At 39.6% G+C, this 144,179-nt stretch overlaps 1 protein-coding gene and 1 long non-coding RNA gene across 9 annotated transcripts; both read left to right on the forward strand.

Annotated features, from left to right (window-relative positions):
• The first annotated feature begins 28,789 nt into the window (after positions 1-28,789).
• LOC146760557 (uncharacterized) lies at positions 28,790-35,857 on the forward strand. Of its 2 annotated transcripts, none has more exons than XR_014947780.1 (2): positions 28,790-30,423; positions 32,917-35,857. It is a non-coding gene; the product is annotated as an uncharacterized LOC146760557 (long non-coding RNA). The 2 variants fall into 2 exon arrangements; XR_014947781.1 differs by lacking the exon at positions 28,790-30,423 and adding an exon at positions 30,684-31,201.
• A 72-nt stretch (positions 35,858-35,929) lies between these two features.
• Positions 35,930-72,295, forward strand: LOC146760558 (uncharacterized). 7 transcript variants are annotated; one of them, XM_085551823.1, is made up of 6 exons: positions 35,930-36,011; positions 59,242-59,447; positions 60,560-60,695; positions 60,795-60,863; positions 66,062-66,139; positions 67,327-72,295. In XM_085551823.1, exons 2-6 carry the CDS (start codon positions 59,445-59,447, stop codon positions 67,353-67,355), a joined length of 315 nt encoding a protein of 104 aa, XP_085407949.1. In that variant the 5' UTR covers positions 35,930-36,011; positions 59,242-59,444; the 3' UTR covers positions 67,356-72,295. The 7 variants fall into 7 exon arrangements, 1 of the variants encoding a protein (XP_085407949.1); XR_014947776.1 differs by adding an exon at positions 64,568-64,726 and having other exon boundaries at positions 59,242-62,147; XR_014947777.1 differs by having other exon boundaries at positions 59,242-60,695; positions 60,795-64,726.
• The last annotated feature ends 71,884 nt before the right edge of the window (positions 72,296-144,179 follow it).

The following is a 144,179-nucleotide window of genomic DNA, read 5'->3' on the forward strand; positions in this document are numbered from 1 at the left end:
TGTGCTGAGTACAAACTCTGTTCTCCACCTCCCTTCTCTCAGAATAGCGGCGTTTATTTGGCTTTTGCCCAGATGGCTGTCCTGAAGACTCCACTATCAAATTCTGAACTCTTTCTACAACATAACTGGTTCTGTTCAACCGCTGATGTTTTTATCTAGATAGCTGCTAGCATTCCTTAAGTTTGCAATTGTAATTGCATCCCTGGCAACATTACTGAACATGAAATATATGTATTTCTATGAATATGCAAACAGGATTCAGAACCTTTCTTTATCTGGTGGACTTGTGCCTGATTTCAGAAGATGTGAATTCAGAAGATTTCCCTGCCTGACCATCAGCTACTCAGCCTGAAAGAACTGAACCCACTTTGCTTTAAAACTAAAGTTGTTTATCTGTTTGTTTATACCAAATTGTTTACATGTGTCAGCTATGTCAGTGTTTGCAGAGTTCGATCCATCTCCTTTGAGGAACTCATAGAACAAAAGTTTCCTCTGGTAACAGTGACAGTGATGTTATCATCTCCTCTATAAGTCTGCTTAATAATTGTCGTGTTGGATGCTAACAGCAGGAAGCATTATTTTTAAAGGACTTAAATTAGCAGATTTTATTTACCACACTAGTATTCTCACGAGGCATCTCACTTCTATCTAAAAGAGTTTTAAATTATCAGCTTTTATTTATCACGATGGCACGTTCCTGATTTATCACACTTGCTTGTATGTTGTTTACTCAGACCAATATGGCAAAAAAAAAAAAAAGCTGTGTAATATAGTGAGCTCAGAAACACTCGTGAATTTTCCAGAAGCAGGGGGTAAAATTGAAGGCAGTTGAAGATATCAAAGAAACATTCACCAATATGCATTTTGAGACTACTTTCGATTGTGAGCCGTTGTAATTAATCAGGACAACAGGACCTAATTTAGCTACTTAGCCAGTGTTTAAGAAAGCAGGATTTTGAATGAAATTCTGAAATTAAAGTCAATCACAGCTGTCGGTAAATCTCTGGGTTAAAGCTGCCCCAGTTGTGAGACAAACTGGCAGGAGCTTTTGGGCTTTACGTCATTGAGCAGATTTCAGATGTTATTTCAGTTGAATCCCTATGCAAAAAGGAAAACTAAATAATAATAATAAAAAAATTAAGAGCATCTCATTTTAGATTTTCCCAACTAAACTACAGTTGCTTTATTTTCTTCTACTTGCAGCAACATCAAAAGGAATTCAGGCTCACCTGGTCATCATTCTGGCCATCACGTTTTTATAGGAACAAAGAAAGATGCGGTATGCCCTTCACATATGCTCGTATTAAAAATGCATTAGGTAAGTTTCCACATCCTTCGTTTAATAGGCCGATTTTAGGACTCCTGTAAGTAGTACGTTAGTAGTAAAGGCCAGCAGATATTTGACAGAAATATTCAAAATAAAAATACCGTTTGATTGCAAGGGGGAACAGAACCTCCAGGAACATATCTTCATTTTTGGTAGTTTAGTCCACAGTAACAAAAACCACATTGTACCAATCAGATATTTAATGAGCCTCTAACTCCATTTCTACCTTATCCCAAAGGTATAGCAAATAGTGCTGCTTTTTTAAAATATCAAGAAAACATCATTTGCTCTAAAATGTCCCTAAAAGCAGGTCTAAATTGCCAATAAAGGCTAGGTAATTGTATCAGCATGGATCAGAAAGCATTTCTCAGAACTGATGAAATAGTTTGCAGTATTGCAGAGCCTGAATGATGCTCTCTGTACATTACACTGGAAATATCAGAGACTGGTCTCGGTTTAATTTGCTCACTACTGTGTATTTTGGATTCTCAGGAAATATTTCTCACTAATGTCATTCTGTTTTTCTTTAAATGCAATTTGTTTTCAGAAAGTCAGGCTGTTTCTGCAATCTAGTGCTCGTGTATAGCAGAACTTTTTGTTTGTTTGTCAATTACAAAATACCTTTTTTTTTTTCCTTCCCCTGAGAAAATTGCTTGCTTGAGAATTCTCAGAAGCTTCTATTTACTTACCACCTTCAAGATTTCAAACATTAGAAATTTCCAAAATAATAATTCACGAGATCGATGCCCAGCTTATCAGTTCTGCCTCAGTAGTTGTACAATCGTTTGACAACCAAACACACATACAGTATAAATATTTAAGAAAAAGTAAATTCCATTAAGCTGCAGTGTGATAGATGCAGTGGTAGGTACTTATCTTTGAAATATTAAACTCTAGACATTTATATCCATACAAAAAAGAGTTTCCTGCCATTTGATGAGAGTTATGTGCCTGGCACTAATAAAATATTAAACTCCAATTTAAAAGATAAGTATCTTACCCACTTTTTTCATAATAAAACATTTTACAGTGCATATGAGAGCCAATGCGCATCGGAATTTCCATACAATACTGTATTTACAAACTTTTGTGAAAGTTTGGTGCCCGTGTTTCTTAGTTGCTGCCTCTATTTAAGCACTTATTATTTCTCATAATGACACCGTGCGTTTCAGTAATGCATGATGCAAGGTGTAAAAACAGGCTTTATTTTTTGTAGCGGCTTTCTTTTGTTACAGGCGACTGCTGCTAGTTAATTAAATGTAGATAGCCCCTGAAAATTGCATTATCCTTTTCTGTCCTTATTATACAAATTAATGTCAAACCGATGCAATGTTTCATGTTTAAAATAATAGATACATGTGTTAAAAATTATAGCCTGCAGTTTTCTTATTTGACAGTGCATTATTTTCAACTGGAAATGTCAGTTTCTAACCCTCTGCCAAGAATATTTTGTAAAGGGCAGTAAGTATTAAGTGTTAGTTATCAAATGCAGCGTCTTTTGAAATCCGAACAATGCTGCGTGTGGAGGAAAAGTCATAATGTATCGGTCTTCTATTTCAAAAATATCCCTTACAATGAAACCATCAACAGATGGTTACCACTAAAAGGAACAGAACTTCCTTTGAATGAGGCAGTCACCTTCTCCTGCAGACGAATTTCAGTGTCACTCGCTCCGTTTTCAGCAGGTGGATCATTTTGCTTTTACTTTTTCAACTCCTTTTTTAAAACAGTGAATGGTTTTTAAACCGCTTTTTCTCCCCATATATATATATATATATATTTAATCTCAGATATCATCCAATGAAGTAAAGTGAAAGCTGCAAAAGCATCTGTACAAACTCTGATCTCCCAGCTTTGCTTTGCTACTTTAATCGAACAATATCCTATTGATTTCCTTAGAAGAAGCTGCGCAGTTGGGGGAAGACTGTTCCCATAATTACAGTTTTTTTACAATATAAAAAATATTTTATTAGACTCTTCTTACCATGGTTTTTTTGTATCATGATCAGTGTGGGCAGACAACTCTGCCTTCTTTAACTACTGAACTGGGTGATTAGAAGTAATAAGCTATGAGAAGTAAACACTGCCATTTCAAACAAACCAGAAAGCACTGAGAACCCAAAACAAAGCTTTTCAGAGAACTCAGGCACAGCACACTCCAAGAGAGATGCAGTGTGAGTGATTTAGTGTACTCCTTGCTGTAAAGAAGGATGCACCTTGCTACTTTAAGCAGCAAGGCACAGCAGAAGATTTTCATTTTTCCAGATATTCTTTTAAAAGGTGCAGCTAAAAACGGCCATATTTTCAGATCACAAAGGTATCGTATTTATATTTTCCACATTCCAACTGAAGAGACATTTGTTCTCTCATAAAAATACTTTATAAACGGACATCTTTGGTTTTCACTTTTCTTCTGTATAGGACACCCTCCAAGCTTTCAAAGCCAGCAGATTTACACAAAGCTATCAGCTGATCCTAAAAACAGTGCTAGGGAACAGAAAGCCTTTCTTTGTATATGTAGTCTATAACATTTAAGGGATGTAATGTAAACTTAGATTTGGGGCTAAGAACTAAGAAATAGGTGTTTGGCTTTTTTTTTTTTTTCCTTTTTCCTTTTTTTTCAAGCAGCAGGTAAGTAATGGTATAAAAAGGAAATTCCTCCCACGTTATTGAACCTTATACCTCTACCTACACATTTTGCTCATGCAGATGGCAAGTTGTATACAAAAATGCCCTTGTGCATCAGAAATAACTTTGCCGGCTTGTTTTTCAATTGGATATATATTTTATTTTATTTTGAGTAAGTTTTATTTATCTGTGAGAGGAATACACTTTTTAATTTCAAATAAACTTTTCATTATTGTCCCTATATGCCTGTTTTTAATCTTTTCAAAAGGTGTCTGTTAGTGCTATGATGTTTTTGTAAACTCTTTAAAATAATAATAAAAAACCCCATGATAATCACAAAGCTGGGAAAGTGGTGCCTAATTATGGCCGGGATAAACTGCACTTAATATCTATCTGTTGTCAACAAAGCAATTTGCCAGATGATATCTTTAAATCCTTTTCCTCAAATTGTTTTTCGTACAAATTATTGTAAATGGTTATATTTAAGAGTCCATTCAAAAGAGCTGATGGTTTTGCCTTTGCAAAAAATAAAAAATAAAATAAAATAAAAATCAATTAGAGGGCTAAATCCCTGTTTCCCTGATCAGGATCTATTGTGTTTTTTCACAGTGATGCCTCCATGGCCACATTTCCAACAACCCGTAGCAGCACAGTTTGGCGAGCAGAGTGTGCTGTTCACCCACAGGGCTGTATGAGCGAGGCTGCCCAGCGCCTTGCCAAAGTTATGGGACTGCTGCCCAGGGCACCACACTCCTCTGCCACCAGCCCTTGCTCTGCGGCATCAGCTCTGTGATGGCAGCCAGGTGGGTTGGGAGACAAGGGCTCTCAGCATTGGATTCAGGTAGGTGCCCCCGTTGTTGAGGTCTCTTCCCATAGACTGGGTTTCTTCAGAACTCACGGACTGACGCTTCAGTCTTGAGATGGGGAAATTTTTGTCTCAGCTCTTCTTAAATCTTTCTGCAGCGAGAGATTTCAAGTCAAATGTGTTTCCGCACACTTTTCCTGAGAAGGCGGATTTACATATGCATTAGGTTCATTTTATCAGAATACACACACAGCAGTGACACATCTCATTGACAATGTGCTGTCTGATGGATAACTCCATACAAAACACACATTTGAAAGGAAAATAGGAGGAGGAATAGGATTAAGAGTCTGTACATAAGTGACATCATGTTTTGTGAAGATGAACTGTGGGAATGTCTTGCCCTACTTTGTATTTTTTGATTACTCAGAGATCCAACAAGTTTTTTGCAAGTGTGGGAAATACCAACGTACAGCATCACCATGTAGAAACTACCAGGACAAAGTTTTTCCTCACAGGAATTCCTCACATACTGTACCTGGTAATCACAGGATAAAGGAAAAATGTGAAGGGAAAAGTGGGGGGGGGAGGGGAAGTGACTTGAGTTTTGCTTATTACCAAACCTACCTTTTTCTGATACCACATCTCCACATGGATTTACTTTTGCCAACATCTGGACAGTTGTGCACTGTGATTTGGTTTTTCAATTGCTGACAGAAATGTTTAAATATCAGGAGACAGGGGAGAACGCCAACAGGAGGGCAGCATCAAGCTGTTACCCCTCCAGGCTTCTATCTGTCTGACCAGGGTAGTAGTTATGAAGTTCTGTTGCTGCAGTGTGGGGTTTGATCTGTGTGTGTTTCTTTTAACCATGGTAAGGATATGCCACCAGCCATGTGCCAAGTCTACAAAATGAATGTTTCTGGCTATCTCCTTGTAGACCACGTGGGCTATATGCTATTCCCTCCTGCTAGCCATGAATGAAAACTCCTGCAGAAGTGCAGTCTAATGGAGCTTTACTCTGGGAGAGAAATGTTTGGAATCTGTGTCTGCTTGTCTGTGAAGTATCTCAATGAGGTAGTATGTATCTTTAAATTCCTACATTGGTTTTCCTGTCTATAAAGTGGGACACTAATACTGTCTTTGTACTTTTCAAGGAGAGCCTCCTATGGATCTGTTAATAAATGTCAATGATGTACTTTAGAGGTCCTCTAAGGAGCGCCCTGTGGAAGGTTGTGATGAATCATTGGCTCTTCCTGTCCCACTCTCTAGCACTCAGGCACACTCCTGAAAATCCCTCAGACAGAAGGTGTGGTACTGTGATTATAAAGTGCCATGGCACTATATGTGCACACTGAAGCATTTGGGCACCTGGATCCCTCTCTCTCTACATAAGAGTTGACCTGGTTTTTATGAGAAAGTTGACTTAATGTGTACCTAGACAGAAGATTTTGGCAATTACAAACCCAACTTTTAGAGACTGGCAGAAGTGGAGAACTGCCCCCCAGGAAAGATCAGAAGTTTGAGCTTCATTATTGGCTGTGATGTGAAATAACATCTAATTTTTGGATGCTGTACAAAGTTCCATTAGCCCATCAGGAATCTGGGGAGCTTCCAAGTCTAGGCAAGGACCACAGCAGCTAAATACTCCACGCATTTAATCCCCTGGGGAGCTAGGGGAGAGCAAACAGATGACAGATGTTGCTTGTGTCATCAGTGCAGGCTGGAAAGGGCTATGGCACCATTGCTACGTGCAACTACATAATTATATAGCTTTGTTTAGGGCTTACTGTTTTCTGATGCTGTGCAGTAGGATAGAAGACACTTCTGCAGCTTGCTTCAGGATGGGACCCAGCATTGTCATCAGCACATCTCTGAAGATGAGCTCTAGTTTCTTGTTTGTCACCAATAGCTGCTAGTATTTATCACCTCTCCAGATCAGCTGTGTCAGTGCCTATGTGCTGATGTACAAAAAGAGCAGAGCAAAATTTACATTTGAATCCTTCATTATAGTTACGTGTGTGGGAAAACAAAGGATCAGTAATGCTAAAATATTGTTAAATTCTTCTCATCTCAGCAAAGTTACTCACATAGAATTTTCCGAGTTTGGCATTTTATTGGTTCTATTCACTTTCATTCTGATGTTTTTGAAACAGAAAACAGTGCTTTATTTCAGTTGACTTTGCCCTGGATTTTCATTCAATTTTTTGCTTAGTGTTGCTGGGTAAGGATGTCAGCTCAGGGCTAGGGTTGGCCCAACCATTCCTGCCAAAGGGAGGAATGGGAAGAGCTGGGGATAGGATTGAGAGGTGAGAGAGATCCCTGACAAACGAGGGCAGCAGCATGGGCTGCCCACCTGGAAGCTGGAGGTGGATAGGGGAAGGCTGCTGGTGGAGCCATCTATTCCCCCCTATACCCCTGTCCTGGGGTACTGCTGACAACTGTACTTCTCTGATGAGTTTTGGAAAAAGGGAAAATAAATGCTCTCCACACGTCTTCCCAGATACAGTCTTGTTTCATGGGTGGTGGTTTTATTTGCTTTCCTTTACAGTTCAGTTTTAAAAGCCTGTACATGACTTCACCTCGATCTTTCTCGGCCAGTAGGCAGTACTCAGTGCAGAGCTGTATGAATGTTTTCTTGCTAACAGAAATAGTATATAGGAGGAATCACAATCTCATTGGCTAACGCTGGGGAGTGAAGCGGGGGTTAAGGATGGATATTTAGTTTCTGATTGTTTGAGATACTTGCATGTGACAGGCTGTCCTTGCTGGCTTGGCCTGTACAGGAAATCAGTTAGGCATTTATGGTTGCTCTTGCCTTGGAGAAGATGTCAGAATGATTGTAGCCCATTAAAGACAGTCTAATATACCTTGAGGCTAACTTGCACACTGCTGATGAGTATAAGGATTTCCATAATTGTTTGGCAAATACCTTCTCTATTTATATAGTCTAATATTGATATTCATAGCATAAACCAGGTTATACAGCTAAAACCCCGATGCAATCAATCAGTGATACAGTCTATCAAGTGTCCCAGTCAGCCTGTAGTCATTACAATCACTTTTTTTCCTTTGGAGATGTTTGGGATGACTCAATTTCTCTAATCTTGTAGCATTCCCTCTGTCTTTAGAGGGGAATTTGTAATTGTTGAATTATTCTTGGCCATCCTTCATTCGGAATTTATGTTGTAATTTCAGCAAAAGCCAGACCTTGTACGGCAGTTTTCATCTTTTTCAAGGCTGCTTCTATTTCTTGAAATGCTGGAGGGTTTCCAATTATTCCTTCTGGTCGCTTTGGATGTGAATTGTAACAGATCATCCCAGAGTCGTGGTTCAACATTGTTAAGCTTATCAATATAAATATAATGTTAAACCCTTTTTAGATAATTGGGAATAGGTGTGAAAATGTGACCAATTTATGCATAAATTGGTCCTGCACTTCTCTTTTTCCCTTTATCAGAAAGAATCTCATCATGAACAGATTTCAGACTGTTCCTTGTCAGGGCTTCTTCTATACCTGTTAACAGTTGATTAGGTTGTTATATCACTTTTCAATACCTGCTTAACCTGATGCCAGTCAACTCTGCAAACAAAATTCATTAAGGCTAATAGAATTCTCCAAGCTGGAATTGCAAGGCAAAAAAAATAGTCTTGATATGTCGGCTACCACTGCATGAAACAATGAAGCCTGATCATAGAATTATAGAATGGCCTGGGTTTAAAGGGTCAACAGTGATCATCTAATTTCAACCCCCCTCCTATGTGCAGGGTTGCCAACATCCAGCCTGGCCTCTTACATGTCAGAATATTAGAAGAGCACTTGTTCATAAGTAGAAATGAAAATGAAGGATGAGGCAACAACCAGAGAGGGCCTTTGTACCACATTTTCACTCATGCTTCTGTGTGTAAGAGTTTCTTTGTCAGTCACACGTGCATTTCTGGGGGCAGCTGGCAATGTGTCCTTACTGGTTTACATCCCATTTCTAGTATATCTTTATCATAGTATTTATTTAAGAAATATTTCTCTTTCACCTTGTCTATTATGTTCATAGGTGGACTGTTTGTAACATCATTATGATGACTGGGACAATGCTGTGAGACAATTATGGAGGCCCAAGTTTGGGGCTTATCCAAGCTTCTCAAACCCATCTTGGTCCAGGCCTTTCATTACTCATTGATGAAAGCAGCTCATCGGAGAAGCTGGAATGGCCACAGAGTGATGCTGTGGTCACCAGGTGAGTGTGCCATGCTGAAGATCAAGCTTCAGGCTTGGCTGCAGCTGTGAGTTGGGCTGCAGGGCTTCAAGGAGGGACACAAACCATGCCAGAAGGGGAAGTGAGGGGGGAATTCACCTGGTTGGTGATGCTTGGATAAACACTGCAATTAATATCCAAATAATAAATCTGGGGGCTGGAGCAGGAGAGTTTTGTGTTAAAGCATATTGTTTCTGGATTTCTTTAGCAAGTGTACTTAAAGAGCAAGACAAGAGCACTGAAAACTTTCTTTCATACTCATCTAGTGCCTGCTTTGGATTTATCGTTGAATGTGGGGGACTATTTTCATAAGAAAATGTTTTATTTCTGCAATGCCTGCTCTTTTGATTTAGTACATAAAAAGAGTGCCATCTTAATAACAGCTATAACAGATAAAAACTGGATTATGAAAGAGAGAGTGTCCCTACTTACTAAATTAGCAAATACACATGGAGAGAAATTGTAGAAGACTACAATGCAAACACTGTGTCTTACACTAGAATCACAGCAGTAATTTGTCCCTTGCTGGAATACACCCATTTTTCCTCCTCCCTTTCTGCCTTTGGAGAAGAGAGAACTGGGACTGAATTTGTCTTGATTCTAAAGCAGCTGTAGAAATATATCAAATAAATCATATCCTCAAACAGTTCTTGCTCTTCTAGAGTACTGCTGTTAACAGGTTAGCACATTTTAGGGAATGGTGCTGAAGGGCATAATTACCTGCTCTCAGTCTTTCTGGTCAAGAAAGAGGATTATTTGTAAACATGAGTACTATCAAATATGATTTCTTGGTTGTGTTAAAATTCCTGACTATCGTTCTACAAGAGCAGAACATTTCTTTGCGTAGCTTTATTTATATAGAAGATGCCATGCGTAAGCTATCTCAGCATCACTGCTGTATGTGTTTCATATATAGCCAAGCCCAGGGGCGCACTTTCAAAGTCAGGTTTTCATACGGGGTTGGATATTTGGCCCATGTAGTTTAAGAAAACAGAAAATCTGGTGATATGCATTTAATAGCAATATAAAAATAAAAACCAATAAAAATAATGAGAATTATATTTCTATTGGGAGAACATTAAAGTCATAATGGTGCAAATGGGCTTTGGATAATTGATAATACTGATGCAGAAAATTATTTTCAGTTCCCTCTCCTTTGCAGTAAAATACAGCTGCATTTAAAGAGGAGCGAAAAGTTTTTTTTCTTCTGGTAGTGAAGCATAAGAGGTTTTTAAGCAGCATCACTAAGGAAACCTCAAAGCCACGCTAGAAATGAACATGTGAGTTTGCTGTGCTGACATGCAGAGTAGCAGCGTGACTGGTTCCACCTTGGGAGTGATGGCATGGTGTAAGGATGTCGCCTCTTGGCTCCAACCTTGCTGATTGCTGCAAACCCAAGTGGAGGATAATCATTCTCAATCTGTGGCTTTACTGAAGCAGTGTCTTGCTGCTGCTGCAGTTCTGCTGCAGCTGTGAAGCAGGCAGCAGCTCCCTTGGCTGATTTGCATCGAGTCATTCTGCAGAAATCTACCTTCGGCGACACATGGCCCAGAGCCCTGGGGAAGAAGCGAGCAAGGCTGTCCCATTTCTCTCCTGCCACCACTGTAGGTAATGGGGCTTCATCTGCTTACTGCTTGGGCAGCAACTTATAAATGGTAGATGGGAGAAGGAGGGTGGGGTGAAGGATGCCACTCTCCTCCTAGTTTTACTCTGTCACTGCTAAGCGTATTAATGTCTCTCCATCCAGTCACCACCGCAAATTAGTGAGCATTAGCCAAGTATGGCATCCTGAGGCATTAGCCATGTATGGCATTTAGGAAGCAAGTGACTTCTGTTTGGGCTCATGGATGTGGAATGAATGTACGTGGTTCTGTCCCAGTTAGTCTTATATGAGACCCATCCCATTGTACGGATTCACTGGAATCCATTTGTCCATTCATAAAGTGAAGCAGCAAATTTGACTAATGAAGGAACAATTTGAAATTTATATTATGAGAAAATAATATTTTTGCTCTCTTGGAATAAGCAGAGACTGAAGCAAGCAAGCGCTTATGAGGCCACAAAGCACTGGAGAATAAGAGCAGGTAGCAGAAGTTCCAAAGCAAAAAATATCCTACCAACAAAATGATCAAGAAAGGAATTTCTTCCAGGCCAGCTGCACTGGGCAGCTAGTCAGTCTGTAAGGCACAATGTTCTTTGGTTCAGGAGCTCATCAAACTATTTTTAATGTAATGCCTTTTATAGGTGAAACTCTTAATATTTTGTTTTTGCTAACAAAGCAAAGAGAAGCAGTAACTTGGTGTAGCTGCAATTTAAGGCAGAGTCTCGAACTCTGAGAAATCCATTTATTTCTGTGGAACAGAAATCTTGTAATTTCTTATAATACTTACTTTTCTGTGCTTTGATTTCCTCAACTTATAAAAAGGGATATCTCTATTTAGCTGCCTGCATTGTTGCATTGAAACTAAGATAATGTAATATTTATAAAGTATTTTCAGATCATTGAGTAGAAGACAATTTGGAAACTTCTCTTGTACTGAATCTTAACTTAATTTCTAGTTTCTGTCAAAGGATGTCTCTTCATCTTTTAAACAAGGAAGAGGTTTGTGTTTTTCTTCTTGTTTACGTTCTTCTGAAGTGGCCTATATTAATTTGGTTTATAATTGAACAAGTTGAAGAAAAGATTGAAAATGTTATTACTGAGGCACAGGCACCAACCATAAAATAGGATAACCAATGGTGTCCCTAGAAGTGTTGCTGCAGTACTGACTTGTGACATATTGCTGGGCATTTGTTGTTGATGTTGACAATGTAGATGAATGTAGAGAAAATGTTGTCTGTATTCTTTTTTTGCTATAAAATGTCTGTTGTGCTAATCATTTCAGTCATGCTTTGACAGAAAGCAAGCTTGGTTCTTAAAATGTAGAAAGATCAGCTGTGCATCACTGCATGCCAGCTCCCTGGTTCTATGGCCCATGCATAGGATACAGTTGATGTTACTGAAAGGATACCAGTAGGTAATATAACACCTCTTTGTGGCTGTAACTGAAAACATGCAAAATGCAAATAGCCATACGTGTCTGGGAGCTTTTCATCCTAGTCTGTGTGTGCATAAGGTAGTGGTTTGGACCAAGCAAGAAATGATAAGAGGAAAAGAACAGCTCCCCCATTCACACATCCCATGCTTACCGATAACAAAATCTGAGATCTGGTTTTTCCTTACAATTTGTGGTCAAGCTGCCTAAGGCTAACTTACTCATCAGAGCTAGAAGTGCTGTTTGTAACCATCCACAAAATACGACATTGTATATGTAGAGCAATGACATGCTGAAATTGTGATTGACTGTCACAGTACCGACCAGGTCTCTGCTGTGCTCAGTGCTGCTACTGCAGACTCTGGTGCAACATTATGGGCTCAAAGTGATGACGAGAGTGGGCTGACAGATAAAGCATGGAATTTAACACGGAGGAGAAATGTATGCCTGAATCTTATTGCAGCATGTTATCTGACTCCATTGACTGCAGCATGTGACTGAATTAAAGTGAATGATGAAATTATGTACAGTCGTTTTCATAAGCAGAAGTCAGTTACGAAGTGCTTCCAGATGTATGTTTAATGTATTTCTATTTTATTATGGTGTCTATTTGATGTACGTGGTACTGACTAAATGGTTAAAAACACTGCAATGTGTGCAGAAGTATATTGTGCTCGATCTTTTTTTTCTGAAAGTGTCAGTGCTGATAGCTAAAAGCTGAAATACTGCAATCTAATCAACAGTGTTTTTTGTGGAATTATGAGCATAGGCTTTTAACATTTGGGTGAATCTACTGTTTGTAGAAATAAAAATAAGTGGCCCTAAAATTATTTTAGGATTGTAGGTTTAATATGGGGAACTAGATAAAGCCACAAAGATAAATCAGAGTCAGATTATTTCTGGTATCACATCTGCCAGGCCCATCAAGAAACAGATATTTTACATGCCTGTTCCGTGGGATTCAGGAAACAAGCATTCTGTTCAGCTGCATTGGTCGAGTGGACTTAGAATTTATCTCTTTGGATATTTTCTGATATTTTATGGCTACAGACATACAATTTTTGGTTTAAGGTCCTATCAGGTGTCACAAAATAAACTGCATCCAGAAGAGCCAATACCTAAACATTTTAAATCCAAGCTGCTCCATCACACTCTTATCAGACACTCTGTGTTGTAGGTGCTTGGTTACAGTTAATACATAAAACTGGCATTTGGACTTTTAAAGATGTATGGCCATTTTTCTCAAGAGAAACTTAATCTAAATTGTTGACTTCCTCTGAATTTCAATGATTTATTTATTTTTGCCAGCCTAACATTTCTATGTTAATTGGAGTTGCAAATGGTATTAGCCTTAATTTTCAGTATTAAACACTGTAATACAGCATTTTTCTGAAAATACTTGGCTCAACATCATGGTTCAAATTATGTTTAGAGAGTCAGATTCTGGTAACTGGGACTATTCATGGTTTGTTTTAGGACTGTGCTTTACATTCAGTCCACAGCAGTACACCCAGAGATCACAGTGAGATTTCAGAAAGATCAAAGCTAGAAACATGTGGTTTTAAGTACCAAATAAGCTTCTGGCAATTAACTTTATTTATTACTAAACTTCATGGTTATTACATTTGGTGTCACTCAGTATGATAATACTGCACGTTGTTTGTCTTTTGTTTTCTTCTTTAACTATATGTTCTCTGTTTCTGGTGCTTTTTGGCTTAACTTTTTTACTTCTACATTTCCCTCAGGAAGCAAATTCTGATTCTTCTTGGGAGAACGAGCTCTTCACTTATCCGTCTTATCTGCAAAGATTATTGGCAATTAAATAGGCAATGCTAACATGTAGAGAGTGATAATTGACCCCAAATAGATGAAAGAATCTACAGCCAGGGTGAAGAATTCAATTTCTCTCAGGTGTCACTACAAGAATTAGTGTTTCAGGCACAAAAGCACAACCACGACCATCTACAGCAAGGTGATGTATAGAGATTTCTCTGCTACATGGGTGACTAGTTTTTAAAAGAAAAATTTGATTTCTGAAGATGTGAGCATGTTGGATGTGCTTAATTTGTTCCAATGGCATAATGCTTTGGGTTGCTGCGATGTATAAATCAGGGGGTATTTAAATTGCATCTGTTTTAAATTATCCATGTAAATAATTATTTCAGAGCTCACGAGTGGCCACCATGAAAGAAGCAATTGGATTGTTTACTCTGATGCATTAAGCCTTTAATGAGTGATGTATGATTCTTCAATTTGTTTCAAAGTCTGTAGAGCTGTAAGCATTCTTGAAGAGCACATGCAGCGGTGTGCGCTGTTCCCCAGTTTCTCACACCGAATAAGCTCTGTGATCCTCATATTTTCTCTTTTCTGCTCATAGAAACTCATAGGTTTAGTTCCTGTTAATTTGCTTGGCTACCAGAAAGCATTCATTGTACAATAGTTGCAGGAGGTCTGCGCAGTGTGTCGCCCAGGTTGTGCCCATGGGAGCTTGCCTATCAAGTAACATGGGAGTACCCAGGTGAATTGGCATGAGACGTACGTGGAGGTCATCTTGGGAGAGTTATGGCCCTAAACTCTGTGAAACTCTGTTGCAGAGCCATCTGTTGAACCTCCCCACTCCCCTTCTCTGCCAGAGGCATTTCTTCTTTACCTGGGAGGACCAAATCTTACTCCCCTTGAATTCAGTAGACTTCCAGGAGAAGCAAAGTGAATCAATACACAATGTAGTATGTATTTAATATATGTAAGCTGCACTGCATTTTTAATCAGTTATATATTTATTGTAGTGAAGACTAACAAATTGCTGTACCACTAGCACACAAAAGCTTATGGCATTCCATTATTCTTAATTAATAGGTAAGTGCAAGCCTTTTTATTTATACTGGAGAAGATCTTGTTACTAATTTGGTTGCAAATGTATCTGTAAAAAGGAAAAAATTGTATATCTATTTATTTTCCTAGTTTAATAATAGAGCACTTGTTTTTTCCCTTTAGTTTTCTGATGGTTACTTGGTTTGCAATCAAATATTAGCATGCTGTTTTTGCATATATTTCAAAGACGTCCATTCTTTAATGAGGAAAACAAACGTATTTGTAACAAGCAAGCAAACAAAAAGCTAATGAAAAGCATCTGGAATCTAAGAAGAACACCAGAAAAAAAATGTGCAAGCACCAGTTCCCTGCATTCCTTTACCTGTTTCACAAATTTATCACAGGACTGATCACGTGTACGTCATTATGAGAAAAGCCTAAGAGCAGATAATATGCATTGTTTATCCATCTGATGGTCTTCCTTTCCTTCATGCAGGTAATCGGATAGTCTCAACAAAACCTAAAAGTCTTCATTTGGAGCTCTACAGTGAACTCTGGAGAAGTGAAACCATCTGTGTTAAGTAATTTTTTATTCTTTAACAGAATTTTACTACTCCATAATTAGTAATTATATTCTTTATGTACTTTCCATATCAAGATTTCCAAGGAGTCAGGAAAATTTAATCAGTCTTAAAAACAGAAGTTTATATTTAAGATCTTGAGTTTTAATTTAGCCTCCTAAACAGAAAGTTGCTCCTGTGTGATATCATTCTGAATGCAGGAGGTTGACTTTTGAATACCTGCCTGCTTCACTTCACAGTATATAATTTAGAAGGCAGTCTTCAGGATGTTACTGGGGAGGAGGTCTGGATTTGTTTTGTTTTGTTCTTCAGAAGAAAGTAAACTATTCTAAAAAGTAAGGGCCGTGATCTTTTCAACTTGAGTGATGTTCTTCTTGCCTTCACAGCATAGTGAAATGAAATGGAAACCTCCTTGACAGAAAGCACAGATGGTACACACCGGCCAAAAGACAGACCTGAAACATCTTATTCCAATGAAGAAGTTGCTATCGTATCCTGATGTGAATGAAGTGACAGTTTTCAGCTTCCTGAATCTAACGATGGTTTTCTCTTTTCTTTGTACTTTCCAGTGCTGTTGGAAGAACAGAGGTATGTCCATTCACTGGTGTTTGTGATGAAACAGAACCAATTATAAAACCTAATTTAAATTCCTGAAAGTTTTCAGTTGTTTCCTACTCTCCCTGTGATGTCCCAGTTGTTCTGATGTTTTTGTTGCTTTGCCATTGTTTTTTCTCTGAAGATACGGAGGAGGGTGACTACCTTAAGTTACTCATGTGAATATTTGGGCTGGAATTTGTGCTTTATACATACCTTGATAGTAGTATGCTAATACCGATGACCATTGCTTGGGTCTAGATATTAAAATCCTAGTAGATTCTATCACTGAAATGTTTAAATATTTATGCATGAAGCTATGATCATCTGTAGGATCCTATCTGTGAAGGCCTGTGTTATGATGGCCAGCTGTAATAGCTCATTTCTTTCTAAGGAAAAAATGCAGAAACCTGAAATGAGTTCTTGGGAGCTTTTCAGTGCTAGAGGAGGAAAAGGAGGTCTCCACTAACTCCTTCTAATGGTGAGCCATGAGAAGAGAGATGCTGTGGTTGCAGTCTGTCATATTCTGGAGTTAGGCTTGGCATTAAGGCTGGATGTAACATCACAGAGAGCAGTGGTGTGGTTAGAGATAGTGGTGGAGGCGGTGCTGGAGGCAGGAGGGGCAGAGGGAACTTGATCTGAAGAAGAGATGAATTTGCTGCAGCACAACCCAAGGCATGGGACACTGCCATGGTGCTGATAATGATCTCTGGGTGCACAAACAGAAGGAATGAGAGAAAAGCCTGAATTTAAGGCTATCTTGCTATGCTGTTTTATTTTGTACAGAAGCCCACTGCTTGAGTGGGGGGGTGTGCTGCAGAGATGCTCAGAGAAGGTCAGTTGTTTATTTGTGCAGTAGTTACTAATTTCAACAGGAATCCTTAGACATTGCAGTCTGTCCTCCTCTGCCAGGAGCTGGTGGCTATAGAATTGTACTATCAGCAGGGCAGGGCAGGACGGGTTGGTGAGAACAGGTCTGCTAAGCCATGTCTGTCTGCACAGCGATGGCTGAGCTTTGCTTACTCTAACATCACATACAGCAAATGAAATATGTAGTGCTTTCCCATGGAGTTTCCATGATTTACTGTTTAGTGTAAACTTTAAAAAAAAAAAAAAAAAAAAAAAAAAAGGAGAAAAAACACTGCAAAAACTGATGAAGAACTGATAATTGAAAAGATGACATGACCTAATTTGAAAAGGGTTATATCTTCACATGCCCCACACTTGTGTAGTTCAAAATAGTACACATCTTGTCCCTTTAACTTCAGGTGTACGTGTCTTGTCTGGTTCTTGGAAGTGACTGTGTACAGGCAGAGCATAATTGGCAGCCTGTGACATCCCTGTCTGCAAGTGTCTCTCTAAATGGAGCGTATTTCAGCCTTTATCTAGTGATGGCTGTTACCTGAGAGAAGCCCAGGGCCATCTCAAAGGGCTTGTAGCGGCTAATTGTGCCTGTTAGGACTAGCAATTAGCTGGGGATCTCTCCACTAGGCAGCTCCGACACCCACTAGCTTTCAGCTCTTTTCACTTCCTTTCAGTTAACTAGCTGTGCCGAGCAGAAGAGACAAGGGACAGGTAGGCGAGTGTGCCGTCACGCTCAGGAAGGATGAGGAGGGATGTGTGCAAGACCGCTGGGGAAAAAATAGACACCGGGTTATAGTAATACACAAAAACATGACCTGATTATTACAGAAACAAAGCAGCAGGTGACCTATCGCTCATCTGTAGGTACTGGAGGCTACAGCTGGACTGTTTGCACAGGCTACACTTCAGCTTTAAGAAAACAATAAAATCTAATTACGTATAGGTCATAAAAAAGATCCCGTACATATGGTGGTTGCTGGTTACCATGGTGCAAACAATGGTTTCAATGGAAACATGAAGCAGAACATCGAAGAATTAAGATAATAAATCAGTTTCATTGAATAATAAAGCTTTGCACTTACCCATTAATTAAGGATAATCGTATGCCATAAGCTTTTGTGTGCTATAAGTAATGTGTTACTCTTTACCATAAATATATAGATGATTAAAAATTCAATACACCTTACAGGTAGCAAATGCATACCATCCTCCGTATGTATCACTAAAGAAAGATGTAAGTGTTCTTTTCATACTTATTATTTTTTGGATTGGGATAGAACGTTTCAATTATCCATCAGAATTTGAGTTTGTGATAACACTTGGAGGACTTGAGAAAATCTCCTTGAAACCTCTGTGAAAATCTTTAAACGTTGATGACACAATTCAAAGATATCTAAAAACGTTCAGAGAAAGGGCAGGGCTGGACTGGGCTGGCCTGCCACATCTGGTTTCCAATAGTGAATTGAGACATACCACATAATGTAGCCCACTGTAACACAATACACACTGATCTTGTATTGACCCTTCCACTTGATACATCTTTAGGTGCTTTGTAATCCCTAACAAATGTACCTTAAAATCCTATTGAACTGTGGAGGCAATTGAGAACAAATGTCTTCAGGCCAGAAATAGCATCTGGTTCTCAGACCAGACCGGAGTACACACTCCAGGTACACAGGGTGCAGGCTGAAGGCTGGGACACAAAGGTTTTCACCTGCTGCTGTGAGCAGAGGGCAGGAGCAATGTGAGACAGAACGGGTGTCAGAACAGTGGGGTTTGTTCCCTTTGTAAAATGAACAGAAATCAAACATACTAAACATTTAGGCAAATCTCATCTTTAAAACCCTGCCTTCTCAGGATGTTTTTTTCCTTTGAATGCAGCATTTGCAGAGTGGTTTGTCACAGAGGGAAACAAAGTCTCAGGTTGTTAGGTGGTGGGTGCAGACTTCAGAGACCCCAAGGAGAGCGCCCCAAACCCTGTGCCCTGGGGAGCAGCCAGTCTGTCAGCACAAAAATAAATGTTCAGAACATGCATAGGCCATTTCTTCACATTGGGAAAGGAATGATAAAGGCCCTGGCAGCTTGAATTTTCCTAGGGCCCTGATGAAGGGGATTCCTATAGCAGTGCAGGAGCTGGTGCAGCCAACAGAACACTGAATCTCACCAGAGGGCATGGAAACAGCAATGCTTTAGTGCTTATCAATACAGGAGTGAGTATTTCCCAGAGTACTAACCAGCACTGCAGAGACATATACTGAAGAGTATAAAATGCAAACAGTGCGAAGCGTGGGTAAAAACCCTTTGTGACTTTTCAGAGGAGAGCAGGAGAGAGGGAAAATAAAGAAGAGAGGAAGAGAAACAAATCTAAATCCTTCCAAAGTGAACTTAAGTGTTAAACATGACCTTTGGATTTAAGAAGCACAAATTTTCACAGGAAGTTGAAAACACACTGGATGGGGGAACTAAAGAACAGCAGGAACAGATGCCATTATTTGGCACGCAGTGGGGAGAGAAGCACAGAAAAGGCAGTCTCTGCAGAAGACGCTTTCCTTTAACTCTCTTTGTTTTCTCTTGGGGAGATAAGGGTAGGCACTGCATGAGATTTTCTCCTCACATCAAAAGGCTTGGGGGGCTGAAGGGGAAGTTTAAAAATATGTTAAGAACCTTCTCATAAAAAATGCTCAGTTATCTGTTTTACAGCACAGGATGGTTTGGTTTGTGAAGAGGGGGAAATGCTGAACAGAGAGCCCAGGAGGAATTTCTTTAGATTAACTGTAATGGCCACTTGCTGCCAGGGAAGGGAGGACCTGGGAAAGGGAACAAATAGTTTGCAGTCCTTGTTCATTAGAGGCTAATGTTCAGGGAGAAAGTGCAGCTTGCAGGCAAGGGACAGGGGTATAAGCGTGATGCCTGGGGCTCAGCGATGAGCTCAAGGACTGCTGTACAATGGGTACAGAGGAAAATGCTATTTACTTCCCCTCCTGGGACATAATCTTGAACACATATGGATTCATTGAAGGTTCATTCCACTCCTGCCTTTTTGGGGAGCACGAGGCAAAACCAAAAACTGCACTTGACCTTCCATGGAACTATTGCATCCTTTGAATGGTGTGAGTGTGTCCTGAAGGGTTGCTCTGGCTGCTGTGAGCTGAGCAAGCACATTGCTCTGATGCCACATGGCCACTACATCAAAGGAAAGTTTATTAATTGATTTTCGTCTCTGAACTAGCAGAAAATTGCAGACTCAACACAAATGTTCTGTGTAGTTTCACCAAGATGGGCAGAGGAATCATTCAAATAAATCACTGCTCATAATATTTTATAAAACCTAGTCCACTGTGTGACCCTTGGTTTTACATGCAAGAGGTTGACTACTTCTGCTAGGGGGCTGATGACCTTCCTTGTAGTATTCTCTGCTCAAGGCTGATGGGATCAAAGAATCACTAATTAGTGGTCTCTCTGAAGGCAAGGAGGGAGAGATTATTACAAAGCTCTCACTTCTGAAGATAACACATACATATAAAGTTAGCCAACACTCTCAATATACAAATTAAAGTTTAACAACCCTATAAGCATTCCTTCTTCAAGACAGCACTAGGAAGTGAAGATAAGTTGCAGGGAAATGAGACAATTAAAAAAAAAAAAAATGGTTGTTAAAATTAAGAGAGCATCAATAAGATTTTATATTGAATTGCTAACAATCTCTTTACTTTGTCAGTTCCTGAAGGATCAGAGGTGATTCTACTGGCCTTACTGGTGAGGACTCAGATGTTTAATACTGGACTCTCTATATTTGTTGTGCCCACAATGGACAAATTGGCACAGGATTTTCTGAGTGTTGCTGCATTAAAAGCAATAGGACAAATCTATTCACTGGCAAAGGATCAGGCAAACTACTTCAGAAAGAGCAAGGTAAGAGTTGCGTCACTTTTGAGTGCATTTCTCTGGCCTTATCACATTTCTTTTTCATATTTACACAAATACATCCAATTTTTACATCGGATATACTGTCAAGTGCAGGTCAGTTTTTTTTTATCACTTTCTTGTGAAGCTTCTGACTTAGTAGTTGTTCAGGTGAGGTAAAAGTCCAAGTGGTATTTGCAAAGCAATACCTGTACAAGTTGCCTGAAGTTTAGCAATATGGGTATAATCTGAATTGAAAGCTTAATGTTCGCTTCTTCGTGGTTTAAGTATATACATAGTCCACTGGGCGTGATTTTCTGGACAGTCTTTTACCATATTTAGCCATGCAAAGAAGTGCTAATACAGGTTTTGATGTCACAGTCAAGGTATTTTCTAGTTGTTTTACATGTAGTAAGAAATACTGCTTTCAGACTTTTGGCTATTGTTGTGTATAACACAGAGAGAAGCATAAGCGTTGACTGCATAAAAGTACTCATATACCTGACAGTTATGCAGAGGACTTTGAATGAGTATGTTTTCCCTTTTGTAGGCAAAACTGATTTCACAATAGAAAATACATCACGTGAAACAAGTAAAGCCAATTTGTCCTTTGTAATTTTCCTTTATTTTTTTTTTTATTTTTTTTTTTTTCAGTAGTTTTCATAGATTTGGCCCTAGTCAAAACTGACTATCAGAAATGTTGGAGGCTTCTTGTGTTTAATATGGACTGGTGTCTTTTTGTCATTTAAGGGGAAAAAAAAAAAAAAGAAAGAAAAAATAAATGGCAATGGAAGCTATTTTGCTAATGTTTTTATCTATTCTGTGACTGACATCAATAATACATAACAGTTCAATTGACATTGCATCCTGTCCAATGGACCCACTGACCTGATTCAATGTCAGCTGAAATGCCTCGTACATCATAAATACATGTGAATTTTCATAGATCCATTATCTATCCTCTCGCCTGGTCCAGGAGTGCCAGGGACCCAATGCTGAGCCAACAGGACTTTGAATTCTTTTTCTTCAGTCTCTGTTTTCTTTCACACTGTGAAGATGCAACTTCATACTCTTTAGAATGTAACTGGAAGACCCCTGCACGTTTTATGAATACATGAATGATAATGATGTCAATAGTTGTTCAGATACTAGGCTGATAAGAGTATGGTATAAAAACCCAGATAAATACCTCATACCTTGTCAGGAGAGCCTGAAAACCTGATATGTCATTCTGTCTTATTGTGCAAGAATATATGAATCGTAATATTCCTATTAACATTGTAGAAAGTCTGCAGTAGTTGCAGACTGAAACCAATGACAATACAACTTTTATAAAAATATGGATATTTAGCACTTGCCCCTGCTGTGATTTCATTGCCACTTAAAGGAAAAGGGACGCAAATGAAAAGTATTCCAAGGTTTTCAGTTGGCCCCTCTTTACAGTACACTGCAACAGTATATATTTATTTTACTACTGAGCCTGCTTAGCAGTCAAACTGTAGGAAATTGACTATACACTTACTGTATAAAAATGGTATGCTTGGTTAGTGATACTTTAGAAGAAATAAGTGCATCAATCATAGAATAGCAAGTTGTCAAGTCTTCATATGTTGGAAAAACACAGAACAAAGAATGTAATGTGTGTTGAGCACATTTTACAAAAGTTTCATGCCAAAGTTGATTTACAATGAACTCTTCCCTCCCTCTCTCCTCCCAAATTCTTCTAAAGAAATGTTTAAGGAAATCTGAACGAACTATCACGCTCTCTGTTCTGACATGTGTGTAATTACAAGATCATCCTCATTGTGAATTTTCTGTTTGGTTGATTTAAGAAAAAAATTAGGTGCATACTCTTAATGCTGTTCTGCCATTCAAAATCAGAAGGGTAATTTTCCTCACAAGTTAATGAGAAGAAGACGACTTAATAATTAGACTGGCTTAGACAGGTTGGATCCTTGACAAGGAACAGTGCCCGCCCTTGGAGCTTGCTCTGTAGGCTGAGCAGTCCTTGTCCCAAGCAGGGGCTCCCAGGCACTATCCTTGTCCAGAGGCTCTCCTGGGTGCACGCTGGTCACGCTCAATTTCATATCAGAGCCCTGTGAGAAGTGCAGACCTGACACGCGTTCTGTACAGTGCACAAGCTCTCCTGACAGCATGTGAAACCCTACAGATTAAAACTGCCACTGCATAGGTTGTTGCTATGGACCGTTGCATCGCTCTGCCTGATCTGGACCCAAAAGCACAAAACCGAGCCTGTATCTGTCCAAGTGCAAAGTCGAGTTCTCTGTTAGGAAACAACGTCATACTTCAGCTGGTAGAGATTCCTGGATTTCCAGTTCTGCAGCTCTTCTCTCACTGTTTCTTCTTTAGGGCATCTGCTCACCCTCCCATGTGTGTGATTCCCTTCATTATATGGATTTATACTACAGACATATAGCTTTAGTTAATCTGACAATAGCTCTCACTCCTTTCTAAGAGATCTGTTATGAAAAAGTAACCATACATTGTAATAAAATATAACACCAAGACAGAGAATACCCTTTCACTTCAGCAACAAAGACATCTTTTGAAGCTCACACTAAGTATCCTTGGTACCAGCACAACCATCCTAAATATAAGAACAACTACAGTTTCTTTTTGATGTTGGACAATAGAAAGTAACAATTCTTTGAACTTCTGTCTCTAAATCGGTCATTGCCCACTCAACTCGTGCTTTGTATTAGGGAGGATGAAGGCAAGTAAACTTTGATTAGTCTAACACAGAATAACTGGAATGCATAATAACCTAATATGGCCTCATCACACCTCTATTTAATGTATGTTACGCTTTCCGTTTGCATCACAATTTTTCAGTTATGGCTTAAGAGTTAGGAAAGTCGGGTGTTTCATTTCTTCTTTAAGAATGAAGAGAGGAGTAAACTCAACCAATTTCTTCCGTTAGGAAAGAAAAATCCTGACAGTTCTATCTACAGATTTCCATTTGAACAGAGATGGCAGTCTGGATATGGCTGCAGATAAGATACCTCCATCCAGAATCCGCAAGCAAGTGCCATGCATGGAGAGGCAAGAGTCTCTTTATCATCCCAACATCACTTCAGCTTTTGGTATTTCTCACTTATGACTTTCTTCAGCCTGAGCTGTTCCTGAGGAAATGTCATGGCTGTTTCCAGGAAACTGTCTACTTCAAACTCCACATTTCTGGGGAGACCCATGCACATATCAGAGTGATGACACCCTCAATCATGCTTTTATTCCATCCCCTTTCTCCATCTGGCCACGTTTGGAGAATGAAGTGAGGGAACAGTAAAAATGTATTATGAGTTTGGTATTCCAACAGCAAGCAGTTTAGTAAAATGAAGATTTACAAAATCTATGTTATTGAATGTGTCACTGTCTAGAGAAAATAATACTCTTAACTGAAACATATGGACATGTTTGTCTGTGTTTTGGCATAGTAATTTCAGGCTGGTCTCCACTTTAATCTAATTTTTTGCCAGTTTTGTTAATCTTAGAGTCCTTTAATTTTCCCAAATTAAAATTTTAATTTAAACAAACAAAAACCCCAAATTATTTTTTCTAGGATTAAGAAGGTATCTTTACAGGTAAAGATAAGTTCATGCTGCATAAGGATGTAATGAAGATTTTAGCAAAAGCAGAAAGCATCACTTTTACATTCAACTAAGAACAGAAATCTGTATCTGGACGTATTTCTTTATCCCAAAGTACAAGGTGCAAATAACTGGCATCTAGACATCTTCTAAATTATAATTTTTAAGTGGAGTTTTCATGTCATTACAAAATAAACTGATCCAATAATTCACCCACTGGTTATCCTTTTCCATTGCCTCTCAGAAGGAACGTGCTGTTGAGGGCGTCAGTATTTTATTATTATCCATTCCTTGGACATCTTTACGGATTTTCTTTTGAATCATTACATAACAAATGATCCAGAACACCTGTTTAAAGTGATGTGGAAGTGTGTGCATGTACATACCTTTCTCTAGCTGAGGACTTACGTGACCTCACCCCAAATTTCTGTCTGCTGTGAAAGGGAATCATGACTTTGTAACTCTGCTGAAGAATATGTCCAGATGAAGACCTTCACATTTTTACAGTGGATATGGAATCCTGACACTGGTGTTGAGTAGGGAAAGAAAGTCCATGCTCAGCTCTCCCCTGCTTCTTGCTGAGCAATCCCCTGGATGAGCAGTGCTGGCACTGATGAGTATGAGGCCAGAGGCTCCAGAGGAGAAGTTAAACTGATAAATACTGAAAAAGTTGCTTAAAATATGAAGTACTAAGAGCAAGCCACATAATATATGCCCCTTTTCATCTTGGGACAACAGGGGATGGATGATTCAGAAGTGGTACTGAAGCCAGTCCGTAGTACAGGCGCTTGTCAGGTGGTGAGCAGCATTTTTCATGTTAATGGAGGAAACATATTGTGTTCAAGCACTTCAGATTCAACCCCTGTTCTTACGGAAAGTGCTTTGGGATTTCTAGTGAACAGGAGGAGAAAATAAGGCTACAATCACTAGGAATCTGAACAAAGATATCCAAATAGGACAACTCAGTTTGTCTGTATAACGTGCTGGAAAGTACTTGGTCTTTACTAAGGACTGGTAGAAGGCTTTGAGCATCAGGTACCTGATACCACCTCATCCAATCTCTTCTCAGGAGTTCACTGGCTGCTGTACATCTTCTGAGCTTAGCCTGGCACCCGGTGTTGTTGCAGAGTTAGTCAAAGGAAATGCAATTGTGGAGTGAATGTTGCAAGAGGTGATTGCAATGCTGGAAATGCTATTGATGGCATTGCTTATTTATTTAGTAGACAGAATTTAGAATGGGAATAAGGATTTGTCTGTCACCATCACATCAGCCATCAGTTCAGCACTGCTCTAGGCAATGTTACTAATTTTTGTTTGTTTTGTTGTCATTCAGTCCAGATAATTTTTTATGTTCATTTAGTTGCTGTTAATGATTAAGAAAGAAATGTTGCGTAATGGTGAGGGAGGGTACTTGGAAATTTCACCCCTTACATCACAGCCTGTGCAGTTCCGGCCAATGACGTAACAGTGAATTAGTTGTTTCCTGCAGAGGCAGAAGCCATGATGTGGCTTTGTGTCAGGACCTGGTGCTTTCTCCTGGGGGACCAGTGTCACAGCCATGTCCTGCAGAATGCATCACTTTCAGCTGCCCTGGGACAGAGTTCTTCTGATGTAGAGCACTGGAGGGTTTGTACTTCAGGGGCAGAGAATGAGAGAAGATGTACTGGAAGTACCCAAAACAATGTGAATGATTTGTTGATCTGCACATCGTCTCTAACTGGAGGAACTGCTAAGTCACATCTGAACCAGTGACTGAGCATCTGGTGAAGGGGTGTTGCCAGCCCTGGGAGCACAGGTGGAACCAATTCACCTGTGAGACCAGAATGGGAGAAGCCTGGATCCATCCTTCTCCAACCTCATTTAAGGGCTGGCAGCCACAGGGAAAGGACATCCACTTGGGGATCTCCTCCTTTGGAGTGTTTGGTGAGCCTTGTTTCTCAGGAAGGGGTAAGTCATTCTTTATTATCACATCATGACCTCTATCTTTTGTGGTTGATTCTAAACTGGTTTAAAGGAGCTTTATCTGCCATTGCTTTTCTCCGTACCTGCCAATTGGGCAGCAGATTTGTAAAAGTAGGTGCTTCTTTTCCCTTGGGTTGTGACTGAACTGTGGAACTCACTTCTGTGGGAAAGAGACAGAATTTCCTGAAATTTAAGAAGACTCTAGCTGTCACTTCTTTATTTATTCACATTATTTAGGGCCAAATGGACACAGATAGCTAAGCTGACACAAGAGGTCAGTTCCAGCTCTCAGTGGCTTCAGGGCACAAATTATTCACCTGCCAAAGAAATATTTTGCTCTTTCCTAGCACCGTGCCTGTATGGCCATCATTTTGCAGTTATTAAGTGACTCTAAATCCCTCTTCTGCCCCTCATGTTGCCTTCAGTGTAGCTGGGAACAGATACATCTATTTTATGTATGATAAACGAGCAAGACACTGAAGTTAAGCTGCCGACCAATGGGCGCACTTTAAATCAAAAAGGACTGAGAAAGGACTGCCAGCCTCTTTCTCATATGGCCAGCATTACCAAACATTTGTGCTTTCTCTCCACAAAACGTCCATTGATGAGCTTGCAAAATAAGGTGACTTTGTGCAAGATGCACCTGGTATGAGTGCCTGACGGCACTGTGCAAGGATCCCAGGGCAGCTCTGAACAGTCAGGCTCTTCCCTGAGTCAGAGTAGCATCTGCAGCATCAGTGCAGCATCCAGGAAGCAGGCCAAGGTGGATTGCCATGCTGAGCTGCTTCCAGGGCTTCAGGGGGAGCGGTGCCAGGACCTTGTGGCAGCGCATTGTGCTCTGCGGATGCACCCAGATCTCTGCTGGTCTGCAGCCAGGAGCTCCCAGCAGCAGTGGTACCACGTGTGCGTGGGAAGGGCAGCGCTTGTAGGGCTACCATTTTAATTACACTGAGGAGTCTTGCCCTTGTTTCATGCCAGCAATTCATTGCAAAGCCAGAAGCCTTTAGACAAGAGAGAGCCAGCTGACAGTGCAGGCTGCAGATTTTCTTTGCTCCTCTGAATGACCTAATCCCATGTTTCTGCATCTCTTTCCACCAGCTCCTCATTCAGGATGATCAGAAAAAAATGGGGACAGCAGGAGAATAGAAAGCAAACTGGGCTCGAACAGTTGAGAGTTGGCAATGCTGTGTTGGAAAGCACAACTTTGCAGCATTTTTGTGTTTGGTTAAAAGCCTTAGGGGGCATCCTTTGAGCCAACAGGGCCCAGCAGTGCAGAGACTTGGGTTCCGCTTCCTACTTGTGACCGCCAGGGGTGCCCCATTGTGCAGCAGTGTCACAGCACTTGGCACAGGCCGAAGTGGAAATTCTATCTGGTATAATTATTGTATATTAAAATAGATAAAATTTTGATATGGAAGTATAGAATATTCTACATTACATTAGCCAGAGAACAGGTTATTCATCTCTGCTTTAATTTGTAGACTTCATAACTTTGTTTGCATTCGCTACAAGATAACTACTGTACATTCCTGAAAAATGACATCTTGCATGAAAAGACTTAACAAAAGCCACAGTGCTGATAATTTTCCTGAGGATCAGGGAGGACAGATCTCTCTGTGGTTTCACTGACATGGACCAAGGCTTGCCTTTATCACTTAAAACTAAATTGTAGCGCTGTCATGGCTGCACATTAAAGGAAGTTTCTCTTGATAAACTATTTTACTCAGTCATGTGAAACTTGATTTATTCTCCCAGACCAAACATAAAAAGGGCAAAAACTTCATTTGAGAAGCTTCTTGGGTAGGCAAAATGCAGACATAGCGAATGTTTTAGAAATACGTATATAAATTTATTAAGTTTTTATCTGTTGATGCTTGCTGCATTTCAAAGTCTTTGAAACTCTCCTGTGGGATGATACTTGGGAGCTGCACAATGTGCGCTGAGGAGGTGATGATGTACAGGCACTGATTGGAGTGAGGGGCAGAGAGCTTCACTGAGGGCTTGGCAGCAAAGCAGATGATGTGTGTGTAGCTGGTTGCTTTCTGGATCCTGCTACAGTATTCATTCTAAGTAATAAAACTTTAAGCAAATTATATTTGTAGTTTAGAACTTCTTCTGATACTGTGCTTGTTGAAGTTACCCGTAGTGGCCACCTTTGTGTGAGCCCGTGTAGGGAGTGTGAACTTGTATTAAATGTCCCCGTGGTCCATCCAACAAAAATGTTGCAGTTCCCTGTAGCTGAAAGATGAAACTTCACTGATTCAGAGAAATAATAAGATTATTAAGACCAAGAGTCTTCTCAAACTCATGACCTGTTCTTGTAGGTCTTATTCCCAGTCTCCTTATCCGTAGCCAGGGCAGAATTTCACACATGCTATGCTCAGAAATAAATGCAATTTCCTGTCCTGTTTACTTGTTTGCACTTACAAACCTATGCAAATGGGAGTTTAATAGAAGTAAGTGGACTTTTCACTTAATTAAAATCAGGTATTTTTACTTTTATAGCTTATAAACAAATAAATTCTTCAAAGGTGCAAGTTGCGTGCTGTGTAATCAGCATTGATTTTAGACATCTGTTTTCCACAAATGCTTATAGGAAAAAAACAAAACAGTGACTTTTAACTCATAATAGTTTAAAAAAAGCATGAAAACCAATAACCAGATAGAGCTGTTGCATTATATTCTACAAGATTTAAATTCTTCAATTTAGAAAAGAAATAGTTATCTATGTTTCTGTTGTTGCTTTTCTTTCTTCCCCTGGACATATGGCACTTAAAACTGTGCACAGACCCCTTGTAAAAATAGTGTGAGTTAAGCACAGAGCATTGCCTAGACAAGTAGTTTTAAACTGTGAATTTCTTTGCTCTGGTACCAGAAGGTCAAAGTCAAGTTTTAGGTGTTAACCAAACATAGGATGCATTTGGTTGTTTTGCCATCAATTTTTAGCACATTTAAAAACTTGATGACTCTTAAATAATAAACTGTTTCTAATCAGTGTCAAAACTGCCTTCAGACTTTCACAGGCCCTTGCTCCAGGCAGTTGTCCTGCTCCTGGCTGTTTGTATGGGGTGCTGGATTGGTGCTCTCCCCACCAAAGTTTTCAGTGATGACAAATCATAACCAGTTTGGAAATGAATCGATTTGCAGGGCCCATTGCCAGAGGTCAAATTTGCAATTGCATGGAAATGTTAAGGTGCAATTGCTTCTGGCTTTAATGAACTCCAAAAAGAAATATGCGGGCCTGTAAAGCTCATCCATTAGATCCTGACCTACAAATGGCAAGGAATAACAGCAATGCAACCAAGAGATGTGCTGACTAAGGGAAATGCATTGATGCAATTAGTTTTACTTGTTTTGGCATTTAATTCTGATGCTTAGGCAAAAGAGGTCTCGGCACGTGGACAGCTAGCAGCAAGGAAGGGATTCCCAGTGATGTGTGTGTTGTCTTTGCTCTTCCCTGCCCTTGCAGCAGCATCCCTCCTCCAGCCCTGTGAAGGTGGTGGATGCTGCCTGCCCCAAAGCACATCCAGCAGCAGAGGGGTGCTTCCTGGCCAAGAGAATAGGACTAGGAATGGAGGTCTTCTCTCACAAGTCTTATGAGGAGTGACTGAGAAGAACTGGAATTATTTCTTGTAGAGAAGATGCTCAGGGATTGTTACCTTCTACAACTCCTTCTACTGAGGTTGGGGTGAGGTAGCGCTGTTTTCCCAGGTAACAGTGATAAGATGAGATGGAATAGCCTCGAGTTGCACAGGGGAGATTCAGGTTGGATATTAGTAAAAAATCTTCTCTGACAGAGAGGTCAGGCACTGGAACAGGCTGCCCAGGGAGGTGGGGTAGTTACTGTCGCTCCATGCAAGAAATATGGAGATGTGGTTCTTGGGAACATGGTTTAGTGGGCAGTTTTGGTGGTAGGTAAGTAGTTGGACTAGATGATCTTAGAGGTCTATTCCCACCTTAATGATTCTGATTGTCTATTCTAGGGGCTGTTACCAGATTTGGCCCAGAAATGCGTGTGTTTCTGAGACTACATGGGATGCTGGTTGCTGGAGGTGAGTGCTTGCTCTGACCAGTGCAGTTTTCCTCTTCAGAGTATCCTCTCCGGAGAGCCCCAAAATCCAGCTCTGAGCATATACCCAACCTCCTCCCACTGTGCTGTTCTTTGAGGCTGTGCCCTGCTTTGCTGTGAAGGGATCTGGCCTACTTCAGTGCCAGGTAGAAAACAAAGAGGTAAATATGTAAATTGATGTAATTCTCATTTGGCAAAAACCTCCTAGCAGTGTAAATAACCAAAACTGGATTAACAAGTTGGTCATCTTAAAATGAAAATAATGATCTTCCTTTGTCTTCCTCCTCCCATCAGGATGATCACAACAGGTTATCTTTTTTCATAAATCAATTAGATTCAACAAGCTGGCTTGTTTGCCAGCCATGTAGAAACCAACCACACCACTCCTACCTTTACTGTCCATTTTGACATTTGCTGGGTCTGAGTAATCTTTGAGCTGGGCTTTGACTTGGAACACCTCCACAGTAACCCCAGAGCTGGTCCTGGTGTCATCCTCAGTGCTTTTTCCCCACCCAACCCTTTTGTGGCTAAAATGCCCTCCACCAGTGGCTGAGAAGATGGGGACGGAGAGCGTACTGTTGGTCCAAGGCAAAAGCGTAGGGGAGAGCAGGAGCAGAAGGGAGCAGCAGCAGTGTGGCTGGCCACAAGCAGCAAGCTGGTCAGCGCAGAGCACGTGGTGGAGGAAGCATCACGGTCTCATGCAGCAGAATCAGGAGAGTCTGTTGGCAGCAGCAGAGCAACAGCGAGGGATCTGAAGTCGGGTACCTATCTTCATGGTTTGTCCATGCCCTTTTTATCCTACTTCTTTCCTGCCTAAGCAGCTTTCCTGTGGGCTTGGGGTAAGAGTCGTGTGAGTTCCTCTGAGATGGCCATCTCCCTTGAGGTAAGCCCACACAAAAGACCACTTCACAGCCATTCATCTGCAGCTCATCTCTCTCTTGTTGCCCCGGCCTTGTCCATCTGTGTCCCTAAGACATAGGGTTTCTCAATCCTCGAACAGGACTTTACCATCCTCAGCAAACTGAGGCAATACGTTCACACAGGAGGAAGATCTTTGCTCTGTGTCTTGGTGCAAACAAATGCAGTCCTGTTGATGGGGAATGTGGTACACTGCGGTGGGTTTTCTTCTTTTTTTCTGCCTTTTTATTTTTCTGCAAGGGCCAGGTCATTGCTTCCGAACCTCTCTCTCAAGAACTGACACTTAAAGTGCAAATGAAGCTAATGACAAGAGACAGTATTTTAATGTTAATTAGATATTTCATGTGTCTTAGTTCATCAGAGCAATATTGCTCTTTTATGTATTACATGAAAGCAGAGCTTTAGCTTGGAGGAAAACAGGGAACACAGTCGGTCATGGAAGCAGTGTGCTCCATTTTGTAATTATTAGAATTATTGTTACACTTTGGAAATCTGGGAAACTTTGAAGAGAAGAAACTTAATAATGATAATGGAACTACTGCACTATAGGAAGCCCTAGCAAAGGCTTTATACCTTTTCTTCCTACATGAGCTGGCATTGTAAAAGCTGCTGTCTCCTAAGCTCTTGGCTTTTCTTCAGGGTTGTGTAGATATGTATTTGGTCTCTCTGTACATGCATTCCCCCCCTCCTTCGTTCCCTATGACGTTATTATCTTTCTAATAGTTGTGTTAAGCTGATGACAGGAGCTGCTAATGCTGCACATCCTGGTGGCCTAATGATGACGTTCCCCAGAACCAGGTCCATTGCATGCAGTGTTTTCTCTGAATCCTTGTGTTCTTGAGGCCTGGCTTCTACTCCTTTCAGTTGCTTTTAAGAAGCCACATGTCACTGCCAGAGAGTATTTACGTAGTTCACGCATTAAAGTTGCACATGTGTTTGTAGAACACAAAATCTAAGGCCTGCCCACAGGAATGGGCTCCAGCCAGAGACTGGAGAGCACCTGCAAAAGGACAGAAAGCCCCCGACCATCCAATCCACAGCATGATGAATGCAGGCACTTGCTGATACAGTCACTTTAGGGTGGGGTTTTAAGAGGAAAATAAGATAGATAATATTAATTTGTGTTTCTTTCCCTTCTTGTGCTTCAGCTGGGCTTGCTTTTATCATCCCTCTGGGTGGAAGAAAATCTGTTTAAAAACAATACTTGTAACCATAAATAGGGCATTTCAATGTAATCTTGTAGATATTCTAGAACAGGAATTATTTTTCTTACAGCAGTTGGTGTGGGTGCCCACACCTAACAAGAACAGCAGTGTAGAAATGTAGTTAAGCCTTCTATTTTTGTACACAGCTAGTATTAAAGGAAAAAAAAAAAGGAAAAAAAAAGTGTTAGATCTGTAGTTTCTTTATATTGTGCAGAGCAAAGACACAACAGAGTAAACTCATTGAATATAGTAGTACTGAAGATGATCTGCTTGGCTTGGAACATCCTTGCTACTCTCTTTTTCACAGTGTTTAATTACACTTTTTCTTTTTTTTTTTTTTTTTTTTTTTCTAGAGGAGTATCAAATTTATGGCTAAGATTTCCACGTGAAGCACTGGAGTTTAAGAAGGGAGGCTTAACGATGCTGACTTAAAGGTAACACTGATCTGGAGCTGAACATTTCACATACAGGAGTGGGGAGGGAGTGTGCTGGGCACTGCTGATGCAATGTGCTCTATACTAAATCCAGTTGAGGCTCCAGCTGCCTGAAATCAGGACACCCAGTTTAGGGTGAAAGAGATCTCACTAACCTTTGCCAGCCTGTCTGTACTGGGCAAATATGGTGGCAGAGACACTCTGCCCACAAAACCCTGGATCTCATTCCTTCCTATCCCTCGCTGTGCATTACAGTAGGGAATTACATATTAAAGAGATGACAAAAGGAGGATTTATTGTTTTTATTTAATTGGGGGAGGAAATTTATTCATAACCCAATACTAAGTGCATGCACATGTAAGATAGACACATGTTCTTGCAGTCCCCAGCAACAGCAACTGTACTCTTGTAACTGTTTGCAGACATAAAGGAAGAAAACTTGTGTGCTGGAGTTGCATTAATACACATTAACAATTGTAAGTGTTCTGCTTGAATAAAAGCAGTTTGCCTTCCTGCTTGAGGGTTTCTGCACTTTGGGGACATATGATGGGCAAATCAAATACACTGATAGAGGGCTATAAGTGCAGTAAGTTATATTTAACGAAAATAAACAAGCAGATACCGGCACTTCTGCTCTGCTATAAAAAGCCTACATATGCTCAATGCAGGTTTTCTTAAGGTAAGGGACAGAGCTTAGGAAGCTCTAAGGCAGCTAGATTTGCCCATATGGGAAGGCGGGCTTTCACTGATGATTTTGCAGACAGAAATTGCCCATCTGCACTGTTTGCAGGTGTTTTGAATGATTATATTATTAGCTCTGTCTGTTCAACTTTGCTTTTTTATGGTGGCTTTAGTATTGCAGTAAATAAAAAAAAGAAATATATAAGCAGCCATCTGGTTCCCAATTTTTGACTAGTGCTCTTTGTCAAGAAAGAAAAAAGAATTCTCAGATATTATTTCCTAGGTCTGAAGCACTGGCAAATGAGGAGAACAAATACTCAAATTCTGACCCGAATATAAAATGGAAGCAGAATTTTCTCCTTACTATTTAACTTGCTCTGATTAATCCATTTAAAAGTAATTGCCATGTTCTGTTCTCATTTATGCCTCCGTGAAGTCAGTGGAGCAGTTCTGGACTTACACCACCCTTCTGGGGGCAGAATCTGCTGTGGAAATTGGGGTGGGGGGTGGGGATGTAAAGTGGAAATAAATAATAATTGGAAAACTGCATTTTGTTTTTCTCTAAATGGGTGACAAAGGCAGCTGGGAAGTGGACCTTTTGTGCTGAATTTTGCAGGGAGGCTTCACATTTCTCAGATATTTTTGCAAAGCAATGATGAAACATTGCAGGACCTTTAGAAATGAAGAGCAAGCTATTTGCTATCTCAGCAGTAAGTTCTCAATTTTTAGACTGCATTTAGGTTTCTCTGAGCATAATATTTGATTATTGGCAATATGTTTCCAGTTAAATATTTCATACAGTGCATAAAGGCCTCTTTTACTCTCAAGCATTCTGCTAGTGTTAATGAAAGCAGTGAATTCATAGTCCGGTGCCTGAATACCTTTTGCTGCAAACTGTTTTAGGGTTGGATTGCAGACAATTATTTAATGTTGCTTCTCTATTCATTGAATCTGAATTATGAACCTAAAGGTAGGTGGATTGTCAGTGAATCTTTCTTGCAGAAATGGTGGCAGGCCTCATAGAGCTGACCAAAAACCCAGTGTTCTCAAAGTCCAAAAAGGCACATGGCCCTTCTTTTCTGCTTTGACTACAGGATTTCCTTGTCTTCAGAGAATCATTAAAGTTAGTAAAGACCTCTTTCCCCACCATGCTCGCTAACCACGTCCCTAAGAATTACATCTATGTATTTCTTGACCACCTTCAGGGATGGTGACTCTGCCACCTCTCTGGGCAGCCCATACCAGTGCCTGACGGCTATTTTAGAAAATAATATTTCCCTAATTATCCAGACTGAGCCACTCCTGGCAAAATTTGAGGCTATTCCCTCTTGTCCTGTCACTGTTACCCAGGAGCAGAGGCCAACCTCCACCTCACTGCAATCTCCTTTCAGGCTGTTGCAGAGAGCAACATCTCCCCTGAGCCTCTTCTCCAAACTAGGCTCTGCACTGATGTCATTAGAGGCTTCATATACATCCTTCATATTCCTGATTGTTTTCTATCAGTCCAGTTACTATACTAAAACAACATATTTACTTACATCAGTCATTACTCTTCTAGGTTCATGCCGTTAATATTCCAGTAATCACTGTATCCGTAAATTAATAGACGTCAGCATTCCTAAAAAGATTATACACATTCACATCAGCTATGTATAAATGGTAACAGATACAAATGCTTTTTCATGCTGGGTATGCAGGATAATGTAAGTAAGTGTGGTCAGGATCTCACATTCATTTTTCTGAGTTCAAAGAATCAGAGGTTTGGGTTGGAAAGGACCTCATAATCATTCATAGTTCCAGCCCCCTGCTGCTGTTGCCAGCTGCTAGATTGTGCACTAGTTCAAGATGCCCAAGGCCCTATGCAACCTGGCCTTGAATGTCTCCAGGGATGGGCACCTATGAACCCTCTGGACAGCTTGCGCCAGTGCCTCATCACTGTTAAAAAATCTTTTCCACCAACATCTAATCTAAACCATCTCCCATCCTTTAGTTTAAAACCATTTCCCTTATCCTATTGCCCTAGTAAAAAGTTGATTTTTCTCCTGTTCTCCTAAGGAGCAATTATTTAGCAAGCATTGTCATTTGTGTTCTGTTATGAGACTGTCAGCTGAATGGTGGTATCAGAAATGGAAAGGCAAACTCCCTGAGTTAACTGTGCTCTCTTGTAGGAACTTCTCAGCTAAAAATAAATAAATAAATAAATAAATAAATAAAGGTATCTAGAAATAGTAATTCCTGCTTCAAATCTTGTAGGGCTGCTTGCTGTGACTGGCAAAAAACCACAGCAGAACCCACAGCACGGACACTTCAACCGGAGCTGGACCTTGAGTCAGGTACTTCTGTGCTTCTCTCTCTTACATGGGCAAGGTGTTGTTCATTTTCCCCATTGTACAATTGTTGTAACTTTCTGGACTCTGAAAGTTCTTCTTGAGGAAGTCCAGAGAAGCACTATAGTTTGTTATTAGCGGACATATCTGGGGAACATTTTAAACTATACAGAATTATCCAGGGCAAAAGTGTAGTTTGTATCTGCAGGTTCATGAAGGATAGGCTTGGCATATGGATTTGTCTCCTCTGTATCCTGTGATACAATGTGCTTTTGCTGTAGATTTTGTCTCACTGTTTTCACATCTTAGTTGATCAGTTAAAAAAAAAAAAAAAAAGACTAAAACCTGAGAGATGGATTTATTCTTAAATAACACAAATAATCATGTTGGTTATAATTGTTATTATGGCTCCTTTGGGAATCTGTTTTTATAAGCACTCAACCCTTTTGTCTTTCCTTTGGGACTGGGGCTATGTTGCGATTTATAAAGATACCAGACCTTAGGCTAAGTCAGTGTCCTCAGGGTTATGAGATGTTGCTAAATATCAAAACAAAATCCCAGTGTTCCAGTTCTTTAACTTCACTATGTTTAATTAGCCATTCCAATTAACCTTCTCTTTGTGTTCCCTCATGTTTAAAGGGTTATATTAAAAGTACTGTTGAATTAAAGCCATTTAAAATATGCTGAGTATATTTCAAGGCATTCAGAAAGCCTCTTATGTGAAGCTGTCCTCATTTCAGTTTTGCTAATGACTGGTCACCGGGGCCATATTTCCAACCCTCGGCACCTAGGTTGCAGAAATTGTAACAATATACCTGCATGTGCATCCAGGTCACAGCATGTTCAGGTGGGAAATCACTTTTGCAGATATTTTACCACTTTGCAAATGTCTGTGTACACAAAGGACATATAAGTGAAAGTATATAAATTCCTGCTCTGAGAGTTTAGACAACACCAAGCATTTTGGCAGAGGATTTTGCTCAGAGTTCTGAAAGAGACAAACAGCAAATAGTCAGTGCTTCTACAGTACTCCAAACAAGCTACAGTGGGAAAAACACTACATGGAAAAAACACTACATTTTCCACACCAACCAGTTCATAATATACAGTTCTTATGTTTTAATGTTGGATGAATAACACCAAGTAAAAAACTGTTTAAACACTGTATTGCAGGAAGAGGATATTAGAAATGCTTTCTCTGGCATACCACAACACACTCCCTCTGTGTCACAGACAAGGAATATCAGGATCTGTTCAGACAACGTGATATGAGGGTCTCCAAAACTGTCTCTGTAGTCTTTATGAACCTATGCATTTGTAAATATATGCTGATAGCACTCTGTGAGGTAGGAGAATACTATTATGCCCGCTTTATGATGCCCAAGGGTGACTATGTTTTTCAGATTTATGTTATATTAGGCAGCTTTTCACTTATTATTCTCTGTGCCTCCATTCTGTGGATGCTATTCATAAGACATCCAGGATTTAACTCATGGCTATGGACTTTGTCAAGGGGGAGCAGGTACCTGACAAATCCCTGACCTGGGGCTGTCATTGTAGATGTCTGCAGCACCAATGGGAGTGGAAGCCAGAACACATATCTCATTCATACACAACCCTTCCTGGTTTAACTTCCTCCTCTACTTGTACTGGAAGGCCTGATCTTTTTAATTCATTTTTTTGTTTGTAGGAGGAGATGGACTGCTCAGGGGTGAGTTATGATGAAAAAACAGCATTTATTTTGCAACTTTTTACATTTGGAAGAAACAGAGATATTTCTAAAAATCAGGCTACAGTGTTATTTTAGTTAAATATTGTTATTATAAATTGTTCCATCCAGAAGTCTGTTCTTACAAAGACCAAAGAAAATTCTAAAGGATGAAGAGGAAAAACAAGAGAGATGTTTATTTTATTGAAGCTGTGATATGAGAGACTTTCACTTAAGAAATCTGTTGGAGTCTGTCTTTGTTTTCTGAGACAAGGCCATTTAAAAATATCATATTTTGTATTAAATAGTTTGATGGCATAAATTCAATAAGGATATTGTCTAGTATGCTCCCTGTATGAGTTGAAATGAGTTACAGAGAACACCAGGAAAAGCAAAGATCCATTTCCTTTTTTCCTTCTCCCTACTTTCCACTGGTGAAACTCAACTGAAAAGCATGTGATTGAAATATAATCAAATAACCTGCTGGTGTCTAATAAAGAAGCACTGGTTGTTTAAATGACTATTCATAACAGACTTAGATGTCTCATAGTTGGCAATGGTTTAAGAATCAGATAACATCAAATCAGTTCAAATATGGGCTTAAGCTCCTTTGAAAAGGTACAAAGAACAAAGCCAACAGCATCACTGTCCACTTACTAGTTGGAGAGAAATGAAAACAACTCCTCCATTTAGGGCTCTTATCAAGCCTGTGTTGGAGTCTCAAGAGGATCAGCTACATAGGCATGTGATAAACTACAGATACTGAAAGCAGGAATAGATGAGACGTTTTACACAGAGACATAGAACCATAGATTCATTAAGGATGGAAAAGACTTCTACAATCATCTAGTCCAACTGTTCACCTGCCACCAATATCACCACACACCTGGCACACTGCCCTTCCTTCAGGTTTCATTTGAGTTCCTCAGGCACGACAGCTGCTGCCAGAGCTTACTCTAGGAGGTAAGTGTGAATGGCTGGAGAGACAGTCCTGCAGTAGGAGAACTCAGGAAAGCTCATGTTAGAGAACAAAAGGCCACACATGCATCTTTGTGTGCTCGAGATATATTTTTCAGATTCATTTATTAGCTACTGTATTGCTGATCTCCTGTTGAGCTTGCCTTAAGTGCAATGAGGACAGCAGTTATGAGCTCTGTACTTAAAAGAGCAGATTTGGGGCAAAGAAAGTATGCACATAACACGGATCTTTGAAGATGCATCTTTTTGTATTATCAGTAAAGGTGCATTCAGCAAATCCGACAGTTGTCACTGAGAGTGAGAAATAGAACAACAACAAAAAATTCCTCCCTTTGCTTCAGGCTCTTGGATGCACTGGATTAAGTTCATTGCTAATTAGACACAATTGTAAAGCACAATTATTTATGAACCTTCAATGGGCCGAATTCATGAAAGGAATAACGAGTCTATATTTCCCTTCTGTAGAATTTTAATGAAGAAATGGCATTACTATTCATTATTTATCCACTTGCAAATTGTAATGAATAGTTCTGCTGGCAAACACCAAATTTCTGTATTTACAGAAAGGCGGAACATGTGTAGATAATAACAGTTCTGTGTGTATGAAGTGCTGTATTTCTATAGATATAGAGATAAAGAAATTATCACCAGGACTATTCATTAAATTTTGGAAGTAGTAAATAATAAATAGGTCTAACGGTTATTCATTAAAATCCACCAGACATGAAATATCAACTTCACCTTTCTTTCATGGGCCCAATGAATATTTCTCCAAGAATTCTGGCTTTTATGAATATTTTGATTTTTCTCCTCCTGACACTGTTTTATATGCAGTCCTTACTTTAAATTAAATTAAATTAAATAATACTAGTGCATGTATTCTCATGATTTCCACAATTCATGATGCTGCAAAACAGATGAGTTAAAGCGCCAGTCATTCCTGCCTAAGGGACCGTATGTCCCTGTCCTTGGGCCTGCATGGCCGCAAGGTTAGGACTGAAGGCTGAATGGCGTCACCTGAGGAATGTCACTTAAAAGTACTCCTAGGATTGAATTATGTATTGTATTAATTAATCTTCACAAAGCTAAAATTTCAATGCTGTTCTAATTCCATAAATAGTAATTGAACTCTTTGAACCTAATAAGAACACAGACATTGACTTTTTAAACTCCAGTGGAATACACGATATTAGAAAAAGCCTTGCAGCTGAATTAATTGTGAACTGCCAGGTAAAGAGAAATGTCAAACACGACAGCAACATTTTGGCACCATGTAAGCAGACCTTAGGGCCAGGTGATCCAAGCTGCTTGCAGACTGGGGCTTTTCTTACACTGTTGAATTGTAAGAGATCTGTTATTGAAAGCTGATCTTCTTGTAACTGAATACTTTTTATAGCTAAGAATCTGAGGCTCTTATAAATCTCACCAAGTTTAAAATTAATACAGAAGAAATCTAATCTGTTAGTCTTGACTTCCTTTAAGTATCCTGCAGTTTGATTTAGACTGTGAAGTGGGGAGAACACACAGTTTTCAAGCTATAAGCAGAAACATACCTGGCTTTAGGAGCTGAAAGTTGCCATCCTTCCAAAAGTCTTCTGGCATGTACACCAGGCTGAGGAGGAGGGATGGGTGGTATAATGCTGTAATGTATATGGTGGAAAGTACAGCAATAATAGCTGAGTGACACAATCCTAGGCTACAGCAAATGAAAACAAGCCTAAATGGAGCAGCCGTGGGCACAGAAACAAAGGGAAAAAACCTGCTTACTTCTTGAAAGCCTCCACACTAGGCAGGGATCTCCAGCAAGATGCCCTCACCTCCACTGCCAGCCTTTAAATGAGGTCTGAGAAGAGATACATCCTGGCTCCACCCCTTCCAGCCACTCAGGTACACTGCATACACCTGAGCTCCCTTGGGTTAGCCCTGCCTTCCCACTAGGTGCTCATCACTGCTTCAGGCCATGACTTGCATTTCTACTACACTCCACCCTTTCACAGCACAAATCATAGAACAGCCTGGTTTGAAAGGGATTTCATTGTTTCTGGGAAAAGCTCTTCTGAAAGATCGTTAAATTCTGGTGAGAAGCTTCATGCCATTGTGCATCTGTAGCAGTTGGCCATCATTCGTGTAACAGTGTAGCATAATGGTCAATGCTCACCATTTAAATGTGGGTCAAACCACATTATTAAACCAGGACTCCTTGCTGGATTGCACGTGCCAAAAGGCCCCTTTGCATTTGACACACAATTTCAAGGATCCACACAGTTCCCAGCAACAAAGCAGGGCTTGCAGCCCCACAGTGCTACTGGCCTCCTCCCATAGGGAGAGAGCAGGCACTGGCACGTGGTCCGTGCTGCGCTCAGATCAGCTCTAAAACATCTGTTTGGCTCTGGAGAAGCATGCTGCTTTCCCTTGCTTTTCAAGTTTGCTTTCCTGTATGTAACATTTACATCATGATTTAAAAACAATTTTACACATAATAAAGTTTAACTATTTGATATTTTTCATTTCAAAACTAAATAACAGACATTTAAGAGAATATTTCTTTTTAATGACACACATGATAGTATTTTAAAGCTCCAAATGGCATCCACAGTGAATTTTTCAGTCTTTTTCTAGCATCTACTCTATCAGGCAACTTTGCCCATATTTACAATTTTTTTTCTTGAGATGTTTTACTGCGTTTGGTAGAACTAACATCTGCTTCTCCAGGGACTCTTGTATTTATGACAATTGGAGACGTTTTTGAAAACTATTTGAATTAAGCTCAGGCTCAGGAGCTGCTTGTACCCGTGCCGTGTTCACTGATGACATTTGACAGAGCTGTTAATCCCTCTTGACTCTGATGTATGAGATCACATTGCAGGAGCAGGAGCGACCCAGTGATATACACACATGCAAAGTAACATTCACCCATTAGTTGCTGTTAGCACAAAACAAGATCCCCAGCCCACGGCTGAGCACTGCTGCCTTTCAGAGCTGATGTGCTCCTTAGTGCCACGGCAGCTTTTCCTGGCCCAGAAGAGGCGACCTGCATGCGAGACTTTTTTTTTTTTTGCCCAGCATGGCCCTGCAAACAGCATCCTGCATCCTTCTACCTTCATGGCCATAAAAACAATTGCCAAGACTTTTGGTTCATCCTTCCGCATAACAAAGTCCAAAAGAACTAATTATGAAAAGAAAAACCATTGTTGCCAAGCAAGCCACAATTATCACATCAACAGCCATATTCTTTTGTGTAAACTATCTTAAAAAAAAAAAATAAATAAAATCAAAACACACACGCACACACATACACAAAGAGCAAGAATTCTCTTGGGATTGTTACTGATGAAACCTCTTATTTTCTCTAGAGTGATGGTCCTTGGGGAATTCCGTGAGTTGTGAGAAAACCAAGGTGTTGCAATGTAATGTAACATTATGATTTAAAGACGATTATCATTTCTCTTAAGTGCTGAATCCGCAGTATCTTTTTCTGCACACTTTTAAGAAATGTGCCGCTAGACAAATCTCCAAAAGAGAGAAGTGATGCTTCTACATTAAAGTGATATCTTTGGACTTCATAAATTTGATTGCAAATATAATTCTAAGCGTGACACTATTTATGTTAGAAATATAAAAATAAATATTTTCAGTTGTTTTCAAGTCTCTAAATCAAAGTACTAAATGGAGCCTTCCCCAGTAGCCTGTCTGCTCTGCTTGCATGGATCTGACTCTTAGCTTTTTGGTCACAATGATTTATCTATCTGTGCTAACATTTAAAAAAATAAATAAATAAAAAGGGAGAAAAAGAAAAGGAAAAGACAAGCAAAAGAATGGCATGAATCAACCTGGACAATAAGTGACTTTTTCAACTAAAGAAAGATATATTGATTCCTGAATATGCAATGCCTTTGACATTGCCTGGAAGGGCGTTTCCTTGGTCAAGAAGACCAGGTCCTTTCACTGATTGCATATTAGCCCTTCTGTTCTTCCACATGTCTAATTATTCTTACAATTAAAATAGATTGCATGATCTTTCATCTAAATCTTTCTCTTTAAGAAAAAGAGAATTTAAACTCTAATTTATGAACTTAGATCTTATTAACCTTTCATTCGATTAGCTTCTGTGCCTTGATCTTGTAAACAGGCTATTATACCTTTTGCAATTTTATTCGGTATGTGCTTTTTCAAGACAGCCAGAAAACCAAACATTGTGCTCACCTGCACAGCCTAAACTAAACATTTCTTGCTCCCGCACCCTTGCTTAGTGTCCCGAGTCCCATAAGCAACTCCAAAACATAGATAAATGTAACCAATAAACAATCCATGTTAACAAATAGAAACTGAGCTGACTTTGGCCAGTGGTTTCCCAAAACAGTGCTTCCATCCAGAGCATGCAGACATTCACTGCTTTGCCTTCTCCCAAAGGAATGGGCTCTCCATTCCTACTGCTGTTTCTTCAGACATGCTTTGTTTTCCTACCTCTGCTATTTCCATCAGGCACAGTTGTCTTTATTTCCTGTTTTCCTCCACTCTTTATATTTCTTCCCTCTTCATACAGTCATCAGGACTTCTATTTTAAAAAATCAGTCACGCTGCTCCTTTTGCCCCCTAGTTTTTATTATTTACTCCTCTTGGTTTTTGACTGTGCTCCCCTCTACTCTTCAATTCATGTAATGCAGTCTCACCACTTCTTTCTTCCATTCCATTTTCAGATATTCTTGTTCTCCTTTTCCTCTTACTCCAAAATTCCATATCTGCTGCTGATGCGCCCTGCTACATTCATCCTCCTGCCAGTATGCAAGAAGGGTGATGGTATTTTCCAAAGACAGAGATGAGATGCTTCTCTCAAGAAGTAAGACGTTGTCAGGCCGCATCACCTAACTCCCAATAGCTAACCACAAGTAGTGTCCATGGTGGGACAGCATCTCCAAGAGAAGCTCAGGAAAATGGAAAGGTAGGAAATGCTTTATCTTGTGAGGTGCAATTACACTGTTTCTCAGTTTACAAAGCTTAAGAAGTATAGCTTTGCTCTATCTTGTGTAAGAAAAAAACAGAGAAGGGATTTTCAATTCTTTATGGTTTAAATAAATTCTGGAAGATAGGTGCAAACAAAACTGGAGTTCTGACTTCAGGACTTCGAAGAAGGAAAAGAGAAAGGGATTTTTTGCAGGATAAAGGAACAACCAACAGTACAAACCAAGGGTGCATTCAATAACACAAGAGCTCTTGGGAAAGGCACTGCTGGGAGCACAGAAGGACAAGTCTGCTTTGACATGATGGTAACTGAATTTTCCATTTATAGTTCAGACTTAACTGTGGTCTTAGTCTCACCCAGCTATGAGAATAGAAAGCTCCTGCTTCTATATGCAGATTGCTGCAAGGATGGAAGGAAGTACTGTGATTTCTGTTTGTGCAGTTGTATGGGAAATTGGTAATCACAGCCTGAACCTCTGATTAATCAGCTGAAGCAAGTGTCAGGTCAGCTGTGGAAGCACAGGTGAGGGTAATTTAGCTGTGCTCCCAGAAGGGGTGGAGCTTGACTCCCCCTCCTCTAGACCTCATTTAAGGGCTGACCACCACTAAGGCAGCATCTCTTGGAGATTGAAGTCTCCTTGTTGGAGACTGTCTCAGTGGTTCCCAGCAGACTGAAGGCTTCCATATGGGGGAGTTTTTCCTGTAAATAACCTTTTGGATATTTATCACCATCCTTCTTGTTATCACCATCTTTGTGTTATTTTCACCTTACAGCGGTGCTTTGTAGCTGGAGTTCAATACAACGCATTGCAATACTGGCCTAAAAGTACAAAATCAAGTATGTACAAATGACACGTAGCTACCCTGGACTGGAGACTTTTTCAGTTGTTGATTCATTTAGAGTATGTCATATAGTCATAAATACAATGAACAAATCCTGGTTTTTCTTCAACTTTTCTTCCTTTGCTTTTCTTACTTCAGTTGTATTTGCTTCTCACAAATTCTTGATTACCAAGCCCTAGAAACAAACTACACCAACCCGCCAAAACAAGTCCAGCTTTGGGATCAACTGTGTGCCTTCATGAATGATCAATGAATTAGCGTTCTGTAAATCTTAGTGTTTGGTTTCTCTTTTATTTCTGATGGTTGCATAAAGTCATTCCACTCAGTATGTTTGCACTAGTAAAAATGCGAAATAGCCAGGTCACTGAAGAGTGAACTGACACACACACACATTTGTGCATAGAGCTTTTTAAGGGAAGCAAAGTAGGATGCTATTTGTGTTTCCTGTACACAGGGAACCGAAGTTAATTTGTAGGTTGGTGAGAGAAAGCTTGTGACACTGCACTCCATTTCACATCAAGAGACATTAACTTGAAATTACTGTTTCCAAGGGAAACACTTATGACTCAAAGCATTAATTTGCATTAGCCCACGATAAGGCTAGCCTGTAAATTGAGTTATTGAAAATAACTCGCAACCATAGCACTAAGGAAGGAATTAACTAGGCATGTTTTCCTATAAACATGAGCTGATATTTTTTTTCCAGGTAGTTAAAATACTAAAAAAGTGTGCAACATGTAATCAATTTAGTTTTCTAGTAAATTCATTATTAAACAAATTGTCACAATGGAGGTAATCAGTCTGGATAAATTTGAGCTGGCTGGGTTTTATCTCCTCACCTTTTACTTTCATACGAACAGCCTATTAAAGCCCATGGTTTGGGACAAGCTCTACATTTTTCTCTTACAGCTGTGAGGACAATGGTCATTCTTTACAAATTTAGTTCAAGGTAATGTGATGTTCTACCCAATCTGGCAGAAAGATTTATAACTTAGCAACTGGGGCCTAAATTTCTGTGTTGTAAGCAAGTCTGGTCTCAGGTAGATTTCACTTCTTTTGGACATCATAAGGATTATTTAGAAAATCTCCATGAAATGCTCTCTTTACCCTTTGTGTGCTCCTATGATAACTACTCCAAGAAAGTTAACAGTTGCTATTACTAACTGAAACCTACCCCAAACAAATTATTCTAAACTGTTGCTGATTAGCAGTTGCACAGGTACCACTGCTTTAAGCACAGGGTGAGCACTGATTCCCTCGAATCAGTGTAGTCAGCCAGGACCCACTTTTCTGTCCTCACTCAGCAAATGTTTGCGGAGTTTCCTGGTTTTAAGAGAGGTAGGCTTTCTTCTTACCTCTCAGAATGGTGCCCCAGAGGGAAGTGCAGACAGCTCCCTCCTAGCAGATGCGTTCCCCTTGCCAGCATACCCAATCACGCTGAGGGCACCCACCTAGTACTCTCCAAATGCCCTTCCAATGTACCAGATCCAAAGACATTCTGGAAGAGAGGAAAACAAGGAAGACTCATTTTCTAGAATGCAAATATTTAATTCCAAATGCTCTCCCCTTTTGTGCATTACCTTCTGCACATATGCACGTACTGTAACAGCTATCTATTTTAATTTTTTTTCCCCCTTCCTTCCTTATTTCTTCCAACCACACAATGGCCTTCCAACCCTAGCAGTACAGGTGCAGTGCTGCAGGCACTGGGGCAGTGCTGATAGAGCAAAGCTTGGAAGGATCCAGCTCCACCAGTATGTGACATGATTTCCCTCTTCTCCACGGTGAAGTGGAGCATTGAAACTGGAGGTTTGCTCTAGACTGGGAGGGAAAAAACAACCCATTGAGCTACCCAATAGATAAGTGCACCTCAGAATTGCAGGCATGGCTTTTCTGGACTACGCATGGGATGTCTGGTTGTCTGCTTGCACATCTATACATTAAATAACATCATCTATAAGGCAGGTGACAACATTGCATATGTAGGTGAAGAGCATCCATACTGAAGCAGACTTAAACCCTGGTGTCTGCCATGTACATGGTGCATTGCAATGGAGCGGAGCTCTGCCTCGTGCTGCCTGGCCCTGCCCATCACATCCCATATTCTCTGCCTGCCATGCCTGACAGGGCACCCTGCAGTGTATCCCTCAATTGCTTCTCATGAGTAAGGACATTATTTTTGATCCAAACTAATATGTAATTATCTATTTCAGAATGTTTTATTAGGAATTAGGACCCTTTTTATATTTTAACCAAACATATTCATTTCACAGCATGTTAAAAATCATTTTCTCTCCCCTAACTGTGTTTATCCTTTCTCTGTAATATTTCACAGCTGAAGTCCTTTTCTAAGAGAGCTTGAAAAATATGGTCTAGGTTTATTTTCATAAATTCAGCATGTACGGACAAAATGCGTCCTCTCCTTTCTTGTCCTTAGCATTCTAAAATGTACCTGTGTTCAAATATTAAGAAATAAAACAAATATAAATTATGCATTTTCCAAGTTAATTTAAAATGCATTATGCACTGCTTTGTTCTCTGGAATTAGTATTATTAAGGGGACAGATCTGTATGGATTAATTTTGAGTCAGTTTATTCACTTCTTTGTAATTCAGTGGCAAGGATTTCTGTCCCCAGGCGTCAAATTAAAATTTTTACTGTAAGTAACACATACACAATATGGACCTCTTTGTATTGTTTCTTTGTTTTTCTATCAGACAGCGTATTTACATACTGCATTATTTCACAAACCCATCTCTTTCAAAGTAAACAAAACTTTCCCTTGTTCAAAACGATTTAAAAAGCCCACTCCCGTTGTCACTGCACCCAGGTGGCACCTGGTGCTGGTTTCATGGGGCTGGGGGTGGTCTTAACCAAATAACACATCCTATTCAGCTGTGCCTTCCCTGAGGTTTATCACAAGCTGAATAACCACCAAACCTCTCACCCCTTCTAAATGTTTTGGCGGTGTTTGAGCTGCTTCTTTATGATTTTTGTAAAAAGCAGCAAGGAGGTATTCAATAATCATTTTAAAGCTCTGTGGTTCTTGCAATAATTCTTTGCTCTTAGATGTTTTAAATCTTTATTTTTCCCTAAACTGAGCAAGAAAATAGAGTCTGCTTTCTTAATTAGTCTTCTTTAAACAAAATATCCTTTCATATGCACTAATAAAGACTAAGGATCATTTCTGTCTTGTTTAAATAACTGCTTGCTGTAGTATAAAATTGTAAGAGACATGATGCAGATCAAGATGCTGGCTTGAAGTGGAGAAGAGGAACAAGCAGTGCAATAATAAGCAGATTTTAATGATTTACTATAAATCAGCATTTTTGCCCTGTCAGTGAGATTGAAGAGGCAGACAGCTCCTCACATGTCTGCCTAGCAAATGTCTTCCTGATGAATCATGTGCTCTGAATCACTGATCACAACATTCAAACAGCACATCCAAATAATGAGGAAAACATATACACAGCATTCCTGCGGCTGATCTCAAACTGCAGGAATATGTGTTTTTAGTGGTGTGGTAGTTAAACCCCTACACTGATACTGTGTCAGTGCAGCAGAGGGTAATATAAGGTTAACTATTGATGCCCTCGCTTCACTTCCACTCATTAAACCAATGGTGAAAATCTGATCTTTACATACCCTGTAAGAAAAAAGACAGCAAAGCCGGATAACGATGTATATTTTTAAGGAAGGAAATGCATCAGCTGCTCCAACATTATTTCCATTAATTAGAAAACTGCCCAGGCTATTGTTTTCTATACCGGATAGCTCAGATGACCATTGTTAATAATGTCAGGTGGTCACTAAGAATAACAGCAGTTCTAAAATGTTGTATGCACTGCATAATGCACCGTGTTCCTCCTTGCAATCCTGCCAGCTCCTTTGGGTAACTAAATAATTGTCACCAAGGCTCCTGCTAACAGAGGGGTATGACTGAGTGGGGTTCTTCCCAGCAGAACTCACAGTTTCAGGGTGGCAGAGCCAGGGAAAAGCCACAGGGCTGGGCGGGATGAGGGGCAGTCCCACGATGGCACCACGGAGCCAAGCCCTGTCATAATTCCCATGGATGATGCTCCCACTGGCAGCAGCCTCAGACGGGCTGAAAAACACAGGAACTGAGCCACCTTATTTCCTCAGATTCAGGAAGGCTGATAATCTCCCAGCAGGAGTGGCTGTGATAATTGCCTTCCTCTGCAGCAGGAGATGGTCCAGTGAGGACTTCTCACTGTGCTGCACCCAGAGAGGGTGATCCATCTGCAGGTCAGTGCAGAGGACCTCATCCTGCAGCTCATAATGTGACTGCTCACCAATGGAAGCAGGACTTCAGCTTCCAGCACTCTGTCCCTTAACCTGTTATTAATGCCATCACTTATTCAGCAAACAGTTATGAAGGAAATAATTTTGTACAAGGAGGAACTGCAGATTTAGAGGCTTAAAAAGCAGAGCATCCCAGCTTTGGTGGTGATCTTTTGACAGATAGTGACTTGTAATTCCTCATTTTTTGGGCTGTAACTTTTGCGTTTATTGCTAATTTTCTGCACTGCTCTAAAAGCATAGTGCACGTTTACTTTAATATTTGTTAGTACCACTGATATTCATAGTATCTGCAGCTCTGTTTAACCTCGTGCTGACCTGGTCACAAATTTGTCCTAGAGATCACACGGAGGTGCTGGCACTGGGCACCCATCTCTGGTTGTCCTCCATGTCCCCACAGCCTGCCACCCATTTGCTGCATTAACACTCGAGATGTTTTGCAAAACACTGCTGCCTGTTGTTTGGAGACATGAAATTCAGAGTCCTCATCTTCTCTGGTTTGCACTCGGGGGAAAAAAAATAATAATGGGCTTTTAAAACAATAAAATGACAATGTATTTTAAACATGACCACGTCAGGCTCAAAAATGTTTTTCGAAAGCAAATCCATTTGTTTAATTTGAATAAGAACATACTTAATTTCATGGTCATTTGGTTAAAGCAGTTATTTTTATTAATGTGTTATTGAGCTGGAAACTGAGGGCACTGGTCAGTTTGCTACTGTATAACTCATTGCTCGGAGAATGAAGTCTAACAGTACAAAGGGGAGAACTCGCGTGTGCTATTTAAAGCATCACAATGGAATATTTGATCTGTGTTCGTATTTTATTCAAAGTAAGGAAGGGGGAAAAAAAAAAACAAAACGCTCAGACTGCTGATTTCTGCAGAAAAAAATCTGCAAATGAACTGTTCTATTAGCACAAATGTACAAAAGTCTTTAGAACCTCTCTCTTCAAAAGCATAATTAGGTATTTATTTCAGACATACTAACATCTTTGCAGTAGCTAATAAGATGCAGCCCATTTGAATATTAATATAATAAATGATTAAATTAAACAGCAAGATTCAGACTCAGAAATAGCCTTTATAGGTCCCAGGGGGTCACTAAAACTGTATTCCATTTCTTCCTACAGTTAACATAGTACAAGGGACATGAATGCGTAAAGCAATATTTGTCTTATGAAACATGGAGTTTTATATTGTGCTATTCAGTTTTATTACTCCACAGTTTGAAGCTGAGGCCTGTGATGAAGTCACCATGCTGGGACCCAACAGCAACTCTTCCTGTTTCAGTGCGTTTTTGGCATCCAAGTGACGCATCGCTGCTTTGGCAGAGGCAGGGCTCATGGCAGGCTACATATAAATAGGTTAACAATGGTGGCACTTGATAAACAAATAACGCCACGCACAGAAAGTTGGAGTAAAGTAAATGGCTTAGGAATTTCTCATTTGTACATTATTCTGTATTTATTATTAATAATATGTACCCAATAATGTGCAGAATTAATATCAACAGCACTAGGATGATGGGTTGGGCTTATTTTTTTTCCCCCTGTACACCAGATAAAAGAAAAATAGGCAAAGCAGGCAATTATAATTGGCCATTATTCCAATAAAGGTGTTTCCCTTCTCAAATTAGTCCATGAAAACTGCACACTATCCAAATCCCATGAACCTGAGAGGTGTTAATAAACATCTGGTCATGGTTTTTGCTTAATTAGCAATCCGTAGTTTGGACTGAAGGCTGTTTATGTAAAACAAAACACACTTACATGCATGCTCACATGCACACTCTCCCTCTTTGTAGCACTACCAAAGAGAAGTGGGTCTGTGTTGTGAGCCGCAGCCCTTCAGCAGTCCAAACCTCCTCCCCTTAAATGCTTGGTGGGAGAATTGCATTTTTAAGTCTTATCATTTGTCACACAGCAGAATGAAATGAAAGCTATTTGGATTTGCCTCTTTCTGATCATTTTACCAGACTAACGTCACCTCAATCAGACCTGCAAAACCCCTGTATTTTATTGGAAACAAAATTTCCATTTTTAAATGCAAAAAGAAATTGCACACTTACCGCAGGTTACAGGGGAAAAAAAATGCCATTTTATTATTCTTAGCATCCAAAATCTTACCGCACTATCTCTCTAAGGAGCAGCATTGGCAGGAAGGTAATGGATAAACATGCAACCAGGCTCGCAAGACTATACTGTCTAAATTAGATAAAAGTAGGAAGAAAACTCCAAGATAAGTGGTACAAAGTAAATCAAAACAAATCATCTTACCAAACTTTATTCGCATCTGATACCATTTTTAGAAATTAAGGTCAGTTTTGTGGAACTAATAGGGAGTTACACCTATATATCTTGGGCACCATGACAATGCTTGAGAGGAAGATTTATACACTATGGTTGCAGATGCAGAAGAAAGATATGAGAGATCAAATGGAAGTGCATGATAACAAATGAAAAATGGTCCCCACAGCCCATAAATTAATTGAGAAAAGAAGGTTGTCATTATTTGAACATGCTTTAAAATAAGGTATGGGGTCCAGATGGCAGAGAATAGATAGGCCAACAAAGTTTGAGTAATTGATGACTTAAAAATAAAACAAGATCTTAAAGAAATGAATCACGTTGGGAGAGTTAGAGGAGGAATATTAGATGAAAAAGCACAAAAACTCCTCGAAACTTCAGAGCAAAAATCAAAGTATAGGAAAACAGACATTTTTTTGTGAAGCATCTAAATAAATGTAAGTAATAAATATTTCAGGCAGCAATTGTATCCCCATTAAGGACGCTTTTCTATTGTCATTTCATTAACCTATTCAGCTTTGTTTTCATGGTTTTATTTTCTCTTTATTTTTTCTTTTTTTTCTTTTTTTTTTTTTCTTTTTTTTTTTTTTCTTTTTCCTGTGGTCTCAGACCGTCTTGCAAATGAACTGAAAGAAATTAGCCAGGCCTGTGCTACAAAAATCACAATTACCATTTCTGCTCCCATCACTGTTGTTAGCACAGAAGGTCACGGCAAAGAGCCCTTTGGTAAACAGCGAGATGCTTCCCAGTGCTCAGCGTTGGCGCTTACAGTATCCTATTTCCAGCAGCACAGCTTGTTGTGCGGGTTACAACCAAACCCTTCTTTGCCTCATTTGCAGGTTAGTGGGGTCAGGTGGATCAGGGAGGAAGTGACAACACTCGCATGCATTTTACTAGCTTTTTTTCATGTTTTTCTTTCCCTCCCTCTACTCTTCTTCAGCCCCACACTGAAGGAGTGGGATCGTGTGCCTCTAAACAGCATTTCAGTAGTAGGCAATGTCATGTCATTAATAAATAAACTAGGTACAATTTCATTTTTGGTTCTGATATTCCTCCCACAGAGAATAGGAAAACAGCTGTACAGAGTGTGTGCGTGCATACAGGTGTGTGTATACATGTTTGCGTACATATCTGTAGGGGTGTGTGTGTGTGTATGCATGTGTGCACTTTCCATATTTATCACTTTTCAGTACATTAGAGCATTTAGTACTTCGGAAGGCACTCATCCAAGCAGAGCTCCATGTAAATGCACTGTGTACAAGCCAAGAAAGAACGGCTCCAGGCTGATAGAAACCTCAGAAGTATGTTAAATCATAGTACTCAACTGTTCCTCATTAGAACACTCCTCGTCTCTTGTTTTTTTCCTTCCACTTAAAAAATTTTTTTTTTCCTCAAAGCCACTTATTTCAATGCTGCACTCTAGGAGCAGATTATGAATATTCAGATTGGAAATAGAGCACCACCTAATAACGAGGAACACAAAGGAGGCTGAAATGTATTCAGCCTCTTATTTACATTGTTATGAGATATTGCATTATAAAACAATGGCTCCATTCCACACTGTATCTGCTACCCCTCGCATTAGGCTCCTTGGGAACTTATTATTGATGACAAAAATGCATCTAATGAGAGAATGCAGGCTTGCTAAATGTATAGGTAAGCTATATTGCCTATAAGAAAGATAGCCCTAAAGGAAAAAACATCAAAGCCTGAGAGCTGATTTGTTCAGAAGTGCAACTGAGATGAGAAGAAAAGCAAACTTGGGGACCTTCCCATCACTGTGCACAATGATGTCATTAAGGTGCATTAATCTCAAAAAAAGATGCTACATACAGGAAAACTAAAACGTGCCCCTCAGTGCGGAAGGGTTGAAAATATTCAGAGGACAGAAATATACAGGCAACAAACATTTCAAGGGAAAGATAGTTGCCAGCAGGATTGATTTGAATACTCAAACCGGTGATTTATTTTTCATGCTTCTCATAAAAAGAAGAGATTCTTTCTTCCCCTCCTCTCTCCCTCGCTTTCGTGCCCGCTCGCTCTTTCCCAGACAGTAGAAAGGATGGGATGAGAATCGCCCATTGAGCAATGGCTGCCCTTTCACAGGCGCTACAAATGAATGCAGGATGCTGGATAGGCCAATTCAGACACCTTGCAAGGAGTGTATCAAAAATGGGATAATCCACATCCTTTGCATTTGTAATGGAAGAAAGGGGAAAAAAAAGGACAATTTCATTAAAAGTCTAGCCTCTGTAAAGAGAATGCTAAATAGTTTCATACCCCAAACCCATGCTGCTTTGAATGCAAGTCCTGCCTCGCCCTTAACCAAAATGAAATTTCACAAATCCAGCTGTATGTATAGAATGGAAATGAAAGGCAAAATATTTACTCATGGACTCAGCAGTCCTGGTTTTAAGAGGGAGGGGGTTAACTATTGATTTTTTAACAATATAAATTTAGCATATTTCACATGATCCATTACATTCCTTAGAACCATTAAGATGCAGTTTACATGATTTATTCAGAATAAGGTCCACTTTTAGCTATATTTAAGCCTCCTATTTGTTATTTAACATGTGTTTAATGTTTTCTGTCCCTGCTGTGCACAGCTGCAAGCTGCTATTTTTTGGCAATTTTTGTGACTGTGAAGTGATTTGTGTCTTTGAATCTCACCTTTCTATTCTATGGCCTGCTGTTTGGTTTTTTTTTCCAAACTTAAAGAAATAAGTTGCACTGCATTATGACCTCTACTTCACTTCGTGAAGTAAACACGAGTTCTAAAAGGGACATAAAAAACATGGCAGGTATCCTTATGGGGTAGATACAAGGACATGCATGTAATTGATTTAGCGTTTTGTGACACTGCAATTCAAAGCTGTTTAAGAAAAACCTTCTAAAAATTCGGTAATGACATAGGAACTACTAATTGAGTGCTGGCAAACACTTCACTCACCGCTTACAGCACAGGCACATAAATCCTCCATGGCAGGGAGTCCTCCATATTGTACAGCTTCATTAAGATTTTTTCCAGTTTGTTTCTATTAGAAGAAACCAGAAATTAAGTTATTGTTTTACAACACATTTGAAATATCCTATTTATTTTTACAATCGTTAAACAAGCAGAGCATGATGCTGAAATGCCGCAGATAGGTACAAACAATTGCAGGGAATTCTGTAGCAAAAGAATGGTCACAAGAAGGATCCTGGAATTTCAGTTGGCTTTCCAGATGCAAAAAGAATTGAAAAGGAACAATAATGAACAATGGAAAAGTGTGATGGCAGGAGCAATGCATGTCTTGTGTGTTTTTTGTTTGTTTGTGTGAAATGGGACTTCCCAAGATGTAGCTAGGAGCAATTGGGGAAAGGCAATACAATCTTCTCCAGCCACAGTGTTTAGGCACAGCTGCAGCGCAGCCACATACCAAAGCATAAATAAAAGGTTTCCAGAATGGCCTAATCACCTGATACACACAATCCAAACCACTGCAGCTGGAGAAGGCACAGCCACAGACCCATAGCTGGTGCCACCTCCTTGTGCTGCGACTTCATCCCTGTTGTGGCAACCTCTCAGCCTGCAGAGCAGGGCAGCCTTCCCAGCAGACCTCGCCTTTTCATCCGCTTTTTTCCTTCAGCACCCTCTTGAATTCAAGGAAATGAATCAGTTCTCTCTTGCAAATTAGAATCTACGTATAATTCATGGGCAATGAATGTGCAATGTTCATATAATGATCTAAAAAGGCAGTTAGCAGTGCATAATGCATATGCTGGTACCTATTCCTTTTTTATGTGGAGTGAAATGGGAATGCTTTGTGGTATACTGAAATCTCAGAGATGCATGCCAGTGAGTCACTCTTTTTTGGAAGGTTCATATTCCACATCACCAGTAAATATAAGGAAGTGAAAAACTATTGGGACTGCTGGGGGTATTTGTTGTCACTCTTTCGGCATCACTGGATAATTTCAGTGTCTATCAAACTGCAACTTTAATTGATAGGAGAGCATTTCTCCCTAACAATTTTAAGCAAATATAGGAGGTTAAAACATCCCTGTCAATTTGAATACATTTACCTGTAAGTGGCAACCTCAGTAACTTCATTTATCTGATTTTAATGAAAATGGAAAATGCGCTGCTATATGACTTTTAAAAAAAGTAAAACATACCAGTTATTACTGCTTGATATATGCTCTCCATCCTTTTATAGGATCTGTAAGAGAAAGCCACGTTGAAACAGTTTAATGCAACGCCTTTAACTTATCTAAACCACATTCAACTGACTGCACTGGGAAAATTGAATCTTTTCCTCACAATCTTAGTGACATGAAAAATATATAATACAGTAAATGATTAATGCAGTTATAAACTATACCTGAGATAAGATTTAAGTATTCATATTTCTATCATGTTAATACAACACGATAAACCCATGAAGCAAACTTGACCATAGCATTTGTTATTCTGTCCAGTGTTCAATTATTCTTTGTCCAAATACAATTTAGGGGCTTGCTAGAATACATTCTCTGGGTACGAAACATTATGTGCTACAGTGAGATAATCAAAGCAGTGGTCAGCAACTGTAGACCTTGATCCAGTATACGAGAGCTGCAAAATAAAAGAGAGCCTTGAATAGAGCCACGTGCAGATTTTCATTTGGGTTGTCCAACATATGTCATTTGCACGTGAAAGCATTATTTTTCCTCGCTGTTCTAACATTTCGCTTGAAGCTTTATGTTTTTAGGTAAACCTGAAGTGATGTAATCACAGATGTGCTAAGCAACTAGCCAAGCAATTTCAAGCCACATTTTTTTAATAACCAACTTCTTTTTCTAATTTGTGCAGTAAGGTTCAAAATCTGCCCATGGGAAACATATGTACACAACTCTAAATGGTATCAAGAGAAAAAAAAAAAAAGAGCCTGCAGTGATGACCACTTTAATTCTTCAATGGGCACTTTATCACAAGGATCCTCTGTATAAATAATGAGCAATTATACTGTAGATAAGCAGAAGGCATAGCATGGAAAGCACAAATTTGGGAACCAGGATGGGAAATCTATAGTCCTAAGACACTAGATTTTGGTTACTTGAGGTACTAATTTGCTGGTCTGCAAAATGAGCATGAAACTCCATCTTCAGAGCTGCACTCATATTCTACAGTGCAAAGATAACTTGGAAATTAGATTGGATAACCCAGCTTTGAGTCAGGTTTTGGAGAGGAAGACCACCAGAGGTCCCATTCAGCATAAACGGTTCCATGATGCAGAGATTTCAGTCCTTGGCAGCACTGATATTAAAATTGGTATTAAAATTTAATTTTTAAAATTAAAAAATACCTCTCCAAGCCTTTTCCCGCAGCTCAAGCCATGAACATATCAGCTGTAAACACAGCCCCTCCAGATGTAGCTCATGCTCTTTTGACTCACTTATACAACCCATGTATCACTTGGAGTTTCCTCAGGATCAGCTGAAAATTTCCTTAGATTCTCTGAGTGTCTGGTATCTTCCAAGCTGCAACCAATGGCAAAAGATAGAGGCTGCTTTAAGACTGAGAAAACAATACTGAAGATGAGAAGAAATTAACAATGAAAAAATGGTACCCTTTCAAAGCTTTCATTGAAAAATTAAACAGCCAAGAGCTTTCTGTTTTTATTTGCCCCCAACTCACCTGTCAGCAGAAGAGCTATTGATGAAAACCTACCCTTGAAATGCATATAGGAGCCATCTGGAACATCCAGGCAAGGCCCTTTGCTAAGCTGATCTGTCATGGACTTAGGTCTGAATGGACAAATATTCAGGAGAGTCTGAGACCTGCCTTGCTTTCAGAATGGCAGGTAGACTTAATGGCCAAATTTAAATAAAACTGTGAAGTTATACCACACTGCAAATACACCCCAAAATCAAAAGGGAGATTAAAACAATGAGCTTGCAGAATTATATTAGAATACAATACACCTCTCTGGGTGTATTTTCCCAAAAGGATTCACAAGCTCTTTAATTAAGCTCTAAGAACACAAACAGCATCGAAATGATGAGCACAAATGAAATACTTCCTACTTTTTGTTTAGAATTTGAGTGCAATGTAATAACTCTTTATTCCCATGAAGTTGATTTTATGGTGTCATTCACTTTCTCTTTGATCAAAACTATAGCACATATAGTTGTACATATATATTCCTATAATTGAAAACTCCCTGTTATAGTGGTGATATTAGTAATCAGGTATTTTTATTTCAGAATAAAAAAAGCTGACACAATTGGGTAACCCTACTACATAGACACTATTATTGCTCTGATAAAGCAGTGCGTTATGCAATAGTTTAATTAGGTATTGATGTGAACATTTGCCTCTATAGGCACTGATATTAACACCATTCGTGTTTTTGTGTGTGTATTTTCATGCACATATGTAAATCTGACCTGCAATAAATATTTAATTTCTCCCCTGGTTTACTCTTTTGCTTGTTGCATAACTTCTACAAGCACAAATGGTTTCATTTCATGAACGAGATACATCAAATATCTTCCTTCCTGCAATACATTTACATTTTTAGGTTTTCCAGCTCGGTTTGTGCTACTCTTAGTGACAAAAACTCTTGAATAGAAACTTAATGTCCTTGCAGCAATTTTACAACAATTTCAAAACATGCCTATGGTAATCCTATTATCACAGAAGCTTGCAATGACAAAATGATCTCAGCACAAGTCTGCACTGACCCTCTGGAAGGCAATACCATTATAATGTGAGATTATACAGGTAAAATGAATTCAGTGAAAAAATGCGGTGTTGGAATTTCAGTGCAGAGTCCTGATGAAATGATAAAATCAAGTTCACCTTTATGCTGCCTTATGTATATGATAAATGCAATGATAAGATGGAAGGAGTTGTATTCAAAACATACAGAAGACCAGCGTAAAATATAAAAGGGGTGAAGTGGGTCCAGAATGAAAGTTCAACCAGTTTGCAGAAAGGAGCCCAGTGATTTGTTCATATGTAGATGATCTGTGAGCAGTGTACAGCCACCCCAGATGCTGCTCAGCAGATGGGGCACATATAGGAAAGCAGTCAAGGAAGAGGAATATTATATATCCAGAATTCCATGGATGTCAGAATGAAATGAGCAAAAAATAAGGAAACAGTAGTCAAACCCCTACCCCTTTTGATAATTAGTAACCATAAGATGTTTACTTAAAGAATATGCCATTCAGAAATAACTTAAATAAATCTGTGAAGCTCTCAACTACTGCAGATACTTTGTATCCACATCTGTAGGGATTTCATAACACTTATTAAAAACCTTCAGAGTTCTAGCTTGGAAAAGCCCTTCTAAAAGAAAAAAGATGAATGGTTTGTACCCTTCCAACTTTCCTAAAAGTTCTAGGCTTCAAGATATGATTTTTCCCGCTTTGAACGTGAGCCGCCTGTGTGGACTTGAAAAGAGCGAGGGAATGTCCATAAACTTTAATGGTATAATTGAGAGTGATCTGGCATGAGTGGTGTCATACCTGGGGATGAGCCATCGCACGTCCTCTACAATCCGTCTTACAGGTAATGGTTATCTGAGAAATTCCAGAAGATCTTCCTGTATATCATTAGTCCCCTCTGAAAGTAAGATGAATTGGAGGTATTTAAGGAGAGTAGCTCAAGACTAGACAGGTTCAAGTTAGTAAAGAAGACAAAGTCCCAGTTCCTCACATCCAAGCAGTTTTCCCAGCCAACCAACATGCTGCAGTAACAGAAAATCAAGGAAAGCTTTCCTTTGTCATTGCTTTTACAAGTGTCTTAAAGTGATTGACAACATTCATATTCTCATTATGGCATCTGCAGATAATGAGGTATCTTGACACAGGAATATCCACTGCTTAAGCGTGGCAGGAATATTATCACTGACGTTTGAGCAGAAACATTGCAAATCCACACAATACCTCTACATCTTAGAAACGTCAAATGCAGCCGGATGCTGGAGCCATGGCTGCTAAAATCACATGGGTTAGCTGGTATCTCTTGAAATAATTATTATGAATGTAAGGTATCTATTTAGCCAGTCAGGATTATAGATTTTAATTTGACAGATAAGAGCAGATTCCCCACAGAATTTGAACGCTTTCCCTCTTTTCTCTTTCAGAAATCTTCATGGTATTCTATAAACAAGGCTCAAAAACATCTCAAGGGATGTGAAGAAGGACTTTCTGAGCAAAAGGAAGGGCAATATGCTACCTGCTGGGATCACCCGCTGGCACAGACACAGGGGCTCTCAGTGAAACAAGTTGCTCTTACTCACCCAGGGTATATGTTCTGACTAGATGAGAGATTTACACCAAATAACCAATGGTGAGATGTAGGAAGTGCATGCCTTTCTCCTTTCACAGCTGGAGGGAGCACTGCCAACACCACCTCCTTGGGCTATGTGAGAGGATGATGCTGGGACTTGTGTCTTTACTAGCTACTTGTCTTTGAGCACACATCTGGACTTGGAACAGAAAGGAAACATTCAATGTCCTTAAGAGGAACAGATGTCCTAAGCATGAAAGCAAGCAAGCAGGACTTAGCATGTATAACAGTGAGAAAGGACATCTCTGAACATACTTGTAATGTCTTTGGACAGTACAGGTGCTTTTCCCCCATACCCTACTTCTACTGTTTGATCTGTGTCCCAGCTAAAAGCACAAGAAAAAAGCTAGTCATCAACTAATATAATTTCTGCTGCTGAAATATCCACCATGGCATTGTAGTTATACAGCCTGCTTGGTGAGTACCCATGAACAAACACAGGAAGATTTGCAAAGAACCTTCATACAAAACTAGAAAAAAGGATGCATAGAGTCATATAATGAATTCATTAATACTTCTCCTTTCTAGAGAAATAATTTCTCCAGTTCAATAGCAAAACTTCAGTCAAATGCCCCGTAGAGATGAGGTGCTTAAAAAATCACCATGGACTAAAGAAGAGATAGTAAAGAGCTCAGATTGATTGATCACTACTCCTTGGTGTCACTCATAAGCTAAACTACAGCAGGTGTACTGAGATGAAAACATACACTAATGCTTTGGATTAGGCTTTGTACCCTCTAACTCTTAAAAAAAAGTTCTAAGAAGATATAAATAAATTCTAAAAATTCTAAATGTTTCCTAAACAACAATTCACATAATCTCAGTGCAATGGGTTATTAACTCTGTATAATATTGCGTAATGATATTTCTAATTTATTTATTTTTTTGTGCAGAAGTCTGAAAAATCAGCATCCTAGATGAAAACCACAAAAAGATTCCTAAGGTTAAGGAAGTAACAGCAGTGCATTCAGGCAGGTCATACAACAGACTGAGATGCAGTATTTTGCTAAACACTGAAAATGCCATTTTAACTGTAACGCAATGAAAGTCCTGTGGTTAAGGCACCTTGTGAAATGTGAGAAGCTACAGTTCCATGTGATTTTCCACTATAGCCCCAGAATGCAACTTTGGTCATACCATTTATCCTCCATTTCCCACCTGCGAAATGGAAACGTGATTCTCTCATCAGGCCTGGTTGGTCCCCAAGGCAGTGGCTGAGCTCTCTGCACACAGAAGACGCTGATGCTGGTAAGGTCTCCATGTCTTGCTGCAGTTTAGAAAACAATGCATAAAATCACGCATAAATTGAGTCTCTTTTTTTTCTTTTTTCTTTTTTTCCCTTCCCAGAATTTACTGAAGAAATCAGTCAAACAAATACCAGATGCATTAATCAATTTCCAGCACCAGTCTGGAAAGGTACAATACTTCTGTTAGAACTGGTCTACCTTATGAAAATAATAAATCCTACATTTTCAAGAGGCTTTTTTTTTTTTTTCCTCCATGTGCTTGAGAAATTTCTTATTAGGCTTTGTTCCCAAGCGCCACGCTAAATGTTAAGCCCTTTCTTCACTTTGGAGCTAAAAGGAAAGAAAATAATGATGTCTCATAATGACAGCTGTCTGAGAGATCTGTGGGAATCAGAGAGCTTCCTGGGAAACCCAGTGTGCAATCTACCTGACCCAGTGGTCCCTCCTCCCACAGGGCCCAGCCATGGGCTCACACACCAGGAGTCTAAGCTGGCTGATGCGGTGGCAGTGTGGGACAGGCGGGCAGAGACAGAGCAGGGCAGCTGCAAATGAAAATCACCCTGGGGATGGTTACAACTAGATAAAGTTTTCGACAATAAGATTCCAGAGACTGCTGACTGGAGAAAAGCTCAATATTTTAGTCTCAGTACAAATTTGCTTCAATCTTATACAACTCCCATGCAGCAGCATCCACAGCTGCATGCTGTAAACAACAAACAAATCTATTTCCATCAGCCCTGCTGATGCTATGAGAAAAGTGCCTGAGCATAAGACATGCACAGATGTAGAGTCTCACCTGAGCCTAGTGCTGCCCTCCATTTGGCCCCTCTAACTTAATATCGTTGTTACAAAGCTATTGGTCTCCTGGTAGCGAGCTGGCTCAATGCAGAGCCTCTTCTTCCAGCTAATCTGACAACTCCGATCCAAGAAGCATCAAGGGCCCAATTAAGAAGACACATCTTATCAAGGAGCTTATTTTGCATAACAGAATACAAATGACGAATAAAAATTTAATGTTTAATAACTTAGTACAAAGAGGGCTGTTGATATAGAATGCCTGGAATTTTTATGGCGGCTGTCAGACTTGTGATAAAACTGTTATATAGGAACACTTGGCAAAAAACAGCGTAGAATTTTTCAGTAATGGTGTGTGCATGATATTGCATTAATTCTTGATAGGAAAGTAACTGTAAGCCTGGGAATCAGCCAGTTTGAGTTTCAATGCAAGATGATTTTTTTTTTATTTTATTTTTTTTTTGAAGGACATCTAAATACATTTTAATGAAGAGTCAGCTGAAACGATAGCTGGTACTTCATAAATGCATTTGTGTGTTTGCTGAAGTCCAAAAATTAGAGGCAAATCATCATAATCCCTCTGGGTTGAGGGTAACTTTGTCAGATTCAGTGATGTGGATGCAGCTTGCTGGTAACCATCACTAATGGACGGTAGCAGGTAAGCTTAAAGAGGAAGCAGAGGTTATCTGTAGGGCTCTGGCCTTGCTGGGTAGGGGCTTTTCTTCCATTTATTTATACTGTGTTTAACAGTTGAACGTGGATGTAGCTCTTCTCTGACTCCAACAGTCATAATCTGCAGAAAAGCCAGACGTGCCTTTGTTCTTACAATGGCAATTTTTACATTACAATTCCTTCAAGATAATAAAGAAAATATTTTTTGCGCTTCAAATTCTGATCCCAAATAGTTTTTCAATCAGCAGGTATACGTTACGTTATTAAAGAATTAACGCAGCCAGCATAACCAGCATGTTCTGTAAATATGTAAATGTCAAACGGGAGAAAGAAACGCAGCTCAGAATTTCTTTCCAGCATTTTCATGAAGCTGATGCCTTTACACAGGTTTGAAACCCTCATATCATATCCTGATGAATTTGCCATAACTCCTAATAATCCTTCTTGGAAAAAAAAATAATAATAAAAAAAAATCTAAATACCTAAGTGTAGAAATTAAGTCATCTTTACCAGTACACTTAAAGTGTCCATTAAATAATGCTAAACTAATGATGAATTAGAGTGGAACTCTTTTGGAAGTACATATCACATCCATATGAATACTAAATGAATTTCTTATTCATTCAATTCTATTGTATTAGTGTTATTGCAATGAATACCAAATGAATTCCTAATGATTGGATACTTAAAATAAAGTGTTACCCCTTTACAATAGTCATCAAACTTTAAGAACAATTTGAGATAAAAAAGACGATGTACTGGTGGGGGAAAAAGAAGAAAAACAGATTCAACTGTATAGTTCAGTCTATTGAAGGGTATAATTTATCTGATGATGCTAATATTCAGATGCAGCCTTATATTAGAATTAATACTACAGGAGTGGACCCTTATACAGAGGATTTGTTGCAGAAATAAAATCTATCAGTAACAGTTTCATTGTTCCATCATTATGAACTCATTTGGTATTCACTGTAATAGCGCTGATCGTAATGAATTTGTTTGATATTCATGTGGCTCTCACATGCATTAACATAGGCTTTCTGTTGTAATTCAACATCCAACAAGCATTAGTTAATGTGGACTTTGGTTTAGGCATGGACTAGTGTTCTGCAACTAGAGTTTGCTTTCAGTTTATAAGCAGTTGAAGGACAGTTTCCTCTAATTTCTGGTTCTTCTCACTAATACAATATTTTAACCTGGAAAGCCTCCTAGAAGATCTCACAATGCCTTTTCACATGAACATAGGTGTGTGCCATCTTATATTTCAGGCGACAAGCCAGAAAGAGAGAATTTTATCACCCGGGCACATTACCTCATTATCCCCTTAGCAATAGTGGTTTTGGCACAGCCTGGAGCTGGCACAGTACTGAGGGAGCAAGGAATTGTGACTCCTGGTACTAAATGGATTTTGTTGCTTTAGGTTAGGAAATGCCTGGACTTCGCAAACATTGGGTAGTATATATTTGGCAAAGTGAACTCCTGCCCTTGCAGCACCTTTCGTAAAGGAAATAACTGCATGGCAAAAAGCAGGGTAAATCTTTGGAAAGTTTTCATAAAGGAGGGAACTCAGCCAGGTTTTCAGCAGTTTCAACTCACTTGAAATTTTTCAGGCACTCCTCAGTCAAAGCTTGACTAGCGCAGGCTCTGGTGTGATTCAGCATCAGTCAGGGTGTTAGACTCCATTTCCCCATTGTGCCTCACAGTAATTATCCCCATTATATCTTCAAGAGATTATAGATGAGCGATAGATGAACTATAATCACTATTAACAAGAATTATAGCAATTTTTATGCATAAGTGTTCAAAACACCAGGGGCCGTGCGCTCAGGTAATACACATAGATTTAGTTCATGTAATCAATTTGATTGTAGTAATTGGTAACATGAAATTAAGGAGTCAGGTGATCTCCTGATGCTATCAGTGCTGCTGCCGCAACCCAAGGCATTTTCAAAATCCTGTCCCTGTTTCCTTCCAGTGTCTCACAAAGGAGGCTTTCCTTTGGCTTTCCTGACTGCTTTATACAAAAAATTTCTTACTCACACATAAACTCACTTTCTCCCACTTGCCCTTCCCCTGTGACTGCCTCTAGGAAGCTGGGATTGGCCCCACTCAGTGCGTGGGGCCTCTTTTCCATCCTTAATCACAGACTCATAGAATCAGTAAGGTTGGAAAGACCATTAAGATTATCTAGTCCACCACCGTTCCTCTAAACCATGTCCCACAGTGCCACATCTGCACATTTCTTGAACACCTCCAGGGATAATGACTTCACCACTCCCTGGGCAGCCTGTGCAAATACCTCACTGCTATTTCTGAGAAGAAATCTTTCCTAATATCCAACCTGAACCTCCCCTTGTGCAACTTAAAGCCATTAACTCTCATCCTATTTCTGTTACCTGGGAGAAGATGCCAATCTTGTAGGGCCAGAGGTGTGATGTGGTGGTGAAGGCTCCAGAAGAGACCCACTGGCTCCCAGACACATGGCACAGGACACTGCCTGAGTAAGGAAGGTTCTCCACAGCCCTAGGGAAAGATCAGCTCCCATCCACTCTCTTGTAAGACAAGGTGGGTCTACTGCATGCCTCTTGTCTGAGCTCCTGCCCAGTCAAGACACTGGCAGAGCTTAGTCCTGTCCAACCCAAGCCAGAAGCTACCTGGTGGCTGTATCAGACACCCACAGCACTCAGGCTCATTAGTACTTAAAACATGGGGGCAAAAAGGAAAACACACACATTAAATACAGTGAAAGGAAGGCTTGGATGCTCAGGGCCAGTCAGCAGGGCACAGATCTCTCCTACTGGCCACAGCTTAGTCAGGGTGTGGGATTGGATGGCTCCAAGGGGCTTCTTCCCTTACTATTCAGCTTCCCTTTTGACTCAATGGCAGGGCAAAATGTGCTAGGGCTCTTTGGAAGCCCTGATAGATGTAAGCACTGTTTAATTAATTTGATTTATGATATAATTGCACCACTGTGCTTGAGGGTTTCAGGGAATTCCATTTCTAACATTCCTTCATAAAAGGGATTTCAGGTAAAAGTTTGCCAGGGGAAGTGGTGCTGCCCCAACAGGTGTAAGCAGCAGATCCACCAACCTGCACGGCCCCTCTAGCTGTGGACCCTCCTGACTTTTGAGCAAAGCTATTTAAATAACTATTTATCTCTCTACTATCTACCAGTGTCATTCTAGGCAGACCAACCTGAAGCCCAGCTACTCTAAGAAATCCATCTTGGATTGGCTTGTGGGGGGTTTGGCATTTGGTGCCAGTGTTGTGTTTAGGACAGAGAACTTCCTCATAGGAATATGGAAAACATATATTTTTCTGTTCTTTTTATTTGCCTAACCAAAAAAAGTTATCTGTCTTTTCTGAGCTGAGATTAAAGAAGTTCATTATTTTGCTCACCTTCTCTAAGACAAACACATTTTCTTTTTTCTTTTTTTTAAACCTATGAAGAACGTTAATGATTAACTGTTATACATGAAATAATGTTCTGTGGCACAGAAACAGAGAAAGGACTAAGTAACTGACTCCTTTATACTGTATGTTGTGACCAAGCACAAAGTTTGGCTGTGTTTAAGGAAAAAAATGGCAGGAGGCTGCCCAGCCACTGCAGGATACCTGTGATAATAATGTACTTGTATCACTTCACAGTTAAACTAAAGCAAACGTATGTCATTGCTGTGTGTGCTGTAACACCTGGGCACAATAGGAGGAATTCATGGACTGTGCACCCATAAATCTTCATTTCCTAGTTTTGTGGGTTTGTCAGGCCTTTAAAGTTATTTAACACGCTTTTTGCGGTGATAGATAGGTACTGAGAGTGTTATAAATACTAACTTGTGTCTGAAAGTTAGGCTGTGAAGCTATCACCCAGGCTTATGGCGTCTGTGATTTTATATCCAGCTAACAAGTCACTTTCATGGGTCGGGACATCATCTGGAGTCTATGAATGTGTAAGAACCAACAGTTACTGCATATATGGTAGGTGCTATTTAATTCATATATACAGCATTTCTTTCAGAGAAAAAGCACTGTAAGAGCGTTCTTTGCTTTAGTTTTCAAAATAAAGACCATAGGCTTTACCGGTGTCTGGTCTATCAGGAATTCATAATGAAAACGAATGTTCATTTTTCCTTTAAAAGTGTCTCAAGCTAAATGATTCTGACGCTTTCAATTTTTAACATCATAATCAATAAATGCTGCTTATGCACACTTTGCAAAGCCATCAGTTTAGAAGTTTGAAAAAAAAAATCTGCATATGGCTGCAGCTTGCTGACTGCAAAGCTCTAGCACTAAATCTTCTGAGTTAAAGTTTTACTGGTGTGTTATGAGTAAAAATGCCTTGTCAGCCATCTGCCAGTTTTTCTCCTAACATCCATATTTTCAACCCTTGCTAAACATTGGGAGCATTTGGCCACAAGAGGCCAGCTCTACAATTAAACAGCCGAGCTCTGCTGCAGAAGCAAGGGCATGTCAAAATAGAACTGTCTGTTATTAATTTTAAAAGTCCATAAAGGAAAGCTATGACCCTGTCAGGGTGATGGACTGGCAGTTAAATGTATTATAAACTGTTAACTCTCAGAGACACAAAAGAAAAGGAAAAGAAAAACAATGCAGTAGTGTCAAAAGCTTCAATAAATGCTAATCATGGCAGATTAATCAGTCTCTAATTCCACTGATCCAAAAAGGTTAGAGAGTCAATTGTGTAAAATTAGCTCTTTCTCATGTGTCCCTTTGCATTTGGAGAATCTGTCTGTTCATTTGCATCTTTTGCCAATGTTTACGAAGAATTCAGTTCATTAGCTCTTAAACATAAAATCAGACACTGGAAGGGGGATTCATTGCCTTTTCCTGCTTAAAGTAGTACTTAAAGCAAATAGCATTGCTACAGTGTACATTTATACATTCTATCATGCAGCATTAATTACTGCACGTCTCATATCCAGAAACCTTCTTTTCATAGGAAAGTTTTCATGTGAAGTGTTCCATTTAGGTTGTAGAGAGGGCTTTTTTGATGGGTTAAGACACAGTCCTTAATTGCAAGACCAGATATGAGGCAAATGGGAGCTGCTAGTCCTTGGTAGAATACGTGCTAAAAGAGATCCCAGAAGTATGTGTTCTAGCTGCTTTGGGAAATCTCTGTTGTAACCTGTGTTAAAATCCTACAGCTTGCCAGAGAGAATGGCAGCTCAAATGAATGACTATGCAGAACACAAGAAAGCCCGAGGAAGGATCGCTTAATGACAAATAAAGCAGGAGATGAGAAGACATATTAGCTCGAGCTGTTTGAAGTGTTTGTAACTGAACTCAAGACCAGACAGGACTCACCTGCTCTCCTTACAAAGCCAACGTTCAGCCAGGATTCATCCATCATCTGACAGTGTTTGACTGCTGGACTGAGTTTTGAGGCCTCGTGCTGTTATAACTCAAGTTACTCGTGGAGTGCCTCAGAGCTAAGAAGTGCAAGAACAGAGACCGTAATTTCACAGCATACCTGCAAGCTTTACTGATTGTGGTTTCCTCTTCTAGGAAAATGCATATGGTAGCTGAGGGGAATCTTGAAGCACAGCACATGCTCTCCTAAAGCTGTTTGCCTGGACTGCCTCCATTGTGACTGATGTGTCGTACCTACTGAGAATTAAATAAATAAATAAATAAATAAAACTTGTTCCCCACATCAAAAAGATCACAGAATTTGACACAACATGCAGAAATCCAGGAACTTCTTCCCTGTTCTCCCTGGTAGCACAGGTCACTCAGACCCCTACCCCAAAGCCTTTTCACAGGTACACAGGGGAACATGGAGGAGCTTTCCCATTTCACAGCTGCCCTCCCTGGACTACACAGGAAGGTCTGCATTTCACCCACATAAAGGAGAGAAAAAGCAGCCTGACACCCTTCCATGGGATTTAGCCTCTGACAATGAAATCCCATTGAAACTGAGGATCAGCGCCAATCTCCCTGCAGCAACTGCAAGACATTACCCTGGTCTTGGCCTTCCCTGACTTAAACACACAGCAGTGTACGTACATATTATTAAAAGGTTTCAAAGCAAAACACACCAGAGCCAGATGCTTGCCTCACTCCTTCATGAACTGCTGAAGGGAGCAGAGATGTATGGAATGAGTCCCTGTATATGCTGGAGCTACACGAGGTGCCATGGGGTACTACTGCCCAATGCTGTTACAGCAGCATGTGAACACCGAGCATTTTTTGTCTTGATTGGCAAAAAAAAAAATCTTTCTGGATTTTCAGAGCTCAGCCCATTCTCTAGACTGTGGCAAGCCCCAGGGCATTAATGCTGTGGAGAAATTAGGGAAAGGTACCTACACGAAGCATCATATCACCATCGGGGGTTGTTTCCACATCACCCTCATTTGCTTAAGGATAATCTGGCTATATGTATAACATGTTTCTGCGCTCAATGCACATATGCTTTGAACTTAAATTCTTCAATGGGGCTTCATCTCCTTGCTCTGTGTTGGCTTTAAGCTGAAATCCCACATTTTCTTAAGTAATACTTTTGATTAAAGTATTATTTCTAGATGTACTACATCAAAAAAATGAAAATAATACCTAGTAATGGAGACGTTTCTGGGGAAAGAAAATATTGTTAGGTGTGTCCCCAGGAAAAAAAAAAAAAGGAAGAATAGCACAGTGGGGCTGTAATTTTAAAAGCTGACCCATGAGGAATACAGCTTAAAATATGAAAATACAATACAAAGTTTAAAACTTGATTATGATGTGGTGAAACAGAAAACCACAGAAATTATTTTAAATGGGATGTAGAGTAAGCATACATGGCACAGTGCAATGGATGGACTGTCAGCAGTATTTCTTTGTGTGTGCATCTTTTGTACTGCAGTGAAGTGCGCAACAGCAAGATTTGAATATTCTGAATCTGCCATCTCCCTCTTCTGTCAATCAGATCCTTCCAATTTTGAACATGCCAGGATGAACTATGTTGACTTCTTTGGCACAAGAAAGTGAATCCAGTGAAATTCATATATTCAATGGTTTCATGAAAATGAGAAAAGTCTGTCTATTTGCTAGAACAGCTTTGGGCTAGTTTTGAATGGCTGCATTTCATCTCTGCGTTTTCCCTCCCCACAACTGTTATGATGTGAAAAGTGCCCAAGGCCAGGGGCTTGTAGGCCCAAGTCCACTGAAATTAATTGCAATTGGGAAAAAAAGGCCTTTTGCCTAAGCCAGGCATATTATACTTTCCAACCTGACCACCTCTTCCTCCATTGATGGATACAGTTTACTCTATCACATCATTTCTTTTTTGCAAGTGCAGTGAATTTAATGCCATCCAAAAATGTATCAGACAACTTCTGGCACCTATTCTGTCTCAGAGGCACTCCAAGTGCTCACATATGCTTAAAGTTCAATAGTTTTCTATTGCTCTATCTTCCACGAAGTTTTTGCTGTAATACCAACAGGCAAGTTTAAATGCTTCCAGTCTGGATGGAATAAAGTGAGTATTTTCTTACTATAGCTATGGTGCCTCTTTCACTGTGACTCTACATAGGTTGCAGAGGACAGCTGACTTATGACATTTTCCATTGCACACCGCCATTTTAAGTTGGCTTGAGACCAAAGAAAAGTGGAGTTACTACAACAAAACCTACACAGTCACAATCTAAACCTAACCATCCCAGAAGTTTTCTAATGTTTGGGTTAACAAGAGTGGTATTTGCTCTGCTAAGAACCAGAAAAATCCACTTTCCATAAGGACTGATTTTGAGTTCAGATTTGGTAAGGACCTCCAACTAAAGACCAAGTAAGAAAGTTAATTATCCTGGTGACAGCAGGGCTTTGCTTTGTGAACAAGAGTAGATTTTGGAAAGTTTCCTCACTGGTGTAGTTGAGGATGGCAAGAAAAGATTAAATTTTCAGTTCTATCACTATAATTTAGTCTGTTAAGATGATTGATAAATTTTATAGGCTTTATAAGAATGCAGGCTGGAGTGGGGCTACATCCATTCTTTAGTATCTCCAAAAATACTTAGGTGGTACAGGAAGTGGGGAGGGATTTGAGAAGTCTTGTATTTCTTCTTGTGGGCCACTCTCACCGAGCATGGATGAACTTTAATGCTAACAGAGCAAGCTTTCAGATAAGATGTAAACCAGAGTTCTTGGACATCTCTGTGCTTCACCCTTCTGGCTGCTTTCCAGCTCCCCTCTGCCTACTTACAGTTTTTGCTGCTTAGGATAAAGTTTATTTCCTGCCCCAAACTGTTCAGTAGCATTCTTGCTCACTATTAAACAAGCAGCTGCGTGTTAGTTGTGGTGAAGAGAGCTTCTGCCTCTCGAAAACTGTTATTAGACGTGGATAATTAAAATCTATAAACACACTTTAAGCACAAGAACATCTCTTAAGAGTCAAAGATGCAGGGAAAAGGGTGAAGTGAACAGACTAAGTGACAGCCACTAGGAAATGTTTTGTTAACCAGACACGGGTTTTGCTCCTTTGTGCCTTAAGCATTTGCTTACAGGGAACAAAGTGGCTGCAAATTGTTGCCAAAAAAAAATGGTAGTATTTGTGCCTAGTTTGCATAGGCCAGTGTCTTAGAGTCAGATAACTAGGATCAACCCTCAGTCAGGATAGTGGTTGTCAGTCTGTCTTTTCCAGCAAACAGTGATCCAGACCAGCATGACAGAGACCATCACTTCTACCCTCCCAAAACTTGTACAAACACAATGGTCCCTCTTCCTCTCCTGATCAGTTCTCTCATGTAGGATAAATGATCACTGCTCTTCACCCAGCATTCCTTTTCTGCCCTCAGCAGCAGAACGCTCATGATCACCTCTTAACAAGTAAAGGTTCATAGCAGTAAAAAACATGACAGTAGATCCAGCTATTACTTGACTTTGCAGATTTTCATTAATATACTTCTCTCATATTCAAATAGGTATTGTTGAACCCTGTAGCACTGATTGGCTTCTAATTTTTGGTGAACCATGTACTAAACTAGAGAGAACTTGGTGTCAAATCCAGTTTTAAGGCACACTGGTATCTGAAAGAGGGCCAAATATGTAGATCTTTCTCCTGGAACTCATTTCTAAATCAAACCTCACCAGCAGCTTTAGAGAATTTCAGACTCATTCAAATTAGGCAATTAGGCCCATTCAAGATTAAATTCAAGGCTTAACCTCAGTTTCCATCATTTGTCTCCTTATCCAGTGCAAACTGCTGCAGAAGAAAAACCTCGTAGAAGCGTTTCTCTTTCCAAAGATCAGAAACAGCAAATCATAAGCAGGTTCTTTTAATGCTTAAGTATATGACTATATATTCCACCGCCAACCAAAATCACAGCAAGAAAAAATATTACAGTGAAAATGCTGCCTGAAGTGGTGCAGACTTTATTGTCTTATTTGGTGAGACACAATTTACCTTTTATCTATTATTAGTGAGTAATTTCTCTTCACCATTTGAAGTAGTATGTTTCCCTTAGAAAACCACACAAACTACCCTTAGTATTAAATTCTCAGTAAAGAAAACTATCTTTTCTGGAAGTCACAAGATTCCAATAATATATAGTATCTCTTATGAGTTCCCAAAGGCTTTTCCTTCACCAAAAATGACCCAGTTCACCTATTTTCTGTTGTTTCACAACCTTTCCAGCCTCCTGAAAGAACCTGCCTTTGGGTTATAAGCCAGAAGGTGCTACCCCATATAGAAGGTGGTATTTTTACATCAAACTCAGTGCTATGATTTCCTTCTTTGTCTACAGCCATAACCATCCTCTTGTTCACACAGAAATGAAAGACAACAAAACAAAAAAAAAAGGGCATGGATTATGCAATGCACTTCCAGTAATATTTAATAGCCACAGTAAAATGCTGACATATATTGCTGTCTTCCTACAAACTTGTTTTCTGTAGAAATTACAGCCTGCTGTTTAAGTCACCTGAATAATCTGCTTTACACATCTAAACAACATAACAAAACAACTCATCCTGATGAGATGAATACTCTCTAGTGAACTCAACACTAAGCCCAGATTCTGCTCCAAGTTTTACAGTCAGCCTTGAATGACAGATACTCATTTACAAATGGCATCAAATGAGGTAGGAATCATCACTGACCGAACCTAGATGTTCACGAGCACCCTCGTAGTGATCCATACTTCCCAGCTTTTGTCTTATGGGCTGGTCTACCCCTTTTCATTGCCAGCAGGATGGTTTGCCTTTCCCAAGCACACACACATCTGCATCCTCTGCAAACCTACAGCCAGAAAACATTACTGCAGGAGCCACAGACATTGTCTTCCTGGAGAAAAAAAAAAAAAGATTTTGGGAAGTATTGAATGTATTTTTAACTGACTTCTAGTGCAGTTTAGCAGCTGGAAGTCAGGTACAAAGCCAGAGCAAAGGGCTTATCCCATGTTACTGTGCCTCATGTCTTTTTCTACTTAGAGTGGAAAATAACACTCCTAAGAATGCCAAGCTATGCTCTTATAACCAGAAGGCACAGGACAGTGTCCAGCACTGCAGGCTTTGATCCTTGTCCTTGGCCCATGATTTAAACAGGACTAACAGCATGCTCCGTGCTTTAAGAATCATGGACAAGCAGAAGATGAGAAGTACAGGACAAGTCTGTTTTGGGTAGGTGCTGGTTAAGTCTCTGTTCCTGTCAGCTGGGGAGGATGTTTGAAATACCTGATTGGAAAATAAAGGCACCAAAAAAAAGTTACTTTTCCTTTCCTCTGTTTCTTTTAGAAACAAAACAAAACAAGGAAACATGAACATTTGACAACCTACAGATTTCTTTTTATAAAACAAATAATAAAAATGAAGCTTTTTAGCTTTGTGAAGATGATTACTGAGAAATTCCAACAATGGTGAGCAGTTATGTGTTTGCTGGCGACCTGCATTCCTATTATAAAACTCTTCCCACAGAAGTCTTTAAATTAAAATTATTCTTTGAAGCCCAGACTAAGGCATCAAAAACAAACTGGAGTTCAAGTGTACAGTGTGATTCGCATGGGAAAAGGAATTAATTTACATGGGTGCTTTTTGTGACAGTAGGAAAGACAGTCACGTTCATAGGAGAGCTCTAACTCCAAAGTTTGGCCAGTTTGTACCTGGCTAGGGGTTACTTATTGAAAAAGTATTGATCCTTACTAGAATCAATTCCAATGTCATTTTTGTTTTCACAGCTTCATGCGTTCACAGCTCTGCTCTGGATCATGGTACCTTATATATGATCAGCAGGACCAGAATCACAGAAAGTCCTGGGTTAGAAGGAACCTCAAGGATCATAAGGTTCCAACCCCCCCTGCCTGGCAGGGCCACCAAACATCCACACTTACTAGATCAGGTTGCTCAGGGCCCCATCCAACCTGGCCTTGAACACCTCCAAGGACGGGGCATCCACAATCTCCCTGGGCAACCTGTTCCAGGACCTCACCACTCTCCTAGTAAAGAACTTCCCCCTAACATCCAACCTAAAACTACCCTCTTTCAACTTAAATCCATTTCCCCTTGTCCTGGCATTATCAGCCCTTTCAAAGAGTTTACTCTCCTCCTGGATATAGGTTCGTACAGATCATGAGTGGGACCAGCCCCCCATGCACATGATTAATAGAGCCACCTACAAGGCTGAACTTCAACAAATCTTCCTTTTCCTTTCACCCTGGGAACCTAAGTAACAAATCTGAACCAGTGGAACAGCTTTAAGACTATGCTCCAGTTTTCCTTTCCTGTAAACAATTAACAAACAATAGCAAGCAGCCCATTTGGGAATATACAGTCAAAAAAGTACAGTTGGAAAGAGTAGTGTAGTGAGATAGCAAAGAAACAAACTGGAAAGGAATACTTACCTGTAACCAAAGATTCAGGTTTGCAATGAAAAGCTCCACAAAGGAGGGACATCCAGAACGAGATCCATCCCCAGTGGCAGTCAGCACTTAAATAAGGTCTAGAAGAGGTGCAGCCAGGCTCCACCCTTCCACTCACACAGTTGAACTGCCTTCACCTGTGCTCCCAGGGCTGACCATGTCCTTGCCTCAGGTAATCAATCAGTGGTTCAGGCTGTGACTCAGCAGGTCCTGTACAGGGAAGGTGGCATATTCACATATTTTAAATAGCTATGAGTTTTGTTGTTTTTGATGTAAACATCATTAAATTTTCTTGTAAGCTTTTTGTTAACTCCATGATCATTTCTAAAGATGACTTTGATTCCTTTTATATCTTCTTCTCAAAAAAAAAAAAACCAAAAAAACAACAAATGTATCTAATATTTAGCAACTCCCCAGTTTTCCCCAAATGCACACTAAGACTATAGAGCATTTCTAAATATCCCAACAGATCTCTAAATTCATTTTATAAAGTTCCCACCACCTTCCACTAACCACCCAGTCCTAACTATCTAAAGAGGCTTCCAGGGAGGTGTTTGTAGGTAATTACCCAAGAATTAATCATAGGATTAACATAAAAGGAAAAATACAAAAATTAATTAAGTTGGTACATACGCAAATCTTTGTGAGGTATGTTACCAATTTTCATAGAGGGGCCACTGTCAGAAACGCAATTTCATGTACCCAATTAGCAGGTTTTGCTGTATTATAAATCTGTCACTGCTTTCTTTGCACTAAACAGCTGCTTATGTAGAGAACTGTGTGACGCTCTATTAAAAACCACAGGTCTGTATAAAGGGGGCTTAGAAAAAAAAATATTCCCAATAAAGCTGTGTTAGACCTGCTTCGTCAGGAAGGCTGTGGCCAAGAAGCAGTTAAAATTATTAGGAAGGGAATTCCATCATGCTATTAATGTCCTGCAATTCAGCTGTGACTGTGTTCTGTTCACTTGGTTTTCCTCTTCAAGTGCTGTTCTGTTTTTAAAGCTGCTTTGAAGGAATGCTCTCCAGTGGACTGCCGCCTGTCACTGCTCCCTGTCATGTGTCCGATAATTAAAATCTGACTGATTTACTGACTGGCATCAACCATCACAGCTCAAGAGTTAGAAGATGTTCATCCTTCCCAAGGCTAAATTTACTTGGTGAAAAGGGGCCGCTTGCTTCCAGCCTGAGCTGTCATTCAGCTGCCGTGGAAACCATAAAGATAGCTAACAGAGCCCCAGCCAGCAGTCTTTAGTTTATTTTATTCTAATATTTATTGCCACCCAGAAAATGAACATAATACAGACAAGTTAGTGAGAGCACTGCACCAGTGATTTGTGAGACTGGTGTGGAGTGAGAGCAAAACAGTCCTGCAGTATTAAAATAAAATAGAACAGCGGTGTTTCCCAAAAGTATGGCTGGGCTGTAGCCGTGTTTATTTTAACCCTAATGGGGTGCAATTTATTATTACATTTTAAGTAGACGCACTCTTGAAGAAGGGTGGTGGGTGTTTTTTTCCCCCCTTTTTTTTTTCTAAGTGTGCATTGCTCAGGAAGTACAAAAAAATAAAAAATAAAAAAGGAAAAGAAAGAAATATCATGTCATCCTGTGTGAGTGATCTAACAGTATTAATGGAGCCTCCAGGATCTACTGAAAGCAGCAACTTCAATAGCTCAGGGTCATGATATCAGTACTTGTGATGGAACAAGCTATTTACAAAAGATTTAAACTCTGGGGAAGACGCCTCCTCCAGGCTCTCTGGCTTATTCTCCTTACCCTTTGGGGTCACATCCTGCTCAGCTGGCTCCTTCTGGTTTCTCTGTTATCTCAGGTTGGGTGTGACAGTTGCCTGCAATCTTCAGCTCTGACCCTCTGCGACATGGCATCACCTCAACCCAGAGCACAGCACAGCCGCACTGCTCCCCAGTTTGCAACCCAGATATTTTTTCAGTGCAGAGCTCTCTCATTTTTTTTTCCTGTTCCCTCAGCTACAGTATTTGTCATTTTCTCCACATAAATAAAGCAAACCTTAAATATATACTGTCTGGTAAGGAACTCAAATACCTTTCCAGCATGAACAAGATTAATCACACATAATATTTACAGTACTAAACAAAACAATTATAACATCATATATACTCAGTTGAACAAACACCCTGACAGTTCTTTTTGAAAACATACAGTAAAAATCAAATGAAAATCCATATCAGAGTAAGGAAATTATCTTCAATTTGTATTCCTCTTAAGCCATTTCTGAGACCAAAATTCAGAGGCAGACATCTCCAGAAGCCATCAAGGCTTTGATTTACTACTGTCTTTCTGCTGTAGATGCAGTTGGAGGGACAAGCAGCACACCAGAAGCAAAGGGAAGTAAAATTATAGGGAGGCATGAAACGAAAGCCAGATTTACCTTTATTTTTTTTTCCCCTCCTGCTATTATCATAAGCACATGAAGAGATACGTCTTGAGTGTGCACCAGTGCAATTCTCTCTTTGAAAATGAGGACAGTAGTGTGGCTTTCAAGGGCTTCAAAGCATGCCTAGAGGAAAGAGGAGACCAGAGCCTTGTCTACTAGAGAGTGAGCCCTGCAAACCATTTCTTACCTGAGTCTTTGTCATACAAAATGTCCTATTGTCCTTCATGGCTCTACTCGTCCACTTAAGATTCATGCAAAGAAGTGTTTGCAGGGTCGTTGAAGCCATGCATCAGAAGAAGTCCATAAGCCCTCTCAGAGAATCTGTACATGTAACAATACTCTCAATTGCACAGTATCCCAATTAGATGTATTAGATAACAGAAAAAAATAATAATAATAAAATGAAAAAGAAGATAATAGTGTAACATTTTCTGAAGGGCCACACAGAACTATTTTTGTGCATGCTCAAAGATGCTTCTTTGCTGGCAGTGCAGCTGGGGAAGGAGGATGCATAAGAATCCAGTACCTGCCCCTGCAGAAGGCCACAGTACAAAAACAGATTTATACTGACCACCCGGGCACTGAGTTGTCTGATCAGCCACGGATCTGATGAGCTGTAACAGACTGTAAAGGGAATTCAGAATTAACCATAACCAACAACAACATCATTCACTCTCAAAAGTATTTCATCTTCCCTGGTCTCCTTGCCTTCAGGAATTTCTCTCTACTTGATATTTCTTAATCAGAACTTATTTTTTACAGGTCATCAATTTGATTTCTCAGTGTCTGAGAGCTTGGTAGTCTCATTTGGAACAGCAATCAGCTGTGCACATCGATCTTTAGCACCTTGTATTCAATTTTCATGCAGCTGTTTACAGCATGGAGCAAAGAAACTTTCTGACAAACGGAGGTTTAACAGCAAATATTGTGAGTCTTTTTTTTTTAAAAAAAGATAAAGAATAAGATATATCTTATTATTCTTTATTATCTCTTTATAAGATAAAGAGATGCATTTTAAAAAGGAACTCAAGAAGTGACAAAAATAACAGAACTATGGAACATCTGTAACAGTAAAACTGTCTGCCATCTTGGAGAATCCTCAGGATCAATTTTTTTTTCTGGTTAGTCCAGATAACATTACAGGCTTTGAACATAGCCTGTGGTTAGATCACTCATAACTATAGGTGATGGTATTCACACACAAACTTTTGTACCTTTTCCAGCTACAGTAGTGGTCCTTATAGCCTGCTGTGGTAGTGAATTTCAGAGGCTGGGGACATGCTGAGTGAAGAAAGTTTTTCTTTTGCTTGTTCTGAATGTACCTGCCATTAATTTTAGTGAACAACAAGTTGCTGCTATACTATGTCTTAATACGAAAAGGAAGAACTGATTAGTTTTCACTACATACTCACAGCATTAAATACCTCAGCCAAGTTCCTTTGGATTTTTTCTTCTTTCCAAATGTCCCTTTCCCTGAAATTGCTAATACAGGAGGATGAAAATTGGTTTCTAGTGCGATTAACATTGAGCAAAACTTTCAACTCAATTCTAGACTAAGATCACCTGGTTCTGATATAATGCCTCCTTTCCTCTTTCTCTGGGGATGCACAAAGCATTTAAACAAGCCCAGATCCCTCCCCTGTGCTCCTGGAACACCACCTCTGCTCTGAAGTGATTCCAGGAGTTGCTACTCTCTACCTTTTCACCTCTAAGTATCCTCTGAAAAGGAAAGGCTTTTTCACTCTCCCTTCCAAAACGTTTGGCAAGTCAGATGACCCCATTCATATCTTCAGTGTCACTTTGATAGCAGGAGATGACAGAGTTTTTCAGCAAACATGAAATGTGATGCTTTTCCAGTCAATAGCATCCTTCAAGGGAGCTTTTTGCAAGTTCACCTGAGCTTATTAGAAAACAGGGCAAGAAAAGTTGTTTCACCTCTGCTTTATTCTAAAGTCCAACTAAGCTTCACCTAAACAATGTTGGGAAATTTCTTGGACTTTATGGGAGTTGAGCAAAATCACAAGATTTAAAAAGTTATTTCAATGCCTGATTTGAGCAAAATGGTCTTCAAATGTGACCCATAATGCATTTCACTCCAAAGGGGGTATAAGCAGAGAACTGAAGATTATACACATATAGGAGATATTAAATGCACCCACTTCTGCGGTGAAATACAACAGATACTTAACAGCACCCAGCAATGTGATATGCATTGAAGGTGGGGTGTGGTGAAAAAATAGAACAGTATCCAGATGAAATTGCAGATGTCAGGAATGGAATTCACCAACTGGGAGGAGATGAGCAGAAAGGGAGATTACTATTTTTATGTAAAATAAATCAGTCTGCTAATCGGGCTGGGATTTTGCTGCTGGGAGTTAAGGAGGGCAAGAGGAGAACTGTAATTTTTAGAGCTGCCACTTTAAACTACAGCCTCTCTTGCTTCAGTGAGGCTTTGATGCAGCATCAGAGGGAGCATCTTGTAGTGCTGTTATGTCAAGACTCAAACAGGCATATTTTAAAGTAACGGGAAGTAAATTAAGCCAATTAAGCCATCTTAATGATTTGACTTTTTTAGAGTGCTTGCTTACCAAGCAGATTTTTCTCAGCTTTTGCAGTGATGATTATTACCTACATTTAGGAGGTAACTACTTCCCAGTTCATCCCCTTGTATCACCCTGTCTAGCATAAGCCCAGGTAAATCTAAAGACTTTTAGAGGCTTTCAACATTACTAAAAGAGCAAGCTTTATACCTCAGGTTTGGGAAAGAGTATTATTCCCTTTATTTTTTTTCATTCTCCATGTTTCTCACAGCACTTGTTGAGCTCTCATGTGGGAACCTTCAGTGTTGGCTGGAAGCTGAGCATCATTTGCATTAAGAACCTTACTAAAAATAAGTGTAGGTCACCACAAAACTCATTAAATAAAGGGATAGACTCTGCATGCCAATTAAGAGATCAAATTACGGAACAAAGCAGAGGGAGAACTAAAATTTAAGGTCCCCTTGCATTTTCAGGCAAGTGATTTGTCAAGTGGAGGAGCTATTCCACTAACTGAGTCTTGTGAAGAGCCTGACATAGCCATAACCGTGAATATCTCAAATCATTATGTCAACCGAGGTTACTGTGAAGCTGAAACTGAACTGGCAGCAGAGTCCTCTATTGTCATTATTCAGATAGAAAGACAAGGAGAGAAGGAGAAAAAGAATTAAAGTTTATCAGCATAAGTTTAGGTATGTTCTGTTAATTGTGAATAGCGAATAGTATACCATACCCATCATGAGTGCCCCATAAAAATGTACACATCAGAACATTATAGGGCTATTCATACCAATACCATGGGCTACAGCTCTATGGTCAGTCTGGTTTTCCATCCTTTGTTGAGTAAAATCACTATTCCATAGTAGACTGGCTTAAACCCAGTTTTCCAAAACCCCAGGTTACTGAAGAGATGAGTGCTAACATTCCCATGATGGCTGCATGCACTTATAAGCCAGGTCAGGCAAAAGCCAGCGCCTCTCTAAAATTTATAAAGCTGAATTAGGCTATTGCTGTGGCCACTCTTGCAGCTGAGACTCACAGTGTGTTAGTTTGAACACCAAATGCACAGTAATAAATCCTGCTGTAATTCTGGCTGACCACTGCAGGGAAGCCCAGTACCAAGCCCATGCTGAAGGTTTCAATGCAGACAACTTCACCTCCCTCAAATCTGCTTTAAACATCACCACCCACCCAATTATAAGTTGGCCAGATGTTTTGAAAGAGCAAGTTTCTGAGCTAATTAGAAGTCTGAACTGCTGTTAATCTGCACAAGAAGTGGATCAGCAAGCAGGGAGTCAATCATGGTTATGAACAAATTGCGATTTATCCCGTACTGCCAGAGTTACTATGTGGCTGTCACATGTCATTGTATGAGGTGACATGTCACATCATTGTCATGGTGACATGTCACCATGTTACTATGCAGCTATCACGGACATAGAGTTAAAAGCCCTCACTACAACTGTTTCCACTTTAGCTATTTAGTTTCTTAAGGATTACTGACTGTGATGTAGAAATTCCTATCAATCATAATGTCAGCTCTACAGAAATTAAGCTACTTTTAGATGAGGATTTTGAAACAAATTTAATAACACAGAATAGTGCCTATTTCTCAAAAAGTGGGTTACATCCATCAGGGGAATGACACAAAAGACTAGGTGGAGACAAGGGAGGGTTCCTTCTATTGTTTTCCAGAGATCTCACAAGAAAAAAGGACAGATTTAGATGGGAATAAAAACAATCCTTAAATCATAAAATTAGCACCATAACTGCAGAAATGCATTTCTGAGTTTGCAGAGAGCCATAAAAAGAAGGTATAGAGCCAGCTACATCGGCAGTGCATGCACCAAGATACCAAAACTTCTATGGCTAATATGCCATAAACATACAACTAAAGAAATTAAGCCTGTGAGTAAACAGAAGCAAGGTAGTAGAACATGTATGTATTTGTATACACATATGTGCATGCGCATGTATGTACGTGCTTGTATATGTGTCTATGTATTTCTGTGTCTGACAAGAGAAATAAGCATGAATATCTGGTAGTTTTTCTCCTCCCAAGGAGGACTTGGCTAAGGAAGCATATATCAGTCAGGAGGTGAAGTAAAAGTACCTTGTTCTTCTGAAACTGAGAACACTTATGTGGAATTCCTTCTCCAGAGGAGAAAGAAGAATTGCTTTCTTTATTCAAAATAAATCAGTTTGTTAATCAAAGTGGGATTTTGCTTTGGGGATTGGGAAATAAGAGGAAAAAAATACAGTATTGAGAGCTGTCATTTTAATGAACAATCTTTGGTGAGATTGCACAAGGTGAAAGTCAGCATAAAATCTAGCCCAGATGTTTAGTTGGAACAGGAAGTTTTGTCTCAATGTCATGATTTTCACGTTTCTATTCTGAAACTGAAGCATACTTCATATAAAAAGGCTGCATAAATGTTTACAATTATTTGATAGAACTGTAAACAATTCAAGCAACCTAAATTCACTTTAGGATCTCCTAACATTAGTCCCAAAACTGAGCTAATCCTTTGCAAATTCTGCCTTCCAGGCTCTGTATGGCTCTACTCTACAGTGCAGTATTTTACCTCCACACATGGATGAAGTCTGAAATTTCTTGTACACAAAAATGAGCATTTTGGCATAAACAATGTGATAAAGACAGTTTCCATCCCCATCATTGAATCTTGATGGTTTTCTTGAACTTAGATATAACAGTTCCCCACACACAGGATACGTGTGTGATACAAGCAGTTTTAACTTGAAAGCTCCCTCCCACCAAATGTCTGCAATTTTGTGTGAGCCAAGAAAGACCTAAACTCAACTATAACATATTTCCAAGAAAAAGTCTTCACTGTTATTCTCCCAGGCACAGTTTGTTTCCTAACCAATGATGCTATTTAACGAAGACTCGCCCTAGTCTTCGTGAAAGCTTTAAAAAACAAAATAAAGAAGCATTTCTGTTCCATAGTTTAGTTCTTAATCATCTAATCAAACTTGATAAATTTTCCTCTCTCTGTCTCTCTCTCTCTCTCCCCTAAAATGAATTCTTGGCAGTCTTCAGTGAAATTAAAAAAAAAAAAAAAAGTTCATGTAGAAGTTCAAAGCAGCAATTTATGTTTCTGATAATTCTAAATTAATTTCTAATCTATGAAGCATAAAGAAACTATGTTTGAGATGCAGCCCACATCCAACCATATGGCTTAAGGAGACAGTCTCTGTGATGTGTGGCTGCAGATCTTTCTGTCCCTGGCATACACACCTGAAGTTCATGCCCTCTAATGTAATTGGACAGTTTTGTTTGTGAAAATGGCCTGTTCTGCCAAATGCTGAAGTCCTTGCTTTGACAGATATATCACTTTTCCAATGTGAGTGTATTTTGAAGAGAGCTGACACATGATCAAGTTCTCTTTAATATCCTTCAACAAAGCTGACAGTTGTCCAGCAGGGTCTTGTGCAGCATCCAACTGTCAGCTTCTGCAGAGGCATTATGGGAGAGCTGACTGAGGAAAGCAGCGGTGAAGAGGGAAGCAGTGATTTATGCCTCTCTGTGCACTCAGCTTAGTATCAAAAACATGTACCTCAGCTCAGATGTATTTTAGCAGACCTATATGGACACAGGTTCCTTAGATACTAGCAGACTGGAGAACAAATTATTTATGTCTTAATTTTTTATTTCTACTTTAGTGATTTGTTGTATGCCTCATTATAAAGTACCCCAAATTTCATACGCACAGGTATGAGTATGTGGGTGAAAATAAAATGTTAAGAGTAACAAAGACTAAATTTCCTCATTAAGATTCTTTCCAAATCTGAGCTGCCTTATAAATACCAATAACTGCCTGTTTTTTTTGACTCTTCAGGGTGCCTCAGTTCACAATTCTCAGAAGGGCCTATCACTTAAAAGAGATTCTTCATGTACACAGCACAATGTATTTGACAGAAACAGAGAATTGTAGGGGCTGGAAGGAACCTCTAGACATGACTGAGTCCAGGATCCCTACAGTAAGTCTCACAGGAAAGCACCCAGATGGGTTCTTGAACATCTCCAGAGAAGGAGACTCCGCAATCTCTAGGCAGCCTGTTCCAGTGCTCCACCTGGGGCTGGTTAGCATGCTGTTGGTTACCTGCGCCACTAGTGTGAAAGTCACTTTTTCAATACCGATCTGACAACGTACACTTAGAATAACTCTTCCAAACAGTAGTTTAGGCCAGACTTCACTCTCTTGTCACCTTAAAATTTCCCTTTCTACAGGAAAGCAAGGTCTGATTTCAGTCACTTTTTGCTACTTGCTGAAACACAGCTTGCAACAAGAAGGAATTGAACAGCATCTAGAAAACAGTATAGGTGCTATCATCCCTGCCACAAAAACAGTATTTGTGCCCTCAGTCTGTAGCTATTTCTTTTGTCTGAAGACTACTACTGCCCTTTCTGCTACATGTTGCTGCAGAACAGCATTTTGGGTACAAGGACTACACAGATCAGGCCCACAGCCTGGTGCAGCCTGAAACTGGAAACCAAGCTCATGCAAATCTCTGGGCATGAACTGCTGAGAATTGTGCATGTGAGCAACACTATAGATGTGCAAGTCCTGAGTTACTACATGAAACTTCAAGAAAAGAATCCTTTTAGACAGAAAGCCAAGTGTTATTGAAACAGCTGTAGAGGAGTTGGTCTGGAATGCTGCAGAATGGCCATGCTTGCTCACTCTGTTATTCCAGTGTCCCTTTAAAATATAGTGCTGAGGTGACTGCCTACTTAGCCTACGGTGAAGGCCACACTTGTCTGCAGTGAAGTCCCATAATCTTAGTTTATTGCAGCGCATGTATTGTATTTGCTCAAGCTGTTGCCTGAGGGGGTGCTTGTGGGAAATGTATAGCTTTCTTCTCCCCCCCTTCTCTCGCAGACTATTTAGGCTGACATTTATCAATAAATTGCACATATTGTTATACATTTTTTTCTGGCAGAGCAGCGCTACATGATTATGTGATGAGCACATTTTATCAATCTCACAACACTTTTTTTCTTTTCTTTTTTTTCTTCTCCTTAAAAAGGTTTTTTGCTGCAGAAGTGACTGGAATGTCACGGTTCCAGCACGACCTGATGGCTAAGTCAGAGCAAAGATGGTTTCACTGCAGCCCTTGTTTCAGGAAACCTTCCTGGAGAAGCTGTTTCTGGCTGCTGTCCCTCCCCCACACCCACAGACTCTGGGAGAAATGTAGCATAGCCCTCTGCTCCCCACAAAGCCCATAAATCTCCCGCAATCGGGCAATTCTACACTCTGCAGTTCTGCATGTTACATTTCCCCCCCACCCCCCACCCCCCCATGGGCTAAGCTGCTAAAAGCCGCTGCCTGACCTCTTCTTAACTTATTTTGTTTTATTTTTCCAAGGTAGCAGCACAATGACCCTACAATCAAGATCATGTCAGTTAATCCGCCTTTCAGATCAGCACAACTCTTCCTCATGCATTACATTTAAATTTTCTTTTAAAAATGCCTTTGCTTGAAAGACAAATCATTTGTCTTCAAATTTCATCTGTCAAAACCGAGACAGGTTATTTCCATAGCATATTTTTAATCCTGCTCTGAAGTTTGCTTCGTCTGTTTTACTCTCCTCATTAGTTGCACCCACATACCTGGATTACTCTCAAAACACCACTATTTTGGACAACATGAAGTATGCAGCTAGAAGGATCTAACTTCAAATGATTCAGAAGAGCTGCAGCAAGAATTTCTCCCCATTCCTGATGCTAAATATGTGGGGTTGCTGCTGCAGGATCTGCATTCCTTGAGGTTCTTTGGTTAGAATAAAGAGGGGAAAACTTGGTGAAAATATACTGTGCCCATTTAGTGCACCTGAACTTGAGAAAGCTGCTGTTCATCATTGAACTCAGCGCTTGTGTATGCAGTTTGCTATGAGATTTGTAATTCTAAGATGCAATCAACATTGTAAGGAGCACCACTTTGGAAGGAGATAGATAGGACAACTTAAGAAGAGGTCAGGTCCCCATGTAGTGTGGGTGGCAGGTACTGTGCAGACAGCCCAGCTGTCACTGCTCCAGTGCTGGGGTGAAAGCTCTGCTAGAACAGACCAACTATTGCTGTGTTTTGCTTCCAGCTTTATTCTGGAACTACAGAGACACTGAAGCTATGAAGAAATATCCAATAAACTGTCTTAACTTTAAGGCTTAATGAATAAATTCAAGCTGCAGTTTCAACAAAACTATTTTCTTTAGTCCACATTGACTTGAAGACACTACTCTGAAATAAAGAAGAAGAATGCTGCAGTAAACAGAAACAATAAAAGAACTCATTGGTTATGTAAATTTACTGCTGTAACTGTTTCATTATTAAAAATGTTTTGGTAAGAACATTTAGTTGAATCAAGATTGAGCGCAACAAAAAGTAAATTCAAGAAATGATCTAAAAAGATGTCAAATACTTTTACAGAAGAATTAAAATAAATAAGGAGTGTATTTTACGAAACATGCTGACTCTCTGTTCCTCTTTTGATGGCTAGACACACACATCAGTGAAATATTTGTCAGAAGCAACCATCTCCATTTCTAGTCTTCCTTGAATTATGTGCTAAATGAAGTCTTTACATTTCTGAAGTGTTTATGATCGCTTCAGAATTAACAGCTTCCCATGAATGTCAGATTTATGGACAATCTGTTAAATATTTGAATCAGATCTGCTTACCTGAACTAATCCAGCAGGAAAAAAAAATACCTGTTTTTCTCAAAAGCCAAGGGTTATGTCATGTCACTGTGCCAGTGTGAAAGAAAACATGTTGTTATCAAAGGGAAATTTGCTAACAATCTGGAGAATGCTTGATACATGGAAGTATATGGAGTATTGACTCTCCACTGCCGCTTGTTTTTCACATTCTTAATTATTGGCTGATACATCGAAGTGGAGCATGGAAGCATAAAAACAAGCCAAAGCTACAGTTCTGAGTTGGGCATTGAAATCCAAATAGCAAAATGTTCCAAATATACAAGTAACTGAATTAGTTTAATATATATGCAGTGCATTGGGTGAAATCTGCTCTGTACCACAAAGAGTGGAATGCTGTTACATGCATTTAATCAGCATACTCTCCCCTTCCTCTACCACAGCATTTCAGAAGCATTGTACTGCGGGCATTAATAAACACAGTGAGGGACACATGAGAGAGAACAAGAGGAGGAAAAGATTGGGAAGGAGGAAAAGCCAATGAGGTGCAGCACAGAAGCGATTGGATAAAAAGTGGCAAAGAGAAACATGTGAAAGAACTAAATCATGTCGTAAATAACTTCTCCAAAGTAAACAGATTTATTTGAAACTTTCTAGAATGAGTTGTCTTCTTTCCAACACTTTTTCCATCTAACTCTCCTCATTACCTCTGAGCTAATTCTGCCAGGCAACACTTCTGCTGCCCATCAGAACATAGGATATTGCTTCCTTTCTCCACAGACCTATCCTTGCTTTCCATTTCCTTCCAAAACTCATGCAATAGCTGCCTGCACTGCTTCCTTCATTCTTACATGTTTTTTTCCTCTAATACTTTATGTCACTGTTGATTCACAACACATATGTAGATTGGAAGGATACAATCCCTGGTCTTTTACTGTATCCACTCTGAAAACTCACCTGTACTTAGACTTTAACTATCAGTATATAACATACGCACTTAATCTGTATAATTTGGTCATTTTATTAGAACTTCTCCCAGGGAACTGGTTTAGCTAATGATAATGAATGGTCATGACTACCACATAACTGGGATGGCATTTGAGCAAAGGGAAAGAAAGAAAAATCCTACCTTCGTGTGACCAGTGTCATGAGGTTAAACAGCACTAGAGTTCTACCCTCTTGCTTTTTAATGTGGAAATGACTAAATAAAACATTAAAAAGAAGAAATATGCATGAATGATAATGAATGGTCATTTTATTAACTTTGCCATTCATGTTTTTATCTCTGTAGGATAATAAAATGCACATAGACCATCAAAGCTGTGATGTGATGACCATACCTGGAGCTTTCACATCCCCCAGTCTCTGCAACAGTAACAGCCATCTCCTTTCTTTGGTTCAATTTGCAGTTGCTCAACAGTTCAGAAGAATCATTTTGGACAACAGAACATCCAACAATCCAAAACAGAACTGTAAAAAACCCAGAACTTAATTTTCAGATTACATATACAAAGCAAGTAATTAAATTTCTAAAAACTAGGGTTGCCATAGATGGAAAACAGCACATGTGTAGATTAAGTCTCTTAAAAAAATGAAATAAAATAAAATAAAATAAAATAAAATAAAATAAAATAAAATAAATAAAGGAACTGCATGGGTAGCAGAAGTAATACTAGTTGTTAATTCTAAGGCAAAACATTTTTCTGGAACATGTTTTATCCGCATCAATTTTGTCCCCCCCATTATAATCTCTGCAAATATACATGCCGGCAGTTTCTGCCTATTCTAGCTTGCACATACTTTGCGAAAGGAGAAGAAAAAAGTCTTCACTAATAGGCTATGTTATTTTGTAAGAAATTCTCCAAGCAAACCTCTTTTCAAAGACTTTTAGCCCAAATGAAAAATTCAAGGTCTTAATAATTTTAATAAGCTTCTGATAGGCATTCAAATTTGAGGTGTTTATCCAAATACCCTCAAGCTTCAAAGAATCCCTTATCACTGCTTCACTTCCCAATAGCTGTCATTCCAATAAATATCTGAGCAATTAAAATCTCTATCAATCAAAAATATTGCTTTCTTACAGGCCTGTCATTTTTTTAAAAGCAAATTCTGATCTACCTTTCTAACAGCTCTTGAATTTTATAGCAACATATAATAACCAGCTGACTGCCTTTATTTCCATTTAACTTTTATCTTTAATGTCTCTGCTGTTTCAACAAAATATTTATAGCATTTTTTCCTTTGCACACTTAATATTATTGTCTCTGTTTCCTGCAATATTTTCCTCTCCCTCCCAAGAGGAGGAAAGGCAAAACCAGTGAAATCAGTCCAGGTAGAGAAAAGCAAGTTTTTCCTGATTGTTCATATCAGGTGAACAAAGACACTTTCCTACCATGAAGATACAAAAAGATACTTTTTCTGATACAGCATCTCAAAGCCTCTATTTAGTGAATCCTTTTGGCGTCATTTGATTTCTTTGAGTTAAATAGACTACAGAGAAGATTGTGGTACTCAAGAAATGAATCTTTGATGGTCTGGCAAAGAGATTTAAATGCAAGGACTAGAAAGAAAATCTTATGTGTGAGAGAGGTTATGAGAGAATAGGCATCAGAAACTAGATCTGTCTTTTAAGTGAAGCTATGGTTAGGAGAAACAAGGAAAAAAATAACAACCAAAACCAAAGCATTCCTCTTACTAAAATGAGGGAAACTGAATGCTGCATTAAGTCTGGAAGGTGGATGTCCACAAGGAATTGTCACATAGACAGGCCAGGACTGCAGTTGTGCAAGATCTCACATACTCTGCCTGCTGATCTGCACTGGACTGAGATGAACCTGGAGGGACTTTGGAGAAGCATCTTCCAAGTCTGAATTTTCTTTCCTGCCACCAGGATGAGGACAGGAGTTCTGAAGCATGGTTCAGGCATGTGCATCTTGATTTGCTTTCTATTCCCTCTTCTCTCATATTATTTTTCCCCCTCCCTTCCTGTAAATAAATCCATTTCTAAATCAGTTCCCTTTTATTTTCATTGATTTTTTTTTTTTTCTACTATTTTAGGACTGAGACCAGATATTAATGGAGCCCAGTTATCTGATCTCTTCTAAGTCCTATGGGCCCTATTTTCATCTGTGAAAACAAGCACTGAGGGCCGCCTAGGCAGATGACACTTAAAGGTTAAGGAGGTTGGACAATGTTTAGAGGACAAACTGTCATTCCATTATTTTCAAACTCAAGCCAATATTTTGCAATGCAAATGCAACAGTTTTCTGTGTATTTGGTTTATTCTGTTTCATGTTTTGGCCATTCTGCACTCTCCAGAGTACTATTAAGATTAGGAGAGTTGCGTGCAGTGGTTTAAAGAATATGAGAAGAGATATTGTCTGATGTATGAGCAAGCTTCTACAGATTGGATCCTTGAGTCACTTTAACCTTGAATTTTTTCGTAAGGATTTAAGGTATTTTTGTTAAACTTATATTTCTTGGTAGCTCATAATATATTCACTACACAAAACCTGGTTCTCAGGTAATTTGTCTGATTAAATATCCAGAGATACGTGTGTGTGTGTGTGCATGTGTTTCTAAACATAGTATAAGTTTAAAATAAAGGAGCCAGACAGATGCTATTTGGTTGATCTGAGCATATTAGTCATGTGGTTTTTATATACATAAATCTGTTGTTCTGGATTGATGTCCAGTTCTATTTATTTTGCCAGTAAAACAAAAGGTCGCAGTAAATGTTGTATATTGCAGCTTCTGTAACAGTGGATGAGTATCCAAAAGGAGAGGCAGCAAACTGCAGACCACAAACTCAGTTCAACAGTCATACCAGACAGATTTAAAGCTGAGTTTTTTCAAATAGAAGGTCTTTCCATTCTCCAATATATCCAGACCTCCCAAAATGTTGCTAATATATTTCCTGAAATAGCCCAACATTCACATCTGTCAACTCAAACACAAGGATGACAGAACAGAGGTCTGGTACTGCTGGAAGACATGACCTCCTTGTCAGAGAGCTATTGTATGGTAGGCACATGCTCATCTAGCTCCAATAATACTTTGAATTCACTGTGGTACATTTTGTGCTTTAGTACAAAATATTTACTTTTTCTTTTGAGCACAGTTGGTCAACCTAATTTTAATTATTTCCCAGATTGTTTCTCTGAATCAACTTTTTTTCATTGAGCCAGATTCACCTTTTGCTGATTTATTCATTCCCTGTCAAAAATAAAAGTTTAAATACCATAATTTAATTAAAAGGTTCTTGATTGAGATCATTAAATCATGGAGAGATGTTTAATTCAAAATTTGCTGTATCCACAATTGTAGTGATTAAGTAACAGAAAATCAACTTATGTTGTAGTAGTTTGTTAGAATATTTGTTTACTCTTCAGCTGAAGCATGCTAATTACAATAAGAGGTCTTCACATGCAATCCGGTTAGCAAATATGATTGGTTAATAGATAAGGAATGATTCATGATTAAAAGCATACAAAACTACATCTGCAGAAAAAGGTTATTAGACCTGGGGCCATATCACAGTGTCAAAAATTGGGTCATCAGATATACTTGGGTTGCCACGTGGAAGTGGAATCAGACATATTTTTATTGTATGTGCAAGCACAAACTCACATGTACATTTGCCTCATTAGAACTTAGCAGCAGTAGTGTTTGCTGCCACAAACAGTCATTTCTAATCCATGTAAAGGTAGGATTTTCATTCCTCAAAAAAAGAGGACCTCACAAAATCAGCAAACAGGATGGGATCATAAAAAATGTGATCAACTTGCCAGGGCATTTTTATTACTGCCTAAGGACTATGACTCAAAAAGTATTTCCATTAGTTACTTATGACCTAATATCTAGAATGACTCCTCTCCAGTGCGGTCACTAAGAATTCGGGTTCCTGAGTGAAGCTTTCCACAAGAACCCAAAGCCTCCCTACCTGCATCTCCTTTTACATGCAAAGCTTACATACAGCCTGGGGAAGGCTTAAACAAATAGGATATCAAAGTAGGTGGTAGCTCATTTTAACTGATTTGTGTGGATATGGGAAATCTATTTGTTAATTAATAAACAGAGAAAGTCCATTAAGTATTTTGTTCTATTTTTCTTAACTGGGAAATTATTGTTTTTCTTGACACAAGGTTATTTTAACTTTGGGGATTTTGAAACAAGAAAGGATTTTGTTAACTTTTTCTGCAGTCATTGGGGACATTTGATTTTATGTTTCAATTGAAAAAATAAAATAAGCATTGCTTTTAGCAGAGTTTCTATATGCAAACAGCTCTTGAATAAATTCATTACGCTATGGTAGGAAAATGAATCCTATTATAATATGTCTCTTGTTCTCTCACTGTTTTCTCAGATACACATATGCCTTTTGAATCTGCCATTTAGGTTCTGAAATTTCATTCACCTGGACTCTTCTCACTCAATCTGGATTGCACATCACTGATTTCCCCTCGTCTTTCTAGTGAGTCCCATCATACTCGGGTCTGGTACCTTCTTTTTTTTCCTAAATGGACATGCAGTCTCATTTTCTCCCAGCTTCTTCCCTCTTCTCAAGGGAAGAATTCTTCTCACCCCTTCACTGACCCCTACAATTTCCCATCAACGAGCATGGTCCATACCTGGCAGGTATCTCTGGGCACTGACCCCACAAGGCTCCTCAGTCAGAGGATGCCACACCTGGGAAGTCTCATGGGGCTGGGAAACTGTAAACCTGATTCAGAATCCACCTGCATCTACCTTCTGATTACATTGCAAATGTGAATGGAAGCATTTTATTGTAATTAGCTGGAAAGGGTACAGATTGTAGTTGTTTTATAGTAGCAAAAGTATGAAATCTATAAATGTAAAATTGTTACGGCAGCCATAATACATTCTGAGCACTAAATTAAATTATGTCATAATATATATAGGGCATTTGTTGAAGATGAAATGTGGAATTGCTTTTTTTTTTTTTTTTTTTTTTTTTTAATGAGGAGCTCCAGATTGAATACATTGGCAGCTGAACTTTCCTCTTTAGTCACAAAGGTGCACTGTGACAGGATGATCACAGCTGTGTCCCAGCCTGGAGTCGCCAGCAGTGAAACATAAGTGACCCCACACTCAGCATCACCAGTGGCTGTGGATTTCCCCTGCTCTGAAAACTAAGGCTCTGCTATTCAGCATTTTAGAGATCTCTAAGTAACAGTTCTATGGCCAACAGCACATTGAGCTTCACCAGGATGAACCTACGCCAAATACCGAATTGTGTTGGTCTAGCTGGGGACCTTGAGCAGGGCCAGAATCCTGTAATCCTTTCCTGGATGGGTAATTTATTCTCAGAATAGCCTTGATAGCTCCCTCAGGGCTTCTCTAGGAAGGATTATCAGGAGGAAGTTTCTAGCAAGGCCAAGCTTCCAGTGGTGAAGGAACTACCTTCCACTGCTGTTAGCTGGGTACTGGTAAAGAAATAGAGGTAGATCTACAGAGCTCTGCTAAGCACAGGACTGCTAAAGGAGTTGCATCCTTACTAGAGATAACTGGGGGAAGGGGGGAGGGGGAATTCCTCCTCAGAATCCTTTTATTTTTTTAATATGTTGTCTCTGTGGCCCTCTACTACCACTTAGTAGCAGGCCACTTAGGAGTAGAAAAGTTAAGTTTGCTTTTCCTTAAAATCTTTTTCCCCACCAAGGAAATAAAATATAATATTTTCTTTGTGGGTTACTTCGACTTAGTTTTTTTTTAAAACATCACTTTTGGGGGAACCCTCCTTTGCCAGTTGCTTCCTGATGGAAGCAGAGACTTGTAGTCAACCATAGATTTGTCCAGGGAGAAATCTGTAACCATAAATTCTGTGCAGAAAAATATGGGGTACTTGAAGTGTATGAAGCAATCTGCTAAAAACAAGACACTAAACTGAAATCCACTAAATCTCAGCTACACCTCCAAACCACAAGGTCTTTAGGACTCAATAGCACATCTCCTGTTCATTTCTCATTTCTCCCTGTTCCATCTCATTCTTGTGAAACTAAGTTCATAAGTACAAGAAATACCTATACATGCAACACTAACAATGGGACCTTTACATCCACTGCAGCCCCCACATTCTGCTACAACACAAATTAATATTTATCTCTATGCCATGGGAGCATAAGGCACTGTCACCTCTTTGTATTTAACTTTTACTTTGTTTAGGATTCTCTGGTTCACAAACAAATACCAGAACAATCAGATAAGCTTCCAGCTGTCCCTATTAGGGCAAATTCATGACTGTTTTGCAAATGTTCATTAAGATTTTAAGCTACAAGGCCACTTGATGGACCATCTCTGAAGAGTCTCCTTCTAAAAGTGCACAAATGTTTCATGGAAATGGTCTTGCATTTTATGGATATAGACATTTCTAGTACCAGAGCTCTCAGATGGTACCCTCAAGATCATAGCTGCCAGAGGGTACTCAGTATTTCTCAATTTTTGCACTTAGCCAAAGGGTATGAATCTCATCCGTGAATGCCCAAAACCTTGCCAGAAATAACAGATCACTGGGTACAGAACAACTCTAAGCAAGCCCTTCTGGTGGCAATATATGCAGAAGTAAGCATAGGTTATCCCACAATAAGAAGAAAATAGGCCATTTTTATTACCTATGCTTCACTGCTGCAGACACAGAAACACACCTGTTAGCAAGTATGAGTATGTGGGGATATCTGCCTGTGCTGAACAGAGGTGGTGAGGCAAGCAGAGAGTATTCTGCTGTTTCTTGGTCCCAGTTAGAACATAACCATTGTGCTACACACGGCAGTGCAGACCGTGAGAGTTTATTAATATGAGCACTAAAAGCAACGTGATCAGCGGGGTGCTATAGAGCCCCCTACATCAGAAACTCCAACTACAGTATCAAAGGTAATGCTGCAGATGGTCATTTTATTTTCTGGTAAGTTTTCTCTTACGTTCCAAGTGCTGCGCTCAATGGTTTATTGAAGGGCTTGCCAGAGTTAGTTTTTATTTAAGCAGCGATGATAAATGTTACTACTGGCTCTTTATCCTGCAAGATTTTGATTTTCCCTGGTCACTGATACTTCGCCAGCCTGTTTCCCACTATGATTTTCCCTTTGTCTGGCCTGCAACATATTTGTGACTACACAAATAAAGAGCATCAGTTCAGTAGATGGATCTCCAGGCCCAAAGTCCAGAGTAAATTCCATAATCAACGAGGCTGAATGATGCTTTTAGTAGGCCAAGGCTGATACTCACTATAATTCACATTCCCTGGGTACAGCGCTCTGTAATAAAGCTTGAATGTCAGGCATGTCAGCCAAAAGCTAACATACCTGTTTGAACTAGTCCTGTGCCAATGGAAACATATCACAAACTGAAAACATTTAGCCTACTGTATAATTGTAAATGGATTCTTTTTAACCAAATGAAGAATAATCACTTATACATAAGCACACAAATATGTGAAATGTTAATATGTAATAAAGCCTTAAACCACTCCTTGCTGGCATGTTCAGAATAATGTCACTGTAAATAAATATGTTGAAGAGCTATTAGAGTCCAAGACATTTTTGCCCATCAGTAGTATTAGTTTAACAGGACAAACTTTCATTATATTCTGACATTTGGTACATACAGTACGTTGTTTATGCACTAAATGTCAGAATATAAAGATGGTTTAGCCCTTTTATTTATGTATTTAAGAGTTATTAATTTAAGAGTGACCTTATTTAATCAAAAGTGCCGTTTAATAAAAATCATGTCCACAGATTTCAAAATAGAGCCTTTGGTTCTGAAGAGACATTAGTTGTTGTTTAACACTCGGATATGTGCTTAGCCCTCCTTAGAATTCTTTTTTCCCATCTAAGCTTGCAACTCCAGCATGCACAATGGTTTAATCGTATATTGTTCTCTGAGTACTAACCCTTTACAAATCATATGACATAAAAAGAAAAATAAGTAACATTGTAAAGACAGTAATGAGAACTGTTGAGCTAAAGTGCCTCTTAAAGAAATCCTAATAAATTCCAGAATTTCTAGTCTTCTGGCAAGCTTTCCATTTAGAATAAAATCAATGATCAATGGTTGCAAGCAGTCAGCATCAGGCTTGCATGCCTCCAGAGCAGAAAAAACTCATAGACGAAAGATGACATTTAAAGGAAAAAAGCTGACATTGACTCCATCACTGTCATTGCTTCTGCCATAAAGCAGCTTCAAATATTAAAACATTTTTCATCTGTGCTGCATTATTGGCACCAGAAATTGTTTTCTCTCTGTCTGATACTCACTTGAACTGCAGTAGAGCTCCCCAGAGACTCCAGATTGTTACCAAGGCCTCATAACATATTGGCAGTTGATGTGGTGGTGTTCATGTACACTTGCCACTCACAAAGGAGCCTCCCCCTCCCTCCACACTCGTAGGAAAAAGAAAATGCTCCAACAGGAATTTCAGTCCAGTTCAATGAGTTCACTGACTTGGGTGAAAGAGCTGTTATGCATCATTTTGTATGGTCTCCTCAACCTCTCTATTGGTTGCTCTATGGGGCTGGGGCAATTGTCCACAATTGTGGATCTGTGTGAGGGGATTAACAAACTGACTATCTGCATTCATTTTTTTTTTTTTCTTTCAAAATCTCTGCCCTTCCCCTTTTACATAAATTCCTCCTCTTCATTTGCCTTGCACTGCATGCTCAAGCTGTTCCCAGGTAAGTGTTTCTCAGTTCAATGGGAAAGGCAGAGCTTTGTTGATCAGCGCACTTGTAATCTGTCACTGCAAGGGGATGCAGAATTAGATGCAGCACAGAAAGCCTCCACTTCCCACAGGATAATCTTGGCATAAGTTTTTATGCAAACACTCCAGTAGTACATAGGTCAGTGAGGACTGGTAGGCAGATAAAGCATAACTAATACATTAGCTCATCAACAGAAATTAGGCACCTAAATCCCTATCAGTGTTAAAGACACTGACAAAATGGATGAATACACTGCATTTAGTATCATTGAACAGAAAAACACAAACGGTACGTTATCAAGCACTGCTTCTCACGGCATTTATGAAAGACGATGCAATTAAATACAGCTACAGATCATCAAAAATGATTCATGTATCCTTCTACCAGGAAGAAGACTGAGTCTTTTATGATCAGAGGCTCTGTCACAAGCACTTGCCCAAGGTATAATGTTCAGGACATGGGGCAGGGGGACAGGGGGACTGATGGGTCAGCATTGCCATCCAGTCCCTGTGGTGCACTACAGTCATCACAGCGGAAGGAGCCTGAGTCACCTATGACTTATTACCGAGAGCAATAAGGAAACAAAGCAAAGACATGCAATAGATTATCTTCCATTATTTCCTACTGCCTCTACCTTCCTTGCTGGTAGATTCAACCACTTGGACTTTCCAGGTGTAAAACAGAACAAATGTTGTTATTTGCAACTGCATGAGTAATTCTTATACAGCCAAGATCTGTACCCCACGTCACATAAATAACATTGGCCACCAGGCATTATGAGACTATTTACAGTTATGAAAAAGCAAAAAATTAAGACTCAGGCTGACACGAAGCAAAGTAAGATTTGCTCACTCTTCACCATTCCATTACCTTCATCCATTTTCTGACCAACAGAGCCAAGGGAACACATCCAGCAGCTGGGCATAACAGCATAGCAGCTGACAGCAGTCCCTGTGCCTGCAGTGCTCCTCAGCTCTTATGAGTTCTACAACTGACGCTAGGTCCCATACAGCCAAAAGAGCAAACATTGCCACTGGCTCTGCTTGGGGTGCCAGGGAACCTCCTGCAATGTATAACAAAGTTTGCAGAAGACCAGTGCCCAAACCTGTAAGAGGATGTGTTGTTTTAGTGAGTTGGGCAGCTAATTGGAGCAAGGGGCTCTCATCTCAGCTTCAGCGGTGCCTAACTGCCTCAACAACAGCAAGCCTTTGACTTCCCATAGACTATCCCCAACACAGACAGTCCTTGCTTTCACTAGGACTGCTGCAGAACTGGCTCACTGCATGCAAGCTGCTGACAGAGAGGAAAAGACAGGAGTGGGGTGAACACTGATGACTGAACTGCTACCATAACAGCAGCAAAACAGATGGAGAACGTGTACTGAGGCACAGTGTGGTGCAAGGGACAGGGATGGAGGTGAGAGGAGAGCACTTTGTGTCGCCACATGGTTTGGTTTGTCTCAGTGGAAGGTGCTCAGCATCGCCCCGCTTTAGGATATATATATATATATATTATTTTTTTAGTGTCACTAGGACACAGCTTCCTGTAGATTGACAGCATTAAAAAAATTATAGGGTTTCAGTCTATAAGAAGGAAGTAATCATTTGCCGCAGACCTTTTACTGGATATTATCTCATGAGTCATGACCCATATCAAGAGAGCAGCCGTTTGAGTCTGACTTGAAAAGCCAGTGGTTGATAATGCTCCCATATATTCCTGCAGGTAACAAGTGATATTTAGCTGAGAAGGTCTGTGTAACTTGGCTTGCTGGCCCTTTTAACTCAAGAAACTGCCTGAGAGTGAATGACAGACTAGAGAGATTGTGTTGAAAACAAACAGAAAGAAAAATCAAATAAAAAGTATCTGTGTGGGTTGTTCTATTGTGGAAGTGAATGACAGCATTAGGATTTAGACCTCCTAGTTTAACACACCCTGCCTTCCCTAGTTTAATAACTATACACACAACTAAAAGACAGCATATAAAAACAGGCAGCGATTTAGTGGATCAGGGTTGCTGTATTTGGATTATCAGGGCATTTAGGGGAAAACGGGGGAAAAAAAGACCACACAGGGAGACAGCACAGAGAGCTTCTCCACAACCATCTGCCACCATGTCACGTGGCTCTGCAAACTGACAGACACTCCTTTAGCAGGGCCCAGGCACGTCAGATGAATCAATCAATCAAAAAAATTCTTATGAAACTTAATCACGGAGGGTCGTGTTAGGGAGTGGGGAACAGATTAAATTACCACGGTATTAGATACGGGAAATGATTTCTGTCAAAACCATCTTTACTGCAATTATAATATGTTAATTATGTATTTCATTAAGTAAGTGGATTAGAGTCTGCACAGATGAAATCACGCTGAAGGCTTTGAATCATTTGCTGAGCAGTGTGGGAGGACTGGTGTGAATGGAACTCAGTTAATTTTGAAAACTTTCACATGCTAAACATGCCCCCCCGCCCCCCAACTGCAGGAAATAAATGCCTCCCAGATTGCTGCGTAAAACATCCAAAGACCACATTAATTTTAGTGATGTAATCAGATCATGCCTGATGCGGTCCAGGAGCTTGACAAAGACGCCATAAACGTGTTCGCCTATAACTGCTTTGCTGTCTCTGACTCTCCTGGCCATAGAAGGAAGATGACTCGGACAGGATGCCAGCTTTCCCTCAGTCCATGCTCAGAACACAGCACAAACAGCACAAAAAAATAAAACAAGCCCCCCTCCTCTAGGTACAGCACAGCCATGTGTGCAGCTGCAAGCCATAGCTGACTGCAACAACCAGTCTGCAAAGGCACTCACACAGCAGGCTCTGCAGCACCCGTATCCTTTGGGTTTGTTTCTCCTCAGTGAATGGGAGGCCCCAGATATGTGGGAGACTGCCACTCCATCATGGGTGAGCAGTGGTCCTGGTGAGCCCACAACTGTGTGTACCAGCAGGGATGCACAGCACCCTGTTTCAAAAAGCACGAGTGCAGCTCTTGGTAGCGGTAGAAGCATCTGCTTTACACCATGGGAGGATCTGCCCCTGATGCACAATCCTCCTGTTTTTCAGAATGCACATAGCGTATGCAGGTTTCCCACTGTACCCATGCGCAAACCTGAAATGACCATTTTCTTAGCTTGAATTCTGTGCGAGTGCAAAAGAGAAGGAGTGCATTTGTGTTTCGGTAGAGAGCTGTTCCTTGTGCATTTAATGCCGCACTCTTGATAGAGGAAAAGAGCAAGAAATAAGGGAAGATCATGGTAACTATTGTTCTCCTCCCACCCCAATAAATTAAACAGCTCACTTTAGAGGTTCATCTCTGAAAGGCAAATTAATGAATAAATAAAAATAAATGTGTCAGGCTCTAATTAACAACAAGAACTGGGCGCCTCAACATGAAATTTTAGACATAGCAGTAGGTAACCTTCCATTCAGGGGAGACTGCCCCACATATTAAAAATAAAAGGACATTCGGTGTCACAAAGGAATAAATCTTCCAGCTCCTTGCATATGCCTCTCTTCTTTCGAATAGCTTCTGGGATAGGAGACACATTTAAAATAAATGTGAAAAAATAAGAGCAAAATAATTAATTTTAAAGAGGAGAACATATACAATATACATAAATTTGCCTCATCTTAATTATTTAGTTATCAGTAATAATCACAAGGGATTTAAAAGGAGGGAAGAATCTGAGACAGCCTAACACCCTGCATGGAGTGAACATTGGTGTAAATGACTGGAAAAGGTTGGCTGATTTGATGAAAACCCAATCAGACTCTCTAGGGAGATATTACTTTCCTCATTATTCCACTGATTGGCCTTATTTCATCTGAAGAATGCAGCACATTCTTTACGGTGCTGGCAAGCCTCTTTAACAATATCCAAGGAAAAAAAAAACCCTATCACCTCTTTAATCGAAACAACAAGGAAATTAACCAGAGTCACTTTCCTCAGGGAACTGCTACAAAAAAAACCCAACAAAAAAACAACAACAAAAAAAAAAAACAACCCAAACCTTCTGATGGATTGGCACAGTGAAGCTGGGAGGCAAAAGGGGTGGGATTCTGTCAGATTTGGCACAAGGCAAAAGCCTTTCGTACATTTGCTAAAAGCAACTGAAACAGCAGGCTCAAACCATAACTCCGCCCTCTGCAACTGGGAAAAAAAATAACACTCGAGTTGTTTGCTTGTAGCAATCTAATCTTAACCAACAGTGACATAATTTACTAAGGGAGTTCGTTCTTGTGATGCAAAATTTGTTATGCCCACATCACTGTGCAGGGCTTTAGAATAAAGCAGCAATTTCAAGTCAAGTACAAAACACACTTGTGAAATTCAGTCTGAGAACTGTGTTATCGATGGCCTCAAGCTTGCAATAACTGTTAATTAAGTGTATTTTTCATTATTCTTTAGCAAAGAAGCAAGATTTAATGATGTAAGTTAACAATAGATGATAATTTAGAGTAGTGACAATAGTTTAATTATTCACACACACGTAAAAGTTAACTTCATAATTTATTTCTTTGTGAGAACAAGTTCATTTAAAATATTTTGAACAGTGCATACAATTACTACATACGGTAACTTGCCACACTGTTTTTGAGGCTACAAGTCAATTTGCTCTAAAAGGTTCTCCTTTGGCAGCAATGCAAGGAAGGAATTCTCCTGCATTAATTTTTGCTGTTTGGGAGGAAAAGAGAACTTACTAGCAACAGATAGCTGTGGGCCCAATGGGTTAAAAACTGAGGTCAGGGTCCTCAAACAATGGACTTCACGATTGCCTAAGCTACTTCCAAAACTTCACAAAAGCCTTTGTTGAATGACAGGAAATACTGTGAGGAGAAAATAAAATATAGCCTGTGATGAGCCGGAAAATGATGCTCAGAACCTACTTGAACACCAACTTCTGAAAGCATTTGAATGTCCTGAGACCATCAATATCTTAAACCGAATCTAGATGAAATGTACTCAAGAGCCTTCTGTAAGGAAGATTTGTTTCTAGTGTTTGTAATAGAACAATCAAAAGGGATATCAGTCTGATGAAAACTGTGAGTACCCAAGGAAATTATAACTTTAATGCACTTAAAATGATTTTAAAAAACAACCTCTGAAGTAAGCAATAAAGACACAGTGATTTGAGACAGGCGCAGATCCTTCTGTTTCATCACTGTGTTTTGTACATTCTGCTCTCATTGCAGTGGATGAGCCTTGGCACACAACTAGTCAGCAATTTTAGACTAGATTTCCTGATTGGGAATGTGGAGATGTTCCTCAGTTATTACTAAAAACTCAAAAATGTCTGTCACACAGAGAATTAGAACTCAGTAATGGTATGTGCCATATCTATTTTCAGCTGCCTCTTTGATTTACCGTTTTCTCCAATGCTGTGCCTGAAAAGCTGCAGGGATAATACGATGGCAGCCTGATCCATAGGCCCAATCGGGCTGTTCTTTCTCTCTGTTAAGATCACATTTTAAAAGACAGATTCACAAACAACTAAAGATTTCATAGCCACTGAAACATTCTGCACATGGAAGAGCCCTTCAATCGGGTACACTGGGCATGAAGAGCTATCAGGGTCTCTATTTCTAAAGAAATATTCCTCCCTTAAAATAAAATAAAAAGTCTAGATATGTGTACACTCCATTACTCATAAATCAGCAACACATTAAGGTGCCAGGAAGCTTTAGATTATGAGGATTACTCTCACCTGCATGAGGTTTGTTTCTGCATACAGCCAACTGGCAGTGAGGACAAGCCCATGCCATGTACTTAACTTTGGCACACGCAGGAGGCACTCATGTTTTGGACTCCCACCTCCCCAAGGATACCTTTGGAAAGCCCCTCAGGTTTTGAGTGGTTTTGCAGAGTAACGGTGGAAATGTGGGACATCACTTTCCTGTCTCTTCAAATGTAATTAATTGTGCCTTTTTCTCCTGCTGGATTTCTATCACTATGAAAGCCAGTATGTTTGTTCTTCCAGCAAACACAAATTCCTTCTTTTTGTCAGGCTTATCAGAGTCACACAATTCAGTATTGAATCTCTTTGGAATGAACAAATACTCTGGGTATAATAGAGCCAGAAAATGTGACTACCCCAGGATACGCTCGTCCATCAGTATGATGGAAGCAAGGAGAAATTCTGCCCTTTGGATCCACATTTAGGGAAGTACCTTTGTTAGAAGGTGATACCCACATTTTGCAGCCAAACATCTGTTTCTTTCTACTACAAATGCTGCTGATTTTAGCAATATCAAGCTTGGTGCATTGTGAATGTCTTTAAATTTCTGAGGATGATATAAAATTTGCTGTTTTGCAAACGACATTTGCTGGAGCCACTGAAAACAGAATGATAGTCCAAAAGATGAGTTAAATAAACCGAAAGACTGCTATGTTATCATGCAGCTCTTCCTTCCCACTCTACCCTACAGAAAAGGGGAACATTCACAAAAAACTCAGGAAAAGTAAAAATGGAGAATATTAGGGAGGTTCAGAACCATAAAGATGGTCATCTTGAGATCACTGCACCCCTGGCTGTGGGTTCTGCGCACTACATGTCCTTCTTGCATGGCCCTGCAGTTATCTCAACACACAGAAGTATCAGTTCTTAGGTCTGCGAACACAGCATCTCCAGCAGGTTTGGAATGCCATAGCCATCTCTGTCTTGTTATGACAGCACTGCTTGCTCTCAGAGCAGTAACTGCATTGTGGGTGATTTAGAGCTTCGAGATACTACTGCACGGCATTTTGCAAACCCCAGGGAGTTCCCATGTCCTCCTCTTTGCCTACAGGCTGTAAGAAAGCGGGTAGGCACAGCACTGATCCTGAACAAGATGCCTTAGAGGGAATTCAGCTCTGCTAACATCCACTCCATTCTTAGGCAACCTCACAATTCAAGCAGACCTTCTTCACATCTGCCTGCAGAAAGGCTACGCACACCTCCCCAAGGGCATGCGATTAACTGCTGATGTATTTATCAAAAGAAAGATGCTCTTATTTGGGGGAGAAACAGATGTGAGAATGTTTCAAGACCACACCTTAAACTGCAACACTGAAGAATTCAGATGGGTAAAATTACCTCTTGCCTTTGATGAATCCCAAGCAGAACCTACCACTTATTTATTGTATATTTCACAAAAGATGGCTGATTATCTAATGACAGAAAATTATAACATCGGATTACATTGCACGTGACAGGGCTTATATCCTACCCACAAAACACTTAAATTGAATATGCCAATCTTAAGTTGCCCCTCTTGATCAAAAATATGAAACTTTAAGATAGTAGATCATAGTCCATTTCAACAGTGCAGAAAACCAACAAACACGTCACAAACCTAAATACAGCAGCTCAACTGGCTGTAAAAAAGCTGTGTTCAACTCAATTCAATCCTTGTTTCTGAATTCTAAATTAAAGCAAGCCAAAATATGTCAAATAAAAATAACTCTTGAAACCCCCCTCTATACAATTAAAAATTTCCATTTAAATTTATTAAAATCACTACCTTGAGCTGAAATTCGGTCTGCAGAATATAAAGATGTACAGCTGAATAAAGTCATTTTTCCTGTTTCATTTAGGTAGGGGATGTTTGGCTCCAATATTATACAAAACAACTCACTAAAGGTTTAGGAAAAAAAAATCTTTTGGAAAGAAAAACAAAAAAGCAACCTGCTCTCAAGCTTCACAAAGTCATTTACCTCCTCCTTGTATGCTGCCATCTGACTCACCTGCTAATCTACTCCAGTTCTCCATGATTCCAATAAGCAGACATTGCATCTTGTGTGCCCTGACTTGGGTTGCTTAGCTCAGAATGGGTGCGGTACTCAAAGCCCACAGATCTGTCTATTTTGGAGGAGCCGAAGTGCTTTGGGACCTGCTCTTAGGGTAAAATATCCCTGCAGTGTGTGCTGTCCTGTTCCCAGAAATGTTAACACAGCTAAATTAACCCACTCTGGTCCAGAGATTGATTATTCATGGGGGTACAGTGAGCTTTCTTCTTGTTAACAACCACAATTGAGGCGAGATTTTCTATTCTTCCCCAAGTGGTCTTAGAAAACAAACAACAAGATGGAGCCAATGGCTTTAATAATACTTGGCCAGTAAAGAGTCAGTGTTAGTTTTACTGTACTGATAACACAGTTGGGCAGGATAGAAAGCTATGGAAATAAAAACCTCCAGTCAGCTTCTGAGTTGTGCCTTCAGACTAAACCCAACTCTCAGTCAAATCACTCAGGGTTGTCTAGTTTTCTTTGTATCGCAGGGTGGGGGGAAAGAAAAAGAAAATCAGTTTTTGACTAATTGCCCTGGAAAACTATAAATCAGACTGCGGTCATTGAAAGTTAGATTCGGGTTCACCATATGGTTTGTAAACCTGGAGAATCACTGATGCGTTTTGAGTTTCTGATGAAATCTGAAACATTAGCTGGTTTTACATGGTGTCAGGTTTCCTTGCAAACATTACAAACCCTACTTTCTCTTAAAGCATAAATTCCTTCATTCATACCAGGAAGCATTAGGACATTACAAAGAAAAGTTTTAGAATAGAATAGAAAAGAAATGTGCACTTCTAGCAACAAAACCAAAGTTTTCACAACTGCATATACAACCTGCTTAATTACCTGGTCATATGCACTTAATTACACATTTGTGTGCACAGTTGCTCAGTTTGTGAATAAAGTCTTCACAATTGCATCTACAAACTGGTTGTCAAGTGTTCATATGCTGCACATATCCTGTCATGAAACTGACCTTTGTGAAATGCAGCCTAATCACTGATTTATCTATTTCAAGGCATGTATAAAACATCAGACATATCAGTACATCATATATAAGTACACCAGTTCAGTGTAAAAGTCACTGGCCAACCTGGGAAGGTGGGTTTTTGTTTTGCAAGATTGCTGGTGTTGCTCAGGTATTCTGAAGCCAAGGTTTTTCTTTGGATGTGTATTTTATAGCTGAGGATGGGAACTGTTTGGTACAGCTGCATATGGGAACAGCTTGAAAAAAAATCAACTACACACTTTTTCCATTTTGGTGAGAAATAGTTAATGTTCCGTAGCCTTTGATTTATTTATTAAAAGTATTTTACCAGGAAACACGACAGAGACAGGCCTTCTCATTTACAGTGAGACCCCAGAGAGCAGTAAATTTACATACACAAAGGACTAGCATCAACCCCTGAACCTTTAATGTTTATTTTGATAGCCCACCCTGCTGGTAAGGTCTTTTGTTAAGGAGCCAGGTACAACAAGGCAAAGATCCAAACAAACAACACTGGTAGCTTTGTTGACCAGGTCATACGATGTCCTGCCCTTGAACAGTACCCCTTGTCTCTTACCCTTTGCCCCGAGAAAATGAAGTTAGTTGGAGTCCCTGTGGCAGATTTAGCATTTCCTTTCAGTGTCTGCCAATCTATCAAAATTCAGCTACCGCTGTGAACCCATCAACTCGGCGCAAAAAAGAACAAGGCTTACCACGGACCCCCTCAAAGTAGCAATCATTTATCCCTTCCTGAACTTTAGCTGACCTTTGTAGCAGGCTCGAAGTTGAAGCGCGTAGCACCTTGTTGTGCACGAGCCAGGCACAGGATTTTTCTCTCTCCCAAACCAAAGCTTTTATTTCATTTCATTAATAAGAGTGTTGCATTTTGGAATAACCACTTGAAGGGAAATAGAGTCTTCAACCAGAGGATCCAATTGCATAGCACCATGCTAAAGAATGCAAACAAATATAAATATTCTGCATTTACTGAGCCAGTTAGCATCACTTTGAAGAGGAAATAAACAAAACAAGTGGATTCCATTCATGAAGATTTATTGGGAGGAGGAGGGGAGATATTGTTCAGAGAACACAATGATGCATTTATATACAAATAATTGCGAAGTAAAATGAATCATATAGAGCATTCAGCTCCAAAACTGAGAATACCATATAACTACAATATATTGTCTAAATATTGGAGCGGCTTTGTTTTATTTTTTAAAGCAAGAGGAAACTCTAGATTGCAGTCAGGGTTATACACAGTGTAACTCCCTCTGTAAATTTAAACTGACCTAAGGGACATAATTACATACATCTCATCATGAGACAATATACTTTTTATTTGTTTGAATTTTATTTGTATTGGTGAAACTGACCTGAAACTGACACAAGTTTATTAGAAAAAGGACTCTCAAAAACAGAGTGGGCTGGTCTTCTTACTTAAGATGGATGTGCCAACTTCTAGTATGATTAGAGAAATGGATAACTCACTAACATCTGTGCAAACTACAATAAAAAGGGATTTAGTGTTACCCCAAGGAAGGTAAAAGAGGCTGTCTGTCCATTAAACGCTTTATTACAGTGCCAGCAGCTTTTTTCTAACTCAGTTATTCCTGCACAGAGCTCAGCACTGTGACTGCCTGTCATCCTTACCAGACAGTGCTTGGGGCTCCGCAGTTTTTTTGTGCAAGGTAGATGACAATCAAATGACTCATTGAGCAGGGAAAGCGCCTGACCCCTAGTGAAGGATTAACTACGGAAAGTGAGTGTGATCATGTCACACCATTACTTAGAATTTTCACAGTCAATTTCTGAAAATATGAGATAACTCCTTAAAGAGACAGCTCTTTCAGGAAGCGCTATGAGCCAGCAGAAATTCCCTTCCAGTACAAAGGCAGACGGTGCCATCACGGAGGCATCGGCTGAGCTGCTCAGTGGGAGCCAACCACCATCCGTCTCATGACAGCAGATGAGGTTAAGAGTGAGCAAGACAGAATTCAGAAGGCTTGGTAACAATTCAGATAGTCTAGGCAGGGAGCAGATTATTGAATCCTGTCATGGCAGTCTCCATTTGGGCTAACAAAAGGCCTTTAAAAAAAAAAAAAAAAAAAAGGTGCAAATAGAATCATGGAATCGTTTAAGTTGGAAGGGACCCTAAAAGGCCATGTAGTCCATCTCCCCTGCAATGAACTGAGACACCTACAGCTCTATCAGGTGCTCAGAGCCTCGTCCAGCCTGACCTTGGGTGTCTCTAGGAACAGGGTATCTACCGCCTCTCTGGGCAAGAGGTGGATATTTCATTCAATCCCTCTTATGTTCACAGTGAAAAAAATCTCAGCCTCCCATGTCAATGCGAATGTCCAGCAAATCTACTAAAAACAGCAAATATTTTACAACGCCTGCAAACACACAAGGATTGTGTTGCACATGGGAATGCCTGATCCTGCATGGCACAGTCGGACTGCTGTAAGGACATCTCGAAAAAAGCCACAAATGCTGCTGGGTTCATGGCAGCACTAAGCCCCAGCATGTCTCTGTGAACCTGTTAGCACTTTCTCACATTAAAAACTCCTAGTGGTATATAAGAGGAAAGGCTTGACCCATTAATCAGCAAATGAAGGGCCCATTTGCTCTGTTTTTACATAACACATTTTTTTTTCATGCACAGTTCTAAATGTGAGATTCATCAAGTTTTCACCAAAAAAAAAAAAAAAATGTAATTCAGCCTAAGAACCTCAAAGCTTGGGCGTGCCAAAATGAGATAACATCTGCTGCTGCCTGAATCTAATTGAAATGATTCATTATAAAATTTACAGACCTGCTTAATGATTTTGTATTTCTTTTTCCAGAATCACCTTGTTCATTATCTCACCTTAGGTAAGCTAAATTCAGAAAAGCAGTAGTTTCCCCAACCTGCCAGAGTTTGCATACAGCGTTTCCTAACAAAAGGAGGCTGATTTTTCCTTTGACATTGTGTTTATGGTTTGGCTTTTTAGTTTTTTGAGAACGTACTCCCTTACAGAAAAGCTCCATTATCATGGAACAGAGACCCATTAGGCGCACCTTGGAAATTTGCACCCTTTTACTAGAAGTGGGACTTAAATAGCAGATTAATTTATGACAGTTTTCTGGCTGATGGCATGTTTGCTCCCAGGTAAGGTCAGATGCATCCCTTTAGAGAAAGCCAACACAAAAATCTTTTTCTGTTTGTTTTTGTTTTTTATTTTGTTTTTTTTAATTTCCAGGAGCCAACTATTCAGTTGCTAAAACGTAATGCACATAAGGAATGTATGCACGTTGTTTCCACACTGTTTTTTTCAAAAGGAAGATCCTTTATGTGTGTAAAAGAAGTAGGAAAAAAAAACCAAAAAAAAAAAAACGAATAAGCATGTGAATAATTAGATCAGAGATAGATGCCACCTTTTCTCAGTGTTGAAACTGTGAGGGGAAAAAAAAAGTGCTACCATATAATTGACATAATTGATCTATTTTTTCCCTTTTTTGCTGCAGTAATTTTTTATGCATGCCATTGTTGCTGTTATTATCCAAGATGTGATCTTGTGTGGTTGATAATACTGACTAGATATGAATACTGGTAAGTACCAGCCAATCACAAATCTATAGTGTCTATTTCTGCATCACCAGGTGCTATCTCATGGGAAATATCCTCTTTTTTGGCAGGCACACAGCGCTCTGCATTATCTGTCATTTTCATTGGATTCAAGCTACAGCTGAGCCAAAAAGACTTAGTTCTAGCATATGTGCTCAAAATGGCCAAGATGAGATTGTCCAAATTCACCCTTTCAGGATTGTATTAGAAAACAACTGGAGCTAGAGCTAAAAATTAGAGCTAGCAAAGTATCTGAATTACATTTGGGAAACTGCAAACACCATAAGCTCAAAAGATTTCCAGCTTATCACAGTCATCACCTCCAAAAGCTCCAAGGAGCCTAAGTCAGCAATTTCTATATTTTTCAACACTTCTTTTGTACAGCCTAAATGTGATGATGTCAACAAAGAAGAACAAGGACATCACAAGAAGACAAAATCCTTCTGTTTCCAGAGGCTCAGAAAACCTCAGCAAGAAGCTAACGATTACATGTAAATGCCATATTTAATAGGTCAGTGTTGTTACATTCTGAGTCAGCACTAATATATTAGTTGAGACTGTTGTTTATTAATAATTCTGTAGCTAAACTATATGAAATGGGACCATGAGCCTTTTTTCAATTACAATAAAATAGTAATACTGTATCCTCCATCTAATGAGGACAGGCTTAATTGGGATGGTTGCTTTATTAAGATACCTCCCAGGAAACTAATTTGGTATAATGTTAGTGAATAGCTGTGACTGCTGTTTAATTGGGATGGTACTAACAAAAACTCTGCTTAATGGGGATACATTTGGTCAGTACCAAGGGGTTAAGTGATACTTAACTTGGTGTTAAATGGGTGTGAAATTCTGAGTTTTGTTCTTTTAATGAAGACACAGCTAACTAGGGGTCAGACAAGCAAAAGTGGGAGGAAAATATTATTGTGTTAGTTTTGGCCACTTATTTCCTTTAGAGAACTTTTAAAACGGCAAGTGACTCCTTGGTAGCAATCATCCCATGACACAAGATATTTTATCCTTTTTCTGTGAACGTGTATTGGTATCTGACTTTTAACCTTATATTTTTTTCACTGAAAGAAGATCTCACATGGCTGATTTCATCCTACATTCAGGAGGGATTTCTAGAAGGTGACTTAACCAAGGGCTACGATGAAGCCTTTACTCAGCTCAAATCTCATTTAATTTCATAAAACAAAGCACAAGCTTTCTCTTACTCCTATACAAAAGCATAAAACTAGTAGGAATGCTCAAAATGAAAATCAAAAGTCATGTCAGTTCTCCTGCAAGCCATCCATATGCATAAGAAAACGCATTCATAGTAAAGTTCAAACTCCTGCAAGAAGCAAATGTCATACACAGACCTTCCTAACGCACATAAGTAAGCCTTCTACTCAAGAAACTAGGGAAGAAGAAACAGTACCCTGAACTCAGTGATCAACACATACAGAACAAATTACCAATAGCAGTACACCTACCTGCAGTTGTATGAACTAGCTAATAAATGTTTTATGTTAAGAAGTTTTAGTCTATGGAATGTAAACCCTTAATTATGAGCTCTACACCACATCTAAAACATTTATCAACCAATATTGAATAGCAAACATCTGTAAAAATCAATCTCTTTTTGTGGCTCATTTGCAAACCTAGGAAGAACTAGATTGTGCATAATAAGCACAAAAACGATCAGAAGATCTGCATATCTGGGGTAAAAAGATAAAAGGATATCCCATTACAGTACTAGTGCACATCCTTGCCTAGAACTACAAGTTTTATTGGTGACAAGAAACGTATTTGTTGGCAATTAATAAAAAAAAAAAAAGAAATCAAGATAAAGTCTATGTTTTAAAATCAAACTTCAGGCACAAGTACAAAACGGATCTCTAGTGATTGTTAAAATTTAATGTGGCTTTGAGTATTGTTTACTTCTATCACACATTAAATTATGTTTTCTTGATGACTCTTGCTGTACATCGACTCTGTTTTAGGGAGGAGGTGGGAAAAAAATAATCATGATGCTTTTTGATGGCCAAAAACCACAGAAATCAATGACAAAATACTTCTAAGCTCATGAAGTTCATATCAAGGCCTTTGTTACAATTTATCAGCTAATTATGAGAAATAATATCAAGGCTGCCTTATTTTGATTTCCTTCACCAGAGTGCTAATGAAAATGAGAGAATCTCAAAATATTTGAATGAAAAACATACAAATAATTTTCAATCTGTCTTTCAGCATGCAAGTCTAAAGTTACTGAATATGTAAATTGCCTTAGTAAAAGAAGAATTATGTCTTTTTCAGTAATCAGTTTAATTACACTGAAATCTTTCAATAGAGAAATCAAATAGTTACACACAAAGTCTTTTAGAAAAGGGACTCAGGTGGGACACAAAAACTGGAAAGATGTTCATGAGATGAGAAGCTATCAAAATACAATGGGTTTATTAGCTGTTACAACGATACAATAAATTGATGTCTTCACCAACTTGTGCTGACATGGTTCTATGGAGGCATTAATGCTATACACTGTGTTTGGCCTTTTAGTCATAACACTGAATTGCCATCCTCCAAATCAGAACATGAAGGGAAACAAGTTTTATGGAATTTGTTTGCTTTTAGAATAGAACATGAGATAAGAAACACAGCTAGCCCAGCTTTAGAAGTACTATACAGTACTTTCTTCATTTCTGTTATCACTTTCTTAAAAGCTGTCATTGATATTTTACATTTCATTTCATTTAACCCCACTTTGACCAGGAAAACATCACACAACATTATACCTGAGTGAAGGATTAAGGCTTCTCTGTACAATTTGGACTTTAAACCGTCAGCACTTAGCCCTTCTCCCTGCTATTTTTTTGTAGAAACTTTTGAATGTGAACGTTCCCAGCTGGGTCTTCTAAGTGGCATCAGAGTTAACCCACAGTGGTGAAGGTCACAAAACCCTTCAACAGGCCATCGAAACTAACGTTTGTGACTTACAACAACCAAAGGATTAATGGTCAAATGACAGTCAGGACTAATGCTCAGCTAGCTCAGCAGACATCAGTGATTGTAGTCCAAATGTGGCTTTGAGGGCACAAGGAAGATAATGGACCATACTTGCAGAAATCAATCTGTATTTTTCCTGTGGGGACAAATCAGCTTTTTGCTGCATCAAATTTGGAATGCTAATGGATGTTCAGAAAGGCCCTGAAAGAGGTAGAATGCTGCCTTGATTCTGAATGGGGAAGAACATGATTTGTAATTGGCCTGGGTCTTTCAAATTTGCTTACGGTCATTGTCTGCTAAATACTTCTCTCCTAGCTTTGTTAGCCAGGATCCTCAGAGCCCTATGATCTGTGGCTGATGAAGGTAGTTAAGGGAGAATGTTAAAATGGCAATTTGAGTCTGAGCAATTGCTGCAAAAATTAACAAAATACTAAAACCTTATGCAAGAAGATCTTTGCAAACTTCTCTCATTAGAGTGGGGACCAAAACTTGAACTTTGAAGAGCTCTGCATCACATAAAAAAGTCCTTGGGATTATCATGTCTCCCTCGTATTTTTAAACGACAAAAGCAAAATGAAATCACAGATAAAGTCAACATAATCAAACTAAATTAACAGGCAATTTCAGTAAATGCATAGACGTGGCACTTAGGGACATGGCTTAGTGGTGTGGTGGCAATGGGTTGACAGTTGGGCTAGAGGACCTTAGCGGTCTTTTCCAAACTTACTGATTCTATGATTCCGTTACAGGTCAGCTAAATAACAAGCTTTGAATGTGACTGGTTTTTGTGCAGTATCCAGAGAATCAATAAAGCCTCCTTTCCCCCCTCCCTTTGTTTTCAGTAGCGTATTCAATCCCTGCAATACCTAACAGCTAACATACAAACAAAAGCACCCTGCAGACCTCTGTACTTGTCTCCACTTTGAAACAAATTCTCAGTTCTGTTAGGGTTAAGGGTTGGTGGTCTCATTTGAGCCCACAGTGGACAGTCATCTGCATGACACAGCCTGCCTGCCTTTTGGCACAAAGTCTTGTGATTGGCAGCATTTGCTCAGGAGAGGCTCAGGACTGGATGATGAAGTAACTTCCATTATAGAACACAGACAAGGTCAACTTCATGCAGAGAGTAACAACAAGAAGTCCTTGTCCCCAAAGCCTTTGTCCTACTGGATGTATGCTTTTGTATTTTGCTGATACACTTTAACAAAAAAATATTTTTCAGCAGTTAACTGCTATATGTACAAAGGTTATCAAAACTGGGGGAAAGAATACATCCCATGTACAAGTTAAAAAATAACTGCACTTATCTACTGCATCTGAAATAATTGAAGGCTGTCCTAGAAGCTTTTGCAATACTTTCGACAGAATGATTGACTTCAGAGAAGCTATTCAGACGGTCTCTCTCAGGAAAGCTGTCCTTAGAGCGGTAACTAAGAATAACAGTTGTATTTTACAAGTTATGCCCATGAACGAGGCACACTTTCAGTGCCTCAAAGTCCACAAGCCTGCCTACAGAAACGGGACCACTTAGAGGTGGAGTGTTTGACATTGTTGTCTGAGCTGAAATTTTCTGAAGAAAACTAGAGCTACAGTAAAGCAAATCCCACAATAAAGAAAAATATTCAAATCAAACTTAAAACATTCAGTGTTAAGTTAGAGTTGATAGGAATATTAGAGAGGGCAACTCAAGCTCCATGTGGGATATATCATCCTGTGGCCTATTATTATTATTTTTTAAACTGCCTACCACTTCACATAACATAGATGTTTAATAAACTGAAATTGGACTTACACAAGTGGACAAGTGATAGCTGTCAGTCCTTCTTTAACCTTAATAGTACCTTCAATCCCCCAAGCCTGTTCTGGACAAAAACCTCCAGTACAACAAAGGCAGCTGAAAGCCTGTGGAAAAGCTCTTGGAAGGGAAGCTGCCTTTTGCAACACAACTCTTGCGTAATTTTCTCCAGATTCTTCTGTAATAGAATGTAAAGAGTTTGCTTCTCTTATTTGGAAGAACAGGATAATTACATGCAGAAAATCTGCTTCTCAGATAACAGATATGGGTACCACTCCTCTCCATCCCACGGGTGGGGACCACTGCCCCATACCATTTTACAACCTAGCTCAGCTGACTCAAACTTTCTGAGCTACTATATAAGTCTACTTTCTTCTTAGCCAAGGTCCACTCCTGAGACCACTATGGAACACTAGCAATATTCTACATTATGTATTTCATAATTCACCTAATCCCTTTCCTCACCCCTCCCATACCATCTCTCACTCACATGCTCCTAGACAGCACAGCTTACAAGGGTGAAAGCAAAACCTACAGTTCATAATCTATCAAATTTATTTTAAATCACAGGCAGCAACAACAACAAAAAAAATGCTTTTTCCTTAAGAAAAAAATGCACCTTGCTGGAGCCTTATGATGCTGCTGACTTATCTGCTGTCAGATCATTCACATTATATACATCTATTTACTTTGCTAATCAATTAAAACACTGAAGTTAACATATGCCATATTAAGTGGTGCATATGCTATGAAACAGTTTGTTAAAAAAATACTTTTTGTGAACTTCTGTTCCCATCTGATGTTTTAAAACAGTCTTGAAAAATTATCATTTTCTAGCCCCAACACAAAAGCAATTCTCCCAACCCCTGCTGATGCAGCCAAAGGTAATGGAGGAGACCTTAGCAGGGATCAGAAGCAAATGGAAGTACCTCCTCTTTGGCATGAGAATGGCCTTCAGATTTTGCAGATAAGTCTTAAAAACATTTGAGGTTAAGTGAAAGACAGATCAGCTCAGAAAGGAAACATCTTGTCTTTGGGCAATAAAATTTGGCTGCAGAATTCTCTTGATGATAAACTGACTTCACTCAATTCCCATGAGATGCTGTTCCCAGCAATATCACACACACAAGGGGAGGACCTTTACTAGCGCATTCACACAAAATGCCATATACCAGTGGAATTAATTGCTTGCTTAGGATTGCAGCCACACAGAAAAACAAAGGAAAAAAGCATTTATTTTTTCCCCTGCTAGAAGGCACATGGAAAAGAAGAGGTAAAAACCATTAAAGAACATTGGCTGCTAAGTTCAGACTTTCAGGCCTTCCCAGATGGGACTGACAAGCAAACCGAGTGTGAATGCACACTAACACTTGCCCATCAACCCTGGCCACCCAGAGAATGGGTGGATCTGTACAAATCAACCTTTCTTGCAGCTCCTTCCTGCCTGATTTAAAATATCCATACATTAATCCCACCATTTATTGGGCTGGATTCTTCGTTGTTACCTGTTTAGTAAAGAGATGCATGCTAGTCCCAAACTAGACTGGGAATAGTGAAAACTAAAAAATTAAAACAGCATTTTAAGTCTAAATATTGTAGTGTGGTTCAACAGCACTCCTGAAGTGCCCCAGGCTTCACACATCATTGTGATGAGGACATGTCACATTCTGATACTGACATGTCAAGCTTAGGAGGTTTAGACAGGTACAGTTAAATCACATCGCAGCATTGAACTTCCACTTCTAAAAATTTTATCTTGTTTGTACAGCAAGTCAGGATGGCTGCCTATACAGAAGTAGACCTGCCAAAAGAAAAAAAAAGAAAAAAAAAAAAAGAGGGGGAGGGTGGCTTACTAGGTCATACAAAAATAAATAGGGGGGAGTGTGGAGAAGACCTATATTGCTTTGCACTCTGTGTAGACTTGTTCACAGACAATAAAATGACTATTTGGGGGAAAAAAAAAAAAGGGAGGCAGCAGGAGAAGAATTAGCTGCTCTGAAGATTCAGCTGCTCACCCCTTGCCAGCGCACCCATTTCAATTTGGAGTTCCAGGCTGTCACAGACTACTAGGCTCACAGGCTGCTCCTTTCATTGATGGAGACAGTTCCCATGGCAGGATAAATCCAACTTCAAACCACCTATGCAGTACATAGCCAAGCTGACCAGATGAAATTTGAAGTTTTAGTGCACGGCAAGCACCAGCAGACTCAATTAAGGCAAGCTGCTAAGCTAAATTTGCCATACCACTCCTTGGCAGCAGAAAGTTCTCCCTCTCACAAATTCCCCATGTCAAGAAACAGCCCAAAAAGACTTTCAAAGACCCTTGAATGCCAGGCAGGAGTAATCGTTGAGGAGAGCTGCAGGGGATTCATGCTGTGCTAATAGTTTCAGCAGTAAACCAGGGCACCCAAAGATAAAACTAGTTATTCTGTGAGAAATAACAGAGTATGTATGATGCTCTTCTTCCTTGTCTTCCTCAGGTCCTGAGGAAGAAGCAAGGGAAGATCTATTTCCATTGGTAGTCCTCAAAACACCACTAGAAAGAAGAGCAAGCCAAGGCATCAAGAGAAGTGGGGGGCTGATAACTATGAGTGCAGCTGAATGATTGTAGCAAGAACCACACATCGGCACTGTTAAGATGAGGGCTTTGCATCTTGCTATGTGGCATATCATTCTACATCACTGGGTCTTGCTCAAACCAGCAATGGCCCAGAGCAGTTATAAACAGAATTGGATGCTGTGGCCAAGACTGATGTCAGATATTCCTGTATCTCTGTCTCCCATCTCCCGTGGACTCCTATTACAAAATCAGCTGGAAATATTTCCTGGCAGCAAAAGGATTTGTAGCTGTTGGGAAAACAAATAATACTCTACTGTGTCAGAGGGAAGTGCTAACAGCCCTGGACTTCTCTTTCAAGAACTTATAACCTGAACAACACCAAAAACTGCTCCAAAAATCCTGAAGAGCCTCCAAGTGAATTGAAGCTTGTAGAACAAGCTCATTTGAAACAGACAAAGATTATTTTGATCTGCAGAATATGTCTACTGCTAATACTATAAATCAAGTCCTGTTAACAATGCCCAGGTGCTTCTATAACTGAGGGAATATATGACCAGCTTAGAAAAAAATCACGTAACACTGTTTTCTAAATGAACTGAATAATTACCACCAGCATAAGTGAGAGGAGAATATAGACAGTATTGAAAGAGCATCTGGACCAGACAGATCAGCTATCACAGATTCATGTGATAGGAAGCCTCACCAGCCACAAGCTCTCTAGCCCAAAATCATATCAGTGGAAAATAACTCACTGCTTGGCTGAGGTCCTCTCAGGGAATATTTTTCTATTCTGGCTGTTCAAAGGTTCACCTGAATATGCACAGTTTAACCTGTTTTCTGTCCCTGTGTCACTTTCCTAATTCTCATTCCAAGCACCGAAGTTGCTGATGGCCAAGGCTCTTCCCCATGAAACAGGCAGACAGGCATTTAACTGACTGTTAGCAAAGAATTCTTTGTCCAAATAATGCATCTTTATAATAAGGATTGTAATCTCTCTAAGGTTTACAGCTTTTACCATAGGTCATCTCATTGAAAATCAACAACACACTAATAAACACCACCATGGAGAGTAATAACATCCTTGGTCTTAGAACATGGATTTTTTTCCTTCTAAAGTTTCAGTCAAAACACATTTTAGTCCCAGCACCCAATTTCCTTAAAGAATTTTAAAAGGCAATTTTGTGGTTCAAGCTTCAACCTCTGGTTGTTTGATGGCAATCAGAGGTCAACACATTTTAAAGTGCTTGATCATGTCATTTTACTTGACCATTTCTGCCTTAATTGCAGATCACATTGGCTATAGCACAGTATTCTATAAATACTTGAACAATCTGTTCAATAGAGTGATAAAGCTAAGCAATTTAAAAAATAAGTTGAGCTATGTCACCTTCTTGTCAACTAGGCTACTAATTTAACTATATGTAGAACTTATATAATGAACTGCTATGCTGAGCACTCAGTAGAATTTCCAGTTATTCGCTTTCAGTGCTCATTAAGGTGAGAGATGACAGGACTGGCCACGTGTTCCTCTACAGCTGGATATCACCGAGATTATAACTAACCTGGCTAGAACAGAATTAAAAACACTTATCAGCATTTAAGGAATGGAGTACTTTAACAGTAGGTTAGTCCTGCTCACACAAACCCTCATGTTTTGCTGCTTCTATTCTGACTATTATTACAACCATTTACATAAACAGCAGCTATAACCTGTCTGCCCCTCCCTCTTCCCAGGCCACAGTCTCTTTAAAATCACCTTGCTGACCTCTCCTCATTCCCATATTTCAGCATCTGAGGGATACCCTCATCCCCTCATCACTTCCCTCATCAGAAAGGCTGTTTCAGTGGGACCTAAACCACCTTCAGCTGCCCTCTCCCATCTCCAGTCTCACTCAGGAGCTGCCAGAAAGGCGATGTCTTTTCAAGGGCGAAATTCCCATCAGTGGTGCCAAGGACCATGAGGAAGCAAGTTGCCTCCCCTGATCCAAGAACCCCGGTAGCCACAGTGCAAGTGCAGGGCTGATTCCAGGCTTTGTAGAGGTTAGCAAGGAGCTGTAACAGCACTTTAAGTCATAGAATCATTAAGGTTGGAAAGACCAGCAAGATCATTAAGTCCAACCATCAACCCATGCCTATGACCACCATGTCATATAGTATAGTATCCACCCTACTCTTGAAAACTTCCAGGATCAGAAACTCCATCCCTTCCCTGGGTAGCCTGTTCCAATATCTCACCACTCTTTCTGTTACCAATACAGGCCACTGCTTAAAAATATATTTCATTTCTAAGGATCCCTTCTTGGGGACATCTGTTATAACAAATAACTTCTAGGAAAAAAAAGAAAAATAAAAACTTAAAAACCAAACCAGTCTGTTGGCTGTGGTCCCTCACTTGGGAAATGGCCAATTTAGGCATCAAAAGAGAAGAATATCACCTCATTAAGAGACACAGAGAAGCATATAATGTGAACTATAATTCCAGTAGCATTCACTGGCAGTTCATGGAAAACCACAGTTTCAAAATTCAGAGCTAACAAATGATACCAGAGCGTCATCTCTAATACTTTTGTGTCTTGGAGTCTTGACTATGAAATCCATGAAGATAGAATGTTCCTCTAAAGCTTTCCCTCTACTGGAACAACTAGAGGAGAACATAGCTGAACAGAGGCCTTCTATCTCATAAGATAAAATACCATCTGAGATATTTCTGTCAGGTGAGAACTCTTGCACTACCTTCTCAACTGTCTGTTGCTCAAAGAAAAATCAAAATACTGCAATAAGTATCCATTGCTTGATTTTCAAACCTCAGTTTCAAATGAACTCATGCATGGGAAAGATCTACAGAATCAAAAAGGCTGTGATACTGCATGTACTTTTTTGTTTTTTCACCACAGGTAACTAAGCAAAAAAAAAAAAAAAAAGTTAGATTATGCTGCAAAAAGAAGAGTCTTAATGTACAAACATATTACCTAACAGAAGTCATCTTACCCTCGTGAAGAGCTGTCCCTGTGGATTTCTGTTTGCTCAAGGAAATGACATGGCTTAAGTTTTGATATATACCTCTTCTTTAAGGCATGCTATTGCTGAGAGAGTGCTGGTAAGTGCAAGAAGTACTTCTCACTTGCATTTTGAGTGATTAGATAGAACTGAGGAACCTTCTCCCCTGCTGAAGAAACAGACCTTCCCAAAGCACACGGTCAGCCACATATTAACGTATGTCCCAACATGCCAACACGGAAAGAAAAATATGACAAGGAAAAAAAAAGTCACAGACTACAAGTCATCCAACCCAATACTATACATACTAAAAAATAAAAAGGACAAAGATTAAATATCTTTCTCAAGCCTCAAAGATTTTTTTCCCTTAAAGGACTCTCATCACTGTCCGTACTCTAAAGTGTATTGCAAGCAGAGTTTCACACTGCAGGAATTGCACTAGTTCAGCTCCTCAGGTGTCTGTAGATTTATAATTCTTATTGAAATCTTAACATCTACTAAGTCAGTGCAAGCTATGGACTGGAGTACCTATAAGATTCCCTCTCCTTCTGGAGGAAGGGCCAAAGCAATTACTGCACAAGAATAAGCTTCTAATTACCATCTTACCACACTTTCAAGAGCTCAAAAACTATGCTCCTACTAACAAGAGAACAATTTTGCAGGCTTGTTCCAAAGAGGTAGGTGTGTATTTTTCTCAGCAGTAGTTGAAGCTCCCCCTTCAACTTCCACTTTCTGTATGAAAACTTTTGCCCTCACCTTGGAGAAATCTGTTGTTTCTATCCAGCTTTTGAAGTATGACAAGAATAAATTGCTGGTACTAAGGAAGTTCTCCCACCATTTCTTTAATGAAGTGAAGGAGAAATAGCTGCAATTAAGCTTTAACTCCTTCCCTCCCACAGACTGTTTCCTTCTCATTCTCAGTTCGTTTGCAGGGTTTCCACAGAACTACCAAGTGCTGATTGAAAACTGATGATGAGTACTGATGATTCAAAAGGCCAGGCTGCTCTGCAGCCAACACAGAAATACTGCACATGTCCTCAGCAGACCAAAGCCTTTATTTAATACACCCTTAATACACACATCCTTCACATCAGTGTCACTACACTGCAGAAAAGTTTCCTCCAGAGTTTGGAGGCACACACAGCCGGGAAAGCATGAGCTTGCATACACAAGCTGGTCTGGGTTCCTTGGCTCGGTGCAGAGTTGCAGCAGCCCACCCCTTCCACGACAAGAACCTTTTCCCTCTGCCAGTAACTTAAAAAGTCACGTCATTCAAAGAGTTTAAATCTGTCCTGAGGAATCAGAGTCAAATCACATGCCTGAAGGGAGCTGCTAAGACTGAACAAAATAGAATTTGTTTCATTTCCTTCATCCGTAAAAGATACATGCCCAGGAAATTACATTAAGACTATTGAGATGCTATATGATTTATGTTTCATGAGTCAAGTATTTGCAAAATAAGGAATGCTAAAATTAATCAGTCCACATGACTTCAAATCTGCCTCTGCTTAAGTGCAGCACATAGCCTTCAATTATGACTTCTCTACACACAAGCCCCACATCACGCAAAACATAGAGATGCTGCTTTTCCTGAGTTGCTTTCAGGAATACTTGTTCAGATCTCCATTTGGGTTTCTGGCTTCTGATGTCAAAGCAATTTAGCATTCCTTGCAGCAAACACATCAATTATTGTATTTCCTTCATGTCTCAAAAATACTAATGGTGTCCAGCTCCCTGTGGAGAGATGGACAATACTATTTTTTTCCATTTTACAGGCAACAGATAAACTTGCCAGAGCCATTCCCAAGTAAATCTGGACACACATTAATATTTCAACTCCCGGACACATAGTACAGCTTCCATACCTGCATTTGTTGACTTGTAAGAGTTTCAAAGGTCTACTCTTCCAGCCCTATAGGTCCAACACTAAGCAGATAGATTTTTAACGGAATTATCTAGCATATTATTTAATCTCACATTTTAGACATTTTTTTTTTGTTTTGTTTGCAATAAAATATGTTGCTGTTAACTTCAATTGCTAGAGCAACTACAGCAAGAAGCTTGTCAATAATTACCTGATACTGTGCCTTAGTTTACATCCAGAAACAATTTCATCCTATGCTCTAGAGGGGGCAAATAGGAGGAGGAGGGGAATTCCCATACGGAAAAAGTATTATATGATCAGTTAGCTAAAGATAATGTGAAATCATGCATATACCAGCCAATACTGACAAAGTTCAGCTTGAATGAGTAGCTTACAATTCCAGCATATTCTAAAAGTTGAGTGTTTGTATGTGCAGCTTCAGTATTCTCACAAGAGCCTGATATGTGCTTAAACTCCTAAGGGTTCTTTAGTCAAAGCAGCTTTACCTATAAGTGGGGCTTTTTTAATTGTTTTCTTTTATCTTTTTTTAAATGGGAAAGCAGTGCAAAGTAACCATCTCATTGTTTTCTGTGTTCTTCTGGCTTCCCTTATCTGACTCTTTCCAAAATGGCAATTCACCCCCCAGAAGATGATATTCTCTTTCCTACTTTGGATGCTTTTTCTATGACTTAGATTTCTATTACAGCTTCAACTCTGAATTTGCAAAGAAGGAAAGCAAAGGATGTAGAAGTTGCAGTAAAAGAAGCAATTTATGTGCAACGAATATTAGCTTTTCTACGCTGTGGCAGAGAGTGTGATAAGAAGCAGGCACCCATGTGCTGTATACACAGAATGAAACCTTTCCTTTGCAAACAGAAACTGAAATGTTTGCCCAAAGGATCAAAGATTCCCACTGCAAAAGACTAATATTAGAGGGCAAGATAACCAATTAGTGTTTCCAGGCCATGTGTAGAATTGATTATTATATTTAACTCAGGCAAAAATTTCATCCTTTGCCCTCTATAAACTACTACAGCAATACAGTCCTTGTGAATATAGGAGAGAGAAGTCATTTCTAACAAGGTCTGTGTAGGTAAATTCATATTCAATTCACTATCCAAGAATCAGTCGTGAATATAGGAATCATTTCTATGCCAATGCCTTCTTTCTTTCTTTCTGAGCCTAAACACAGCTAAGAGAAAGGTAAATCCTTAACAGTGGCTTCTGAACACTCAGGCAGTCCTGTTTAAGTCATGGAAACTGAAAAATTAAGGTACCAACTGATGCCATGTTTGGCTTTTGAAACTTGATGCTATACATGGTAAATTCAAAGTTGAGGTACCATATATTTTTTTAAAGTTTCATTACACATTGTTTCTACCTCATCCAGGGTTTGTAGGCTCATCTTATCCACGCTTCTTAAATACACTCCATGAACAGTTTTATAATAAATATGGTAGCATCTGAAAGCCTACAGCACACAGCACTGTTTAGTTAACATTTAAAAGTGTGGGCTGTGTAAAATTCAGGTGGAAGAGCACTGATCCATTACCAAGGATATCTGCATTAAAGAAATTCAGAGGGCTGAGAGAACTCAGAATTAACACAGTATCTTCCGCTTCCAGCGTATTGTGATTATCATTAACAATAATAGTAATTTCCTATTTAATTTCACTCTTCAGAGTACATCCATCCCAGCCTTTTGGATTTTCATTCATCTTCTGTTTTTAGAAAACCAAAGGCCCAGACATGCTGGCCTCACATGTACATGATGTCCCCTTTCTAATAACACCCCGTACATTGGTGCCAAACAGCCAAGCTTTCCTAAAGCACTGGAGTAATTCTGGAAGGCCCCTACTGCTGTGGAAACTGCTGAGCAAAGCCCTCACTCAATGAGTCTCCCCGGCATCCTTCAACCCTGTTGGTGGTGGTAAACTCTCATAAATCTGGGTAAACCTTTAATTATACTGTAGGAACACTGATATTATAACTACAAAGTAGTAATAAAGAATACGCTGACAATTAGCTATAGCAAGTCTGCGCTTTATTGAGTAGAGGGAATTGTTTCTAGGGTTAAACCGGAGTTGCATCACAGGTTTTTCTTGCAGTTTGTGGTTTTCCTTCACTAGTTCCTTATTCTATGTGTTAGCTTACCTGTATAGACCATACATTCTCCACCTTTTTCCCCTCCCTTCTGAGGAAGGTTTACCTTTTCCCTTTTTTCTGGAACATTTATTCTTGGCATGGGAATACCACTTTGATTTTGGAAGAATACTGTAACTATTCCATAAAAAGCTATGCACAGCAAGAAGCAGCAGTACTTTACTCCATCTCTGTTTGAAAGCTGGCAAATTATGAACCCTTACTATGGCACTGAGGGTATGGTGAAACTGGAATGAAAAAAAAATAACCAGATGATGTCTGCCTTATTATATACCAGACTGAAGGATATGGTTTTGTTTTTAAATGTCAATGCTACATTTGCATGTATTTTCTACTAGCGTATGTAAGTTATTTATAACTTAAGTCAAAGCATACATTTTAACTTGTGTGAATAATGCTGAAAGAATAGTAAGTTCTTTCACTTTGCTAATTAAATCATCTTGAAAAATGGTCTAGGTAGTAAGTGACAGGATTAACAAGGGCACTTTGCAGGGTTCTGATGTTTTCTTGATTAGATCAGAAGTATTTTGTATGGAAACAGTATTTGATGAAGTGGTCTTAGCAATGTGAATGAATGCACGACTCTAGTTTATCTCAGTACCTTCATAAAGAAGCCATCTTAGCTGTCAAGGAAGCCCAACCAAGAGTGAAAATGACCTTAGCTCACAGCTAAGCAAAAGGTCAGCAGAACAGAATTGTGAGAAACATTATTCTTAGTTCTGATTCTTTGGGTTAGCCAGTGCTATTTCCAGATGAATGCAATGTATTCTACTGAATTTTAATAGGTCAATACTACAGGCGCATGAGTTCTAAACTCCACAAACTTACTTAAACTTTTCCTTTTATTTCTTCTCTATAAGAAGCAGTGGTCTTCCTATTAACATACCTGGCTTGTTGGAAAGATTCTGTGGAATGGAGACTATACTTTAATTAGATGCATTTCAAGACCAAGTCCTTTTTATTGTTTATTTTTGAAATAGTAAGAGATGATCAAAATAGTTCCACTCACAACAACAGCCACGCAAATTCTCTTAGCCTGTTTTCAAATGCAATTCCTAAATATTTCTACTTTTAACCCAGAAGTAATAATAAAACTGTCAGAATGTTTACATATACTGCATACCACCTGAGGTCTCAGACTGCTCTGTCAATATCCAATTAATTGCATTATAAATTTCATAGAACTAGAAAGTATAAAAATTCCCATTTTACAGATGAGGAAATGGGAGTATTAAGAATTCATGCACGCAGCCACACAGGAGCCAGCAAGACGAGGGCTAGAATGAGGATCTCCAATTGCCCAACAGCAGAGCTCGTTAGAAGTCGAGCAAAGAAAAATATTGCATTTGTCGCTGTGATTTCAGTCTTCTAGATATGAAATACTTTGGTACTAACACAATAGCAACACATTTCCATGGATTGCTCCAGGAGGAGGGCAATTTGGAGCAAGTCACAGTACCTCTCTGGCCAAAAACAACACAAATAGACTTTTACAAAAATAAATTGCAAAATAACAAATGGCAACAAACACTTCTTTTTTCCCCATTGAAATATTAAAAAGGAAGGCAAATAAAAGCCAGTGAGGATTATTAAAAAGCTACCCTATCTTCATAAAAATTCAGTGTTGGTAAATGCAATAGCCTGGATTTAGTTTGCATATGTTATATTAATCCTGGTCATACTTAAAATGGAAGATGGAGGTTATAAAGAGATCACTTCAAAACTCTCCAGGAGAATGCTCTGGAAATGACAAAGAAAATCCCAGATCACTCACAGAGAAAGAGCTGGAAAGGACAATATGCTCCAATTGCGGCCTCTCTCTGACAGATGTCATTCAGGCTTTGAACTTGATTTGGATTTATTCGTAAGGCTACATGCTTCACTTACATTTTAGCAGATAAGTATGCTTCAAAGGCTGCAGGATTTATCCTATGAAATGGTCAGGCTTCCCCCCATTTTCCCACTTGCCATAGTCACCTGGCAGTCTGTACATACACTCTGCACAGCAATTGACTCCAGATACATAAAAAACTTTTGGTCTGTAACAAACATGTTTGCAACTTTGAGATCTCAAAGAATCTTGCAAACAAGCACTCACAAAATAAGCCTTATACAGCACTCCACAAAAAACAAGAACTTTCTCCATATGCTAAAGAGGATATTCTTTCACAGTTTCTATGCGTAGAGGGCGTTTTCTCTAGGAGAATGTTCTGTGGGCACAATTTGAACTTTGCATTTGCAAAATGATATACAAGAAAATAAATTATCCCGAAAGGTAAATCTCAAGTGGAAAAAGTACTTCAGTTGGAACTGCTCAAGTTTACAAAATAAACAACAACAACAGCAAGCACAAAAACAACTCCCTCACACAAGCACTATTTATCTAAATAACAGGATACGGGATCAGCAGCCAATACCTCCTCGGCTACAGTTCTTTAGAAACTTACTTCCTTACTTCCTGTGCTATTTCTCTCTGTTTTTATTCCCTTCCTAACTGGAGTTCTGGGAATAGTTTATTGATTATGACTCATTGCTTGAAATTACATACCAATTTAAGAAATCCACTATTTTCCCCACTTTTGATTAGCAAATTCAGGATACATTCAAGTTTTAGAGAGCTGAAGAAACACAGTATGCCAGACTTGTGACACAGAGGCTCGACTGCCCATAAGTTACTCCAGAAAAATCAGAGCAGAACAATAGAAGCATAAAGAGTTTGTTCGCTTCTTTTTATCTTATTCTATTTTCTTTCAACAATGTGTTTGAGCTCACATTATCAGATTCTTCTCTCCTAGCCTTCTTTCCCCTCCTTTGATATATTTACTAATGCCATTTTTTTTTTCCCAGGATACTTTCGAACAGATTACATTCAGCTTCATGTTGGATGAGTTTCAGCTCTTTATAAGTGCTTACAACACTCAGCACAAACACTGCTTGTGTGATCTAGGCTTTGCAGAGTTATTTCCTAACCAGAGTGGGAGTGAATGGATGTCTACAGTGCAGCACACACTTGCACTGGCCAGCAATCTCAACCCAAGTAACAAGGCCCAGCTACAAACCCAGCCCTGTGCAAGATTTCTCCTTGAGCACAAATTTAGGGCAGGGCAAATCTTTGCAAAGTTTGATTTTCCAATTCCTCTTTATATTGGGGACTGCCCAGTTCATCCCAGAATGGGAAAACAAAGGGTAAAAACAAAACAAAACACAGCGGTGTTTTCAATTATATTCAGTTCTAAAGAGCTTTTTTGGTACCTCCTTACATTCCCAGAATTACTCCAAGTCTCAGATCTTCCACCAGGAAAGGATTTCCCCATGTGAGATAACAAAGAGTGCAGCATGAGAGTCAATTTTTTCTCTCCCCATAGGCTTGCTTAAATTTTTACCTGCTAAGTCTTCGTGGAGTTCCTTCCTGTAACATTTCTGTGTTTCAGAGCTATGACTCTGCTCTGGTATCAGAGGTTAATTAATTTAGAGCTTGGTTTATATTATAGACAGGTATTTATTCATTAGGAAGTGCTTTGTGGTTTATGGGGTGAACAGGCAAAGGGAAGGGATGTTGCTGAGCCAACAAGGATTCCCCTCCTTTTCAGTGGTTGTCTGTACCCAGTCCCTGCCAGCAGGTCCCAGTCCCTCAGCTTTGGAGGGATGCAGATACAGAGCATTCTCTTTCCTATCATCTGCTGCATGTTGGTCTTACACATAATGAATTAGCCACTGACCCACTCCATGATGCCTAATGCTGAAACTGCTAGAACCTTCTAATCAGATCACGTAAGCTTTCTCACACAGCTCCTTCCTTGGCTTGTTAGTGCCAGCATCATACAAGTACTTCTGCAGCTGCCCAGAATCACTTTCCATGCTCTGATCTTCAACTAGATATATGGAAAGCCTTCCCAAGGATACTAATACAACAAACAGCTGATTCTTAAATTTAAACTTAATCACAGTTACAAAAGGGAGGCTACAAGTACACTGGCATATGTAGCAAACACTTTCCTGAATGTTTATGTTTTATAAGCACAACATCTCAAGGCAGCCCATGTTTGCTAGTTGCAAGTGAGGCCTCTGTTCCTCTAATTCCAAGCCACGTAGTGAGAAGTTTTGAAGAAAGCTTGTATGGATGCTAAACACATTTGAGAGCTCCAAACAGATCTAATGATCCAAGGGTAGCAGCACCCCAGATTTCAGACAGCTAACTGAAAGGCCTGCATATTTTTTGCCCTAGATGTCCCAGATTTGTTCTGAGCCCATGACTCAAGTACAAGATAGATTCACAAGAACAAACTACCAATGTGGTCTTACTAAAAGATTTTATCTATAATACCGAATGTTAAAATTGAAAGTTAAATTAAAAGCAACAATGCCAATGATAAAAAATATGTTGATAGAAATGTTAAATAGGACAATTTTACTGTAGGCAAGTGGTTTCCAACTTCAATTGAATTCCTAATTAAAGCCATGACTGCTATTTATTGTGCAATATGCTTATTTGGTGCTGCAGCATCTGCTGCTTGAAAGCAGTATTCACCCTCCTCTCCTGGGTTAATTTAAGTTCACCCGCCTCCCCTCAGCTCAGAGCTGGCACTGGAGCCTCACAGAATGGGAATTCAGCACGTCACTGAGATTTAGTACCTACTCAAAAAAACTAAACCTTCTTTAATATACACATACTAAATACTACAAGGCTTATTTAAAAGTGTCAGGAACTGCACGTAGAACATCTAGTTGTCCCCCGCATGTCATTCACTCCAATGTAATGCCCAGTTTGAAGTCTTCTGTTGGGAGAATTAGATGATTAAGGGAAGAAACTTCCCTTTTCAGCCCACTGGTTCTCTCACCCTGTGAATAAAGGGAAAGGAAAGCACTTCCTTTCTCCCCTCCTCATTCCCTCGGCAGCCCCAGGTCAAGCCCAGTGTTTTATTGCCAATATGGGATTTCTCTCCCTTTTGGAGCAGTACCCACAAGATCCAAACGGAACGCAGGCGCTGCTAGGCTGGGTACTACACAGGCACAGGACAGGATCCTCTTTCCTCCACATTTCTTTTGAAATTTAAATGAACAGACAAACAATCGTGGGGTAAAGCAGAGGTCAGCACTGGAGATCTATTTATCCACACTCCTGTACAGAAGGAAAAGGGAGAGCATCGCACACAGCCATGCAGTGGGCCCTCTATGGCACAGCTCCCTTGCTGTTCAGATATGCCCAAACTTCACAAGGTTTCAGTTACCCATAAGAGCACTTCCACTGAGCCATCAGCTGGTTGGTTGGTGGCCATCAGAGACCCTAAAGCTCCCTAAGGAGCCCTTTTCCCCCTGCCTCAAGGTACATCTTTCCCCAGGCATCTGCATGGAAGTCACACTGACATTTCGGCCTGAAAACCCTGCACAAAGACCGTGCTATTGCCAAGGACTATGGAAATAAATCACTGAAACATTAAAGAATTTTTGGTGACTGTTTGGGGGAGGGGAGAGAATTATACATGAAAACATAAGAAGTCTCTTCCAGTATAGTTTAAATTGCTTTACAATACTGATTAAAATAACAGAACATTATAGCTTGCTTAACTAAACATTATATTTCTAAATCCATTTTCAATTGTTTTCCTTCAATTTAAACATTTTGAGCAATTTTACTGCTATTCATACCTGCTTGATTTTTTTATTTTTTTTATTAGAAATTAAAATGCATACTCTTATCTAGGTTATGGAGTGCTGGTACACTTAACTCTTCCGACTCTGCCGGCTGAGCACAGAAGATCTATCAGTGGCATAAACACAGAGCCTGCCCATTAGTTTAATATATTTTTTAAAAACACTTTTTGGCAGTAATAACAATTGAAAAGAGAAGGAAAACCTCACAGAATGTAAAGGGTGGGAGTGAGATAGAGTAAGATGGAGAAAGTAAAGCAAAGATTATAAATGAGAGCTTCAAGACTAACAACTGCTTTGCTTATTCATATCCATTCTTTACATTTTGGGGGCTTCTCTCCCTACCCTTTAATAGACAGGGAAAATAAAGCAAAAAGAAGGTTTAAAAAAATAAGAAAGCAAACTGATTGTGACTAGAGAAAAATAACTGTCTTTTAGACTATGAAATAGCAAATTACAAATGCACTTCTGTAGCAAGACGGGCACCTAGGGCTCTTCTCACACACAGAGGCAATAATTATCCACACTAAGAAACAGCCTGCCCTGCCTGGACTAGCTGCACGTTGGAAAGCCCCTCTTTTGGCTGAACATCACCTGCATTGCCTTTGCCCAACCACCCACTGCTCCCACCCCCCTGCACCTGGGTGAGGATGGTACTGCCAGCCCCACCAGTGCACACTCTAAGGTTTCTAATTTCCCTAAGTCAGCAGAGGACATTCAGAGACCACTAAGTGCTGGTAACCACATCAAAACATTAATTAACACAACTATATTCCCACACAAATAAAACATTAATATGGTAATTTCTAACCTATAACCAGCTGGTATCTTTTCCCCAGCTATATAGATAGTAGGATTAACAGTGCAAAGCAAGTATTATAACAAAGTCAAATTAATATCACCTTTTCCCTGTTTTATAATTCAGAATCAAACAATAAATTAGAGGAGTCCTTCAGAAGCCATCCCTCGTGAAATACGTCCCCAGATCCATTCTGGTTTTTGTGTATTCTAAGGCCACTCAGTGACAAGAGCTCAGCCCAGACAGCTGTGACCATTGGATGGTCCTGCTTCGCTTTCCACTCCCTGTCACCGACCTTGCATCACCTCCCCAGCCTTTCTTCTTAGTATTTGACATAAAACAGCCCACGCATTTTTCAAAGGTGGCTGCTATGGCTCTATTGTCATACAGACAAAGAACAGGAAGAGGAACACTACTTAGGCCAAGACAAAGCCAAGAGCTTTCTTCAGGACCCATACTTAGTTACTACTTTGTTGTGGTTTTGTTGTTCTCTCTCTATATAGAGAGAGACAACTATATATTTTTGACAACTCCAGTTGTCAAAAAACATACATGCATATTACTCTTCACTCTCTGCAATAATTTTGGCATTGCCTTCAATGAAAAGTGATTTTCATGAACATTAACATATTACACATACATAATTTGAAAGAACTATGGGGAAAACAAGCAGCAAAAATATGAGCAGTGTCAGTTAATGAAAAGCTCACATTTTCAAACTAGTGTTTGGCTAATTAAAATTGAATTAAGTGACTACAGCATTAACTATGTCAACTATTTAGCATAAAAAGTTGTTAAATATATCATATTGTATGGAGGAAGATTTTTGCAATCTTTAATTGTAAGAAATAGTCGTGTACTACTTAATTGCATAACTTGGTAGGATATAAAATTCAGTTACATGAATTATATTTAGTAAAGTATGTTAAAACATGTTGTTTGCAAGATTGGGGAATTTTATGGAGAGTATAATAGAATCGAAGCACATTCTTAATTACATAATTATTTCCATTTTCAAAGTCCAGCTAACCAGTCATGTTTTCACAGTCTTAAGGTAAGACAAAAAAAGCCATCAAGCTCATTCACTGAGCACAACGATTTTCACTTCTTACTTCACAGATTTCCATAATGTTTTGACCAAAGTTCACGCAGTAAAAGAACATAAAGTCCCTAAATTATTCATGGAATAGTATACATAGAATAAGATACTCCTCACGATAGGTACAGAAATATACACAGAAAACATCTGGCCTCTCTTTCCATGGACACCAATGTAACAACAATTACCATGGTGTGGGAAAAGAGAGCCAAGAACCTCAAACAAAGCCTGAGAAGCCAAAATATTTCCAGTGAGGATTCCTTTGGGTGGAGCTTTTTGTTTTGTAAATAATTGCTAAATATTAAACTTATGAGGTGCAAAATGCTTCTCCTCCATCCACAAAGAAACAGATCTCTTCCATCACCTACCACAACAATCACCTTTTGTATGAAAGCAACTGGTGGGTTTCATTGCACATTCACCTCCCAAGCAGCTATTCTCTTTTCCAATAAGTTTAACTAGATGTTACTACACATGAACAACACCACCACTTTAGGACAACCACCCAGAAAAGTACAACAGATGATACTGCGCAATATTAAAGCCATTCATTTTAAGAGCTCTCTCACTCTGCACGTTGGGACCCACCAGCAGCCAGATTCCCAGCACTGCTCAGCAGCCAAAGGGCAGTGATGGCAACAAAGGAAGATCCTACTCCTCTGAGCATCCCAAGGCACCTTGTGGCAGCACTTGTTGCCTAGGATGATGAGGATGACGCAGACCTCATCAATCAGGAGTTTTCCTACTAATTTAAAGGGGTTCTGGCCAGGCAGGACAATAAGCACATCGAATTACACATCATAAATTAAGGATGTTTGACTTTTTTTTTTTAATACCATCCTAGGTAGCAGCAAGAGCTGTTATTCCTAACACTGCATACACCATTTTTAAGTAACTCCACCAGCAGTGACATGAAAGCCACGTTTTATGAAGCTTTGATATAAACTGCAGTTGATCAGCTGGGCATAGCCCAGAAAATATATCGGTGCCCAGAAAAAAGACCTGAAGAAAACCAAAAACTTCAGTTACCTCTGTAAAGAACTAAGCAAAATGAGGTGATGAGCCTCCAGTATCTCTGCCAATTGAGCACCCAGCAGCATTTATCATTTGTACAGCAACAATAATGAAAAGATGATAGTTGTAAACACCCAAAAGGTTATTTACAAGAAAAACTCACCCATGTGGAAGCTTTCGGTCTGCTGGGAACCGCTAAGGCAATCTCCACTAAGGAATGATTTCCAAGAGAAGCTCCCTTAGCGGTGGTCAGCCCTTAAATGAGGTCTAGAGGAGGTGGAGTCAAGCTCCACCCCTTCCAGGTGCATAGCTAAATTACTCTCACCTGTGCTCCCACAGCTGACCCAACACTTGCCTCAGCTGATTAATCAGAGGCTCAGGCTGTGATTACACACAGTATCACAGTCTCATGCAAGTTCAGTTTTCAAGCTCTTCCCCTAAGAACCTCTACCAAAGTGATTTCAGGTGATACCACTTACCCAGCTCCCACTGCTGTAACTCTAGACCACTCCTTTGGGGATGCTGCTTTTTTCTTGGTGGTGGTAGACTGCTGACTTTAAATCTCTTTCAATATCAGTTTTCCCAAGCCAGTTTCTCCTGTCTGTCTCATTAAAATCAAACAATATACATTGTGTTAGTCTATCTGGGAGACCACATGTTACTCGGCCAATAAAGAACATTATTAATTATCAAAATCAAGTGTTTCTTATGCCACTTGTTGAATCAATCCTGTTGTAGAGTGTCAAAGCTTTGATTCTCTAATTAAGCTCAGTTTAAAAGTTACATAAGGAATATGGACATATCATATAGACAGATACGTGTAATTGCCATTCTTTCTAGACAGAGAGATCCACTGGATGAAAATTCAGGTTTAAAGTGGTGTTTCATGATCACCTTGATCTACCTTCTGCTCATTCTTGCATTAATATTTATTGCCTCTGATGAGAAACTATATAAACAAGTATAATCAGCATTATTTTAGCATTCTCATTATACAAACCCCTTCGGGTAGCTTTATGAAAGAGAAAAACATGGTTGTGTATTTAACTAGAGCTAGTCACCTTAGTAACAACCTTACTAGTTTTATTGCTACAACTGTAGTTACAGTTTAGCACAACTGTAAAATAAAGCAGCAGAGTACTGCACATCTTCAGTCATGCATGGGATGAAACCAGGCACCCTTCAGGAAGAACTTCAGGAAACAAAATAAGTACATGTTTGAAGTATGATATGCAGGAGAAAATGCTTTGATTAGTAACAAAAAGAATCACAGAATCACCTGGGTTGGAAGGGGCATTTGATGGTCATCTAGTCCAACTCCCCTGCAATGAACACCTACAGCTTGGCCAGGTGCTCAAAGCCTGGTCCAGCCTAACCCTGAATGTCTCTGGGGATGGGGTATCCACCACATCTCCGGGCAAACCAGATGCAATTTATATTGCATCAATAGCAAAGAAACCACTAGGTCACTCACCCTAAAGTCATAACAAAGACAAGAAAAGAGAAGGCTCTGGGGAGACTTTATAGCAGCCTTCCTGTACCTACAGGAGGGCTACAAAACAGTGTTTGGTTTTTGATTCCTGGTAGAATAGCACATCCTTTGGTCCTGTTTTGTGCTTTTTTTTTTTTTTTTTCCTCAGCTGTAACCTGTGGCTAGATTGTCATTCAAGCCTCTGTGCTTGAATGTCGCTGTATATCCAGGTTGACTCGTAGCTCTCAAACAGAAACACACTGCTACATGGATCACAGCAGGTACTTATGTTAAAAATCACCCCGCAATGGGAACTAGGGACATTTAAGTTGTCAAGAGATGACAGAAGACCCACATTAGGAGAACACAGCCCAGAATAACTAGACTCTTCCTTTACCTTTGAGGGTAATGGCATTAGAATCCCATATAGCACTTACAGTGTTGCCAGTCATTGCTCTCTCTGAAGATCTGTCCCTTCCACTTGAGTAAGTAGGAAGTTTGCAATCCAGACCTGCGGCAGAAATCTTCCTTAAAATTCAGGTAAAGAAATGTCTGCAAAATAACTGGCAGCCTTTAGAACTTCCAGTTTTCTCACTGTTTTTTTTCCCTCTTTATGAAACTGGAACATGAGAGTTATGGACAAAAAGTAATCTATGAAGCCCGTACCAAACCTACAGGGCCAGTCTTATTCTCCGGTATCTGCTTCTGGACCAAAATTCCATTGTGGGAATATGAATTGCTTTGGAATTTTTAAAGTGAGGATTTATGACGGCATACAGTGAAAATCTCACATTTTTTTCCCCTCCAAGTGTTGCAGAGAAAACGTTTGTTCGATTATTTTTTTTTCCAAGTGGATTTTGGCTCCTTCAAAAGGGACAGCCTGCCATAACAGGTGCATTGCAGACAGGTGCTGCATAAGGTTCCCTACATTACTCTGCCAATGCTTTTCAATCATGATCTACAGCACCTCTGTTAGTCCTGTGAGGGGCCTCCTCTCTGCTGCAATTGCCAAGGTTATGAATTATGCCATTGTGTATTGATTTGGACAAATGTCCACTACCGACTAGGTCGGCACCACTGAACTTGGTTCACTGGTAACACAAGCCAAGTCTTGGAAGGCTCAAGCTGAGCATTTAACCCACTGTGTGGTCTTTCTCAGTTTTTCTTTTGGATTCAGTCACACATTATGTACCCTGACTCCTATGTAGATGATTTGCGGCGATTGCATGATGTACGAGGTGCCATTTGTAAAATATTATTTGGTGTAAAACATGATGTTTTTTCTGTTGATTTACAAGTTGGATTTATAAATCTGCACTTCTCATGGTTTGAGTTATATATCTTGCCTCTGATTTATAAAACTTGCCTGTAAATCTTTAGCAGAAAGTTTTGATTCAGAAATCATTATTTTAAACATTAGGTTTAGCTAAAACATTCAACTGCTTTATAAGTCATGAAATGGATTTACATACCCCAATCTGGATTTACAAATTCTACAGCAGATTTACAAATCATACTGAAAAATTCCTAAATAAAATGCTTTGATTTATAAGTCTTCACTTTGCACTTAGGATACAAGTGACTGATTTATTACTCTGAAGCCGTACAATAACGGTTTGGCTTATAAAATCCTACTTTTGCTTTACAGTTCTGATTTATAAATACTGATTAGGTGTACTGAAGTATAGGCCACAAAAAAGTCAAGTTGTTTGGTATGGGTCTGCTTTGCAAACAGCTCATTGCACACAAGAAATCCAAGACACTTTTGAGAGGTTGTAGGTGACCAGCTGATTGGAGTTAGCAGCAGGGCAAAGAGAAGGGAAACTGAGAAAAGAAACTATTTCTTGTTTGCTAACAAGGCTTTGAGATCAAACACTTTGCGTACCCTCCCAAAATCATTTCTCAGTTCAAAAAGCTTTCTCTAAGACCAGACTCAGCACCAAACTACAGGGAAACAGTTTGAATACCTACAGCAAGTCTAGGAGTTATGGAGACTTTATTGAATGTCATGAGGAGCTCCGACAAACACTGGCGGAAATTTGTTCCCCTCGAGTGAACTTAATGGTTTCCAGCTTTCAGGTTCCGTTCAGATGTCATTTATTTGCACCATTCCAATCCAGGTGTTTTCAAGTATTCAGAACCAAGAAGGAAAATAGCAAGGCATAGGAGCAAGGGAGACCTCTGTGAATGCGTCGCTCTTTGATGTGCTCCAAAAACACTTACATGACCAACAGGGCATTTAAATATTTTAGATACCTGAGAAGCAGTTCATCATTAATACCCATCAAAGAATCAGAGGGGATACTGTGTACAGACAGAACTGTCAGATAACATAAACATTAAATGCAGCGTAGCAGAAATTAAACTGTTCATTTTTAGTAAAAGCCGAATCTCCCGGAAAGGTTTTGTTAACATTTTTAAAACATTACCAGTAGGACATTTAATCCAAAATGCAAAATTCAGAGCAATTATCTGGAAGCCACTGAAGAAACTCAAACATCCTGTCATACTGTGGACACGATGCCAGAATTCGTCAAAGATGAAGTTCCCTTTCAAAGCTCACTTCATAAATCTTCAGGAAATATGAGCAGAGTGGAGAGCCCCATTGATCTGAAGGAGATTTGTACATCCAGGTAGCTCTATTAGAGGTTAGCAGCAACACTGACTCTGGGAGAAGTTCTCTTCTATTACAACTGGAGTGGTTCCATAATATGAAGCTGCTGGAGCACAGGGTTAGAATTATGACCGTTGATTTATTATCTTCTAACACAATCACCAAAACTTAAATCCTTCCAGATATTTGGCTTCCTAACCTTCAATGGAAGTCAGGCATTTACTTAACTCTGAAGGTTGAACAACAAAGCTGCCTTTATACTATCTCTTCCCCTCTTGTCTAGGAGTTTCCACCCCTGTACAATGAGTCCAACAACGGCTGTGTCCTGCAGCTAACAAAGATGGGAAGTCTGAGGCACAATGGGACAAACACTGATCCTCTATCCTCCCTGCTCTCCCTCCCACCTCCTAGGGGAAGTATCCAAGATATGCAGCGTACTTATTCAGGAAATGTAAAGATGATCCATATGAACTGACACTCTGTTAGTCATGAATGCTTTCTTTTATTAGAACAGTTTGAGAGAAACTAGGAGCATGTACTATGTCTTCCTAATGATTGATATACTGCTTGCAGTACGCTAGATTTTAACGTAAAATTCCCTAAAGTTCTGTTGAAACGATGTTTTTAATATCTAAGAAAATGAAATATAAGAATAAAGTATTTTATTACATAATTATTTATTTATTTATTACAGAATTAAATTCCCAGTTTCACAAAATTATTGCATCTCATTTTTATTTCAGATTTTGGAGCAGAAGAATTAGTTACACCAGATTTAGATCCCAGAATTCAAAAATTAATGTGAAGAACTTAACAAGTCAGGGAAAAGAACGACAATGGCTGAGTTTAATTCAGCAAGGTCTCTAACAGGCTTCTCCTTCTGGTATTGCTAGTCTTGTTGTTACAGATTTCAGTAAGCTCAAATGCAGATGGCAAAAATGATGTGTCTACATGCATATACAGACTATGCTTGCCCTGGCTGAAGCCAACTGAATGGCTCTAGTAGGGATGACTAAGAAAATTCACCTTGGTCTCGTTTGTGAGTTTGAATTATCAGTGACTGCAACTCTACAACTGCTGCATAAATACGTTTGTTGGGTTTAGACCACAGCAGTCTGAAACCTGAATTCACAGTAGATTAAAATAAAGCAGAGGCATATAAATGCTACAGCATACCAGATTCACGTGGAATAATTTTCAGCTTACCTTTTGCAGAAGGCTGCAGCAATGTCATGTGAAAGAACAGCACTATGACTTCACCAATGTGTGGCTGCCCCATGCAGGAAGCACAGACAGACACCCTACTAAATACTACAGCAGCCTAGCCAAGGCTTTAGGCTATTCCTAATGCCATTCCTATACCCAGGTGCCCTGCAGGGAGGTTTATGCTTTTATGCTTCCCCACAGTACTTTGGGAAATATACACACATGCACATTTAAACATACTTTAACCATGATGTTACCATGTCTGTGTGCAGCTTCATGTGCTTACACACAAGTAGTAGATGCCATCATATCTGAAGTTAGAATCTGCAGATCTGGCAAACTCACCAGAAAATACTATTCCATAACTCATTCTTGACAACTCCACTATAGATCTACTTTTGATCAACCATTAGTCAAGCCTACAACCTCATAGTCAGTCCCCAGAAGTGCAAGTTGAAAAGAAGGATTTAGCATTTTCCCAGAGCACTCATCCCATTATTTGCAACATGGGAAATCTTTTCATTCATATTTTGTACTTACAGTTTCTCCAGTCAGATCCTGGATGGACTGTGAAAGCCATCACAATGTGAGATTTTGCACTGAGAAGATAACTTCCTTGGGCATATTTTGCACTGAGGAATTTCCACGCATTCTAAGAATAAAGAATACATATTTCCTTACAATGCCTTTATAAATACTTTGCCATTCTTTTAGGCACACATGTTCAACTTACCTCCTTAAATTCCCTTGGAGACATTACGCAGAAAGCAGCAGGACAACATAGAGTCATGTTTTTTGTATTCCTCTAAGTTGAACATCCATAGTCTGCTTCCAGAGTACTTGGTTTCAATGTGGCAGGTTTGGTTCGCAGCCCAGTTCGACCCTGGCATAAGAATTTGACGTCACTGGCAATGCTGCCTCCCCATAGCATGGTTGAATGACTCCCCCCGGTTCAAAGCCAGGTTCATATCTGTGTTTGATTACTTGCATTTATTTTCCTGACAGGTAGCCTTTTGCTGTAATTACAGTAGTAAAATTTTCTACATCCTTGATAACCATTTTGAATGTTCCGAGCACAGAACTGAAAGAGAGCTGCACAGAGCCAAGGAGAGCTTTAATGCTATTACCCCTCTTCAGTCTTCATTGTGATTGACATCCATTCAGCCACAGATGAGAAACAACACGTTAAGTTACTGTATAGATCTCAGTACAGTGCAGTAAGGGTATATTGGTGAAAATGCTCCTGTGACTGAGATGTACAAAAACACTCCAGAATATCCACTTTTGTGAGGAACACTGTGACAGTGAAAGATACTGACGATTTTTATCTTGGTTTGCTAAGACGAAGCAGGTCAGCTGAACTGTATTTCCCAGTATTTCCCCTCCATTCAGTGCTTAAAGCTGCCAATTGGTGACGTTTCCACTACCCAAAACAGAGGGCTATTCTGCTGATTAATTACATCTCACCACTAGAAGTTTTTCTCCTGATATCCACTCTAGAATCCCCATGCTGAATAACACTTTATTTTCATATTGCTGCCTTCTTCTCCTCCTTGCCTTTCTTTCCTTTTCTTTCTTTACCTTTCTCTAGTCCTTCAGGTCCCATTCTCAGCCTCTAAAGCTGTTCTGTCTCTCAGTGCCAACACAAAGCAGCCCCACAGCCAAAGTTCAACCAGCAGAGGATTCAGGCCCGGGAGGAGGGCAGCTCTCGGCTTGGTGGAGGCATCTCCTCACTCTGGTGCAGAGCAGCTGGCTGGTAATACTGCACTGTATCCGTAGCACAGAGCTGCATACAGAATGCTGGATCCTGCTCTGTCCCAGGCTGAGCCTCAGAGTTGGGGTGCCTTTGAAATCTGCCTCTGATCCTGCTTGTCAGGCTTCCCCTCCCAGACAGCAGAGCTGCTTCCATTTTCCCCCAGGGCATTACCTTACATTTGTCCCAGCTGACATTCCTTTCCTTATTTCTTTGGCATGTTTCTGATCTCAGTTCCCTTTCTATTATTTTGCTGCCCTCAGTGATATTTATAATGTCTGCAATTTAGTATCATCTGTGAATTTCATTAACCGGCTGTTTACTCTCCTCTTTCAGATCATTAACGAGGATGTTAAATAACACTGGCCCTAACGCTATTCCCTGCATTACATTAGTAGGAAACTTCTCTCCACTTGATACATTGCCTTTTATTCTGCTCTGTGCAGCTTCGAGCTGGATGCTCAATCCACAAACAGCACTTTTGGAAGCTGATGCAAATTAATTCCTCAGGTAAGATTTTGTAAGTAAAGGTATCTGATGCTGCACTGAAAGATGTCTCATCTTGCATTACAAATAACGGGGATTTTATTTTTAAGGAAAAAAAAAAACAAGTTTGGTGTTGTTTTTATTTTCCCCAACAAGACATGCTCTCTATAAGCCAGAAGGCTAACAGCACTGGAGGGACCAAAGCCATTTCAGTCTCTGTTACATTCTCGCTACCACCTTTCCCACTCAGCATTAATGCGGCTTTGTTTATCTACAGTCAGTGCCTTTCCTCACTTCTGCATTTGCAAAAAGACACTATTTAAAAAAGACAGATTTTTGCATGGTTGTGTTTGAAGCTAGGAGTCTCCCACGCTGCAATCAAGGGTAATGGCAACTACTCACAGGTGTACATATATCACATAAACAAGTGAAACATTGATTGTGAGGGGCGCACTGACAGTCCTCTATCCATAGCATAATCTTCTCAAGAGATATTTAATCAGATGATTATTTACATCTTAAAGACCAAGGAAAAGGAAAATGTTAACATCGAATTATGGGGAGGAATGATAAAGACAGTGCTACGCATGAAGCGCTCATCACAGAACTGATGAATAAAGGGTTTGCCTCAATATGCCTTAACACCAGTACCGCAATCTAAGCCAAATACCTCCAGTTTAAACTGACTCTGGGTAGGAGTAGGACAGCAAAGTGACATTTATTCTTCTCATACTGAAATGGAAGAAGGCTGCAAAAGCCAGTAAGGTTTCTAGTGGTGTATAGAAACATGTGGACAGCTTATGGCACGAATTATAGTTACATCCTTTACACTAAGCCTTTCTTTCAGTAAGTACATGTTTTCTACTGTAGGAGCCAGCTTTGTTGCTTAGTGGTGTAGTTTAAAGTGCTTGCACGAGGTCCTTGGGTTGTGAAGGCAGACTACAAGCTGGACCTGTCAAGAGCTACAGTAAAAAAAGCATGATCCAATGTTACAGGTGAAATTCATCCTCTAATTTCAGACATTTCAATGAACAATACAGAACATCTGGAATTCTTCAGTTTGGGAATCACAGAAAGGGCAACAACATGGAAAGCAGAACAGGTCATTTTGCTGTCTGCTGGACTGGTTCAAATGCAAACCTCCACGTCACTTCCATCTGACACAGCTTCAACACTGGCATGAACTACAGACTGCAGAGACCTTTCTTCCATAAACTTACATTTTGGAACAGACCACCACTACTTTAAAGCCTGGGGAACTATGACGTGCTTAAAGTGACTGGTGCATAAGTTATTACCTCTATATTTATGATGATTGTTGTTGTTCTTGACAGCTTGTGCTGGGATGTAGGATGTGTCTGTAGGATTTAGAACTCTACTTTCCATACAAAAATGATCACTGTGAACCCAGAGCTTTGGGTCGCTATGGTTTGATTATCCCCAACACCAGACACTGCAGACAAAAACCTCAGCAGAAGTCTATCAGTCACTTAAGCTAGTAGCACACCAAAGCAGCTGCTTTGCAGCTTGCCCACAGTCTGCATTCTGCACATCCTTACTGCCCATTAGACTTCTAAATCAAATGCTGGAGTGGACTAGCTGGATGGGATTTACATAAAATCTCAATCAAATTCACAGCAGCACACCTTCTTCTTTGATAATTAGATTCAGTTTCGTTTTTGGTTTTCTGAACCCTATAACCCATTTCTTTATGATATCTTAGCAATTTTCATTAGCAAGTGAATTTCTGTGCATCACTTTTAAAAAGCACCAGCTGCACCAATAAAAATGTACATCCATTCACTGAACAGTCAAAAAATCCAAGTGCATATTAATGCATCCGTACTCATTGAACTCCCAGGCACACCTAAATAACTATCGCTTGTCCCTGATTTCTAATGCAATGTCCCACATAATGCTGATGGAAATGTAATAGGGGGGCACAAAGCTGGGTGAAAACCATACCTTAATAGTAGTTATCAGGGCTTCACTATCAAAATAAAAAGGAGGCATCACACAGGGGTCTGAATCAGACAACGTGCAGCACTCTCATTAGTGACCTGAATGCTAAAATAAAAGTAAGGCTTTTAAAACTTGTTGCACAGATTCAACCCAGAACAGACTAAGTGTCAAGCTACAGGAAGAGTACTGGATTAATTAAGAAGAGATCTGAAAGTGATTTTTGGCTGTAAATAATATTTAATGCCACGCTCAGATGCATAAAGCATGGATACCCAAAACACAGAGTGAAGAAACAAAGTAATTCTTCTGCTCAACAGTGGGAAGGCTCCAGGTAGCGCCTATTCAGGGATCTTCTGTGATCCATATGGCAAAAATCTAGATGTCACGAGAAATCAAGAAGACATAATCTAGCAGGTTAATTAACAATCTTTCTTTAAGCCAGCAAAGGAAACAGGTATGGTTATGCTGATACAATAACAGTTTTAGTCACATTAAAGGCTGCAGAAAAGAGGAATGAATTCAAAGCTGGTCTAAGCCACACTGAACAAGGTAAGAAATAACAGGCTTAAGTTACAGAAAAGAAGAGACAGATTGGATCTTAAGAGCTGTTTTGTGCCAAAAACAGTGAAACACAGGAGGACAAGATGTACAGTATGTCCAGAGATGTATAGTATGTCCAGAAAAGCTTCCCCAGATGATGTTCTTAAACAAAAATGAGATGAGCATCTGCCAGGAGTGTCACAGAAGCAGAAAGTTACACCACACCAGGGCAGGAGAACAGCCTTGATGCTTCCTCAGAGCCCTTCAAGTTCTTGTGACTGAATTTAAGATCACAGCTTTAACAGGTTGGATGGAACCCTGGGCAGGCTGATCCAGTGGCTGCCCACAGTAGGAGGGTTGGAGCTCAATGACCTTTGAGGTCCCTTCCAACCTAAGCCGTTCTTTGTTTCTGCAGTTTCCATACTTGCTGTCAAAGGATTCCTGACAGAAATTTCTCTTCCTTATATCAAGTTTGCAGGTAAACTATAAGCTTAGACTGCTAGACATTCCTGTACCATCACCTTCAATTTCAGTCTGAACTGATGAGGGGCTTTTTTCATTTATGAAGATGATGCAAGGCTGCACCTTTTCCAGTAACACAACCATACATTACTGCATTCTGTATAGCCTTTCTTGTACAGTGCTTCTTAGAGGAATGGAAGATTAATTACCTACCACAGTAAAAAGTTCTCTGGTCATTTTTTAGACTTAGTTCAAGTAAAATTTGAAGTCTCCACGTGGTAAACTTCTTCATTTGATTCTCAGACTTCAGGGCACACAGGCAATTTGATTCTCAACCCGTGGTCTAGAGGATTGATCCTTAAAGGCAAGGAATGATGGTTTAATCACACCAAAAGGATACAGCAATTAGAACTCAAACTAAATCTGGACTTGCAGCAAGTGTTGGTAGAGAAATCTGTGGGCTACTTGTTCTCTATCTAGCATGTTCTCTCACGTTATAAGCTATATTAAGAACAAAAGGCTGTAAGAAGGACAATGCAATGTTTATAATACTGAGACATCATACAGATCTTTCATTTGGAAGGGTTCAAAAGCAGTTATTAGCTTGCATAGGAATCTTTTTACCTAAGAAATGAAACTGTAGCTACAGTGAAAACAGGCAACAAGGCTCTGTGCAGAACCAAGACTGCAGAATATTTGATGGCAGGAAATGAAGTCTACCAAAATCTTTTACCAAGACAACAGAAAGAGGAAAAGAAGGTTTGGATTAAAGATGGATGACCTCTGTGGTCAAAACCAGAAGCAAGCATTCTCTCATTCAATCGCCCTTTTAATTTAAACACAAAAGACAGACATTGAGTCCTTGCCCCTGCAGCCTGCATATTTTGCAACTTGGGAAAACTCACTGGGGCTGTAGAGAAGACTGTTATACTCTGCTGATCTGCAGATGGGTGACTCTAAGAGCCAAGGTACAGAAGCCTTTGAATAGAGATACATTTAGCAGCTACACTTCTTGCACTTCTGCCTGCATTTTTAGGTTGTACAGACTGGCAGAGAAAGGGTGTAAATGCCTTGCCACAATCTGAATCAGTTTTTCCAGTGAAGATCCTGGGAGGGATCTGTCCTTGTTATCTACTAAAATGTTGACAATGTAAGAAAGAAAATCTATTTTTATCATCGTCATTAACTTCAAGGAATAACCACTGCTAGCAGAAGGATGGCTTTGCTAAGAGGGAGCAGCTTAAGCCCAGCAACACTGCCCTGCTTAGGACTCCCACTCCTCTACCAATTTAGTTTTCAAAAGGGACATAGCACCGGGGCAAGAACTGACGGCAATGAATAACTCCAGGCATGCAACTGAGAACAAAACAAGGCCGACGAACATGCATGGGAAAACCTGATCTAAACTGTCATTATTAAACACCCCCCAAAGCAGATAAGGTCCAGCTGTAGCTGTGAAGATGACATTCCTCCCTGGAGATGAGCCAGGCAGGGGGAGGCTGCATCTCACCACCACTGCCATGATGTTTGAGTTACTGCCAGCTATGAAGTACAGAATTCATCATCTGTCAGTGACCTCCAAGATCAGTCAAAGTTTTCATTGCTCAGAAAGGAAAATCATACTGAAAGTGAAACATCTGTTAGGAGAATAAGCTGCATTTTATGGTGTTTGCTATATGCAGATACATGCCTATAATCTCAGACCATGTTTGCTATAACACATTGACTCGCTGCCTCTCTTTACTGCACTGTTCTGATGCCTGAAGTCACCTTGACTGGAGCAAGTATTCATTTCTGTCAGTGGTGTTTTAAATGTTTGCACAGACAGAATTATCAAGGCGAGCATGAGTAGATTTGGGTACAGCCGCAGCAGCTCCTTGCCCAATAGTCCTTCCAGACCTCAGCTCTGGGTGTGTACCCAGCAGCCACCAAGTCATTCCTTACACATAGTCTGGAGCGTAAAGTCACAGTAGTATTCAAAAGGTTAAAGCAGAGTGAACTGTTAATTTTAATGCTTTCTCTAAGCTTCAGTTTTAATAAGCGAAAATGATGTTCTTATTTGCAGTAAAGTGGTGTTATAAAATTCTGTCTGTCAAGCTCATTTTAAAACCATGGAAATAAATGATCTGACAAAATCAGGCTATTAGACAAGTGAAGAAGAGTGATTTCCATAAAAGTAGAGGAGCTGTTCCTTAATTTCACACTTGGTAGTCTTTTGGGTCGACTAAATTTTTAAATAAGTGATAAAATTATATTAGTGCAATTGCATTTTTATAGATTTTTTTGGTCATTGTACTCTTTTTCAATTCCTTTATTTTAACTCAAACTATTCTGCTGAAAGGTTACCTCTCAACTTATGTTACCTCATAACAGGTTCTGCTCACACAACAGAACAGTAGGTTCATACATCCTCCATAACAGTACCCAGAATGACCACGTTGAGCCCAGAGTACTCTACAGTGGGAAGATCACCTTATTGCTGTCACATGCTGCCCAAATGCTGACCCCACACGCTGTGTTTGACCACCTACAGAAACAGGTGTGTGGTATGCAACTGTAAGGCACTCTGGTTTCACATCTGAATATTTTCCTTGGGAGCATACCACAGTTTCCATCAGCTATAGCATAGATGCTTTCCCATGATGGGGTAAGTGTGGCAAGGATAGGATTTCAATAGAAACAAGCCACTGTTTGTGACGCATAGCAGAACCTCAAAACACAACATGCAGTGCTGGGAGATACCACTCACCCCTTCTGGAGCTCATGATCCTCAAACACTTTCTGGCCAACAGGAATGACAATGGCCCATGTTGGACTCTCTCTTTCACTGCTGAAATGACAGAAGTTTGCACAGGCACTGTCCAATGGAGCATTTATACTGCCAATTTTCCTAGCCCAGGCTGAGAAGAGCAAGGCAGTGGCGTCTCCTCGCCTGAACCCAGCAGTGCATTTTGAGAAAGGAGCTAGCTGCACAGGGGAATTCAGAAGCACTTTTAGCACCATAAACTCTACTATGGATTAATTTTTCCACCTCTGGAAA

The sequence above is a fragment of the Coturnix japonica genome, chromosome 6 (genome assembly GCF_054131305.1).
Source record: "Coturnix japonica strain WE chromosome 6, WE-NBRP24, whole genome shotgun sequence".
Classification (NCBI taxonomy): Eukaryota; Metazoa; Chordata; class Aves; order Galliformes; family Phasianidae; genus Coturnix; species Coturnix japonica.

Bases quoted from the DNA above. Each gene is read 5' to 3' on its own strand.
- LOC146760558 (XM_085551823.1), top strand. The intron at 60,864-66,061 runs GTACAATACTTC...TTTTATATCCAG, and splicing joins TCCAGCACCAGTCTGGAAAG to CTAACAAGTCACTTTCATGG. The intron at 66,140-67,326 runs GTAGGTGCTATT...AAAATCCTACAG, and splicing joins CAACAGTTACTGCATATATG to CTTGCCAGAGAGAATGGCAG.